Source organism: Argiope bruennichi, chromosome 1, assembly GCF_947563725.1.
Source record: "Argiope bruennichi chromosome 1, qqArgBrue1.1, whole genome shotgun sequence".
Taxonomy (NCBI): Eukaryota; Metazoa; Arthropoda; class Arachnida; order Araneae; family Araneidae; genus Argiope; species Argiope bruennichi.
In genome coordinates this window covers 42040143-42184321 of record NC_079151.1, presented here as the reverse complement: position 1 = coordinate 42184321, position 144179 = coordinate 42040143, and the positions used below count along the sequence as shown (strand labels likewise).

General features: G+C 26.8%; 1 protein-coding gene across 1 annotated transcript; it reads left to right on the top strand.

Annotated features, from left to right (window-relative positions):
- The first annotated feature begins 46971 nt into the window (after nt 1-46971).
- On the top strand, nt 46972-116954 carry LOC129972493 (lachesin-like). The gene is made up of 10 exons (XM_056086642.1): nt 46972-47044; nt 49870-49973; nt 56581-56788; nt 98601-98762; nt 100477-100605; nt 101634-101924; nt 104203-104268; nt 105837-105899; nt 112844-112930; nt 116109-116954. Exons 1-10 carry the CDS (start codon nt 46972-46974, stop codon nt 116228-116230), a joined length of 1305 nt encoding a protein of 434 aa, XP_055942617.1. The 3' UTR covers nt 116231-116954.
- Nucleotides 116955-144179: the final 27225 nt, after the last annotated feature.

Genomic DNA, 144179 nt, shown 5'->3' with positions numbered 1-144179 from the left:
GATGTATTTCACAGCCAAACCCCAATTTGTTTTTAATTTTTATTTTTTCTAAGAAAAAATGAGTTTGAAAATTTGAATAAAAAAAATTGCTTAAAGTAAAACATCGATTATTAGGCGTAAAATAATTTATTTAAGTCAATTTTTTCACTGATTTATTAGTAGTCATATTCTTTAACATAAAACTGTAATTTATTCAAAAACTTGTTTAATCGTTATTTTTTTATATTCATTTATATTGACCGTTGCGTCAACGGAACACCAGCGGTTAATGGGTTAAAATACAATTAAATATGTCAAAACTGATATCAAGTACAGAAATGAGTAATTTTGGACTCAATAATAATTTTAAAACTCATTTTTCCTTCAAGCCTAATGTGCCAAGAAAATGCAAGTAAAAAGTATTATATTAAAATGAATTAATAATTTACTACTTAAGAAGTACTTAATCTTTGATTTGATGTTTAAAATTTAAAAAAAAGAAAGAAATCGTGGATAAAAGCAAGCATCTAGTTTTTAGAAACTAAAAAATAAAAGTATTAAAATTTCCCACTTTCTACGAAATTGACTTAAACTATCTGGTTAAAAATTAAGTGAAAGCTGTAATTTTTTTTAAAAAAATCTAAAAACATAAAAAAATAATAATAATAAATACAACATACAGATTCGGAACATCAGAAGACGAAATATACTCTGTGTTAATCCGTTGTCGTTCTTCCACTTCATCTTAAATTCCAGTACTATTTCCCTTCCTTCCACCCCCAAATATTCGAGCACCAAATAGGGCGTCATTTTCCAGCAAACCCCATATTTAGGCTAAATAACTTGGTACAGAGACATCATAGAATTTATGTTCTATTTTAAAGAAAAAGACCTGTGTAACAACGCAGAAATATTAACATATTTTTGGTCAATTTCGACAAGTTTTGAATGGCAATAATTTTATTAAAATAAGTAAAATAGGCATTCGGGATAAAATAAGAATATTACTAACCTTTTTCTATGTAATGATTCCAGGTTATTTGAATCACGATTGAGATAACTATTTTTAACAAGTGGACGAATCGGCCGAGCTGGAGGAACCCAAACTTTTGATAAAGAAAAGAGACTACCAAAAGCTGAGCATTCCTTTCTTTCTTTGGAGCAAAGAAAGACCAGAAAATACGTGAGTAGTATTTATCAAACTGGCTAAGCCCGACAGAGAGTTAACTGAATGAAAAAGAAATTATTGAATATAAAATCCATTTCAATTATATATTTTATAGCTTATAATGCAAAATTGTGCAATGCTTTATAGAAGAACTATTAGCGTGTTTGCAAAACGCAATAATTGACAGAATTTGCATTTCCAATATCATATGGCTCAGCTGGTTACATTATAATATATTTGTATATGAGATATACATTTTCTCATAAGTTTGGAGAAAATGATGCTGCTGCTATATCTTCAAAGTCTTCGAATTTCTATTAAGAGCATTTAAATTACGTATCAGTAAATTCTTGTATTTTCTGAGATATTGATTTTATTTTATTATAAAGAAGGTCGAATAGATAACATAAGCACATTAACCCTTTCTAAGGCCGTGGGAAGTATGCTTCCCACCAAATTTATCAATCTTGATATGAAATTATGTAGGATGGCATAAGTTCTGAGAAATATTTTAGAAAGACGTGAGCGTTTCAGGTTTTGCCCATCAAATAAATATAATAAATAAAACAACTTGTAAAAGTTATAAGAACATATATGCAGACGTTATGTGACATATTTAATCCTTCCCAAAAATAGATAATATAAAGGAGATAAAATTAAAAAAAAAATCTTGTACATTGTTTTACTATTTACATACATAAACTTTAAATTTGGATACTTATTGTATGATTTTAAAATTATATCAAGAGTAATCTATTAAAAATTCTTATTTATCTGAAATTGTAATAATATTTTGGAGAGAAGAAAGATGTAGGTTCCGGAAGTTTAGTATTTAATGTTCGGATTACATTGGCCTGAATATTTCATCCATGCAGTAATACTCAAAAGCAGGATTAAGGTATTAAATTTAAATTTTAGAATATAGCAAATACACAAAACGAAGACATCATTTAGTTTTGAATAATATATCAATGTTAGCTTAAATTAAATTAATACATATTGTTACAAATCTGTAATTTTGCAACCCGGTACGAATAGTGTCATCGTGAGAAAGACCATTGTAAGATCTGCCCTGTGCATGCTGAGCGGGTGCCGCGTCAATGACCTCAGAGCTTGGCGACAAACTTGGCGAGCATTTGGCGACTTGGCGATGAATTTGGCGAGTTTGGCGACTAAATGGATAATACCAGAAAGTTCGAGAAGTTTCATGATCCATCCAGTAATAACAGAGATACACCCAGGTACGCCCTGATTGGTCAGAAGATTCTAGCCCCACCTCCCGGAACTATAAAAGACGGACACTCAGAAGATACAAGGAAGTGGTATGGGTCATCAGAGAAGTCGTGTGTATCGTCAGACGTTGTGTGGATAGTCAGAGGCGGTGTGTGGTGAGCAGTCGGAGTCGCCGACAAAATAAGGTCTTGGAGGATTAGACAGCAAGAAAGCTGCTGAACTAATGAACCATTAGCAATTAAATGCGCTGAGTCATTACAATTGATTAGCGGTATTTGTTGAAGAAGAAAAATTTTGTAACAATATTTTGAGAGATATATACAGAAATATAATATAAATACATAAATCAGGGTATAAATGCGACATTTGGTTGTAAAAGAGAAAAAACAAACAAACATGACACGTTTCTGGGAATTACGCATTCATTCGGCACTAAAAAGTTCTTTAACTGATCACCATAGGTCTCTGTAAATATTGAAAAGCAACAAAAAAACAAACTAAGAAGTTCATGTTACAAAATCGAATTTCTGCCATTCTCAAAGAATAGTCTTTTTAAGAAGGCGACGAAATGCTTATGATCTGGGAATTCCTGCATCTGTATAAATAAGAATCGAATACCCCCGCCAACTCTAGGGCACTAAATCACATGATATCAGTGGAATAAGTCAACTAATTCCTAAAGAAAACTTTCTATGTTTACTATTTGTGTGTCGTATATAGGTCTATATTTTGGTGGCAGGATCAATATCTTTTTTTTTTTCTTCTTTAAATTGATACTGTTTATTTAGACTTCAAACATCTAATTACTTACATCTTATAGCAAGTAGGTTACAAAAATTAAGTTTTAAAATAAAGAAACTGATGTCCTTAGTATTTCATTGTATGTGAAAAATCTTAAGCATATTTTAACCATATATGTTTGTACTATAAATACTCATATTATTGAAAGTTTTCAATTTTAAACTCAGCACATAAAACGAAAAAAGTGCAATTTCTTGGCTGAACGTTTTAATTTGAAATTTATATTAAACTTAATATGATTATTTTTAAAAAAAAATATTCCAAAACGTATACAACGCAATTATAAGGAATGCAAAAACAAATATTCCTGAAATAAGTTTTGAAATTTCATATTTCATTTCACTTACTTTAATAAATTTCAATAGTAAATTATACTTTAAAATGTATTTTATAAGCCAAATATTTCTGAAAATTAGAAATGTATTTAAGGATTTATTGTATCATTTGTTTAAATATATATATATATATATATATATATATATATATATATATATATATATATATATATATATATATATATATATATATATATATATATATATATATATATATATATATATATATATATATATATATATATATATATATATATACTCATGTCCAAAATTAAGGTCAGAAACATAAAACCTGCGAGAAATGAAAAACTAAAAAACTATTCACTGTGTTTCCACGAAATTTGGTACAGAGGTACACTAGAATGGAAGAAAGAACACAAACACATAACAACATCGAAAAGATTTTAATTGGGAATTAAGAAACAGGATAACAGGATATATCAAAAAGTGTTACATTATGAATCAGAGATAAAGCATTTATCTCGGGGAAACCCTGTCTAATATGGAGTATAACCACCGTACACTGCTATACAGGCTTCACAACGAGCTTTCATACTGTTTATGAGGGTGTCAATAAATGCTAGGGGCAACAAAGCCCATTCTTCCAAAAACTGGGCTTTTAACTCTTGGAGGGTATTAGGAGGGGGGGATCGTCTTAACATGAAGTCTGGGCCAAAAGCACCCCGGAACAACCTCACATAGGTTTCAAGGATCTCATCCCTATAGCGATGTGCATTGACAGTACCCGCATCGAAGACGTGCAGTGATGTACAACTGCCCAACATTATGCCACCGCAGACAAGGATTCCTCTGCCACCAAATCTGTCGATTTCTTTTACGTAGGATGGATGGTTGCGAGCTCCTAGCTCTTTCCAGATAAAGATTCGACGAGTATTACTCTGTGTGGTAAATCTCGACTCATCATTGAAATGAACACGCCCCCATTCTTGCTGTGCCCAAGATTGATGTGTTCGGCACCAGAACAACCGGGCCTTTCTGTTGGATGCAGTCAAAGGGACGCACTCAACTGGTCTCCGGGCATAAAGGGACCTCTCTGCTAGACGTCTGTATACTGTTTGTCTGGAAATTCTAATTCCAGACGCAGCAGCAAGGTCACGAGCAAGTTGAGGAGCCGTTGCCAGCATATGACGTCGTGCGCTTTATGCCAAATAGTGATCCTGTGCCGGCGTCGTTGCTCTGTGACAGCCTTGGCCGGCTTTCCTGGTTACAGTACCACTTGTTTGGAATTGATTCCACAGCCTGAATACCACTTTCGGTGCCACTTGTAACCATCGAGCCACCTCCGTCTGAGACTGCCCTGCTTCAAGCCTACCAACGGCTCTCCGTCTCAAGGAATTGTCTAAACGATTATGAGAACTCATTCTCACTGGAAACAGGTTGAATTTTTTGTTTTAAAGAAATATTCACAAAATTGCAGGCGAAAATCCCAGGTGCCTAAATGGTCGAATTTCAGTAGTTCCTCAAAAACTAATGCTAAACAACATTTTTTCCCACAACAAAGGTTAATATCGTGTTACCAGTCCTTCACAATATACAAAATATAATTTGTTTAAATTTTACTGGTAGCTATTTAGAATTACTTTGAAAAACATTTCGTGTCTATTATTAAGATCGTAAAAGAATTTTTCGGACTTTCAGCATTGGTATGATATTAATTATTTTAACATTTGTTCGTACTTAATGTAATGTGGCTTTCCCTTGAATACAGAGAAACTCAAACGGAAACTAACAATAAAAAATGGATTGTGACTTACATAAAAGATATTGACAGCGATTATACTTATTACAGATTGTATAGTAGTTCATTAAACTTGTGAAAAATAGTTTTTCATGTAAAATGTACTGAATTTTGTGTACGAGAAGTTTTGATTTGTCTAACTCATTGAGTGCAAATTGATTATTCACTGTTAAATGAAAAGTTAATTTTATTACTATTTAATCAATTTATTTAATTGAGTTTGGTGAGAAAGTTCACGCAAAAATACGAAGCTAAACAGGCAGAATATTTTATAATCAGAGCCTATTTAATAGAGGCTGGGTTAAATAACCATTTTACTGAGAAAAAATGATTCATGGCAAAATAGAACTTTCGAATTCCCAAGACTATATTTTTTTCCTGGCAAAACGTCAAGAATATGTCTTTCAACACCAGAGTGAGGCACAGAAGATTTGTGTTGAAAAATTTCCACTGCTTGTGCAAATGTCACTTTACTTGAGTAAAAGAACGAATGGTCTGAAGTCGAATACCGCTGAGGTATATGATACATCTATCCATCAAGGCGCTTGGTTGCTGTATCGTTGATGAGAAAAAATTTAAAGGTGCCTTTAACTTCTACTGATTATAATATATCCTGTACACTGCATGTAATATTGAAATTAAATTTTTAAGGTATTTTTGTTCGAACAAAATTAAATATGCTAAAGTTCATATGAGTGGTTATAAAGTTTAAAGTTTATAAATTCATTGAAATTGTTTTACATTCATTCTATTTTATTATTTTTTATTTATTATTTTATTTTATAGTTTATCTATTTTCATATATAGTAATTTTTTTAGGTAAGCAATATCACTTATATTAACAGAACAGATTTTTTAAATCATAAATTGTACATTTTTTATTTTATTTATTGATTATAAATTAAAATTTAATAATTAAATGCTGTAATCATTTAAAAGCTAACAAACGCTTTTTTACTGCTGTGAAATTAAGTATATCCAGTTTTGATGGCATATACTACACCCCCATTTCATTTATTTAATAATTGTTTTTTCTTTTCTTTAAAATTCTTTCCTTTCTATTATGTTTTCTATTTGTTTTTATATTTTCTATTAAAATTGCCTCTCTTAGATAAATCTTATTTTTAACTAATTATGTTTGAATTATATATTTTTGTGCGTAACATTATGTAGGCAATGAAGCTTTAGTCAATCAAATCTCCTCAACATTTTCTTTTTAAGATTGTCCCTTTAATTTTGATATCCGCTTTTTTTTCTTTTTTTCTTTTTTTCTCTTTTCGCTGTCATCAGCTATCTTTCCTTTCAGCACATATGCGTATGAAAGCTTTCTGAATAACTAGTCTTGCAACAGTTATTTAAATTCTATTTTTTATTTATTTTTATTTATGGGATCTTTACTGTCTTTTGGAAAACATTTAATCGTCATCAGAAAATTATGTCCCACGATTAAACATACTGAGTTAAAAATGCCATATCAATGCTATGTTATGTTTTATAACAACTCTAGGACTATTTTGGGACGGGTATTGTAATTTTGAACTGTGTTCAGATGACGAGGACGACATCTTAACTTGAACTCCCTCTCCAAACTTCCATACACACTAGCGGGAGGACGGGTGTCCCCAATAGATTTGGATCAGAGGTGATCGTTCTCTGATTCAGGTCTAAATTGCGATCTGTGGATAAATGAATGAATGGATGAATATGCATGAATGAAGTTCGTCTCGTGAAAAGAATTGTGACGCTTAAGTAGCTAAGACGTACTCTTGGTCCTAGATGGCGCGAATGAAAAACAAGAGACGCACCCACGGCTTAAAATCATTGACTTCATCGGTGGGCTTGTTTATGACAAGTGCTATTAGAAACGAACAGGTTTTGTTATGGAATACATAAAACAACGTCTATCTTTACATCAAAACAATACTGATTGCCTTTAATTCATGTTTAATTAATTTACAAAACAGCAAACTATTATTAGTTTTATTTATTTTTTATTACTCAGTTTTTTATGGAAGTCCATAACTGAGAAATAAATAATATGAAATTTAAAAAAGCAAAACTGCAATTTTGTTTTTAGTAAAGGAATGTTCTGAATATTCCAGAAAATGTATAGAAATTATTTTCTACAGCGAGTATGTTTTCTTTGAGTTTGAGTATTTCATCGAAAATGTTTGCTTAAGAGAAATTAAATGTTGTTGATTTTGTCTGAGTTATAGTATTAAAAAGGCCTCTACGAATATACTAACAAAATTTTATTAGGAGAATCGTAAAACAGTATTGATTAAAACATTTACAGACGATAAACATCAATTTATGTTTCCAAAATAAAGGAAACTTATTTTCATAAACAGGATAAATAGCGATAAAAATAACCTAACAGAACTGCGGATGTGCATATTGGAAACGCTAGAGTAATTGAATTTATTGTTAGAAAAGAAGTAGTTGCTTCACAAATGGAAGCATCATGAAGCAAATATGAAGGAGAACAGATGCCTGGAGACTTTCGTGAAGCATGAAGTTCATTTGATTAGAGAGCAGGAAATTTTGGTCATAAGCATTATATCCTATTATTATTTACATGGTTTAGTATTATTTCTATATTATCCAGAAAAGATCTGACGAGTTAAAAATGTTTATATCTCGTCTTTTTCAAGGTTTACTGGCTTATGGTTATTTTGTAATATCATATGTATCATTGCAAACGGAGAAATTACTAATTGTAAGTTACTGTTACAAACAGCAAGCAAATTACTATTCGTAAGACTTAAGACCTTTGTAAACAAAATTTCTTTTCCTTATAAAAAAGACAGTTAATTATACACAGAATGAAACAGACTTTATAGGATTAAATTCCTAAAATTCTTGAAGATTGGCTCAAAACCGAAAATTTAAATATGTAAACTTCTATACCCTTGATAATCTTAAATATCATAAAATGACAAAACATTATTGAAAATGAAATTTTGATTGACGATATGTTTATAATGAAACATGGATAATATTAAATGATATATATAACGACATCAACTTGGAAAAATTTTCATTTTGTGATTTAGTTTTAGAATAATATTATAAATAATGTATAAGTATTGTAAGAAAATAAAATAATTATAATACAAAAACAGTTGAAATAACATAAATGATTGGGATGGTATGTTATACTCGTACAAAGGGATATGACAAACTTTATTCATAAGAATATTCAAAAAGGTTTAAGCACTTATGTGAAAACTGTTAATAAAAAGGAAATTAAAATATTTCTGAAATAATCTTCGAATTACATAATTTCAACTTTATTATTTAAGTATAAAATGTCTGAATGTTATTAACAATATTGACAATATGCATATGCGATTAATATAATTATTAATAAATATATAATTTATCTACTATAAACCAAAACTTATCATTATCTTACTATTTTTAAAAAATAGGCTATAGATATGTAAGATAGTACATGATGTATGGATTTTCTTTAAGATTTTGTAATTAACTGATTGTTTAGTGAGAATAAATTTTATTTCAACAAGAGATAATATTTTTAGTGCAATTGTTAAGTTTCAACTACTTATTTATATCAAAAAATCATCCCGTGTTAAGTTCGGGTACTTACGCGGAATAGGGAAAATACGAATGTCCAATAAAATAGAAAATGTAAGTAATAAGTAGATAAACAGTAGAATTACATATTTGTAATTTCAAACAGTTGTTATTATTATAAATACATATTTATATTTCAGTAGTATTAAGCATATTATATAGAAGAATATTATCTAAAATTCTTCATCCGTTCTTTCCATTAAAAATGTATGTTTTCATTTAATACAATATATATGTTTGTGTGTGTGTGTGAAAGAGAGAGAGAGAGAGAGAGAGAGAGAATAGTATGTGTGCCTGCGTGTAAGCACAATGCAAGAAAAAGAAGAAAAATGCAATCACAATGTCGGGATTAGTCTTTTAATTAAAATTATCAAATAACAAACTTGGCATTTAACCAAAATTCATTTAATGCATATTTTCTAGGTTTAACTCAGAATCATTTTAAGTAAATTTTTTCAAGAATGGGCGAATTTATTCGTAAGTAAAATATGAAACCCATAAAACGTATACTGAATAACATTATTAAAAAATCATTAATACAATATCAAAAGAGTATCAATAACATTAAATTTATAAACTTTTAACACACTTGGACCATTTCTCTTTTGAAATACGATTCCTCGCGAAATATGAGACACATAAACTTTCAACATCTGTTCTTTATACCTGATGATCCTTTTCCGAAACTTTTGCCACCCTCCCCTATCCATTTTCCTCGAATGAGAGCCGGCACTACTCGATTTATAGAGCAAATATAGTCATTACATTTCGAAACAAAACCTCGTTGATGTTTGTTTTTGCTTTCAGTGTCTACGGTTAAAGAGAGTAGAAATACGGAATGTGCAGCGATTGAAACTCGAAACGAAATCATCATTGCATCGATTGAATGTAAAATGTATACGCTGCCAAAATTTCGTTAAATGACCATGTTCGCTGCTTCTTGATGTTGGCAATACATATTTTTTTTTATCAGTATAATCATATTAATAATTCGAAAACGTTAGAGGAATCCAAAATTTAGTACATTTGGAACTGAACTGTTTCATCATCTCCTCCAAACCGAAAATATTTTCTTTTTATAAAAATGCATGATATAATGATAAAAAACTGTATTTTATATACCGATTGAATTTTTTATTGAATTATAAAGAAAATTTTTCTCCAAACAAATTATTTCAATTGCCACTCTAAATACACTCACTTAAGATTTCCTAATAAATAAATTGGAGTAAAATGTGCACCTGACGTCTCAAATGACATCACTAACTAAGGAAAAGATACTTAAAACCATTGTATTCAGTTTCTTAGCTCTTGCTTTTCAATCCATAAAATTCAAATGTATACTGTTCTTCCTACTTTAAAGTATAATTTTTAAATTTTCCCATTCAAATATTTACGATAAAAAACATTTTATTTATATTTCGATTAAAATTTAAATTGTTCTATGAAATTATTCTTTCAGAAATTTATGAAAAAGATTATTAAAATCCTTAGCTTAGATCTCTTCTGTAAAAATTGATGGCTAGAAAGAGTGGATACCAAAACTGGACCTATAAGAAACCAACAACAATTTACCTTTACTTGTCTTCATGTCTGAAATTTTATTATATCCAATCCTACTATTATCTATTCTTATAATAAAGCTCAATGTGTGTGTGTGTGTGCGTGTTGGCGCTCTACAGGCCAGGTCATTTGACATACAGCTATCAAATTTGGTACATGTATAGCTTAGAGGTCGGGAATGTGCACCTGGGGTCCCTTTTTTGTGAAATTTTAATTATTAATTAAAAACTAACTTTCCCGCCAAAAAAATTTTCCATTTTTCCCACCGCCAACTTTTCCGCCAAAAAAAAAATCTTCCATTTTCCCCACCGACAAATGAGTAAAGCTTCAGTTTCTTTTTTCTCCCAACAGTAATGAGGCTAGGGTTAACATTTTTCGGTGGATTATTTTAAACGATTCTGTTTATTTTCTTAATGTTTTATGCATTTAAAATTAAACATTGTTAATTAATTCATGTTTCAGATTCATTCTGATATACTTTTGAATTGACATAACACAGAATAAAGGAAATTAAAAATGTATAATCTGCATAGCGTTACCCCAACTGGCGTAGAAAAATTCACGCATTTGCGTTACCTAACTGGCGAAGAAAATTCACGCATGCGCATTTTTCTGATTGTTGTCATGACAACCACTTTCAACGGATGATTTAAATTATTTTTAAGTTAGTTGCATGCTTTTGTAAGTAAATTGTATTTATGTTAGTTATATATTTTTTGTATATGCTTATAGTTTTAAGTACATCGTTTTTAAGTAGTTTTTTTAACCTGTTTTCAATGATTTAAATTATTTTTAGGTTAGTTGCATGCTTTTGTAATTAAATTGTATTTATTTTAGTTATATATATTTTTTGTATATGCTTATAGTTTTAATTACATCGTTTTTAAAGTAGTTTTTTTAAACCTGTTTTAGACCGATTATTTTAAACGATTCATTTTATTTTCTTAGTGTTTAATGCATTTAAAATGAAACATTGTTCATTAATCGATCTGTTCATGATGAATCTGAGAAAATTTTGTTGACAAATTCTTGAGATATTACATAAATTAAGAAAGATATTCTTTAGTGCCCATAAAGTTTAAACGCTCAGTGACTCTATTATCAGTAATCATATTATTAAAAAAATGCTTTGTTTCAGTACAAAATATTATTGTATTAATTGCAGATTAATCATTTACACTTTAATTTAAAGTATAAATTCTACGAGGGGTAACAGAAAATTAGAGAGATACATATCACGTTATGACTGAAGGCCTTTATAATATTATGAGTGAATTATATGACTATCAAAATGTGAAGTTCTAAAATATTTTGCTGAAGAATCTATTAAAGTTGGAATTGCATAAAATATTTAATTATTAAAATTTTAACGAACATTAAGATTGGCGAACCGGCTGGTCGCCAAAGGCGGCTAGTTTTCAATAAACCAAACTTATGCTACATATGTTAGAAAAATTTGATTCCTTATTTCCCACAGACTTGTAAGTTTACTATGTTATGTTAAAATAAAATCTATGGTACCTAAACGATGGTAAACTTACTATGCTATGTCAAAAAATGCTTAGGTTACTTAAACATTCTTTTTATAAAAATTTGCATTATTCCATGTTGTTTGTATTGTCCTCTGAAACACCATTATTCAAACTGAAAATTTATCATAAAAAATGATTACTTATCATTCAAATGAAATTTTATCATAAAAATATGAAAAATTTTATTGCATGAAAAATATACATATCAATGTACATAAGATGTACATTATTAGGTACATAAGATGTAATGTACCTGTGACTCAACTATAAGATGTTGCCAGCTTTTTACCAATCATATATAGTTCTGATTACAATTATATTACATCGATATGTCACACTGGTGAAGTAAATAATATAAAAATGTAAACTCCTATGAGGAATTATTGGGGCATAAAGTTCCAAATTAGCAGATGTGATTATCTTGAGCGATTTTAAAATTACGCTGAAGAAGATCCCTAAACGAAATTTTAAAATTCTTCAAGATAAGAACCTTTGCCGAATGACACTTGGGGGCAGATTTAGCATATTAAAACTTTGATTTATTTATCATATGTCATTGTCTTACGTTATATTGTTATTCATCGCCATTTCAAATTAAAATAAAATTTATAAGCCATAAAAGCAATTGATTCCGTCTTTTAAAAGTATTAGTTTCGGAAGTATAAAGAAACTGAAAAAAATCAATAAGAGTTTAAATTATAAATCATACCTTTTAGCCTTGATTATTCAACGATTAATTTTCATAAAGGTTTGCTATTGCCTAAGTCTGTGTAAATAAGTCTGAAAAGAATCACTAGAAAAAAAACACTCAATCATAGTGATGAGGAAACAAAATTCTGTGTCATGTTATCATCAACGATCCGAGACTAATACTCTTCGATTAGTGAATCAGTCTATTTTGCTGAAGAGCTGTACACAGAAAGATGAACGGTTGTTGAGTTCCCTAATTCCCCGAATAATCTCAATTTACCATATTTTTAAAAGATTTCATGTTTTTATTTCTACTCTTACCCTTCTTTCGGTAAAATAAACCGCTCCTTGCACATGTACAAAAGCTTGGGGGGGGGGAGCGAATATGAGAATGAAAAGTAGTTTATAGCTTATATTCCACAGGCCCTTAAGTAAGACTAGCAACTAATTCTGCTCTGTAGAATAGAAATGTATGCAATATTAAGCAAAACATCGGCAAATAGAAATGATGTTTGTCTCTGTATAAAAGTACGGGTTAAGGTCAATATGTTTAGATAGCTTACAAGTACATGGACGCTAATAAAATATTATATATATATAGATATATATATAGATAGATAAATAGATAGATTCCTGAATTGTGGTCTTTCGACATCGAAAACTCAATCCATAAACATCATGACAGAAACGGTAAATGTTAAAAAGATATCCTTATATGTGACATTTTCGAAACAATGAGAATTCTACTTTCTTTAAATGCACAATGCTAGAATATCCTAAAAACAATATCATTGGCGTCTTTCAAAAATATAACCACTCGTTTTTATAAAATTTCTGAAAGATTTATGTCTTCAAAAGAAAAACAATGTGACAGAACATAGCACTTTGTGAAAACTGAGAGATTGAATTTTGTAGCATTTTCACTTCTTATTTTCTTCTGAAAAATTTTGTTCTAGTTTTGTATCAAAAATGTCAGGAATTTATTTTACATATTACAATATGCATACATAATTTTTAAGTTTATGACTTCTTTGGTACTTTGAAGTAAGGAATAAGTTTTTCATAATATCTGGGTAATCAATCAATCTAAACAAAAATCAGATAGTAAAATTTAAAATATTATTTTATTTTATATAAACAGTTCGTATATCAAAACTATGTTTTGATATACGAACTGTTTATATAAAATAAACTATGTTTTGATGTATGAACTGTTATTTTATGAACTTTTATTTTCTGGTTTGTATATATTTACACTCCTGCACAAATGTTTTATATAAAATATGTTTTTTATGAATTTTTGAGATTCGGTTAGAAGCTTTTGTGTACCTTTTGAAATTTTTTTAACTGGTTATATATTTCCAAATATATAAAATAAGAGAGATTGTTTATTTTTTTATTTTTTGAAGGAATAAATTGGGAATGAAACTGCACATTGTATATCATCAAAATTTTTAACATATATTCCGTATGCAATTTCAATAAGATATGATGAGATTATTTTTGTTAATATTTCTCTTTGATTATCTTATTCTTGTTTCATGTTACATAAATTATGAAAAAAATACAATAAGATTTTTTAATTACATTTTCTCAAATACTAAATTTTTGTAAAATTGAGGAATTTATATTGTCACGTAGATACTATGATATAGGACTCAATGACACACACAAGCGGTAGAGCTAAACCAATTTATTAACTGAACTCAGAATACAGTAACTGACACATCTTCTGCTTTTATACTAGCAGAGAAAGTTCCAGAATACTCTTCTGGAGACAGTAAGAAAAGTCCAGAACACTTGTCTGGTAAACTAGAGAAATGTCCAGTATCTTCTGGAACATGAAATAAAGGAAAACATAAAATCAAAGAATTAGGTATTTACATATACTATTAATCGCATTGTCACTAGCGGGATTCGAACCCAGGTCTCTTGATCATGAGACCAGTGCCATGACAATTCGGCCATGGAGATTCGACTGTCTTCTTTCAATGCGGCAATATATAAATATTTAGGGAAAAATGTAAATATGTTTTCCTGTGCAATATTAATTGGCACTTTGAAATAAATTTGAAAGATATAAGTTATCATAAGTTTATTGTTATATTCGGAAACAAAATTTTTAATACCCAATTTTTTCATGCAAGGACATTTTTTTTATGTTTTTATATAATCTAATTATTTTATTTTATTAACAAAAAACATGTAACACAATTATATACATTCTGTAAGAGTATCACTTAAGTAAAAATAGTAATAAGCATGATCAAACTTGATAAAAAGACTATTGCTTCATAATAAATATAGAAAAATATTTATATTCTTTATATTCAAATATATAAAATGTATTTAAATTACAAATCACTATACAATAATTTCTAAAGTGGCCTTTCTGTGTGGTAGTTTAGAACAATATATATTTTCAGTTCAATGACAATTGTTTTGTTTTTACTATGTACATGGGATTAAATGTTATCTACCAACTGTATAGCGAGATAATATTATTGCTAATTGTCTTTGTTTTATATCTTCTGGATGTAATAGTTACCAGTACGTAGGTAGATCGATGCCTTCTTAAACAATAAATTTCTTGCTACAGACGAAATGTATCGGGACGCTTCTTTAGTTTTCCTGCAGTAGAAAGCAGTCTCTGATATCCTTCAAGAAAAGTAAACTACACATTGTATTGGAGTTCTTTCCAATTTCTATCTCGGGGAACTAAAAATGTCTTCCAAAGGTGTCTCTGAAAAACAAAATATGCCATTCTTCCTTTTGATGTATGGAATATTTCATATATGCTAGCATGAGTAATATTATGAAAATGGAATTCAAATTAAAGTGGAATTCAAAATGAAAAAGAACATTAATTTGCAAATATATTTAGAAAATATATACATGCATTCAACATCTGGATATTTGTATAGAATAAATTGTTATATGAAATTAAAATTCGAGCAATAATGAAAATAGAATAAATGTAATGCCAAATAAAGAATCTCATCATTTTTATTTCAAAATGATGAAAATAAATAAAAGAAAGATAAAATAACTTCAAAGTTATGCAGACGTAAAATATATTTTTTCAAGTATTTAACATTAAAAAGAATTGTTTCACTACAATAATATGTCAAATATTCGCTTTTCGCAAAAGAAAGTGATTTTTTTCCATACAACTAAACTAAAATCACACAAAAAAAAAGCGGAAATCGAAAAAATATATTTTTTCCTGTAGTTCTGTGAATGAGCAGTTGAATAAAATGGAAAAGAAAAAAACTGTTCTTTCCGATGACAAACGCAAAGACATAAATAAAGGATAACTGTTATTCCTTTGACACTGACAGTTCGGACATCAATGTCACAATCTTTTATGATTTGTTCGGTTAGTAGCTGAACTTGGCATTCGCACTCACGGGATATGTTATGAAATCAATAGGAGTGGATTCGAAGTGAACAGAAAATGCAATGAATGACAAGAAAAATCCATGATAGGAAATATGAAACTTTTTTCCTGGAACATGGTGTTGGTATGGGATTAAAAAGGAGGTAACGTTTTTTAGTGCCAAAAAATCTTTACTTTTTTATTATTTTATTTGTATGTTTGATTTGAAAATCGAAGTATTTCTGAAGTTGTGAACTATTAAAAAACAAGGCTTTTGTTTTTATTATAAATAAAAATATTACATTTAATTCAGATAATAACATTAAATTTGTCTTTGTTCATTTGTATTTTTATATTATTAGTTAAATGCCAATTGTTACTTTTGCATATGCGTATAGTTTGAATTAATTTCAAGTTTGCATAAAATTTAACTTGATAGCTTCAATATTACAAATTCTTAAACACATAGATAAATGTGCTGTTTCTGGTTACTGTTTCATGCTTCAAAGTCTATTTTTTCTCTATGCTATTTATAATTTTCACAACTTTAATCAAAGTTTGTATTTTCTTTTATAAAGAAAATACATTGGAAAAATAAATAAGGGGACAATTTTTTTTTTTTTTTTTTTTTTTTGGAAATTACATATTTAATTTGACATGATAGATTTCTTAAAATTATTAATTCGATAGTTTAAGAGCACTTACCGATTTAATTGCAACTATAACTTTGTTATAAAATTTACGGAAATAGGATTTATCAATCATTTTGGGATCATAAACAATTTTTATATTCAAATAAGATAATATTAGTAAAAAGTAATTATTTAATTACTAATTTTAAAATATGAAAATTTGTGATGAATTAACTAAATGTTAAGAATTAACGTTAAGATGAATATTAAGAACTAAAATTCATCATAGGTAGATAGTACAATGTTTTTCGTATTCTAGCTTATTTTTTTAACTGAACAATTTTGTTCTGTTAATCAAAATGGCACTTAATGTATTTAATAAATAATCAACCAATTATTCAGATTATAATCTAAAAAAATAATAAAATGTTAAAATTTTTAATTCATAAAAAATAATAATTAAAAGACATTTCTGAACGCAATAATTTCCTACGATTGTTTAGGCATTACATTTTCATTATTCATGAATAAACTGCTCTTAATTTAGATTAATATTAAAATTGGACTTACTTTTTAATTAAGTTGGATTAAAATTTCTACTAATGTATTATTATACGGATTCATTATGTATTTAATTATAAATACGCTGTTGTAACATGGATTATCGAAATTATGTACCTTCGGGAAAAACAAATATTTAAAATGCATATATCATTGTTTCAATATTTGAAAATCAAAAAAATCATATAAAAATCGTAATTAAAATTTCTTGGAATTTAAGATTCATCCAAGTTTTATTTAATACAATGTTATTCTTTTATTTTGATTTTAATAGACTAAAAATAAATATTGTAAAATGATATGTAATAAAATATTCATATGTATTAGAAAAAAATTCTTAGCAGCTGAATTTTCCAAATAATTTTATTAAATTTATCAATAATATTGCTGTAAAATTATATGATATCATGTACTGAAAAAACCAGAAAAAGATGCGCAGATTACTGTGTTATCTGTGCAGTGATCACAAATTTTTATGGGTCATTTTTTTAAAAATATAAACAGTTTCTTAATATTGCACATTACTGAAATTTACGATATCGTTTAGTCATATAATGTGTATTTTATATAAATTCCTTTCAGAAAATTTACCTTTACTACGGCTTTTTTGATTGATCTATCAAAAAATTTCTATAAATGCATAATGATTAAAATTACTAAAGAAATTTTTAATCCTGTTTTGATACAGGATTCTTTTGACTACTTTCTTGGAACTATTTTTGATAAAATTGTACAGGGGAAAGAAAACTCTACTTTTTTTCGTTTTAATTATTCAATGTAAAATGAAAAAATATTAAAAAAATTATAACTTAGAAATGAAATTATATCCTTTTCATATTTTATTCGAAAAATTTGGGAGGTTATAATTTTGTTATAAGTGTTTGCTTCTAAATTTCGATACTAATTATATCATACTCATTTCGCTTTTGGAAAACAGTTTTAAGTCACTTAGTCTAAGTAAAAATCGCTTCATTAATTAGAAATTTTGTTTCCACTCTCAAAAAGATATAAAATAGTTTTAAATTCATTCCGGCCCAGCTGGTTCAGCTATTTATTTGTTCATATAATAATAAAGTATTATTCTTACGCTAACAAATAAAAATTCTTGCTAAGTGGCTCTTTATTTTGAAAAGGGGTTTTATTTAAATTAATGGCTCATCTTCGTCACTGCTCCGACCCTCGAAAATAATACCATCTCAAATATCGTCTGAAACGGCGCCTCTCTCAACCTTTTTAAGTATGTTCATCATGTATGACCTTAATTATACCTTCAAGTAAAACGTCACATTTACAAGAACTTCATTTTCGCCCATTATGAGAGCATCAAATTGGTAACATTATACAATTTTAATCACTTAACTTCATTTACCGGAAACTCTTAACGGAAACATGACGATCTTATTTTTTTGGTTTGCTTTTTCCCTCGCTTTCAGAAAACATACAGGATAAAAGCCATCATTAAGACCAAAACTGCTTGCATAACAGATTATGGCCAGTAGTTAAAAAGATTTTTGACACTGATGAATGAAGTGTTTCACATTATGCTCATTATTCAGCAAAACATTTCTACAAAGGAAAATGTTGACAATACAAAAATTACAAGGAACAACATTGTTAAGGAGGATTTAATTTCTACAAGCAATTTTATTCATTCTCAGGAAAATTTTCTTTCTAAGAAAAAAAATAATTAGGGTTAATTGGTGCTTATGCGAATAATTATCTACGTTTTAAATATAATTTTTGCAGAAAGATAATATTATTACCATTATTCTTAAAGAATTTGCTTTATATCGGTTGTATGAAATAAAACTTTTTTGTTTTCTCATATTATCTGTCTTTTATTATTTTATATTTATTAAAACTCATTTATTCTTTTCTTATTTTTCCGTTATTAAGAATCAAAATACGATCAAACATTCCTTTGAGATTGAAATCTTGCGTTTATAAAATAAATTAACATACATTTCTCTTAATCAAACTTTTTCTATTTCAAATATAAAAACACCTTATTCTAAAATTTAAAAAAGTAAATCAGCATTTAATCTTCCGATAAAAATATAGCCAATAGTAATTTTTTAATCACACGTTTCTTTAAGCATTTATATGTAGGAATGTGGGAAAACAACTTCATTATTAAGAAAACTCAACCACTAAACTAAAAAAAATGAAAAAAATGTGAAATTATGTCAGAAACTTTAAATAAATTGAAAGTTAAATGACAAAATAACGTGTCATATTTTTATAAGAATTAAATATTTCTTTCTTATGATTTACCTTCCTTGTTGCATTCTTTACTGTGTCTTAAGATTTTATTTTTCTTTAAGTTAACCACAATATTTTAAATTCTTTTCATTTATTACCCTAGAGATTAATAAAAAAAATCTGTTTATATAATATTTTTTCGTTAAATCATTTTCTAATTTTAATTTCTAAATACATTTTGAAAATTTTTATTGAAAATATTAAGAATCAAATCAATATTTTCACAAGTATAAAATCAAATTGAGTGGAAGATGAAATACAATGAAATTAAATTAAAGTTAAGGAACAAATAATTTTCAAATTCTTAAATCATTGTATCATATTTTATAAAAATCAGAAAAAAAGAAATATTAAATTCTAGTAATATAAAAAAAATATGTAAATATTGATTAAAAGATCTTTCATTGCAGGTATGGACACTATCATATTACTTAAAAGTGATTATAATGGTGATTAATGAATATATCTTGATATGTAATAGTAATACATATTTCATGATTACAGTAAGGAATTTTGAGTGATCAGACATTTTACTTTTTTAATAACTACTTTTAATAAGAATGAAAATATAAAACCTATTTTCAAAACTTTATCGTTGTTAGTAGATTAGTTGACTTTATTTGCACAGTGAGATATAAACTTAAAATTAAACGAGGAGACAAAATTTTAATGAAAAGAACACATGCAATACTACTAGACTTTTAAATTATATATAGTAATCAAATATAACAAATTTGAAACATCGACACAGTTATTAAAGAAAGTAAACATCATAGCTATCACTGTACAGAGAAATCAACTGTTTCTCTAAGTTGATCTAATTTTATTCTCCACATAATTATATTATTCAGACTTTCTTCAATCAAATTTGTGCAAAGATAAATATACAGACATGACCTTCGTATTTATTAAACATATTATTTCATTTCGTGAACGAAAAATTCTTTCAAATAAATATTTTTGAAAATGAATATCATTTGGGTATAACATTATTACAATAATCAACAAATATAAAAAGAGTAAGTGAGTAAAATATATAAATATTACTCCTTTACTATTTTATTGCATTCAATGTCTTTCTTTTTGTAAACAGAAATTCAACAAAATACCAAATCCAATTTATCGAATTTAATCAATGTAACGGTCCATTTCCTTATGATGACTTATTTTCAAGACATGTAGTAAAAAAAAATAATAATTTCCATTAGGTGTTTTTTTTTCAGTTTAGGGAATATTTGACTATCTAAAATGAAAAATATATTTCACTTAACGCCTACATAATTAAATAATTAATTTATGAATAAAACTGATATTATACATGACTCACATGAATTAAAAATAAACTTAAGTTAAAAATATCAAACACTCTGGGAATTGTATTGAAAGGCTATTATAAATGAATAATACGTATTATTTTATTCTATTTTCTGTTTATTGTTTTTGTAATCAAATTTTGGTTAAAATAAATGAACATTGATTATAATACAATCTATAGAAAAAACCCCAGAAATGTAAACATTGGAATAATGCAGCCGCAATGATAGTACATTTTAAATGCGGAATAATACTTAAAATACCAAATTTTGATTACTTTGAAATGAGGTTTAATTTAAGATTTAAAATTTGAATTTAAAATTCACTTTTCTTAGACTGCGTAAGTCCATTTCAGTAAATAAATTATTATCTTTATTATTTTCAATTTTTAAACCTACCTTTAAAACATTTCAATCCTTTAAATCATTCTTTAAAAAACATTTATGTTAAAAATTTAAAATCTAAATCTTGATTTGAAAAAAATAAATTAAAAAAAATAAATAAAATATCAAAATAATTTAACAAATTATTTGCCATAAGAAATAGTGGATTTCTGTACTACAAAAATTATTAAATGGATATATGCATGAGACATAGATGTCTGGTGAGTTTTCTCCATTAACGTCATTTTTATATCTATAGTTTTTGAATATTTAAATAGAAATATTCCAAAAATTTATTCAAAATTGCTTTTGGAAAACCTAGTTTTGTGAATTTTATTAGAACCCTCAATATAAAAATAATTTCATTTAATAATATTGTTTAAAATGATTTATTTAAATAACCGGTACCTATAAATTTCTCACTTGTGAATATGAAACATACGTTTTGACATCACGTTGACCCTTATATAAATCGTATTTAAAGGCCATGCAATATTTTAAATTTTTTTTCTTTCGTCAGTAGCATTAAAAGTATTTAATTACTTTTAACCTGATTTTATTTGGATTATTAAATTGATTTGACTAAAAAAGTATATTTAGATAGCTCTATTATTTCAATAAAATAAAACAATGAAATTGTTGAAATTTTTATGACGTATATAAAGCATCCAGTTTTAAATATTTTTTAAGCTACATGAAATGAATTTTATTTTTTTGGATTATTGGCAACAAAGTGAAAACCAAGCCTTTTGCGAAATTTCAATAATTATTTTTTTTTCATATAAACCTAAAAAAAAATCGAAGTATTCTAAAATTATCAACTTTCATTTTGTTATTATATTACAGATGTTATTTGCCATCTTAAAGACAGCAAATTTATTTATCTTATGGACAGTACAAAACATTTTAATTATATTGATTATTTTTTTATTGCGTCACATTATAATTCATTGGTTTTTATCTTCAATATTCACAATAAGTTTTGAGACAACAGGGATATGCTCTATTTTATCCTCTGTACCTGCACTCAAAACATTCGTATTTTGTAGGCTCACATAGCAGACTTTCTATGCTTCACTCACAGATCTGCAGATTGCTGGCTGATTTCCAGATTTATAGTTTTCACTATAATATTCTTCAAAAAATTATGTGTATTATTCATGGTAGTATTTTATATTATGTACCACCACCCATATGTTCATCGATTACAGTTTTTTTTCTCAACAGAAGATTGAATGAAAAGCAATAAAAAACTAGATTTCAAAGCCTCTAAGTACAACAAGCAATTGTGAAAAGATTAATGTTTTGTCTTGAAAAACGTATAGCCTTGAAAATTAATTTTATTAGTTAGAAATTAATGAAAATTCAAAATAAGCAAAAAAAATTTTAATTGAAAATGTATCATAGTTTTTATTATTTATAACATATTTTTTATCACATTGATTGCCATGTTATCTTATTTTATTTCTATGATATTTTATATTATTTTTCTTATTATTGTTGTTTTATCACAATGTTATCTTTATTTCTATAATAACCAATGAAATCATATTATTATTCATGGTATTTATTTTTGTTTTTATATGATTAGTAAATATGAATCTTGTATTTGTTATTCGTTTTTGGTATAACTTACAATTTAAATTATTTTTTAATTATGTATCGTATTTAACTTTAAGAAATCATTTTTTTTACATGGTTTCAAGCATATAATTATATGCTTTCTTTCGTTTTTCAAAGATGTTAAATTATTCAAAAATGAAGCTTCGAAATTTTCTTTATGAATATTTAAAATTATTCGTCCTTTTTATGGAATTTTTCAGAAAAAAATATTGCTAGTAACTTTCTGTTCTTTGATATTAATAAATGCCGGACGCAGTTTTACTTTTACACCGTCAAATATTTTTATTTTTTATGTCTAGGTGCTTTTAAAGGATTATAACAAAAGTGAGTTCAGCTAAAATATAATGAGCTTACACTTGCATTTACTTTATGATAAAAATTATTTATGGAGTAAAGTTTTGCATAGAAATTCTTACGTTGTTATAGGAGCATGAATTCTATGAAATGTTTATAATTCGAAAGTCGGTATAAAATGGTGAGGAAAAGAGAAATGCAGAAAATTCTCAAAGGCGCAATATTGGATTATTCTTTCAGAAATTTTTTGGTAATATTTACATTTTTTAATAAATAAATCAAAATATCCTAGCTAAGATAATCGTTATATTTTAATATGCATATTCATCTTGTATAATGTTCAGTTAATAGGTAAAGCAAGTCAAACAGAGGACCATGGTAGTTTTATGGAATTCAGTATGAAGAGTTCGTTCCATTTTATATAATTTAATTGCTTTAAAGAAGTTTTAGTTTATTAAATACTAATTATCTTGGGAAAAAATAAAGAGATAAAAAATAGAAATATAGGTTATATGTCCTCAGCAGCTTTATTCAAAAAGAAATATATATATGTAAAATAAATATGTATAAATACAAAATTGAAACAAATATGCCTGAAGAAGAAAGCGTTTCTATTTCTGTGAATAATGACTGGGTCATAATAGCCAAATGCTTAAGAAATGCTCGTTTTGTAACGATTTTTTTCATTTAAATGATGTTTTTTTTTTTTTTTTTTTTGCTAAAAAAAACTATAAAATAATCCATACACTCAAATCAATTATGTATTGCTTTTCTAGTCATACTAACAGTAACTTCAATAAATTTATCGAAACTGCAAAAATGTTAGCAATCTTAACTAAACTCTTATCTCTTCTGATATAAGGGAAAACTTCATCATAATGTCATTATATTCATCATTCATGGCAGGAATCAAAGGTTCTATATATTTTAAAGGATTTATACTTTATTCAAATCAATATAACGTTTAAACTACTTCCCTAGTGGTAAAATTCCATGTCGTAAGGACTCGAAACTTCAGCAAAAATTACAAGTATATGTATAAATACTTTTGCTTTGTAAAATATGTTTAAAAAGCACATAATCACCTATAATTTACATCAATCCATACTCTATCTGATTCTCTTATTTTTAAATAACAAAAACGTTTTTGTTTTCATGCATAGTCTTCAAGAATTTGTGATTTATTAGTAGGACAATTTCCCAATATAGTTGCATTCTTTGATTCAACAGGTTTTCATTTATTTTATTTAAAGGGCACAATTTACATAACACTTTGTCTAGTATAAGAAGCGATTTAAAATACTGTGTTTCATTTTACCAGCATTTCAGACTGTACTATTTACCTGTAACTCCAACTATATGATTGACGTAGCATGACTAAATGAGACCAATGTTCCGTGATACTCAAACTCACTCAGTCGCTTTCTCAGGTCCAAACTAGGAATATCTTAAATGCTACATACTGATGCAGCTTTCATTTAAAATGTCATGAAAGCTACTAAAATGATATAGTAACAATTGCTAAGAGCAAGAAGTTATAAACGAAACAATCAAACTCTTAGCGAAATAAAACTTAAATCTTTTGTTTTGGAAGAAGTTCTTGTTACTTAAAGCAGTATTCCCATCAGATACTCAGTCTATTCAGGAGATCTTGGTTCCATTCCAAGGATCTAAACTGCTTAAATGCAACTGTTTTCTAAGTTTAATTGTTGTCGGTGATTTATGGCGGAGAGGAATGAGACAGGTACACGGAGTAACTTTCGGGAATAAAAGAGACAGGCAGGAGGGAGGGGGGAAGCAGGGGTTGTAATAAATGAACCTCGTCATTCCCTAGGCTACTAAACCAGCCCCTCCTCTTCCCCCGATCGGTGATATTACATTTCCCCTAGGAGAATCCCAACAGTTGCAACAAACAGTTTGGAACTAATAGACCACATGCAGGACATTTTGATACACTATTCAGATGCAAAATAATACTTCTAATTCCTTTCTCTTTTTTTGTTAACCTTGTTCTAATCTTAAAACACTTTCTTTGATAGATTGTAAGACTTCATGGCAAAAATATTCCTCATACTTATCTGCTGAAGTTCGTTTCCAAATAAATACTGAAATTTGCTTAAGCTTTAATTTCTATATACAAATATGGTTTTTGTTTGTTACACAAAAAATGACGGTAAAAAATAGTCGCTAATCAAATCTTTTTAAACTGTGATTTTATTATTTAATCTAATTTTATATAATTTTAACCATAGTTCGGAGCTTGGAAGCCATTGTATAAGATTATTATTGATTTTTTTCTTAATTCTTTTGGGTGGATACATAATATTGCCCGTACATAATACTGAAACAAAGAAATTTATTATAGATAAATGACGATATAAAATAGTATCGCTTATCAAATCTTTTTAATCCTCGATTTTATTATTTAACAAGGATTAAAAGATATTTTTCTTCAGAAAATTTGAGTCAGGATATAATATTTTGAGTCAGAAAGTTCCATATAGAAGGAATAATAAATTAAATAGATATGGATGATGTGATTCTTTAACCATAAAGGTAAAAGAGAATAAGGATAATGGGTCAAAATTCCCTTATTCGTTTTAATTTAACTCAGTTCGGAAATACATGTTCCTTCCCAGTGAAATAAATCGAGAGAAAAAAAATATATCTTAAAAGCAACAACTAAACGTCTATAACTTCTTTAATTATACGTTCCCTGTTACAAAAAAAGAAACCGCAGACTGTCTCACTGCTTGTCAATATTTTTTTTTTGCCAACTTCTACCACTTTTATCCTTACATGACTGAATCACGATCCAACTCTCCAAGCAATACGCAGAAATTACTATCCGGCCAAATGCCATATCCCGGATAGTCCGCCAACATAATTCTTCCGTGTGGGGACGTTATTTATTATCTTCTTCTCTTCGTCGTCAGATGGAGTGAAGGCAAGGACTGAGAGCGGGGAAAAGTGTTCCATTGCGTGTGTTTCTCACCCTCGGAAGAAAATAACCCATGGGAGGGTGTGGGGAAAGCAGACAGAATGTTTTTACTTAGTTCGGAACACGGTGAGAGCTTTGCGTGAAAATATTTGGTCAGGATAGATTCCCGGCAGAATTTGGGATAGGCTGATTAAGGGAAAAGCTGTTTGTTCTAGATTTTCGTGTTTTCTGATCCATATCCCTGGAGTCAATTTTCGCCTATGCATCTTTTTCGTCGCAAATAATCTGGGGTCTCGGAGGTAATCGGGCAGAGGGTTAACAAAATTAAACTTGTTTTGTACTTTCTGGGAGAGAAGGTTTCCAGTGCTGCAGCAAAATTATTGTTTCTTTATTTTAATGAAAATATAAGAATTTAATCATTATGGTCTTTCGCACAAGCTATGAATTCCTGAAACATAAATAATAACATTTATAAATAGTTCAGAAGTTTGAGAAGTTATTTACTGAATGTTATTTAAATAGACAAAGCAATATGAGAAACTTCAAATTGTAATATAAATCTCTATACACTTCATCAATTACATGCGGCATATTTAGGACATTTGTGCCATATGTTTTGAATCTATAGTATATATCAAAATTTTAAGTACTTGTTTCAACTTAAACTTATTAATTACATGACTTACAAGCATATATAATTTTTGATTTCAAAATTCTATCAAGATTCATTTATTTTCTGAAAATATCCTTACCGATACTCTCAACGGATTAAAGTAGAGTAAAAATTTACTATAATGCTAGCTTTTAAAATTTGGAAAGTCAATATGAACTAAATCGACTGCAGATATTTTAGACTGCACAGAAACAATTGCCATGACTTTCAAATTTATATTTTCTGCATGGTCTGAAATTAGTTCTATTATTTTCAGTTGCGTTTATTAAATTCAGTTGTTAAGTGGGAAAATAGATTTTCTATCCAATGGAAATTATCATAAAATCTGATTTGTAATAATAACGTAATTGTTGAAAAACAGTGAAAAATTCAAATATAAGCTCTTTTCAACGATGATTATTTTTAGCAGATGACGAAAACAATTTTATAGAGAACAATGGCATTGGATATCATAAATTAAATTAACTTTAAAAGCAATCCTTATCTTATTCGTCAGAGGTTAGCAGATATTTCTAGAAACATAATTTAATTGAGATTATCTTTTTAATGAGAAAAAAAAATGGTGGTATATAAAATATCGGTATTTGCGACATGAAGAGATCGAGACCTTATCCAAAAACATTCATATATTAATAGTAAATATATATCTTAAAGCTTGCGTATGGTGTTCTGACAACACTTGGAGAACATTATTTTGAAACACTCTGAATCAACGTTGTGAATGATATTCTTCATATTGACATTTGTAAAAATATCAGGGGAATGAGAACGCCCCACTATTAACTCATCTGCAATTTCATACTCAAGATTGAACAGTATTGTATGTATTTTAAAGATTTAATCTCTTTTTCATTGAAATAGAATTGCGTTGTAAGTTTAGGAATTTCTGTACACATCCCGTACTATGTTTTATAAACTATTGTAAGTAACAACATGTATTTTGCCTGTATTGTTCGTCTTTTGCTTCATGTTTTCTGAAGGTACATATAAATACATATAGTGATATCATGAAAAATATATAACATTATTCGCACTTTATTTCTTTATTTTATAATATTTTTTTCCATCTTATGAAAAAAAAACACTGTGTAATTTATATACTCATATAAAAGGAATAATGAAAATTAATTATTTTATAATACAATTTCTTTATTGTTGACATATTTTCTAATTTTTTAGCGTCTCCATTGAAATAAAACAAATAAAGAAAAAAAAGAAAGAAATATCGTTTCAAAAATAAAATAATATTCATTAATTGCGTTTTTATGATATAAAGTATTTCATACACTAAATGAAGCAAATTTCTTTCAGCAATTTCACTATAATTTAAATAATAATCACTCGCAGCCTAATAAAAGTTAACTTACAATTTAACACAATGAATAGAAACAAGTAATTTCCATTCTATAATATTCATAAAATATAAAACCACATTAACTTTATTTGAGAGATTTCAGACAAAATATATCATAGTAAATTTTGTGTAAATATTTGGGCTTGTTTCTATTTGCTTTTCTCAGAAATGTTAAACAAGATTTTGTGATTTTACTTTTTTTTTTCTTCTTGGAATTAAGCTTGTTAAAAGAATCTAAAATGGAAAATCCAGTCATATAAAACTTCGCCAATTATTTTTATGTTGGAAAAAAATGCTCGAAAGTAAATTCTAGTTGAACACATTTCATGCATTGCATTTAAATTTGTTGAACTAAGATTAAATCCGCCTTTTTTTTGAGAAAGATGCTAAAAAAATTCTTTTTTCGTTGCCAAACGTTCTTGGAAAAAAAATTGTAAGGAACTGAATGTAGTCTTGTTAGAGCCGATTTTGCAGAAAATGTTAAAGTGAAAAAACATCGAATCGTGCCGGTTGGAAGGAATAAAAAATATAGCTAAAAATAATATAAAGGGGAGAGAGACTCCATGCTCATCAAAACTTTGAATCAAAATAATCAATTGCAGGAGTATAGACACCATTATTTTAAATGTATATTTGGAACTCTAAGTTAAAAATATTGTTGATATCAGACTTGCTATCACTCTTGAACATGAATGCATATAAAGATTTCTTTTTGATGAAAACAATAAATAAAAAAACTAAAAAAAAAATAATATATAGACATTAATTTTGTATTTATCTACCACTATATTTCAATCAAAATGGTTCTTTAATTTAACTAATTTTACAAATTAAAACATAAAACATTTATTTATAAACAATAAAAATTAATGAAAACTCTCTCCGACATTTTTTATAATTATTTTAATATCCAGAAAATATTTCCTTTCATTTAATATTATTAAGATTTCAAATCAGTTAATGCAGATAATTAAAAACATATATTATTGCATGTATTATTTAAATATAAAAATCGCTCAAAAAATTTTGCATTTAAATATCCAATACACCTCATATAATTTCAAAATTAAAGTAAATGTTCAATACTTGTTCTACAAATCAATATGTGATAATTTTAAAAATCATGCTCTTATCGAATTCTCTGTAGGCGAAATAGGTAAAATATTCTTAAATAAGAAAGTGGAACTTTTCAAAACCTTTTAAGCATGTTTTACGATATTACAGGTTAACTGACAATGTTTAATGCATTTCTTTTGATTGTGCGCGCCATATAATATAATTACCATTATGTTTTCGTATGTATTCTAAATACAGGAGAAACTTTATCACTTTTATGTTTCAAATTAACTTTTTGCAATTTTTTCTTTCGATTTTCACGAAATTTATAGCAAAACTTACAAGAGTCGGAACGTTATATACCTCCTTTCAACCTTATAGTCCAAAATCTTCAGTCATGTAAGAATTACAGAAGGAATAGAAACTTCTTTTTTATCTGAGATCTGAATAAACGGAAACTACATTCGTTCTTTGCTTCCAGATTTACACACGCACACTTATTTATATATATATATAAATATATGTTTGTGTGTGCAACGATACAACTTATCTAATTTAAATCCTAACAAAGTTCCTATTTTTTTCTTTAATTAGCTCATATTATTTCATTCTAAAATTTTCCCTAATTTCCAAATCCCACACATTCATTCAAACAAGCGTTTTAAGAAATTGATGACTAAGTAATTTTCATTGTACTAATGCAGGGATACAAATCCTTAATTTCCAGCAAATTTATTTGAAAGGCAGCTAAGATTTCTTTGCCTAAGTGGAGACACCTAAAAAAATCCCTCTAAGAATCTCTAAATAAAAGTGCTTAAGGAAAAGCATCTTGCACTTTTTCTTTTCATCCTTTTCACATATGTAATATTGTATATTTATATATAGTGCTATGTGTACGAAGCTAAGTCCAGTAGTATCGAAAGGGAAAAAAATATATTAATCCATATGAAATCTTAGTAATACTAGTAACTTTATGGTTTTTTTATAACTAAAATACATTTTAATAACAAAGCATAGCTTTTTAATATTAGAATAATTTTTTTTTCAAATATGAACGAATCAATAATAACCCTATTATTATTTATTTATTAACACATATCTTACTGCGAATATACGTCAATATTCATTTGAAGTCATATTTTAAATTTCATGGTATATTGTAAATATATCAGTTATTTTCAATAAAATATCATCAAGTGTTTATGCTTGGGCCAATTATAATGCTACAAATTGGAATAAAATTTAAAGCAAGATACTATTTAATCAAAAAATGAAATCATTGCTAAAGTGAAGAATGATTTAAAAATCATCATCTTATCTTTTGAGAATTTAATCGAATATTTTTCACCCAGAACACAAATACTGCCTGTTCAAAAGTTTCATTTTGAGATTGTATGAAATATTAAAGTTTTCATTTGAACAAAAGGTGGAATCAAAATGAATAAAAAAGGACATTGTAATTCTTGCTGAGTTCTTTAACAAAGTGACGTAGAATAGCTTTAGGAAAGATATTCAAATTTAATTTGCAATCATTTATAAAGTTTCGAATTTCTTCACTTCTTTTTTAACACTTTTGGAAGTTTCTGAAATTGCTTTAAACTCATTTCTTCTTCAAAAAACTTATCTGATTTACATGGAATAAAATTGAAAAAAAAATGTATTTTATGTATTATTTGAAGATTTTAAAAACTATTACAGAAATGTTACAAGAGTTTTACATTATAAGTCTTCAGTACTTATAATGTAGTAGTTTATATATATCTTAACTAAATCATTATACTACGAACTCGCATTCTTTATTATCATAAATTGAATAAAATTGTTTAAGCGAATTTTATTACTTATTATAGTTTATAAATCTTCTCTATTCATAACAATTTGAATAGATGAGATATTATTATGGACTTTTTCATATTATTTTGTGCATATTCTTCATATTTCATTTATGCAGAGTTTATTCAAATTAAATATATCATTTTGCAGTATTTCGATTACTAACTTATGAAGGGTCATTGCTAAGATTGGAGAGAAAATATGGGAGAGGGTTGCTATATCTTATGAGCAGAATTGCTTATTTGATTACAATAAAATATTTCTTGGTTATTAGACACTTTGTTTACATAATATAGCATCAAATAAGTATAATTTAGGAAATAGATAAAATGAAGAAACATATTGGGATACTTTTTTTTTTCATATCATCAAATGAAATATTTTTCCAATTCATCAAATGAAAAAAAATATTTTTATTATTAAATTCCAAGAGCACTGTATTAAAGCAGTTATCAACAGATTTTTAAATTATCTCAAATGTAGAGTCTGAAATTGTAATTGGTGCAAGAAGTGTTTGGAAATGGCGAATACACCGCTCATCGATGACGTCTGAACGAGCTGAAATGCTTATCATATCTTTAAAGCCCGTAGAAGAAGATGAACAACACCTTCACAATTTTTCTTTGTTATTTTCTGGTGTTTATTTACTTAAGTGGTGGACGAGTCCAAAGGAATAGGAAATGGAGCATTTTTAAGAGCCATCATTCATTCCTACATTGGTTATTTGCAAACTAAGTGGTAAAATATACACTCATGGAAATAAATTAAGGGTAATTTGTGGTTGGTCCTCACCGTGCAAAAAAAGTAAACGAATGCCTTCAATCTGATCATATCACGCATATGGAATGATCAGCACCCTCACATGACATGATTCAGGTAGAGCATGTTTGGGACATATTTGGCCGATGAGTTGCAGCCTGTTAATCACCTCCTACATGTCTACCGGAGCTTCACGGAATATTTCTTACTGAATGGAGTCATCTTTTCCAATATCAGCTGAAAAAAATTGATACTCAGCATGCCAAGTATATACTGTAATTGTTATATACTGTACCAGGTATATACTGCATGTATGAATGGTTTCATATATGCACCACCTTTTATTGTTTTATATTTGTTTAATAAATGGACTTTATGTATAAATAACACTTGTTTTATTTCTCAACCTTTGTTTGCCAGAGTTGGCAGTATTCTTAATTTATATGCATGAGTGTATATCGTGGATCTGTGAAATATAACAATTATGAATAAAATCCACGTTTCATTTTTGGACCTGAGAAAGTGGATTGTATTAAAAATTGCCCGAGTCCATTTTTAAAGTGTAGTAATTAAGAAAGGATTAATATAATAAAATATAATATGTAATTGTTGTGCATTTTGAATTATATATTATATAATAGGAATTGATATGGAATCTAGGAAAACAAAAAGCACTCATTAGACTGAAAATGTGCATTTTTAATTCAAACAAACCACTAACATTATTTTTAATAATCCATTATTAATATTACCTTTGACGATTCAATTCAATATTTCTTTTTACGAATGATATTTATCTATTGACGACTATAAGATGCTATATCACGCAAAGAATTAGAGAATATCATAAAGCTGCAGTTCATGGAGAGAAAAGGAGTAAGGGATCTGAAGATGATGATTTTGACTCTTTTCAATGAGATATCGAAGATGAAATCTCAAATAAATATCATAGTTACTTTTCAACAAATATGTATATTTCGACTAATTCGGATAAAGATGACAGAATAAGCATGTAAACATTTTAGGCGTAGGTCTGAAATGTTGATGGAGTTAACGGTGATCAATGTTATATAACAGATTTTGAGAACAGAAATTTGAGTAAATCAAGATTTATCTTGGTACTAAATGTTAATTTTCTATTTCCGAGAATCAGATAAAAGCATTTCTAACAGATTCTATTGCTTATATTGACATTTCAGGTATTATAGATGCCAGCGAAAACTGAGGCGAACTGGAAATTGAAAGTTTTACTTGAAGTGGGAGCTCAAATTTCTATTACTAAATTGAGGTACTAATTCTTAATCAATTTGGGGTTCGTTTCTAAGTTTTAGATAGATTTTTATCTTGTCTTACTTATAACATTATGTCATTTTGATTTCATAAATTTATATTTTCGAAGTTGAAAACAAAATGCTTAGAAATTACTCCATATGTCAAGTAAAAAATATTTATGATTATTTACATTCAGTATCAATGAAAAAATACACATTTTTATTTAAAAAATAATAAAAAGCGATACAAGGTGTTTTTTGGATTCACTGAGTAATGATTTTTTTATCATTTCATAAAAATTTTCTTCAAATCAATTAGTTACTATAATATAACGAAATAAAAAAATATTAAAAAAAATGTCCCATAGTTTCTGAAGTAATTTGGAAGAAACCGGTGTATTTGCTGTAACTGCGGTAACTCAGCTGTAACTGCGGTTTCTTAATTAATAAATTTATTTGAAGGAAAAGACATCATTTAATGACCCACCACTTTACAAATTATATTCCTATTTTCTCTCGCATGTAATAACTTCTATTCAAAGGAAGTAAAAAGTCTGCAAAATTTTGAATTACCCTGAGTCTAGTAGATTTACCGTAAATATATAATTTTTACATCATATATCGAATAAGATAATTTAAATAAACTTTCTTGTAAATTTTATCTCATAATTTATGCTATTTAATATAGATTATTACATATTTTGAAATTATAAAGTGATTTTTTTACATATACCTCAGATTTTGCAAAAATAATTCAAATGAAATATATTATTTAAATTTAGAGTATCGCGATTAGTGGCATCTGAATGACTTTACTTTTCTATGAACAGAAATGCTCATTTGGATTCAAGTGAGATATTTCTGGTTTATTACATCTGTGCTATAGAGCAGGGTACTTTTTTGAGATCTAGAATCTAACTTTTTAGATTCCCATTTCGTGCTTTCTTTGCCCAATTGTACCGAAAGTATGTGAGGATTTGATTTCTGTAAAAGAAATGATTCCCTTGCGATTGGTCACGTACCACGCACGAGCCCTCACTTAATAATTCATTTAGTAATGGATAAAAAATAAATAAGGTGCTGACCCGAGGTAAAAATTTCGTAATTCCATGAACTTACACGGCAAAAAACATTCCATAGATCAAAAAGTCGTGTCACGTATTCGCTGCAAAAACTAAAAATAAGTAAGAAAAAATAATAATAATAAAACACTTACAGAAGGCCCCATCATTAATATTTTTGAACCCATAGATTCCTGAGAGCTTTCTCTATATATATTACCGCTTCTCATAGGTTTTTGCTGATTTTTTTATTTTTTTATTCTGGAATGATATCCCGAAGGTAGGCTTCTTATTTCCCTCTTTTCTTTGCGGCATTTTGTGTTGGCTTCTTATTTCTTTTATTCTCTCTCTTTACTTCCGTGTACTTTTTCAATTTCGGAAATGGCTCGGTTTATTCACCAAAGCGCAGCCAAATACACATTCGATTTTATTTTTTAACCACCTACAATGAATCCGATTCAGTTGATCCTTTAGTTCTTTGCCAGAGGATATACGCAGCGGAAACGGATTGATTGAATTTTTAAAGAACTAGAATGTCTCGCGATAGCATTGTACTTAATCCAATATACACAATGGAAGTCCTAACACATTCTTTCTTTGAAGTTTACAAAATAATTCTTCTCGCCACATTTACTGTAAGATAGTATCCGATTCAAAAGTTACAAAGGGTAGGGTTGAAGAATTTTTTGGTGTTGCAATAAGACCCTGAAGTGATGTTAAAAGTCGTGGTATATTTTATAAATAACAGTGCTGTGATTGATGGATAATTCTTAAATAACAATTCTGTGATTGATGGATAATTCTTAAATAACAATTCTGTGATTGATGGATAATTCTTAAATAACAGTTCTGTGATTGATGGATGATTCTTAAATATAACTGTATATTATTGTTACTTAAGAAATGACAATATCAACAGTAATTCTTAAATAACAATTCCGCTGCTTTTATGAATTTCAAACTCTGTTATTATTTTATTAAAACAATTCGCGATCCCATATGCCAAAAAAAATGTTGCCGAATCCCAGGATTGAAAAATAATCAATTATTCAATGAATACTCAATTTATTCAATCGTTACATAGGATATAAATGTTGATTTACTAAAGAAGTTATTAAATGAACTAGAAATGCTGTAAAATATATCCATATACATCTGTAACACAAGAATATATCAGTTTATACTCGATAAAAGAAATTTTTAAACTTTTCATTCCTTTTTGAGCCATAAAATATTTGTGATTTTATCTTATTCTAAATGAATCTATTGCCATTCCAGAACTAAAAAAATGATTATTAATTCGTTGATGATAGTTAAATTGAATATCAATTTAAAATTATAGAAATATTAGGTTATATTTATTTCTCAAAATATTTTTATGTGTTCTGTTTTGTATAAATGTTAAAGAATCTGAATATTATGAAAATTTCATAAGCATCCCATTTCTCTAAGCTATTATGTAAGGAACTCTAATTAATGGTAATTGTAAAGAGATATAAGAAGTCCTATTTTTAAATAGTCAGAGTGATCCTAACCAGGTGTTTTGAAAATTATTTTTTATAATTTAGAGAATAAAACGTATGCACAAAAGAAACAAATGATCTTACATTTAAAATTTAATCGCAAAAAATATATACAGTTTTCTTGAAGTGATGAATAAATCTTAAAAAAGAGTAAAAAATTTGAAAAAAAATCAAACCAAAAGCTCCTTTTTTCATTATCCTAGCATTTATAAGCCATATCAATCCAGTTTATCTCAAGTAGTTAGTTTCCTCATTCTACCATAAATTATTATTTAGTATTAGTTAATAAGCCTAAAATAATGTTAAAAAATTGAGACCAAATGTATGAAAAACATTGATTTAATACGAGTTAACATCTTAAATTTTAACTTTTCAAATGTATAATTAAATGACATCTACTATTGTTGAAACATGCTAACCTAATAATTAATCTTAGATGTGAAAGGATATGTGAACCATTGTGTGTATTTTTTTGCATTGGACTATAGCGTCTAAGCTATTAAGAGAATTTTGATAAAATCCTTATTTTTTTGCACGGCTATTTTTTTAAATAATCAGAAATTTAATTATTTCAAAATTATCGATAGTTTGTTTTAATAACTATTTAAAATAGGTGGGAAGTTTTTTGAACTTGCCGGGAAGAATTAGTAGAATTATGGAATGATTATAATTAAAAACTTTTGTGAAAATGAATTTATCAGAATTTCATTATTAGAATCCAAAACAAATAATTCATAGGAATTTGATTAAAAAAAAACATAATTTTTCAAAGACTTTCCCATAAGTTCCATAGATGCATTTTTCTTTATTGCTTGTGGTTTAATTAATTTACATTACTTGATATATTATTAACATATTAAATATCTGATCATGTCCATGATAAATATATTACTTTCACAAATAGTTTGAAAACACTTTCATTTTCTGAGAAATTTAACTTCATAATCTTAAATAAAAGGAAATTCAAAAATTTATTTCTCAATTACATACATTACAATTCTCAAATGCATTTATCAATTCAATTACATTTCTCAATTAATCTAAAATATATTTCTAATGATTCATTAATCATTATACATTATCATGTCTTCATTTTTTAAAATAGGTTCCTAAAATTCCAGAAAGTTCCATTTTTGCAAATTAAAATCATTCAAAAGGGTTTTCAAAATATTATAAGAGAATATTCTCACAAAATCATTTATGGTAAAATAAACCATATAATTCTAAATACATTTTAAAATAATTTTATTGCATACAATTTTATTGGCCCGTTCATAAACTTCACGAAAATTTCTACAGAATACTTTTCGTTCATGCAATAGAAAAATAAGTTCTCAGATTCAGTCTTGAATGAAGTACACAAGGCAAGAAAAATGACGGCACAGATGTCAAAAAGAATCATACTGAAATGGAAATAATGCGATGTTAGTCGAGCTGTTTCTAGATAACTATCGCCCTCTATTGACAATCCAAGACAAACGAGTCATAAAAATGGATATTTTATTATGATATATTCTGCTATAAAGGTAGACATTTCATGTGAAACGTATGTAGTTTCCCTTTGAGGATTCTATTTCACTTCCAAAAGGGTACGTGGAAGAAATTGTTGACGTAATGGGAACTTAATACAGTGGATTACCTATTGAAGAAATCCCTGTGTTACAAAAATCTTTCGACTCGTATATTATATTTTTGTTGTGAATATTATCTTTTCTATATATTGCTCTATGTAGCAATATGTTGCAATATTTGATACATTTATGAACAAGGTAGTAATAAAGAAGAAAAAAAAGAAAATATTTGAAAAAAAAAGTATATTTCAAATAATTTACAGGATTTTTTTTCTAAATGTTAGGTAACATTATATTGAAATTTCGTGTATCTGAAATACGTAAAATATACTAATTATTTAATTAATGATTAGATCTTTTATTTATTTTCATTAAGTTATTTATAGTAAATTTATAACTTATTATTTATAGTAATATATTATTTATAATAATAATTATTTATAGTTATTTATAGTAACTTTTAAGTTATTTATAGTTAACTTTAAGTTATTTATAGTAGTAAGTTTCTTTAAATTATTTATAGTAACTGAAATAAATATAGACTAAAAATATTAAAAATATTAAACTCATTAATGAAAATTAATAATTTCCCTTTTGAAGTAAATTGCTCATTATAGCCTAAAAAAGATTGAAATGAAGATGAGATGTTTCCGGTTTGGTATTTGGATTTCGCCACCCTGGAGGGTACAGAAAAAGGTGGGAGATCTGGCTCCTCCCATCGATGATCGGACGTACTTCCTTCGGGAAGGGCTGTACCGTGGCCGGTGATGGCCCTTATGGCTCAACCACAGTTGTTGTTGCTGCGGTCCAGTCATTAAGTATTCGTTATCCGTGTGCCTTCGGGCGGGTCGGTGATATCAGTGATATGGCTATCCTTTAAGAAACATCACTATTCATCGAAGTCTCTCCGTCATTCGCACCGCCTTTTGTTACTCTCTCGTTTACACTAAAAGCACGGGATTTATTTTCTGTTCAATTTTTACCAAATGTCTGGGAAGTAAATTTAATTGTGATAGCAAAAGAAATATTTTCTCACAATCAATTTTTAAATCCGACACTATGCAATAGAATTTTGATGGTTATTATCTTTCTTGAAAGCTTTAAAAAATGCTGATTCCATTAATAAAATCTTACCATTTTCAAGCAATTTTTCATTGTCAGTACACGTATTTTTAATTATTGTGCTCCGACAAAAAAATCGGATTCAAAAAATCATTAATGAAAATTTAGTTCAACAGAAAGTATCACTTGATCGCACTCCCCGTCATTTCCAAGCTGTGAACTATCAAGTACAAAGAAAGGCAATGCAGAATTTCTCTTGATTGCATTCAACATTTCACATATGATGTACACAGTAGAGTATAGCCATAGGAAAGACAGCGCATATTTTCAAAGGCAGCATGAAATGGCAAATTGAAAGAGACTTTCAGATATTGATAGAATGCGAACTGGATTTTGTTCAGAAAACAAAAGAATAAAAATCTAATGTCATACTTTATTGGAAATTCGCGAAAAATGGAAATATCTTTATTTTAACAATGCCATTCAAATATATTCACGTTAATGACATTTTTTATTTTTGCATCTGCGTTTTTAAAGAATTAATTTTTGTGAAATAATTTTATTTTATTTTGCTGTTAAATATATATGCTAATTTCCTTGTCCGTGTCAGAATTTTAATATACAAGATAATATCAACTTACTTTTATTAAAATGTTACATGCATAAGCTAATTTAAATTAATAATGATGTTTAATGAAATCTAAACTGCAACTGATTCAAAAATTCTTGTGCTCCTCTTTAGTGGCTAGTAAATATTTGAGGGTCGGTGGGACAATCTTTTACCACCTTTCTGAATTTCAATCAGTAGTGTGGAAATTGCATATTTGGTGAATAAATTCCTTTTAATTAAATTCATGGAATCTTAAAAAATTTTTTGTGGGGAATATTTATTTAAAAGACCACTTTTTTACCGCAACAATTAAGAAGGCATTTTATGGTCTGGAACGATATGAATTTAAATTTATTAAAATAATCCCAACTAATTTTGAATAATTAATTTTTTCTTGAATAAGTATGAGATATATTCAAATATTTGTTAAAATAATATTTGTGTCGATGAAACGGCAAATTTATTTTCAAAAATTCTGAAGCAGGTGGAATAAATTTATTCTACTGATCATCAGAGGATTAAATCAGTTAGTAAAATTTTAATTTGAAAAATTTCAAATATTAACCTTTTGCATTAGGACACCCCCTTTAACGTACCATTCAAAATGACACATCATTTTCATTATTTATTTTTTAATCATGATTATTAAAATTACTTTCAGAATTGTAAGAAAATTAATTTTTAGGGGAAATTGAAATTTAAATATATATATATATATATATATATATATATATATATATATATATATATATATATATATATATATATATATATATATATATATATATATATATTTATTTTTCAGAGAAATAAACAGGTCATTTTATAAGGTGAATAATTATGCATCGAATTACTTTTACGAATATAAAGGGTAAGGAGAAGCTGTAAAATAATTCGAATAATAAGTTACAAAAATACGACATGTGTAAATAAATTTAAAAAGTAATTAAAAAAACTAAAATTTGCAAAAAAATATTTTTTTTTTCAATTTGAGCGCAAATAATAGATTCAATAGAAGTATAACTGATGAAAGAAAATTTCTTTTAAAAATTTTAAATCCATATCTCTCAAAAATAAATTTTTTCGAAAAAAAAAAACGCAGATTGATTGAAAAATTTTTATAAGTTCGTTTCAATCTTCTTAAATTATCAGAAAGAAAAAAAATCCTATTATAAAAGTTTTCTTCTATAATTACAGATGGCGTCATTTTTTAAAAAAAATAATTAAAATTGAAACTAATATTTTTCATTAAATATTAAGGCGGGAATCATTTTTCGATGACCATTGCGCTCACCATCAAATATTTTCGAGAAACGATTGCCACAAAATAAAATGTTTATTTTAAATTCAGTTTTCACTACTTCTTTTTTTCTAAAAATTGATAATTATAAGAACATTTGAAAACAAAACAATATTTTCAGAATAGGATGTATTTCTGAATCGCTTATTCAGTTACTTAGAAAAGTATAAAGCTTTTTAGATCGAGATTTTTTTATTGCAGCTGTTGATGAAATTTTTCCATTAGATACTTCCTTCTTTAGATAAGATATTTCAAAGGAGTCACAAAACATTCGTCTGAGAAAATAAATATATTCCAAATTGAAACTTTTATATAACTTACCACTGGAATAATTATGGGGTTTTTAATGTTCTCTTGATAATTTTAATTAGTTTATCTTGTTTTGTTTTAGTTAATTTAACTTTAATGTTAAAAGATTAATGTTCCCCGATGCATTTTATGTAATACCTTTAAAATTTTTGTTTAGTTTTTTTTCTGCGAGATTAACAGTTTTTTTTTATTTAAAAAATGGATATTGTATATTCAAATTATCCACTAGATGCCTTTATCCTGAGAAACCCAACAAATATTTAAAAAGTTAAATAGCTGTTATATATTTGTCTGACGTCAAAGTAAAATTTCACTGGACTTTTCTCTTTCATTTATTCTTTTTATCAGAAATGATTCGGACCATTGTAATCACTTTCAAGACTTTATAATCACTTTAAAGGATATTTTACAAAGTAACAACTTGCAGATATCTGAATTTCTAGAAGTTTAGTGTATTTTTTGTGAGCGCATTCTATATTAAATCCCTTTATAAAATCTGATGTAAAGCATTTTGCTCTAATAAAGGTAAACGTGCAAGGTCAATTGCGGACTGGTTAAAATTTCTTCCAATTAATATTTTAGTACTCATAACTGAATCATTGAAGGATGGTATTCATGCATTTTTGTGATACGGGCCTCTAGGAATATTTTAATATTTATCTTTAAAAATTTACAAGATTTAAGAATTTTTTTTTAATACCTTGCAAGAAATTATCCTTAGAGTGACCTTCATCTATAATTGGGCTTGAAAAGAATCTGCATTAAGTCTCCTGAGAAATCTATTTTTATAAAATGATGTATATTGAATTTTCGTCACAATAAGTTGAAAAAAATCATGATTTGATATTAAAAAAAGTGTCTAATACTCTTATTGAAAGAAATTTCAAATATAGGTATGCCAGAAGTATAACTGTGCTGGGAATATAAATCGATTACTTATTCGAACTAGAAAGGAATCTTAAAATGTTTGTTTTGCAATATAAATGTCTTATTTTTAATTTAGCGTTATTCTTAGTAAATTAATTATTACTTTAAATTTCTGATACGTGGTTAATGTTTGACCTATAAATACATTTTACTGAATAACTGCACTTTAGAGTTCCTAATTAGTAATGTTTTACATAATATAAAAAATAAATACTTTTTTTTCTAAAATGATGTGTTTGTGCGATTAAATATTTTTCATAGCATGCGTCTCCCTTTTTCTATTTTTATGTTAGGCTTTAGAAGGAAAAGCAATTTGAACATTTATATCATCTTTATAATGGCATGAGTTATGTCTCATTTCTTATCTTACAAATTTGGTAAATGGTGAATTATTTTCTGGAGATTTCTGAACGATAAAGATAATAATATATTGAAGCAATATCTTTCTTATATGGATACCAAAGGTGGCATTCTTCAAAATTTTAAGTAATCTCTCTGCCTACGGTAAAAAAGAATATACATAACTAAATGTATTTCGTTTTCTGTTTCCATGCTATTAATATACGTTACAATCTATCAAATATTCTTTTAAGAAAATAGCATGATATCAGAAGAAAACGATTGAATATTCAAATCTTACCTTTAAAGAATGCCGTTTTCAATTGTCTGATGATAAGAGAATATTTTCTTATGATAAAAGTGCTTTAATTGTAAAGCCTTGTTTCATTATTTGTGTTAAATTTTCAGGAAATTTTGTTCATGTATATCAATGTATATGCAAAGAAAAATAAATATATTTATCCAATTTCCATTATTATGAATAATTTATTAAATGCAGTCCTTTATCATAATAATAAGGCCGGTTAAGTGCAATCTGCAAATATTTTAACACCAATGCGTTAATGGTGAAACAATAAAAAAAAGTTTGTTAAGTAAACATGGCAGGCTAAATTAGCTGTCAATGAACAGATGACGGCAGAAAACTCTTCGGTTACAAAATTGATTGTTGAGTGTAATTAATTCTTGCTCTTTATTTTGCTCAAAACTGTCTAGAAGAATATGTGCAAACCCTTTTCGTATTTTCCAAAATGTGAAGTAGAAAGAGTGGAATTTCCATAAGAAGGTAATCAACTAGTTTTTGTTTCAGAATGAGTAGCATATGTAATATATTTAAAATTTTCAAGCTTTAATTCAAGATAACATTTTTTTAATTTCTTTATTATTTTTGGCAATGACTTTAAAGTATATCAAGGTTAAACATATTTCCCCTTTTCTTCATCAAATGTATGTAAAATTTTTAAAAGACCCAACTTAATTTAATGATTATACAAACACTTCAAAATATTTCGCTTTCTTTTATTGAAATTAAGATTTCAAAAGCTCACGTGAATGATGTAATTTTATATGGCTTTCCTTATTGTTCACATTTTAAGTAGCTTAAGAAAAATAATGGAAAAGTTTTTTACAAGAAAATGCAGATCCCAGTTTAAACCCTGACTATAAAAAAAAGTTATGCTTGAAACATGAGTAAAAGTATTGGAAGAGATTATTTAAAAAAATAATCATCAAATCGATTTTTGTAGATGCAATTTTGAATATAATTAGCAAAATCTATTATTTTAATTTTTCTATATTTACATTTTTTTTGCATGACACACCTCAAACCCATATTCAGAAATAATATTTATGTTCATTATAATGCAAATTTAGTTACAATTCGTCCAACTGCATCCGAGCTGCAATGAGATATAAATTCCGTTCTTCTTGTATTCATTCCATTGTTCATATACTTATTTAGATAGAAAAAGATACGGTTTGGTGATTAAAAACTGAATAAGTTAATCAATTCGTAATGAAGCAATCAAATGTTGAAGCTGCTACTTTGGTTATTTAAATTTTGTCACTTTGTTTTAATTTTTGGTCATTGTTATACATGAACTCACACTAAATAATATAATATTTAATAACTTTTTAGAAAATATTTTACATTTGTTTTGGATGCCTTACCAAATATCATAATTATTTTTTTAAAAATATTTTTCTTCCCTTTTCTTTTTTAAACTAAAAAACAATATAAATGAGCAGCTTTATGCCACAAGTGTAAAACAGAATATATAACTTTTGTAAAAAAGTGAAAATGTATATGATATATATAAGAAATAGGCTTATTCACTGAGTGGCCAAATTATTATAACCATTCGTCACTTATATACATTTTGACCATACCTTATTTTGTTATGTATAGAGAGCGAGATGGCTATTAAAAGGGAATGCAAGAAAAGTGAAGCATTAATTGCAAAGTAATGTGATAAAATAGAGTTTGAACGCAGGATGATTGAAGACCATCGAAGAGGCGGAAGCAGTATCTGCAAAACCGCTACACTTATGAGGTTTTCGAGAGTAGCAGTATGTGAGGTATTCCCATATTGTTGATATATATATACTTGTAATGTATTTACAGAGCATGGACTACCTAATTGAATATACCTGATTGAAATGGATACTTCCAGCAGGAAAATGCTCTCTTCTGCCATAAAGATGGCTGCAGAGAGTTCGAAGCCTATGACAGATAATTTACTATATTATTTAACTGACCTTCGCATCATAATATTTCAATCCAATTTAAAATCTATGGGATGAGATCAAACGCGTCATCGTATAACAGTGGATAGTACCATCGAATCTTAAGAGAATGGAATGTGCATCGCATATAGTCTCAGATTCCACATACCATCTAAAATATATCATAGAATCCAAGCAGTATTAATGACAAAAAGTGATACCACGTAATATTCAGAGAAATACTCCAATACTGGTCATAACAATTTGGAGACTCAGTACAGATAGCAAAACATTTTTCATTTGTTTCTATTTATAATTTAAAATATGGCTGTGATCTATATAATCAAAATAAAATAATACTGAAGTATAAAATATAGAAGAAAATATAAGAAATCACCTCTTATATATAGCCGATCACTCAACCAACACAAAACGAAGCAGTATCGACATAACGAATAACTAAATCCAAAACAGAATTGGGTAAAATATAGCAAATGATGACGGTTTTTATTATCTGTATAAGTGAAAATATATTATTGGTATTATTGTTTATGGTCGATAAATAATTCTTAATTAATTATTTTGATATATTAGCTTTTTTTATATTAATAATATAATACAAAATATTTAAAATTTTCCAAAATTGATAAAACATATATTTGTTGTGAAAAAAAAAATTTGTCCTCTTTTGTTTATGATGTTTGAAATAATAGTATTTAGTTTTGTGAGAGCTCCCAATAATAAGGATATCCTGGTTCACTGTCAGATATATCAGAATTTTATAGGTGAGAAACTATATTTATATTCTTATAGCAAAATTAATTGCAAATTACAATGTATGCAAGGAAAAGCATTTCCCTATTTTATTTGCACAGTTATAAAAATGCAAATGTTCAATTAAATATTTTCATATGATTGAATCTTTTTGTTCAACGCAAGAAAACATAGCAAAATGTATTACTTAGTATCAATTAAAATGTCATTTTTTATTTAAAAACAATGTTGAAAATATTGCTGATATTTTCAACAAAATATTTAACTGAAAAAAAAATATTATTACTACTGTTTTACGATACGCACTTATTATATTTGTTTGTTCACAATATGCATTTACTACTGATTTAACTTCATTTTTATTAATTTAATTTTATTTGTACAGTAAAAATACTGAGTTTCATTAAAAAAAAATTATAAAATTTATATTTAATATTGTAATAAATTCATTGATTTTTACCAGAAAAATCGTCATAAAAACATTCATTATATTATTTCTAAATCAATAAACTTTAATGTAATAGCAATTGTAGAGTAATTAGTTAATAAGTACCTTGTTATAGATGTAATATGCTGATAATTATAGATTAACTACTTAATGTTACATTTCACTGAATTTTTTACTAATTATAAGCAAGTTATTGATTACCTAACTTTATTGTGTTGGTTTTAATTATTTTGCTCTGCCTCTCGCTACAAATAAGCTAGGTAAAACTAAATGTTTTTATTGTTTTACTTTGACTCCATCGGCGCTGCCACTCTGGGATCGCTTAAATTTAAGACAAAAGAGCATTAACAAAAAATGATACTTCTCTCGTAGAACAAACGACTCAATTAGGCAGAAGATTGACGATAAAGGATGCATGCATAATGGTTCAATCATTGGACGAGCTTCACGTTTATAAACTTCTGTTCTTTCGACGTAACGACATTTAATTTCGACGTCCCCGTTCGGCTTTTATGACGGCATCAAGCCCTCTCTTTTAATCAAAGACCTGCCTCGTTAAAAATGACGATACATCCTCTCTCAGTCTCTCTCTCTCTGTTCAGCCAGCAAAACTTTTCAATTACGATGACGCTAAGTTTATCTTTGTAAGAGGACAGGCGGTAAAGAGGGGAGGAGATGGGGCGAATTGTTATTCTTTTTCCGAATGTCTTCGATAATTAATGCCTTATCCACCCACCCTCCCTACCAAAGCATCAATACCTCCCCCCCCCTGGCCTTTTCCTCCTCAAATTTGTCATCGGAAGAGAAAATTTTCATTTATTTGTGCATGCGGTTGTATATTCTTAAACAAAAATTTTTCTCATTCAATTCGAAACCGTCGACTTTTAACGACCCAACAGAGGATAAGGAAAGAAAGGAGGGCAAAATCGACGTCAGACGCAAAAAGCCAATCATGGACTGCCAGAGAGAACTCATTGATGTAGTAAACCGTTGATGACTGTGATATCGAGCCGAAAGCTTTTTCAAGCAAACACACCAATGATCTCAATACTCGATTCCTCCCCCTGCCTTCTTCATCTAAATCTCGCTCGACCCTCCCCTTTCCGGACCCCCTTGCACCCTCTTGATTAAACCGAAAGTTTCATCTTTGGGGGCTCTTGATACCTTTCATCGGGACAGGGGGAGTGAAGAAAAGTGAAGAAAAGAAACCCAAAGAAGGTACCGGGGTGGTGGTGGGGCCCAGTGCTCTTCCTCCTTGATGAAGCGAACGGCAATATTAATTGAGCATTGTCGTAATAATGAAACTGCCTTTATTGACGTCTAGGCCGGGGCTAAAATATCAATCGGGTAGTGGTGTCAGGCAGCGATAACACCGGCGGGCGCGTTTCTTTTGATGCCGCCCTACCTAATTATCCTGAAGAGATGTAATTAATCTTGGGAACATGTTGGTGACAAAGGGGTTCTTATCGGGAGAGACGGTTTAATCAAGCATGCTAAGTATTCGCGCAGGCGCAATCGGGCCACGAAGAGAGAGGGAAAACTTTTATTGAGCACGGGGGCACGTGCGAGGGGCTGCAATATAAAATTGCTTCCGACGAACGTTGCCAGCGCTTCCTCATAAATATAAATCGCTAGGTAGTGAGCTCCTCCTGGATACACACCCCTAAGGGGGGTAGACGTAATTCAGAACTTTGAGTTCACTTGTTCGTTTATTGGACCGAGTAAATGTCGCGCCCCTCCCCTGCTTCTGAGAGGGGGCCAAAGGTGAGCCCCTTTTAAGGTAAATCGTTGTTCTGCGATATTATTGAGAATTTCTGAGCGGGGCTATGATGAGGAAAATTCACGGCGTTCTGCTGTGTCTCTGCCTCACGCTCCAGCACTTCACGCGAGCACACCCCAGAGGTAAGGAATATCCTTTTTTTTTACCTTCACGTAATTTTATAATATTTCTAGGTTTTCTTCATGCTTAGTTATTTTTATTTTCCGAAATATACGATGAATCCCGAGTTTTCATAATGCCATCAATTTAAACGCTTTCACAAATAATAATCAGAAGTTCTTTAATATTTAATGAAAAAATATAATTCAAGCTCTAATTTTGGAGGAAAAAAAACATGTTAATTTTAAAATTTAATTTCCTTTGCGCCGAATTTCGTAGCAAAACTGTTGTTAAAAATAATGGAGACGCTTATTATTTCTAGGTTTTCATTAATTAAAATCTTTGATTTCCTATTACCTCAATTATTTATCATGAAATAAAGAAAATGAATATTTTTTTTTTTTAGCATTTCATAATATTTTGAATTCAGATTTGATTTTTAAAATAAATTCCTTCATAACATTTGATAGAAGAGATTTCAAAAAAAAAAAAAAAAAAAAAAAAATGGATATTTATGCTACACATTTCATATTCTAAATTACAAATCTTAGCAGAATAATGATATGAGATGCTTGGTTGTATTTTAATTGTAAAAATAAATATTTTAAAATAATTTTAAAGTTTTATAAGCAATTTTATTTAGAATATGGCATATTCTTTATACTCATGCCTAGTAAATGTCAAAAACAGTATCTATGTTAACGTTTTCTATTTTGATACAAATACGTTTTTTTTAAACCAATATTACTATGTTTAATTTAACTAGTAGAAAAGAAGTTTCAGTTGGTACATATGACAATGATGAGCGGGATCCATACAATTCACGTTTGTCATAACATTCCCAAACTTTTTTTTAATATTATGGCGAATTGTTTAAAACAAAAGAAACTAATAAAAATATAAGAGAATGTGGTAGGAACTTATATAAATGTGTTTGCATTTAAAACAATCTATATTTAAAAATATTTTGTTGGAAAAATTTAAATTATATTTGTAATGGTAATTAATTCAATTCTTTAGTAAAGTCACTGTGCAGAATTAGTATTGTTATACAAAGTACATAATTATTAAATTCTCATTTTTGATTAATTGTGAAAATCCAATGACACTTTATCTAAGAAATTATAGAAATGATAATGGATATTATTAATAATCAAAAATGCATTGTAAAGAAGATAAAATTTTGGTAGAAATTAATTGGATGATTAATTATCAAAGCTAATTGCTTTCATTCTTGCATTTTGTACTCGAAATATATTCTCAGTAAGTTGAATAATGAAATGTATTAAATAATTTAAATTTGTGCATAAAAACTATTATATATTTACTCATGATAATCTGTTTAAATGAAATATAAATCGGACAGATTTTACGATTAAGATAACATTATTTCGCATGTATTTCAGATACCATTTTCATTGTGCACACACATTTTAAAATTCCATGTCAAAAATATATATCTGTTCCATAATTCTTAATTCAAAGTAAGAAATCAGAAATACTGATCAAAGTATAGGTTTTGTGTTTTTTAATTCAATTAATTCAATTTTTTAATTAAATAGGAAAATTACATATTTTTTTTTTCTTGGAATTAGAAAAAATAATATTATTTACATTTATCTTTGTATAACAATAAGCCTTGAAAATGACGTGAAATGAAATTTCAAAATTTGCATGATAAAAGTGACTTGATAACTTACCTTCTCCATTAATAATAAAGATGAATGTGCGTGTATGCGCGTTGACGCTCAGCAGATCAGACCGTTTGACTTAGAGTTATGAAATTTGGCCCATATATACTTTGGAAGTTTGAAACGTGCACCTCAGAGCGATGTTAAAAAAAATGAGTTTTAATTAGTCATTTCCTAATCATTAGTCAGAAGTTTCTCTATTTTAAGGTGCGATAAATTAAGAAAATTTTAAGATATTTAAAATAAATTTTTACATCATTTCACAATTTCAAACGATATCTTATTAATAGAACCAACATAAAGACGAGCAACTGTTTTCGGAATTTGGAAGATTCAAAAATATTTTTCACATGATTTCCAAAAATATATATCATTATTGCCCTGAAATGAAAATTGTTTTCATTGTTTCATGAAATATTTACTCGCCTCAGTGTCTTCCAGTATCGGAAGGTAAAAAAAGTAGACTCATGTTTAATATCTATGTAGTTTAGAAGACAAATAAAAAGTGAAGTTTCAGTTTTATGAAACTGAGAAGATAGATGAATTACAGTTTTACATTTGAATTTGCCAATAGAAAGGTCGCACAGTATATAATTTAAATAACACAAATTTAACATCTGGCAGTTTGGCAAAATCATGAAGTAATGTCTACATCACTTAACTGAAAAAAAAGTATTCCCAACGAAGCCAGTGGCGACTATACTAAAATAAAATGTAAAAACAGGTTTATAATTCATCCTATTAAGAATACCAACAAGCTCTTTGTATATTTATTAGTTGCAGTGAACGATCCATGGAGAGTTACTAATACTGCACTTATTAAATAACTATCTGTTGTCTAATGAACTCATTTTTTTATTTATTGTGCCACGATAAAATTGTATTACTACTTTTAATATATTGGAAATTGTTTTTCATCCTTTGCCTGTATTAAACTTTCATGACTTCAAAGAACACGTAAAAAGTGTAAAATGAAATGTACTTAAGCGACTAATTAAATATACTTACGCCTTAAATTTCTTACATTGAAGAAGTAAATTTATTAATATGAAACGCTAATTATTTTATAGTCCTTATGATATTTAATGTTTTTTTTCTACAAAATAATAAAATTTTATGTGGAAAAAATCTAAAATAATCTATTTGTTTTCTTCCAGCTGATTTAGAGCCGGAATTTGTCGGTGAACCCACTAATGTGACGGTTACCGAAGGCTCAACTGCACTTTTAACGTGTGTTGTGGAAAATTTGGGATTTTATAGAGTAAGTGGTTCTACTTATCATTCTTACCCAATCATAAAATTTTTCATCGTTATTTTCCTAATGGAAATTTATATATTACAATGTTTTCTTTTAATTAAATATTCGTTTGAAAATGATTCCCAATCTGGAACTACCAAATAAGTGAATGTATAGCCAATTATCTGTTTAAAGTAGGACGACGGAGATCTTTAAAACCTGGAATAAAATCTACAGCTACAAGAAATTCGGATGAATTTTTTCTCATGAATAAAACATGAATTATCTTCAGAATATGGAATAATAAATTTATTTTATCTCCTGAACAAAATTAAAATCATTGTAACTGCAGTTAAATATATCGAAATCCAATTATTGAAATGAAATATTGAATTTACAATCACTCACATTAGTTACTGGATTTCGTTACCGATAATTTGATAATAGAACATTTTAACAAATTAACAGTATTAAATTACAAACTTTAAAATTCAGATGTTTCTGAAGTTCGGAGTGGGGTTAACAGCTCAAAAGCTGTCTTCGTTGTTTAATCTAGATTCTCAATTAAGAAACCTCTTCCGAAACAGTCTTTATATTGCTTTAAAAGAAGGCATTTTTGAAACAAAATTGAATTAAATTACATATTTTTTTAATTAATTATGTATAATTTTTTTTAATTTTTAAATGTTAAGGAATACTGCAGAAAATTAATTTCACTCAAAGTAAAACAATCTAGAAAAAACATGAGAATTTCGATTGTTAAAATAATTAAATAATGTGATTCTTTAACAAGTACTTCTGTTCATTTATTACTTTTCATTGGGCATGGAATTTCTCCGGATTTCTTTTAATAGTTCGACATTTTTTTTAAAAAAAATCCATATATATTGTATCTAAATATCCTTAGATTTATAGAAGCAAATTATTTATTTCGAATTTCAAGTCATTTATTTCTATAAAAAAATATTTTTTCGGACTAATTTTGTAATTTCGTAATTAGTATATACTAGTTGTAATTATCTCATCTGTAGACAAAAATTTCATAGATCATTGATAACTGGAGAAGTAGTGTCCATCCTTCACTGAACATAACTAATTTACTACACTAATTGTTCAATAAAAATTATTGTTATATTTTTTGAAACTCGTAATTCTAAAGCTAGTTTCACATACAATGAAACCAAAATATATAAACAATGTTAAACAATCCTATAAACTAAGAAAAAAAAGGTTTTAGTATAAGCACTAATTAATTAATATAAGCACTAATTAGTTAGATTAAAAGAGTACAAAACTCAGAAAATATTCAATATTTCCACATATTCGTGCAGACAATATAATCTGTATAATGAACAATTTGATTCTTTTTGAGAATATCAAGAAATCTGATTTATAACATTCAAGAAATGTGTGAGCTTTTTTTAGCTACTACTTATAAGCGCTGTCTGCACACCTTCACCCCCCGCCTCCCGAAAGCAGAAAATTCAAGATTTTTAATTAAGTCTTGTTAATCATCTATGAGATTGCGAAAAAAGCAACATAAGAAGATATTAAATAACCATACATTTTTATAAAGGAAAAAAAAAAGGCATCATAATTTTTAAAAGAAATAAAGATATAATTTTCATATAACAAATTATTGCTAGAATGCTTTTTTTAATTCTCTTTAAAGAAAAATTACAGATATGCCCATGAGTTATGAAAATCATTTCTCCCAAAAATCTGACAAAAAGCATTTTTTGACATCTAATAACATAATTCAAAATCAACTAAACAGCACAATTAAATTAAAATGATTTATATACAGATTTACAACGCCATTGCATAATGCCAATCAATGCATTGAATAAATAGGTCAAAGCTATTAAAAGTAAATCACCAATTAACAGAAAGGATAATCTCCTCACTTTCTTTTTCATTTCATATTTAAGCTTAATCAAGAAAAAAAGACTCTCTTATCTTGATAATATTACTTTTTTTTTTTGCTTATTTAGAAATGACTTTTGCATCTATATTAAGTATCATTTGAAAATCTATCTCTATATAAGTGTGTGTGTGTGTGTTTTATAAAACATACATAAGGTATTTCAAGTAACTTTTTGCAAACGATGTTTAAATCGAAAATTTGGTAAAACACAAAGAAGACCCCTGATAAAATATAAAATTAAAATTCTTTGTCCTTAAGATTCCAATTTGAATTTTTTTAAATGATTAAAAGAAATTGAAATAAATAAATTTAAATTATTTTCAATTTTTTAATAAATTGAAAACTAAATACATAGATGGAGTACACGCTTATTACAATTCATCTCCACAATTTATCAAAACATGTTTTCTAAAAATGCATTTTTCTGTAAAAAATCAAGACACATTTCAAAAACAGAATCGAAGACGAGCTTTTAAAAACCGTTTTCTTTGGAAGAATGACCATTCTGTTACATTTGGGTTTGTACGCTTCAATATTTCGCTAGCATTTCTTTTATTTTATACATGGTCTGGTCATGATTCTTTTTTCATTTATTCTTAAAAAAACTATTTTGTTTTCAAACGCATTGCTCCTGCACTAACATCCACAAACATCTGCCTTAAAATGGAAACTATTTATTCAGATAAATACGGAATATAGATTCTGCCAAATATTCAAACTATTTCCCGGAATATTTCTTCCTTTCAACAATATTGTATCTGATTCGGAAGACCTATTTTGAAAGAAGGGATTCCAACAAAAACATCCCGATTGCCCAGCTAAAACGGATTTCGTGGTTTTTCTTATTTCCTTTCTTTCTTTTGCGCTTTAGCGGTTTGGGTGCTTTATTTTGGTATCGGACGGGAATTAAATGTCATGGATGATGAACGATCTTCGCTTTATTGATTTCCAAATTTTCAAGACAAATGCGTGCGATTTCTCTCCTGGTGAGTGCTAGAAATTGGCGTATCGGAAAATTTAATTAGGTTCTAGATGAATTATTTTGGATATATTTTGTTTTATGTGCGGTTTTATGAGAAAATATAATGCAGTCACTCAAGAGTGTATTGATGAGATGCTGTGCTTTTATACAGATATAAAGAACAGATGCGTTCTTCAATCGATATACAAACAGATATAAAACAAAATATATATTTGATTCAGAAGATAATACTATGATAGAGATTTTTTTTACTTTGTGCTTTTTCGGCGTAATGGGAAAAAGATAACATTTGACATTCAAGTATATAAAGGCTGATTTATAAATTGTTTATGTTATGAAAAATATATGAAAATTTGGCATTTATCTAAAAAGGATTTTTAAAAAATCGCATTCTGATGATTTTAAATATATTTTAAGTATAATTTCATTAATAAAATATAGACTATAATAAGCACTTTATATTACTAACAATAGCATATTTTTAATAATTAATTTCGAATGTTAGATTTGGGTCATTTTCTAATCTGAAAGAGGCTTCTATAACGAGGTTTCAATTAATTCTAACAACAGTTTGTAAAGGAAAAAATGACAAATATGCATTTTAAAATAAGTTATGATCAGTTTATACTTTAATAAGTGGGGAAGTACCCAGGAAATTCAGTTAGACAAGGATTCAAAAAATTACATTTATATTTAAACGATTATGATCAATAAGAAAGTTCCTTAACACATTTCTATGCTCTCGAAATCATTATAAATAAAGTATATGTATTATGAATATCAAAATTCATATAGGAAAAAATACAGCTAACAAAAAAACTCTGCAAATTTTCAGTGCATTATTTGCTATTTTTTTTAAATAAGAAAATATAGTGAATATGAATTAATTTTCAGCTTAGTGTATATACATTTTCTTCAAATTCGTTTCCAAAATTAGTCCGGAAGTCTTTTTATTTTATCATGATAATTTATATTTTTTATGAATTGATATGTTGTCAAACATAATATTCTAAAAATTTTATATATTTCGAAATAAATTAAAATAATGATACATTCAGATTTTTCATTATTTTTTTAACTTTATATAAATTCACGAAATGTTTTTTTTTACTTGGTTCATGCTATACTTTCCACTCCGTACCATATTAATTTATAGTAAATGTTACCATTTCTATTTACTGCTGAAAAATTCCTTCAAATTGTCTCTAACGAAAACTTACAAACTTAAAGATTATTTACCAGTTCTTACTTGATAATATCAAAATGCGAGACTTAACATTCTTTAAAACCTATTTATTTCTCTTTTAAAATAAGCTATCAGAAGTATGATATAGCTAAGAAATAGCTCTGAAAATATTAACCATGTACTTTGTAAGATACTAATTAGTGATTTTAAAAAGTAATTGTAGATCATGAAATGTAATAATACTATTAGCACCAAAAATAAATATTGAAATTTTTTTTAATGTATTCTAATTTGATTTTACATTTTCTGACACATTGGTCACATTGAATATGCAAAATTCTTAAATATCAACAATATGCATAATTATTTTAATTGTATTTCAAGAAAAGTTTGTTGTTATCCCGTATCATTTATTTTAAGGCCAACTGAAATAGATTTTATGTAAGAAAACTTTTTCAATAAATATATTGGGAAATTTGGAAACGAGATTATCATTTTTAGTGTGTTTCTATTTATTACTAAGAACACTAGACCATTTAAAATAGTTGAAGCTTGTTTTAAGAATTTTATGAAACAATTGATACTTGAGAAAAGCATATATGTATTCCAAAGGGAAATTTCAACCACGCTTTATCCACAGCGAATGAATTTCAAAAATGTAAGCAAAAAGCTAAACACGTTTTTCTTCAGTAGTTTCTCACGTTTCATACAGCCTATTAAATTCCAAAATATAAGTAAATAAGTAAAACCATTTTTCATGTACTGTTCTCGAATAAGAAACTTTCAATGACGATGGAAAGTTGAAAAGCGTCTGTTAATTAAATATATGCATACCCTCATATTTATTATTATAAATAAATCCCAGAAATTTATATATTTCCTTTTCTCCGTTTAAGGGATATAAGTCTGTTTCCAATATCTAATTAATGAATATCAATAAAATGACTTAATATTGGTTACTTTTTAAAGAAATGCTTACATATAATTAAAACTCATATGCACTATTGTATTTACTTAAATCTCAATAATAAATCTTTTCGGTGAACACATTCTTATTATTAGTAGTAAGCCATATAAAATACTAATTCTGCTTAGAAATGCTATCTCAGAAGTTGATACTAAATTTCTTGTATATTTTCTAAAGAAATATTTCGATCTTTTTATAAAACACACATGTTACGCAAGAGAGAAGAATTTAGAAAGATAATTTTAAAGACAAAATCGTTTATATATATTTATATTGTTTTTTAGCGATTGACATTATATACACGTTTTTATTTGTTGTTTCAAATCGCAAAACTGTGCTTAATCTAGAATAATACCAAAAACACATTTCAGCTGCATTACCATAGGACCAATACCAAAGTATTGATTCTTTGAATCCACGTGTTGTTACCAGCAAGAATTTCCAATTTGATTCTAAATCTTACTCCAAAAGAGCGTAAGGATGATCATATTAAAAGCAAATAATATAAAAACTTATTCTCTACTTAATCCAGATACTGGTCACTGTCCAACTCTCTTAAGAGCAGAAATCTACAAGAAAATATTATAACAGTTGAAAATATTATAACAGAAAATATTATAACAGAACAATATTATAACAATATTATAACAGTATATTATAACAGAAAATATTATAACAAGAAAATATTATAACCCTAACTGATGCATATGCAACAGTTAGCGCCAACTGAATGTTCATTCAATGCCATGTTAGTGCACTAAATGTTTATTAAATGAATATGCAACAATCTGTTAAGATTTAATACCTTATCTCTTAAATTAAAAAAAAATGTTACTGAAAGTCTCTAAAGGTTAATAAATTATAAGAAATAGGAACTAATAAACTAGTATAATAGTTTTTAAACATTGCCAGAAATTAAATCAACTTCTCAAAATTATTAGAATATATGCTCTTATTTCGTCTAAAAATAGACAAAACCTTGTAATTAATTTTAAATATAGGTAAATATTATTAATTAGTAGATTCTTTCATTTGATAACGTATCTAACTATGATAACTTTGAAAATAATAGAGATATCATCTTAAATTTCATTTATTTCTGATTTAAAAGAAATCAATTTCTGATATTCATGCCAAATCTTTCAATAAGCCAAAAATCAAAGAAAATTACTATAAAATATATATTACCTATTATTTTTTGAAACTTTGCATGGGAATCAGCATTCCAAAAAGCAGTTTTGCTTTACAAAATATAATAACATGGGATTAAGTAAATCTGCATTTACTTCTCTTAATAATTCTCATCAATCACATTCAATCCTGTAAACATATAATTATTCACAATCATTATCATAAATGTTAGAGATAATAATTTTTTTTAAAGAATAAATAAAATTTTCCTCATAAAGATATTGTAAGAATAAAACATCTCTGAAAATAAAGCAATTTGTCAGCAGAAAAATGCATGAAAATAGTTTAAAAATTGTAAAATAGATTTAATTAGGCATTTCCAAAGATATTTTCAGATGTTTACTGAATAGAAATTTTAGATATATTTCTTCCTTACAGGTAGCTTGGATTCGAGTAGAGAGCCAGACTATTTTAAGCATCCACACCCACATCATTACTCGCAACTATCGCATTACTTTAGATCACAAGAACCGCCAGAACTGGAATCTTGCTATTGCAAGTGTGGAAGAGTCTGACAGAGGACAGTATATGTGTCAGATAAATACTGTGCCTATGAAGAAGAGAATTACGTATCTTGAAGTTTTGGGTATGTTACTGTGTTATTAGCTTATGTGATATTATATTCAAGGAAATTACAGTCATTGGACGATATATATGTGCACCATTTCTCTAATATGTGAGGAAAATTTCATTTTTTTAGAAAAGTTATAATTTAAATCTTTAATTATCAAAATATTTATTTTTTTGAAATAAATTTTTATTTACTTTTTTGTGATTGTTCATTTTGATTTATTTGACGAGTAAGAAATGATAAAGTATTAGAATTGAAAAATAATTCATTTCAAGGCAAGATATTTTTCAGCATATACAAAAATAGAGTTGTGTTATATGTTGATATGCAGAGTCTCCAGTTTCTGATTTTTGTACAAATGAAAACATGAAAAAATGGACATCAGGAAGAAGGACTAATGACAAAAGTACATAAATTGAAACTTTTCAGCTTCTGAAAAAAAAATATTGGAATGGGTCTTCTATGTTCCAGACACTAACTGAAATTGAGATAATTACAGGCATAACATTAGATGCCGTGAAAAAGTGGCAACTGTTTTCCTGTAGGCAAAATGATTAGCAACTGTAGAAAAATTTCATAGATTTTAAAACTTGATTTTGATTTTTAATGCAATAAGTAAGCCAAAAATATAAATTATGCAACAGTTTCGTCTATCGTAATATTATTTGAAATAGCATTAAAAAGAATATGTTTTAAAGAGCATTTCACCATAATATTTAGTAAATAATTTGAAGTAAATTTACAAAATTAAATTATTACATACCCCAATTAAATATGATAAAAAAATTATTTATTATTTTTCGGCATAATAATATATTGTCACTTTTTTAATTCTCGAAAGTTCATGATTTTATCTGATACTCTCTTGAGCCTGGAATATATTTATGGTGTGAAGGGATAGTTATTTACTTAAAAAAGAGTTTTTGATTTTTAAAAGAAGATGGAAAAGATTCGTAAGCTCTTATCTACCTAACATCAGCATTTCAAGTGAATACCAATCTAAAAAGACTGAATATGGTAATGGAATATACTGGTAAATATAAAGCGACCAAAAAGAAAGTTTTTGCCAGAGGATATAGAAAGAACTTTTATTGCAATTTGAGATGAAATGCGATTGGATTTAACATTCCTTAAGCTGATAGATTAAATTGCTCCTGAAAAATACTAAATGAAATTGCAAAATTGGCTAGAGGAAGTTCAGAAATTCATTTCAAGACTTCTAAATTAAATAAAAAAAACTTTACTTTTCCTCTTCCAACAATTTTCTAATGTAATTTAAAGTTTTCATTTGTTTTCCTGTGACTCCTTCAATTAAAATTCAATAATTTATTTTTAAACTTTAAAGTGTCTTAATTGTCAAAAATATATAATAAATAATTTAGTAAGATTTATTGTCTTTCATTGAAGAAATTATTCAGCAAATAAGAGTAGTAAAAATTTTTTAATGAGAAGATACAGTAAAGTTGTAAAAATGTACATTCTGAATAGATGTACTGAGCACAAAAATTCTGAGTTACAAACAAACAATGTTTCATAAATGATTTCGATATTGGAAATTAAAGAGATTTTATTTCATTTTATAGAATCAACTGATTGAAGAACCATGATTAAACTGCGCAAAATAATGGTGATAGTTTAAAGTATTATTTTAAAAGCTAGTTGAAAAATTGTAACATACGTCATGGCCTTTCAAAATGTTCAGTCTGGAAAAAAAACATATTCCCATCGAAAATAAATATTTTTAAAATTAGATCAAATTCTGTAAACCAATATTTTTTAAAGAAGTTAAAGAGATGGGGATGAGAAATATTTTGAAGAACCTAGTAGCGGGTACCCCAACAATATATGTTAAGTGTGAGTCGAGATAGACCAATTCTTTATCAGAGAAAATTGTGTCAGAGATAAAATGAAAAAGGGGTTAATGTTGCTCACTTTTCAGAAAGCAGCCATTTATAGTATAATCATTACCCTTTGAATTAATAAAAGGTGTTCATATTGACATCCAGTGGTCTACATTATTGTAGCATTACCATGACTCCCCGTTACATCGAAAATTGTCAAGTCTATGAATCTCCTGTGATATATACAGAAAATCTCGCAGTAGCAATAGCAGCCATTGCTATTAACGGACGATAGATAACTAGTTTGTCCGAGAAGTTGGATGAATTTGTCCATCACCGTGGCAAACATGTTTCGAAGCTGGCAGTCACATCACTGAACACATCTTTAGCTGTTGAAGGTCCTATATCCTTTAAATACATTACTTAGAATTTGTCTTTCTGTTTTTAAAATTCTGCTTTTTATGTGTTTTTCAATTTCTTTCTTTATATAGTTAAACATACACAGATTAACGCAAATAAATGTTTGGCATATATTTTAGTATTAATAAGAAGGCAAAATATGTCAATAGTAATACGTGTTTCTATTTCTAAACTAATATAGAGTTAATAATATGTTATTAGGAAAAAGGGCCTGTTGTTTCAAACATCAATATTTTATCTGGTGGGCACATTTGCATGATACCGACAATGTAATTAATCTATAGTTGTAATTAATATATGTATGTAATCTATAGTAATTAATCTATAGTATAAAATTTTAAAATTCGGCTTGAATTAAAAATAAACGATTGGCGAAAATATGAAGAGCAATGCATTTGTTAACAAGAATTCCTATATAAAAATATTGCCGGCAATCTAGTACCTGAAATAAATAATTTGAATGCATGCACTATTAAGAATTTAATTTTAAATTTACAGATCACAGTGCTAGCCAAAATTCTTTGAAAGACTTTTTACAATAAAACGGCTATTTCTTATCCTTGTGCTGTCAATATTGTAGATTATTATTTTTAATACATTCGTGTTTAACTTAATCGAATTATTTGATCATAGTTGGGAAAATTTTATTTACCTAAATCGTAATATAGAAATAATGATTCTGTATTTTACTTTTTTGTTCAAGTACATTGAAATCCTTTCACTTTCTTGGCATCATCATGAAACAATTTTTAAAAATTGCTTTGTCACGCAATGATTGCTTTGTATTGGCTTTAGGGCGTTACCTGATTAATAAAAGTTAATGCAGTACTTTAAAAATAACTATATTTAATTTCATATAGGTTTATATTGACATTGCCTACAAATGTGCATATGCAACAAGAATATATATATATTTAATATTCTGCTGCTTATCATATTTATAAAATATCCAAAAATTATTAAAAAAATAAAACATTTTCCCAGCAGATCGTCTCAATAAATTCATTCTACTTTGAAAATCTTCTTTTTTTTTAACTTTTATTATCACAGCTTCATGCTGAAAATATAAAGACACTTTCAACAATTTGCAGAACTATCTCAGCAAATATTCTTTCCAGAAACTAAAATACATGACATGTATAATTTGTCTTCCTTTCCCCACATAAAATCCATCTAACTTTCCCTCTCAACTTAATTGCAAGCACTTCCTCGTTTTTTTTTCCCTCGATACGCTTTCTAAGATTAGACTTTACCCTCAAACATCTAACAAGAACTCTCTCTCTCGAAACAAATCCAAGCTCTTCGATATCTGCAGAGCAAATACCAATAAACGGCGCATTTCCACGTATATATGGGCGAAACAACTGCAATGCATCAACATCGTCTGTGTTTCCAAAGAGCACCAAAACAAGATAGAAAACATTTCGAAATAAATCGGATGACCGTTTAAAGTTGTTTCTGGAAAGCGAATGAGCAAATAGTGCATGTGTGTAGAGATGTACCTGGTAAAGGGGATTTTCTTTCGCAACTCAAGCAGAATTCCCTCTCGCATTCCTTACTTATTTGGGAGAATAAAGTGAGCAAAAATGGTCCCAAATAGTTTAAAAGAAAATAAGGAATAACAACAACGTAGAAAGTTAAGAATCAGCTATATATAATTTTCAAAAAATGAAAAGTTTATATTTTAAGTTTAATAAGAATATCGACATTTGAAGTACAATTTTTGGATTTGAAAAGAATAATAAAATAATGCCAAATATCAAAATCTAATAAGCTCTATCCAAAAAAAAAAAATGCTAGTTACGCTCAAGAAGATATTTATAAATTTCATTAGAGTTTAAAAAATTGCAAACATGAAGATATAGACTTTAGAAGACGGACTGTTGAATGTATCAATTAAATCTTAAGATTTAAATAGTTTTCATAAATAAAAAAAAGGTTTAAAATTTGAAAATATAAGGGAGATCTTTTAATGGTTGTGCAGTGATATTTTGAATGAATTTAAAGCATGTTATTTTCTGATACACTGCGCAGTTCTGAATATTTGTGGGACTTATTTTCTTCAAGTCCAAAATCGATTTTCATTATTTAATAAGTAATTAAAAATAGTTTATTTAAATATGAAATAATATAAAATGTTTTATTGAATTTAACTAAGCATTTGCTGTTTTTCTATTTAGTAAGTTAAATAAAAATTGTAATTACATCTCTTGTTATTTGCTCTTATGTCTCTTGATTGGCTTTCATTCATGTTTTTATTGTAATTGCACTAATAGGTAAGATAATAGATTAAAAAATTGTGTGGACATGTGTTTGGGGAGGATCGATGATTGGGATTCTAATCTCCAAATTTTTCGAGAAACAACCTTCACACAGAAAAGTTAGGTAACGCTTACATTGTGCAAATGCCAGTTAGGGTAAAAAGCAATAAATATCGTTTAAACTATATTTTATATAATTATTGCATAATGATCACCATTAATTTAAAAAAAAACATTTCTTGCACTGTCTGCTCACTAACTGTGTATAATATGTCAGAAAAGAAAAATTAACTTTTATTTTTTAGTTAATTGTTCTGCTCTTCGATGGAGTTTAGTGCAAAACTTTTATGACCTTGTACCCATAATTGAATATTTTTCACTTTATATAGAAAGCATCAGAAAGAGGCGTTAATGCTCATACCCTGCTATATGAAATATCATTCTCTCTGGCGAGAATTGCCATGGAATACAACTACTTTGAAATTTGAGAAACGGTGTGCAATCATTTTTATGGAAGTGTACTTCATTTGATCTAATTTTTTTCAAATGATTCTCGAAATCATTTAGTTATTTTTATAAGAAGGATAAATTGTGCATTTTACAATGATTTGAAGTTTATATTCATCCGATTAGATTATATGAAGTGAATTTGTGAAAAAATGCGAAAAATAACTGAACATTTCACTTAAAAGTATTTTTAAATTTTGGAATATTACTAAGCTTTTGCTTCGCATTTGTGCTAATGCACCAGAATGCCAAATTTGATTTAAATGCATAAAATAATCTAGGCTTGCATAGCGGCAATAATAAGGTGCATATAAAATTAACATTGGAAGATAGAGCAAGAGTTAATGCGTTTTAGAAAGGACTCGCATGTTACACGTATACCAGTAGCGATTGACAGAATGACCATAAGATTTCCATCGGGCACAATGACTTTTGTAGATAATGCTTTTAATGACTTTCTATAGAAAGAAATCCATATATCCCAAATCTAATGCTCATAGTGGCCAATAAAACCAATCCATGGCATTCTAACCTGTATTTGCTATAAGTAACATCCAGGATCTTCCGGCCTTCTTAAGCTGAGGCTTCATCTTATTGAATTCATATTCTTGCACAGACAGTTGAAAATCACCGAATGTTCCAGCAACGTATCCTGCAGAAAGACGACGTTCAAGTGAAAAATTAGAATGTCTGGGCTTATCATATAATTGTGTGAAATGCCAGCCTAGTTATTAATTATTGTGTATAATGCCAGCCTAATTAGCTTTCATGTATGATGTAGACGAACACTAAATTCATCTAGAAATACATGTAGCTTTAATTTCGTTCAAATATATCAGAGGCATCTGGTATGCAAAGGAAATAAAAATTCATATCGAAACAACTATGTAGCGACAGAAACATTAAATGCTCTTGTTGACTGGAGAATCCTAATATATGCATTTGCATGCAGGATCATTCCTATATTCATATTTTCGGTTTTACTTATGGAAATACATGATAGAAGAAGTGCATTGGCATATTTATGAACCTTGATATCATAATTTCATATTTTGAAGATTCTCTCTGTGGGTATATTTAGAATAAAGAATGCATATTTAGAATAAAGAATGCATATTTAGAATAAAGAATGTGCTGTGGTAAATCAGAATCATTATCAATGGTCAATAATTTTATTCTGAAACATATTTGTCATACCAAAACACATACTACTTAATGATGTAAAGAAATGCTTTTTCATGCCTAATAGCTGTGCTAAAAAAAGCTTTATCTGGACAATTAGTCATCAGACAAACTTTAATATCTTATGAAATTGAAAACTCTTTCCTTAAAATTCGATTTTATAGATGACTGCTAAAGCAATAAATAAGCAAAAAAACTTTTGTTCCAAATTGGAATTATGTTATATATAGCTCTTATATTCTATTCTTTTCTGATATTGTATGCTAAAGAATGCAGGATTAAAAAAATATATACTTAAAAATTTCTTAGTCTTAAAACTTTATGATTTGTTTTGAATAAAAGTGAATATCAGTTAATGTTTAGTTTTTTAAGTCAGGTCTTTTACTTATTGTTAAAAAGGCTTTCACATTTTCTTTCTTTTCGGAAATTTCAAAAAGCAGTAAATCAAATCGCATTTTTTTAATAGATTACAACCATTATAAGAACAAAATGTCAATATTGTTATACTTTAAAGTAAAGAATCTTAAATAATAGTACAGTAAAATTAAGTAATAACATTGCATATTTTATAAAACGATTAATAGTTGGATCATTTAAACTATTTATCGCTTTTCGGCCAATACTAAATAATAATACCCAATAATCCTTCGCAATAATAATAATACCCAATAATCAGATTACTAATGATAATAATTTCCACGAGTAAAAGTACGAAACTAAAATAATAACAACAAATAATCACTCCTTCTATTAGATTCTCGAACTCATTCTTAATATCATTCTCTCTTTGTAAGAATTTAATAATACATAAATGCATCATGTATAAATGCCTGTCTACTGAATTGAATTTTGTGCCCAGAAAATACTGAGAAGTATAAGACCTTATAAATTCGGATTAAATTCCATTGGGAGCTTATAAGATATATGTTTAATATCGGAATAGAATATAGGTCATGTGAAAAATATCAGGAGATAAAATCTTTAAACCTTATCAAAGCGTTTTATAATCTTTTGAAAATGTGTTATATAACTAATACGCACACTATGGTAAAATATGATGTTTAAGTTCAGAATCTTTCCATTTTGACATTCAACAAACTTTATATCTAAAGAAAATTGAAAGCATATGGTATATATTGTATTCAGAACATACTTACTTTATACGAAATACTTTTTTACATGCATACTATATTTCTTTCTTTCTTTTTTTTTTTTTTTGCATATATTTTTATTCTGCTTGAGGGGTACAATTCAGAGCAGTTTCTTTCAGTTTTAATACCGAAAAATTATGGTTGTATTTTACGATAAAAACATTTTGTAGATTGATGAATTCATTTAAAGCATCAAGTTGATGAATTTCGCAAACAATTATATGCCAAGAACAATGCATTTAAAATGTTAAAAAAAAGTGTGAAGAATTAACAGAAAACAAGCAAGAGTTTTATCATTTTAATAAGTCATCATTCCAAATAAAATTTGTAATGAAGTTTACTGCAAGATTAAATTAATAAAGAAGCTGCAACTTATGTATCTTTAAAATAAAATTCCCAGGAGAACAAGAATTAAGACGTATGCATAACATGGTGAAATAATAATTTCTAAAGTGGTGCAATTCTTGAGTAAAGAATCAAAATCTCAAGTAAGAAATGCAATGAAAAATATCAGAAATGCCTTAAAAGTGAAAAATATCAGAAAAGCCTTAAATTATCTTTTCATATATCGGAGTTATGTCGCAACATATAATTTATTTCTTATTTCTTAGATTGATGTTTAGGTCTTTTTATGTCACTGTTTTTGGAAAACAATCTTTATATACTGTGTTTTCCATAGCCAATAGTTGATATAACTAACCTAAGTTTATGAGAACAGCCAGCTAGTTAGTGCCTATTCCATTGTACACCTGTTCGAGAGATTGGTAGCATAGTATCGTGGAAGATGACAAATGTCCTGATAACATCATCCGCGTATTGCCCTGTATTTTATTTATCCGTCGCTAGTTAAATTGTAGATAACGATTTCAGCAAGCGCTGGCTATTCATCTTAAATGCTCTGAGACTGGTTTCTGTGCCTATAAAAATTTGTATTTTAGCTTTGATTCAGAAATCAAATCGTGCTTTTAAATTTGACCCTACTTGCGTTCAACTAATATTATTTATTGAAACATCTGTATTTAGGTACAATCTACTTATATAATTCATCTTAAAGTTTAATTTATTAACCCTTAACTGGGGAGGTGAAATTTTAGGACTTAACTGGGGAGGTGCTGTCTACGAGACCGCATTTCATTTATACTCAAATTAAAATTTCTAATGAATGCATTAGTTTGAAAAACTTCCAATATATTTTGCAGATATTTTTCTTGATATATAGATATGTTTTAGAAGTTTTCTAAACTATATTATCATTGAAAAAATTAAATGCGTTGGAACATACATTTTCTTGTCAACTTGAGCAAAATGCAATGCATGTTGAAAGCAAATTTGCAGCATACAAAGTGCAACATTCCGTTCCTTCTCTATGTCCGCAAACACCATTTATCTAATTTTTTTGTCCTACAATAGAATTATTTTATAAAAAGCATAAATATCAAAAAAAGATTTTTTTATCACATAAGAAAACATTGTTGAGTACAAGGAATTTGCTAAAAATACCATTATTAATGTTATCGGTGAACACAATATTGTACTAGTATAAATATATATATAATTACTATTTTTTATGTTTCTTTTTTTATTTATATAAAGGTTTTATTTTGGTTTTAATCAATAGCATAATTCAACCACAAATTATTAAACTCGTCACAAATTTTTGTTAGTTAGTAACCAAGACTATATACTTGGTAACACCATTTCACCACCTCAACACAATAGCCATTGATATTGTTTTTTACTATCCATATATGAACAAAGAAAAGAATGCAAGAGATTACTTAATATTCATTTGTAAAATGCAAAAAGTAAAATGTTCTCTATTTCATAGTAATATATTGTCGATTTAATTCTAAATATCGCGTTTAATCTTACATAAGATTTACTTTATAGCTTAATTTCATTACATTGTTACATCTCTAAGCGCTTCGTCATTATTTCCAGAAATAGCGACACTTTCCTCACAAACGCACAATTAAATATAATAAATATAGCTTCTGAGTAATTCTCATTCAAAATGACAATTAATGAAGCAAGTAGCAATTTCCTATCTTTTCCAGTTGAAAATTAAATCTTCGCATTTCGTAAATATCCCATTCAAGATATTACCATGATTTGAGAAAATTTCTTAGTGATAAATAATCTCCATTTCCTTTTTGGAAGATAATCTAGTAAAAGCCGAGACAATTTCCTTGATTTCATAATTAATATTTGTTTCCCTTCGCGTAAAATATTAGGTAATATACTTAAACTGTAATGAAAATTCTTGGTGCAAATAATTTGGAGTATTATATTATATGAAATACTTTATTTTACTATCATTAAATAATTAAAAAGTCAAACTCTGTTTGACTAATTAAAGTGCTTGAAGGGAATTTTAAGCCATAAAATAAAATAAATATTTAATTAGTTCTTAATCTAATTACAGTGGAATTTTCAAAAATATTAATTTTAGATATTAAATATTCATGTTGATAAATTGATACATTGCAAACTGAAAAGAGGGAATAATGAACGCACGAATATTAATAAATGTAGATTTTACTCGAGAGAAGTTTGTAAGTGCATACTGTTGATAATCGGTTTATTCCTTTCATTTATTTAAGAATATTTAATTGTATTCATTTTTCTCATCAACCTGTTTTGTTTTTATTTGATTTATTTCTTTATTGGTGGAGATTAACATTAAAATAGATGAATTCAGACACAAGCAACATTCGTGTTAATATCCATGTAGTATATACGGGATTCTATGAAATAGTATTTTTATAGTAGTAGTTTAAATGTGGATGCTATAAAGATAATAAAAATTTAGAAATATTTCTCAAAATTATTAAAAAAGATTGAAATCCTAAAATCATTTTCTGTAATAATAATGTTAAAATAAATTGAGTTAAAGGCAATGGAAAATCTAGTAGAATTTTTAGCTTATTAATATCACGCTTTGCATCTTTTTTAACGCCAATGAAATGTATTGCCCGTAAATGTTATTAGAATGTACATTTTATTATGAAAAAATAGATATTGATTAAATTATAGGAAATAAAAAAAATCATTTGCATTAGAAATCAGATAAAATCTGATAATATTTACATAAATCATAAACCATTGAGTGGTCCTTCGAGTAAATTAGAAGTTATCACGATTTTTTTCTTTATAGTCTCTCTAACTTTTTGTTCAAAACTTTAACGAGCATTACAAATATATTTAATAACATATTAATTTACGGAAATATATATATTTGAATTTTTCTTCTATGTACGTATTCAAACAAAATTAACGAGAGTGTCTGATTTTGAACTACCACAATGTTTTTTTTTCGATCACTGTCATTAGTAGCGACAGCCATTATTCTTAATTTGTTCAAATAAGTTTATTTCTCAATTAAAAGAGTCCGTAAGATGCATAATTGCTCCACTAATGATTCAGAAAATAAGCATCCTGGAGTAATGAGCTGGTGCATTCGGAATTTTTTTTGGATTCAATCTAATGATGATTTCTTACAAATTTTAACTTCTCTTTCTCGCTATTTTGTATGTATCGTGTATCATTCGTTCTAGTCAAATGATATATGGTTTAATTGTTAGTTCCATCTCTATGTTTTGCTCCATAACTTGAAACATTCATAGACAAATAAGAACGAATAATCTCAAAGTAATGCATGCATGTAAAGAATAAATTTGAAAATTTCCTTTAATTGATCCCTGATTATACATATTTAATTGCTGTAACGTATATCAAATAAATAGCAATTTTAGAAAGATTCCATTTTTTTTATAAAAAAATAAACTTTGCAATGGAATAGAATAAATAGTGCTCACGAGTATTTGATAAAATTTATTTTTCCTCCAAAATTGTGTTTGCATTTTTCTCAAAAAATAAATCATTATCTAAGATATTTATAATTAGTTATGGTTATTTTTTTATTTCCAATAGGAAACACACACATAGCGCGAATGTTGAAAGCAAATATTTATTCATGCATATCAAAAGTGGAATTAGTCCTGTTGTTTGTTGAATAATTTTCAATTCGCACTTGTAGGTATTTTGGCTTAATAACACTTCAAAATAAAAAATAATTACACCCCAAAATGGTTTAATTTAATCCAATTTATACATATTATCATGAATAATTTTTCTGTTGATTCCAACTTTGAAGAAAGAATATTTTGTTTGATTTGTATACTTCATTTTTAACTGTAAATGGTACAGATGATATGATAGAATTTACAAGTTTTATATGTAGTCAGTTATAAATGTAAGTATTAAGTACACAAGTATAATAATCGTACATTTTAATGCTTATATCTACACCTAAAATACAATAAATTTTTACGTTTAATTTTATTAGCCATTTCAAAAGATTACATATTAAGAGATATGTGTTTACAAAATATAAATGATTTTTTGCATAACAACATATTTTTCTATTATTTGAAATTAAAATTTATCAAATAAATATCATCACTCTTCTCTCCTATCTTTCGTTTTCGTTAAAAATGAGATATAGCTAGGTAGTCGAAATGTATTGGTAAAGCGAATATTGAAGTTAATTTAAATAACCATTTAATGATTCAAGCTTCATAACAATAGATTATTTTCATACAAATATATAATATATAATACTTACAAATATATAATATATGCATTTTTTATTTTGAATTTTGAATTTTAATTAATCATAAACTCCCTTTCAACTCCTTATATGGTTTCATAATTCTTTGAAATTGACAGTTTTTATCGAAAGTTTTGATTTCAAAAATATTGATTTCAAGAAAAAGTTGTATCTGATTTTATTCAAATTAATTGAGTAAAACAAGATTTTCTTTTAAATATTTTCTTGCCTTTTCTTATGATATTTCCTTAGTTCTATCAGTTTCCATCCAAATTTACCAAAAAGTAGATTCTTCGAATTTGTCACCCTTAATTCTTTTACGAATCTGCATCAGATCTATCTAATTTTGTTGAATATTTTTTCTTATATTTTGTACACATTTTTCTTTATTTTTATTTTAGGGGAATATGATTGCTTTTGTTTTCGGTATCCTTAGGGGTGAACAAATATTTCTTAATTAATATACTAGTACTATGGTGAATTAGGTGAAAAATGTAGGCATCATATTTGCAAATGTCCTTTTTTGATGAGCATTATTCACTATATATATTGTTTTCATTATATATATATATATATGTATAAAGATAGAGATATATATGTCATTTGAGTTCTGAGTCAAACTCCAAAATTACGGTCAGAGTCAACTATTAATATAAAATTGATATTTAAATATAAGAAATTGGTTAAAGTGCGATATCATATATCAGCAAAATTAGGAATTAATATCCATTCTTTGAAATGAAATAGATTAATGAAAAAAGTCAAATGAAGCATCATCCATTTAGAACAAAACTGCAAAGTGTACATAGGAAACGAGGCATTGTATTGGCGTTCATTTGTTTGAAACTTTTAAACCTGTAACAGCAAAGATATGCTATATGCTTCTCAAAATTCAAGAGCTGGACTATTTGAACATATTTGATAATTTTTTGTACCATCCAATCCCTCACAGACCAGTAGTAAGAGTTGAAACCTTTCTTATAACTACGTTACTTAAATTCATAATACAGCTTGCATTCCCATGCAGTATCTTCTACTAATTTTTTATTGGTAGATGAAATGCACGCGCCATGACTTGTGTAGCTCAATAATTCTGTAAATGGGTGATAGAAAATTCAAGATGCAGGTGCACTGTGGGTTGGAATTTCCAATAATGGGACTCTTCTAACCTGAATTTCAATTAGCAATTGCAGCCCAGAATCGCTTTGTTACAGTAAGAGAAATAGTTAATCTTTTGAGAGTACATACGATGTTTTTTCTCATTTTTTTTTTTTTTGAAAACACAGATTTGAAACTGAGATTAAACAAATAAACGCTTAACTTTGATTTTTTTTTTAAAATTCCTGCTTGTACAAGAGGTGTTTTCTTCTGAATTGATTCGATTCTTCATCATCGCAATAATTTGTTTCAATACCATGCATTCATTTTTTACATCAAGACAATATTATATGAATTAAAGCTGCAAAATCGAATTTTGCGTTTGATTATTTTGTATGAGAAAAATTAAACTGAAATTTATTTTTAGGGAGTTTTCTGCGTTATTATTATTAAAATGTAATAAGAAAATTGTGTTAGGAGTAAGTTACATATACTTTATTTAAATTATAGTAACATTTCGATTACTTCATTTCAGTAACAGATTTATACATCTCAATCATCGATTCATCAGCGTAGTTTGGACCACAAAATGGGTTACCAACAAAAAATATGTAATGTGTCTTTAAAAGTGTCATATCAAATGCTTTGAAAAATTATTTTAACAACTGTTTTGTAGTTTTCAATTCTTTTAACTTTAAGAAATGAACTTTTTCTCCCTCTTCTTGTGATAAACGATTCAGCGCACGATTGTTTGTTTCGCTGCCTTTTTTTTACCGACTAACTCATTCGGAGGTAGATTTAAGGATGGACAGTCTCATTTACAGACGGAAATGAGTCCGAATCCAGAGTAATGAAAGATCATCCTCTGTTGCAATGCATCAGCAATGAAGAGTCGCTCCAATGAGTTCGGCTAGCGCATCTATAGTGGTGAATTATCGGAGGATTCGGCCACCGGAAACGCACCTGCGGTCCGAGCTGAAGTTGGCGTTTTTGCAACAGACATTGTAGTTTCAAAAAAACCGCGCAACTTTTTTTTCTGGTGGAATTTTCTTCTGCGGAGTTGTAGAAAGTAGATTTCTTTTTCAAGTAAAAAGAGCAGGGAGAGAGATAGTTTTGGAAACCTGCAATCTATGAAATCGTACTATTTGATTTAAAGTAGATTTTTTCTTGCTTGCAAGATATATTTGAAGAAACTTTTTTGGCAACTTCACTTATTTTTATACACTTTTATATACATTGAAAAAAATAAATGTTTATATTATTTAAATTACGTTAATATTAGAACAATCATCAAAATAACGTCAAAGCTTAAATTAAATTCCTAAAATGAATTCTGTAGAATGAATTCTTTTTTTTTGTAATAGCACATAATTTAAATTTCTTGTTTGAATATGTTTTATATATTTATATGTTTTATAATAATTTATTTTACTTCTTATTTATTATCACTGAATATTCTATTTTATGTTATCAATAGCATAATATAATTTTAAATGACAATGGATTTGAAGTTAATTATTTTACTTATCTGGCAGCAATATCGTGCTAGATTTAAAACCGCTTGAATTGAAATCGGTAGAATTGTATTTATCTGGAATTTTTTTATGTTGAATTGGTGAAGTAAAGATATAAAAATCTATTTTAGTCCAACTGTTGGTGCATAGATGGCAAATCAACTACTGTTATACACATCATATTTCAGACTTCTATTGTCAAAATATTTAGTATAAGAACCTAATAGAATTTTGGGATAACTTATCTTGCTTTTACACAAAATCCACAAAATTAAAATTAATTATTTTTGTGCCTTGATAATGCTTTTAATTTAATTGCAGTTTTCGGTTTACAAATTTTTCAATTTAATGCAAATATCAAACGTATCATCATATGCAAAAGAGTTAATCATGAGTTTCCCAAACCTAATTCTTTACAAAACCTAGATTATTGTACAAGATAAACAAAGTTACTGTAAAAGTCTAAAATTTCGATTTTCTGCTCTGGAAAATTCATTTCCATCCTTCAAGAAAATTTTAAATTTGTCTACAAGTTATATAGAATACTCAAATAGTTTTTCTTTAAGAATTACTCCTTTATTCAAGAGAGAAATATTACAATAAAAAAAAAATTGTTTAATGCGTGTTCATTTTGAAAGAAATTTATTTGGAAACTGATGTTATTTTTTTCAAAAGATAAAACAAAGAGAAATTAAAAATTGAATGATACATCTTGCCACTATGAAGTTAACGAAGAAGACTTTCTGAAGCATATATCGATTCAAAATTCATTTTATTTCGCACATAATTCTTATTCATCTTGATTTACGTATCCTTAAAAACGGTATAAATATATATTTAATAGAAATTAATATATATTCTTAAAATGCAACGAGTGTTCTAATATAAGTTTATTTTATTTCATTTATTATTACTTAATTTGGAAATTTTTCAAATGTAAGCATTTCATATGCTTGACAAATAAGGATTATAAAATCAGTAATAATCTTCATAACCAAATAATTTTTCGAAGATCGGACACATATACAAAAATTTTGAAATCATTATTTCGATAGTTGCAATTGAAAATAACTGAATTTCAATTCACGAGGTTGCAATTATTCAGTTTAGGATACAATTTTTAATGATTGACAATAAAATTCTTTATCCAAACTGGAAATTTGAATATTTTCTTAGTTGCATTTTTAATACAAACATAATTTTAAGCCATCAGCAGTGGTCTTCAAAACTTTTTCTTGCATACTCTCAATTTAAGGCATTATTCCTCTCCCCCGCATACAATTATGAAACTTAGATGAAACCGTAAATGCATTGCATGACATTAGCGAACAATAGGTTGTGAATTGCAGATCTTCGGCTTGAATCTAACATTTCAAATGCATATATCTTGCAAATATGGATTGAAATTTTTTGAAAGCCGTTTTGGGATCCATTGAAAACCAATTTTAGTTTAGTTATATTAACGTCCCGTTGTAAAGCAACACTTGGGCTATTTTGGGAAGTGAGCTCATAATTTTGAACCGCAGTCAGATGACGTGGATGACACCTGAGCTAGCACCTTTCCTTTATTTGGTTCAAAATTTGATAAGAATCTATATTTTTAGATGTTAAACTTGTGCAAAAAATTTCTATTAATTAGTTCTTTGAATGATAATTAGCTCAAGTGTCGTCCTCGTCATCTGACCGTGATTCAAAATTACGAGATCGGTCCCAAAATAGCCCTAGTGTTGCTTCAAACGGGACGCTATTATAACCAAACCAAACCTTGAATGTTAAAGTTATCAATTATAATTATAATCTGACAGGCAGATAGATAACTTTCCTTTGAATAGATTCTTTTCAAAATTTTATGGAAATAAATTTGGTTGTAAGTTTTGATAGGAAATTTTATTTGTCTAGCTTAAAGCGGTTTTGTATTACGTGTTTACAGACACGTAGAAATAATGCCAAAAATGTGTTTTTCGGACTCGGAGAAGTCTGAAATGTAGAGATTTGTCAAAATCTCGAGTTCAAATATTTTGAGGATTAGAATAATTCGTATATAAGAGAGTGCAAATTTAAAAGGTTCTAATAATGACTGTTATGATTAAAAGCTAAATATTTATATTCTGCGGCAAATTAGAAAAAGAAGAAACCGATAATAGTAAATATTAAGCATATAGTTTGTATAGATACATTGTTTCAAATAAATTTCCAAAGATAAATTGAAATGACTTAAATGTGAAGTTCAAAAACAAAATATTTGAATTATTACTTTATGTAAAATAAAATAAAAAAAATGAGTAATACTTATATCTTCTAAGCAAATACATTTTAAGGATAACTAAAATAACTAAATTAAAACTGAAATTACTGCGCAACAAAAAACGTTCCTTTATAAATTAAAACTGAGGATATTATTCTAAATATGGTATTTCCATCGTCATTAATTTTTTATTCAACGAAATTATAATATATACTTTAATTAATGCTTTAAAATTGAGTGAGTTTTTTTATTAAATGACAAGGCAATACCTTCTTAAAATTCTAATGTAAATTGAATAATATAATGTAAAAATTTCTTACATTAGGAATATCATTTTTATATAAGGAATATTAGATTATATAAACAGATAAAAGTTATTAATTTTAACTAATATAGTTTATTTATTTTTTTAAATTATTTTTTGTTTGAATTCCATGATATTGTCCAGAAAGAAAGAAAAAAAAAAGGATTTATTTTCCTTACTCTTAGCAAAGTCGAATTGTCTGTATTTTGCTTATAAGTGATAATACATTTCTTAAACATAGTCAAAACAATAATGTTAAAATAATCTTATTTTCAAGGCTGTAAGGCCTTCTTTAAATAATAAAATGCAAATCTGAATTCTGACTATCGTTATTTCCTAATAACTTTGAATGCTTCTTTCCAAAATGTATTTTTTTTTACAAATATTTTGCATACAAGTCAGTTTAACATAAAAAAAATAATAAAAAACTCACATTTCAATAAATACATGAAATGTAGAAACCGGAAAGTATTAAACGCATTCTTAATATTTTTTATTATATTAATTTATAATTTTCTGGTAGTTCGTAGCATTGGGATGTGCATTTCCATGTTATTTTGCTCACATCTGAAAGTCTGCTTGAAGAAATTTTAAAATAATTTTCATTACTTAGTAATACTTGTATCCTTCGATTAATTCTGATTTTCAATTCAAAATACTTCGTAATTTGTCTCCAAATACAAAGTATTTCTTATATTTATGATGCTTGAACCAAATATGAAATAATACGGAGTCCTATAGATTTGTTTTGAAGTCGTGGATTAAGTCGACGTTTCCAATTTAAATCAGAGATCTTCCGTCTACTGGAAATACTAGTAATTGCGATAGGGAACAGAATATGCCTTATATCCTACTCTCTAATATCGAGTCTTTTCCTCCGTTACAGTTCGTTTGAAAAGCAATATGTTCTAATGGCATCCATATTTCATATGCTCCGGAATCTGAAACGGATGATCTCAGAAAGACTCATTTTTCATGCCATCAATAGAATATGTTTAATAACGGATTTTCGATAACGGCCAATATAGATTTTCAATGTGAATAGTAGTCCTTATTATTATTACTCGGCAGAATTTTTATTTTTTGCAGATATTCCTAGAAATGTCTTTAAGTACTTTTCCTCTAGTTAGTAAAATGAGTTTTATTTTTGTCGATATGTTTGTATTCATGCTTTCAAAATAAATCGAAATCTTATGATTGAAAAAAATAATAATTACTTCGCTCGATTTAAAGAAATTCAAGATTTTTTTTTTGTATTTTCATACTGTTGATTTAAAAGAAAAATAGATTGAAACATCCAAATATTTTTTGTGTAATTTTACTAATATGCAGGACTAATAATTTTAATTTAAGCTACAGTTGAAAGATTTTTTGTTGATAATTTGTGTTTTGAGATTTTTTTTGTGTAATTTTACTAATATGCAGGACTAATAATTTTAATTTAAGCTACAGTTGAAAGATTTTTTGTTGATATTCCCCGAAATGATTTGAAGCATTTTTCTTGGGAAATAATTATAATGCATTTAAATTTCTTCAAACCATTTATATTAAAGTTCTTGTAATTAAAATAAAGTTAAATCTGATATTTGAAAAAGTAATTTGTTGACTAAATTTCAATGAAAATTCCCAAAATGTCCTATCTTTTTCGTATTAGTTAGTTAAGGATAAAAATAAATAGAACTATCCACATAAAAGTAAGTCATTTTTTTTCCTTGGTAATTTACGATCATGAACTATTTGCAGTAATAATTGTAAATATAATAATTAATCATAACATTGTAAAATATTCAAAAATACAGAGTCAAGCAAAATTTCTTGATGTTTTCCATATGGATAAAATAATAAATATAAATGGAATAAGAATTTAAAAAAAAAGTATTATAATATATATTATATATATATTATAATGGATAATATATATATATAACATATATTTTACATTTTATAAAGTAATTATAAAATGGATAAAATAAATATAAATATAAAATAGAATATTTATCTACCAAAATAAAGAAAAGGTTTGTATTAAAATAGTATCTTAAAGTAACTTAAATACGAAATATAAATGTTCGATGTTTGGCACAAATTATTATTGTAAATTATTAATTATATTTATACAAGTTATTAATTATACTTGGAAATCTTATCTCCATATTTAATTTCCTGATTACATGTAAATGTAATATTTTAATATGCACAAATTTATTTTCAATTTGTGATGCCAGTTTATAAGAAAAACATAAGCAATACAAAGGGAAAAATATCATCAGCAGAACGTCTCTTCTTAACTAGAGGAATGTAAACATTAACATAAGAAGAATTAACTGGAATGGATGCTATTTTTTTAAAATGGAAGATAATTATTATAGAATGCATGCATGAATGATTCTTACTTCTCTGAAGTAATTTTCCAAAAACATGAATGCGTTTTACAAAATATAATCGTTTTCTGACTGCATAATGTGAAAAGGAATGTTACATTTATCGTGATATCATAACATAAGCAAGTAATCTGCGTAACGAATGGTATAAAATTATTCAAATGAATGTGTTAACTATTATTTAGAAATATTAGAGAAATATTTTCCATATTCCAAGGGAATTAATATATTAATAAATACAAATCCATGATGTATTTCGTTTCCACTGGCAAATCACACCTTTAGAATTGCTTTAAGAAAATTCAGGAAAGCAAAATGTAGCTTTTCTGCATTAAAAAGCTATTAAAGCTCTTTTCCAATCATCATGGGCTACTCTTGTTAACAGGCAAAAATCCGATTTCTGCAGTAAAATAAAACTAACTGATGCACTTTATTTCATTTTAAAGAGAGTGAAAAAAAGTACATTTTGATTAGTATATCCGAAAGCGACATGAAAGATTTTCAGTAAATGAAACCACTCGTCTCAGAGAAGGAACGAAAACGATTGTTTCCAAATTGCTTCTTAGAAAGTAGTTATTTTTTCCGTGTTCAAAGCGATTAATATATCATTTAGAAAAGAAAAAAAATGGGGGATTCTTCTTAATATCGGAATAACGTGATGTGATTATATACTTCGCATCAACTATTTCGCTCCTCAATACGTATTTCCAACTTTTTTTCGTTAACTTTTCCCTTTTCGAGTTATAAGTAATTTGAAGTTTTATTACCGTCTGAGGGAAAAGGGAAAAAAAGTTAGAGAAAAAGATTCGAAAGATGTAAAACATGCTTTTTCACTTCCATTCTAATAATCGTATTCATCTTCATTTTTATCGTAACATCTATACTGCTATTATGCTTGAAGTATGCGTGCCGTTTGCAAATGGTGTTCTCTTTCATTCTGAGAATGAATGTAAAACAGGATAATAAATTGAACGCTTGCCTTTCAGCTGCTGAAGAAGTTATCAGAATATAAAAAAACAAATTTTGAAAATGGGAGAGTTTTGGACTTTTTTCCTTCGATCTAATTTTGAATGTATATTCCTTCCATAATACTGTTCCTTAACTCACTACAATCTGAATTCTTTTCATGTCCAAGAAAAAAAAAAGTATTAAATAAAGAGATGAAAAAAAGTAGTTGAAACAAGTTCTTGAGGTTTTATTAGGTGAGAAATAAAAAAAAGCTTTTTTCTGGAAAACTAAATCCAATATTTTTTATATTGAAAGATTGGATATATGTTAAACATTCCTGGATTTAAAAATTGTACATGCTTTTTCAATTTTCTTTGAAATAGAAACACCGATATAAATTAGCATTCCTTATGTTTATATAAAATAAAACTCTTATTTTCTATTCTAAAGTTGTTCAAAACAAAAACAAAAAATCAATACAGGCTCGCCATATATATAAAGAAAAAATAGAAAATATTTAGTAATAATACATTTTAGTAATATTTAATAATTAATAATTTAGTAAGTTTCCAGTAGAAAAATTTAATAAAAACATTATTAACATTCCCAAAATATAAAGAATACACACAAAATAGAACCTGATCTAGCTTTAAAAAATAGTCAAATCTTCAAATTTTGAAGAAAAAAAATCAATCATAACAAATTCTATATGATTTTTTTTTCAAATTTTAATTATCATTCCTTTGACCATATTATAGATATTTATTTCATACAACATAAAAGTTTTCTTTTCTTGGAGAAATATTTTTAGTTGTATGTATGCTAATAATGGTTTTATTTGAAATAATGTTCGCTCATCCGGAAGAGTATTTAAGAATAATGCTCCGTATGGTTTATATTGCTATGACATTGCAAATAATGTCATTAATATACAACAAGAAGTTAAATCAATGTTTATATTAAGCACCGTTTCTTGAATTGAAGGTAATAAAATATAGGTCCAAGTTCTGGATGGAAATAGTTTATATTTATAGAACTGTTGAAAATCAATCCTAAATATTTTTTTTTTAAATAGCATACATACTCATCTCTGAATGTCAAAAAAAAAGAATAAAAGCTTTATAAGAATATTTGTAATAGACCCTTTTATTTTCCATTTCGAAGTTTTAACAATTTTGAAAGGAAATTTAGGAAATGTTTTCTGAGGCAATAAACAGAAAAGCACATATATATCATTCTAATAAAATGAGTTTTCTGCTGTGTGAGACACAAAATGTTGAAATCCTGAATCTCAAGCCAATCTTAAATATTTTATGATTGCAATACTTTTTGAGCTTCAAAAAATAAAGGATTTATGTTCCACGGAAAAATATTTTGACAAGTCTTCTAGTATGTGAAAGAATTTTACAAAAAAGATACGCCTAATCTTCTGTCTGCAAAAGTTTTTTTTTTTTTTTCCTAATCTGATTGACATATTTTTTTAAGAATGTTTCTGCTAATTTTCTGTGAATTTGTAAATGCATGGATATATTGTTTCGAATTCAGAATGGACTGTTATTGTTTGGATATGTAATAAAACTTTCTGAACAAATTTAGCAAAGCTCACACCTTATGAAATAGTGAAACGAGTCGACTGAATGAGAAACTGGCATTTTCCATTTCATCAGGTGATTAAAGTTTAAATATTCATTAAATGCATTATTAAATTATTTACGATTTATTGATATGCATCAAAACTCTGACAAAATTAGTTTAAATCACATTTCTATGTAAAGACTAAAATTCTGAATTTCTTTTAAAAATTATTTAAAATTTCTTTAAAAATATACAAGTAAGAGTTACTTTAGCAGCACACAGAAAGTATAATTAAAAATTATACAAATTATATTTTTGCTGTTGATGAGTATGAACATTACCTTCTTTATAAAATTTGATGAAAGCGAGGAGAGAATTGTTAACAATAACATACAATATAAATAACATTAATATTTGCACTATAAAATAAAGATTTCCTTGAAAATCACTAACCTTCTTTTTGCGTGAAATTCTATTTCGGTAAGTAAAAAAAAAGAAAGAAAAATGTCAGATTTATTAAAATAAATCTTTCTAATTCACATTTATTCTGATTATTTTAAGCATTTTCTGAAGAAGATTTTCAAGTCTTGGCATTTATCTTGCTGCTTATTTTATTTTATCTGGCGCGCGATATTTTCTTTCAAAACTGTTAATTCATTGCTTTATTTTCCTTTCGCACAATATATAAATGTTGAATTTTGATTGATAACTAATCAGTTCTATGTTTTTTCTGGTCAGATCTATTGGAAATAATTTGTAATGGTTCATGTTCTGTACCAGATATCAATACTTCAGAATACATTTTTTGGTAAAGAACGAATAAAACCCGAGAAAGTGATTTTAAAACATCATTAGAAGCAATAAATGAATTTAATATTTAAAGTAAATATTCTAACAAACCGAAATTTAGTTCATAACCGAAATTTAAATCTATATTACATAACATCTACAATAATTATAACGCCTGGACAAAATATGAAACAATACACGTCCTTACATAGCACGTGCTATTAATTAATTGCTGAGTCTTCATTTTACGGAGGATAGCATTATCAATTCAATTTCCAACATGACGGCCTCCGCGTTCACCTGACCCCACCCATTGTGAGTTTTGGCTTCGGGGTTACCTCAAAGCTAAAGTTTATCGAGGAAACGTAGGAAATCTGGTGGCTTTGAAGAACCAGATCCTTTTGCACGTACGCAACATCGAACCCAATCTGTTACATGCCGCTGTGAATCATGTTACAACACAGTATGACTTATTGGTCCTGAAGCAAGGTGGACACTTTGAAATAATCTGTGAATTTTTTGTTTGCTGTTTTTGTTGTCTTTCGTTAGTTACTATCATTGAAATTTCCGTAGTAACGAAAGTTTGTGTTGTGAAGTAAAGTTTATCACACTTTTACCTCGTATTCTTTCCTTTATTTCTGGTGTCATGTTTCATATTCATTTCCTTAAATCGATCGTAGCGCCGCATTTCACCTAGCGACTTTTTTTTAAACTGATTTTTTTATAGCGTCCAATCAATTTTTCATTGCCTGAAATGTATATCCTCTAAATATGAAGGCGTTACGTCGACACGCTCTATCACCAGGGCATCCCAAAGTGATACTTTAATTTGAATCTCCCTGTATATACATTGACCATGCATACCTTGAAATCAGTTATAGCGCCACCTGATCGCAACCAAAGGTGTCAGCATTCTTATCTCGAAAATGGGAGAAAATGTGCGAAAAGACCAAATAAAATTATGAATTATCTTCGATTTAGTGCGAAAGGACACTTTGAATTAAATATTTCTTAAAACAAATGCACATTTGTTTGGTCATGCTTTCCAATATTTTTGCGTCTGAATAAAAGAATAAGTTATCAGCAGATTATTTTTGTTTTCAGTGCTCAAGAAACTCTATGCCATTGGGTATCTTTTATTATCAAAAAATGAACAAAACGTTACTCCATTTATTATGAGTTGTTACGTCATAGATATGGAAAATCTTGACTAAGCAAATGCATGCTTTTCACGTTTTGTTCTTAACTTTATTGCACTCAAAGTGTCTTTTCGTAATAAATTTAATTCTTTAATTGAATATTTTTTCCGATATCTTGTACAGTTTTCAAGACAGGAACATAACTACTTGGTTTACAGCAAAGTTATGATATAAATGATCATTATGTAGCACATTGTTAATTTTACTATATATAGACATCCAATCTGCGGCGATAGTATCGTTATTCTTACATTAATGGTGGGTAGATAGCTTTTAAGGGATATCCAGTTTTTTATCCCAAATAAAGAAATTCGAACAATGCACAGCGGATGTTGAGTAAAAAAAAATAACGAAAGTGCGATATTATACCATTGAATGAAAAAAAAAATCAATTTATTTAGTAAAATATTTTCTAAGAAGATTTTCAAATATCTTTAGGATAAAAAAAGTTATTTCATTATCAAATGCCTAAGGAAAAACCATCAAACTATCAGTAGTTTCATATATCAATAATATAAGATATAAAACATGAAACTTTTAGGTTCTATTGTTATCAGAATCCAGAAAATTCTTATTTCTTTACTATGGAGAATCTTTCAACCAAGAACAGATTACAAAATAAATACTGTAAAAAGGTATGCGAATTTAATTCCATTTTAACATTTGGAATAAGACTAATTACACTCGAATTCTTTTGATAGCCTTGCCAGTATTTGAGCATTATCTTTTTATATAAAATTTTATAACTATTATCCTTTTAAATAAATCAAGATAATGATGCGAACAGAGGTCCGCATAATTATTTTGAAAAGACTTATAATAACTGGATTTCTATGATATACGTTAGACTCGCCTGAAGCATTATCACTTAATAAGTACATATTTACTCTAGTTATATGAAAACAAATAAAAACATTTCGTATTATGTATCTGTTTTGTGAAGTAATGTTTAATGAATATTTCAAATTATATATTAGTATCATCTAAACCTTTAGTTACGTAATGATTGTACTACATTCTTATTTTACTATTATTTATTTCAACCCTTCTCATATTGAATCTCAGCAGAATATTTTCCTATCTGTTAAGCCTATCTCTCTAATTGCGTTTCCGGTATTATCGCATTCTCTATAAAATCTATCCTTGTTTATAATGACTCCAACTACTTATAGTTTCATTTCGTACAGTCATTCTACCATGCCTAAACCAAAATTAAAATAAGAAATAAGAATGGGATATTAAATAAAATGCTACAATTTAAAACTTTCTCATTCCATTCAAATAAACCATCTGCATTCCTGGTTCAAGCTTTCTACAGTACTAACTTACCTCCAAAAGATCAAATAATTTTACCGGCAACCATCAAAAAAGGAAGAGGAAACGATACATTTATTCCAACTGGCTTGGAATTAAAATGCAATGCAAATGATTTTATCTTTCACAATGCACCCTATTAATAAAATAAAATAAATCCAATAGAATGTTCAAGTATATTAAACTTTATTGAATGCATGAAAAAAACCATATGTTCTATCAGATGACATCGAATGATTATAGATGTAATTAATATTCCTAATCTTAATTTTTTTTAAATATAAATATTTTTCATGTGTTTCAAACAGGAAGTCACACATTTACTATAGATATTCTGTATGTATTTGAATTAATATCATTCCTGTGAAGTCCGTTTTAATACACTTCTCACTTTGCCCGTTTTTAACTTATTCTTTTACATCTAGTATACATTTATGTATTAGTAATGAACTATACATGCTGAAATCAGTCGTAAATTTCTTCTCTTAGAATTTCAATTTTAGTGTGAAATTTTCAATTATGTATTTTTTATAATACAACTGCTTTAAATATACCTTTGAATAATCAATAAGCCTGATATACAGCTTTCAGCTATTAATTAGATTACTAAAAATATATATTTTTTAAATGATAGAAAAATGACGTTCCGTTATTTCGGTATTTTTCGATTGAATTATGAATTATTTCAAAGTGCAATATATCATTATAATGATTTATAACTTCAACAGAAATTTAACCTGCTATTAGGATGATTGATTTTAACATAAAATATTTTTCACTTCGGATTTGAATAATTTTATAAGACTAAATGATTAATAACTTACTCTATTATTAATACATGATTAATGGCAAAATTGCGTGCCTTTGCATGTGGTCATTTAGCATTGCACTTTTATGACACACTTATCAAGTATACCACTGAGCTCATTTTTCTTTTTCTTTTAAATGGCTTCTGTAAATGGTCTGAACCAAAATAGTAATATGTTTCATGTACTTTTTCTTTCAATCGTTTTCCTTAGAAATTTGAATTTTCAATGTTTTATTTGTTAACGGAACTTTAATAATAGACCTTAATGTGTTTTTTAATCCAGCATTGAACACTCTGAATGATTTGATACGTCTTAATGCATTCTACTTTTTTCTAAGAAATCTAGCAAAATTTCGAATATTATCCACTAATTACTCATTGGGTGAGATTTTATATATTCAGATTAGTATATTTTACATATTCAGATTAATATATTTTATATATTCAGATTAGTATATTTTATATATTCAGATTAATATATTTTATATATTCAGATTAGTATATTTTATATATTCAGATTAATATATTTTATATATTCAGATTAGTATATTTTATATATTCAGATTAATATATTTTATATATTCAGATTAGTATATTTTATATATTCAGATTAATATATTTTATATATTCAGATTAGTATATTTTATATATTCAGATTATTTTTTTATATTCAGATTAGTGAGTTTCATGTCTTAATCGGAAATGATAATGGTAAATATGTTTTAGATTTTTTAAATATGTTAGTAAATATGATTCAAATGTGTTTTTTTAATGTTATTTTTGTAAAAACAAATCCCAAAAAGATATAATTATCCATATATTATCTTTTTATTTAATTAATATATATGATAACAGAAATCGCTTTAGTTGTTTCATAATAATTAAAAATAGTTTAAAGTCTGCAATTTCTAAATGTACGAGGAAAAAGTAGAAATTCCAAATGCAATTCATAATATTATATTTTGATTGATATCCATTTATCTTGTAATTAAATACTATTAAAGCACAAAAGTGGATAATATGATAATATAGAAATTTCCTTAAAGAACTCGAAACAAACTATATTCAACATGCCATATGAAAACTTAGATCTGGATTTAATACAGTATTTACGAAACTAATATTCTAGAATCTTGTCTATTCATGAAAAATATATTGAAATAAACTTATTTGAATGGATGATTAAAATGCAAATTAATTTCAAATTACAGTAATGTTTAGAAATTACGTTTCCTTTAAAAATTAATTATTCCAGTCCATACCTATCTAGGAAAAAGGAACCATAGATTTTTTTTTTTTAAAATTTCAAATTCCTTTTTCAATTTTTTTTAAACATCCAATACGTTTATTTTTATTCGTGAACTCACAAGAAACATTTTACGCATTCTCGCAATAGAGGGTAAGAGAAAAAAAAATGTATTTTCATCAAAATGCTTTGGCCAGGAAGATGCTCTACTAAGAATTCAGGACTTCTGAATGCAAAAAATGGCTTTAATTTTTATAATTTTCGAATTTTGCCTTCTTGGTATTTTAATGAAATGTGCATGAAGTCCCTTCCTGTTGCATTGAATGGATTTAAGAACTGTATTACCAACATAATTTTGAACATATCCAATGACATGTTCAAAATTTCTGCGATGAGTTAACCAATAGCAAGGATATTTATTGTACATTGAAAGGAATATATATAGAAGTTTTGTGACTATTCGAGAAAAACATAATTATATATTTTGGCTTTTTTTAATTGCTAGTCGTTTCAGATGACCAACTGGTTCGACAGGAGTATTGGTTCTATTGGATTTCAGATAACTTGTTTCTTATAAATATGTGTTCCACGAAATTGTCTGAAATGAAAGCCTTGTAATTTTAATTACATTAGCTAAGTTTTGTTTATGTGTACATGCTTTTTTAAATAGAAGCAGTCCCATAACATCACAGTGCTATTAAAAACGTAGAACTCGGTTAATCCGTCTTCTAAATTACTCGATATTATTATTTAATTTTTTTTTTTGTTTTCTAAACTTCACAGATATTAAATTGCATTCTTTATCTTCAGTTATCAAGAAAGAAAATCACACGATTAAATATTTGATGGAAGAATGAGAGCAGTTTGAATTGCAAGGCGGCAATGCTGTTGGAAATTAAAAAACAATATATTTAGCAAAATTCACATGAACATTGAATTGGTATGATTAAAAAGACATTTTTTTTTTTTTTTTTTTTAAGTTTTGAAAAGATGTAAAATTTATTTCTGTGCAATAATATCTTTAGAAGTTATCATACAAATCCTTAACATTTAGCTTAATATTTAATTACTTAGAATTAGAAAAATCGCTTGAAGTCGCGCATTACCATCCTCCAAGGTATATACAAAAAACCAAATTTGTAGTTGTAGATTAAGCATGCTGGTCTTCACATCGCCAAAACACGAGCACACGCACACTTTTTTTTCATCTTTATTATTAGTATAGATTATTTATTTTTATAATTGTAATAGTTTCAGTATTATAATAAGTTAAAACCTTATGTAATAACCTTGTATAAATGTCAGATGATATAATTTCAATAATTATTTGAAATTTTTCATACGGTGAGTACACAGCCATCTAATTCCTCAAATTATATGCAAAACGATCGTAAGAATTATTAGAATAAAATAGATGATATTAGAATTATTTAAAAATAATATAATTAATCTTATTATTATTGTTTGGGAAATAAAGGAAATCATTTTAACAGTTTTATTACATTTTTCGATATGCATACCCATTGTAAAAACTGATTCCATGTTATCACGGCGGTTATTCATAATTTTTCGAATTTCTAACAGTTTTTTGGATTATATTATTAGTTTTTTTATTTGAAAGTTTTATTTTAAACTTTAAAACATATTTGCTAATTGCAAATATTTAATTTGTAATAAATGCTACTTCTCTTAAAACATTTTTTTATTCATTTTACAGTTAATTAAAAATAGCTAGCTTCATTTCATGTTTTCCATTCTCAAAGAATTTCTGCCCGTACTTTTGGTATCGGAATTCCCCTTAAGTTGCATTTGAATAGGTGGGAGTAGAGAAAACCAAGCAGGCGCACCCGAAACGGGGTAAACCTATCTACCGCTAACAGCTGACGTTCTTTAGTTGAGCCGAGGGAAGCGACATTAGCGACGCCTGCTGCAACCGGCATGGGAGCACTTAACGACTGGCTTGACATCGATTCAACAAAGCCATTGCCATGCTTTCGCCAAAGGAGAAGGTGCTAAGTTCGGGGAACACTTAAACTTTTCAGGAAGAAGCAGACCTAATTCTACGAATGTTTGTAATTAAATAGTGTAAGAGAAACTTCCTTGTTATCAGTGTTGTGTTAGATAATAAGGGCAAGCAAATAGGATGATCTGAAAGTGAACTTTGTTGAAAAGATCGAGAGTTAAGAAAGTGGAATTTGTAGGCTGGCGTACTTCAATATAATGGAATAGTTTTATTTTGTTTTGTAGTTCTATATTCTAACAGGAGATGAAATGTAGTGTTTGCATTTTTGCGTAGTTATGTATTAAGGAAGCTAGTTGAAAACTGTTAGCGTATTTAGTATATGAAATCAGAAAGTTAAACATTTAAATTTTCATTGTCATTGATCACACTTTTGGTAGGATTTATCATCTAAATAAATATAAATAAGTTTTTGAAAATACATTTACATTACATACATATACATTGTAATACACATTAGTGTATTACAATTTAGAAAACAATATGTTTTTTTAACAATATGATGGGCAACACAAAATCATTAATAGTTTGATATGAATATACGAACTAAAAAGAATTTTAACAAATTCTACAAATACAAGTCCCTTACATGATATATATTAACTTTCAATAATTATATAAACATTTCTTTTTCTACAGCTCAGTTGCTTTATTCCAATCTTTTCACCACAACATGATGATTCATTATTCTTTATGATTTTATTCTCAGATGATTGCAAAAACTTAATTATTACAGTTCAGTTTGCTTGTAAAAGTTTGCCTCATTAAAACTATCTTTCATCTAATCATTTTCTAATTTTTAGATTAATGTGCATAATTTAAGAATCATTATAATTATTTAAACTTTTAATGATATATTTTCAAATTTAATGACATATATCAGTCTAATATAAGACCAACATTAAATAAAGAACTTATAATTAAGTGTTTAAAATATTTAAATACTGCAATATTTTAAAAAGTGCATTACTGAGCATAATTTTATATATTATACTAATTGATTGAAAAAATATTTGTAAAATTTTATTATTACGAACATAAAATAAGTCAAATTAGATGAAAAGAATTTTAAAAAAATGAATAAACTAAACTTTTTTGGATTAAAGATCGAATTTTCACAGTCATTATAAAGTATTTGTCAGATATATGTCTTTCATAAATTTATATAGATTAATAACTTAAATTTTTTTTAATTGGAGTGTCTTGCTTGAAGTACTGTCTGTATAATATGAGGGAATATATCTGTTTTTTCAAAATTATATTCTTCAGTAAATATTAATATTAATATTTTCCATGAAAAAAGTTACATGACTTTTTGAAGTTGTTTTGAAAGAAAATTCGCATTGCATTTTTTAAAACTTTTATTTTCATCTGCGATATTAGAATAAATAAATGATTAAATTTGTTGATTGTTGAGTTAGTGACGTTAAAATTTAAATTAATTACAGCTGTGAAATATAGTAAATTAATTATTATCGCAGTAACTAAATTAACGATTATCGCAGAAGAAAACTAGTTTTTTTTGAAGAAATTTAAAGCAGAATTCCATGAACATAAAATATCACATTTTTATCTATTAATTTATCTATCTATTAATAATTATCAATATAAATATTTATATTATTCTATATTGATTAATGCCTATTAATTTAAATATTTATATTAATATCTATTTTATTAATAATTTTTAATATAAATATTTATATTAATCTCTTCTCATAAATTTATCATTTTATTGTCATAAGTCTGAATCCTCCATATTTTATATGAAAGTTCCATAATTTGATTACTTCTAAGAAATAAGGAATACATTTTTATGATAATATTTTTTTCAATTCATTTAGCATTGATTTCAAAAATATTAAAAATTTATATGTGCATTTATAATAATGTTTTGGACAGTATCCTGGATTGTGGAAATAAGTAGCATAGTATTAATCAAAATAAACTTAAATACCACCTATTTATAGACTTTATATAGTTTATTAATCCCACAAAATTTATCTTTTGAGTTATGAAAGGATTTCATTAAATCTCCCATTTTATCATCATGTGGCAGAAAAGAGATACAATATTTCTCCTGAAGATGCTCCAAAAGGTCGATCGGGATTAGCTGAGAGAAATATAATTTCTCGAAGCTTTTCTGGATAAAAGTAATAATAAAATTCTGCAATGAAATTTTTGGTCAAAGTGAAATATGTCCATAAAGTCTTACGACCTCAGGCCACAGAAATCTAACGACCTTTTTCTTATGACCCGGACACTTTTCATCTAGAATACCACCTCACGTATTTTGCCACTTTTGACCAAAGCTCTTCGTATCCTTTGAAAGGCCATAACTCCGGATGTCCGAATGGACCACATCGTTAGAAATCACGACCTACTAAGAACAACCCTGATTAGGAGAACTGCAATTTGGAGAAACCCTTTTTCCTAAAGACCAATCCAAGATTGTTTCTTTCTTTTTTTGCCATTATTATTTTCGAGTGCTGTCCTTTTGACTTTTATCTCTTTTGCAATAGATGTCTTCTTCAATCAGAAAAAAGAGGGTGGAGATGGAATGAGGGGAGGCAAGATCCAAAATGGGAAAAAGCATCCTGCGGGAACCTTATAATCGAGTCCGGTCTCTAACGATCCAGCTGGATCGATGTTCACTCGTTGAATTCTTCTTAACTCGCTGGAATGATCGTCTTGGGACGCTTCTTACTGCGGGGCTTCCCGCCGAAAGAGCTTTTTTACAGGGGCGAAGACACCGGAATGAGCGGTAACTGAGTGTTTGCATTACGGTATCTGAATCTGCCTTTGCACTTTGCAGGCACTTGTGGAAAATGGCAAAACCATGCTGAGACAGGCACTGGAGAAGAAGACACCACTAGTTTAAGTTATGTCTTCACTCTTAGAGGCAAAAGTCATATTTTTATTCTTAATGGAGTTTCAGTTTTCGTTCTTCGGATTATTTTAAAGAAATATTTACTTCTTCAATATACTAGAGTTATTCTTATTAGATTCCTTTTCTTTTGGCAAGCATGTCTGACAGTTTCTGGAAGTGTCTTTTTTAATGGAAAAGTTGTTGAATTCAAGTGAATACATTATTTGTGAGAGTATATATATGATATAGCATGTTTTGAATATTTTGCTGATATTAAATAAACATTTCGCATATATAAGAATCATTGATATATTTTAAAAATTCAGATAAATGTATTTAATTGACTAGCGTAGCTAATATTAAGACAAATCTCCAAATATTGTATTAATAGATAAAAAACATGCGCATATAATGTAATAATGGAATGAAACGAGAGAATAATTTAATATTTCATTTAATAATTTAATATTTCAAAATATTATATAACGGTTTTTCCGTATTTTCTAACAATCAGTGTTTAACTCTATTAGCATGTAAATTTCAGCAAATGGGATATAATATAGTTAAATGATCTGTTCTACGCATTTAATTTATTGGCATTATTTATTATAGTTTTTGATATACAACATTGTAAACTGAAACTATCCATCTGCGTCTACATAATTTGGAGCAAATTGGATATTATCTTTCAGATTGAAAATTTCTGGATCTGGTTATCTAATTGCGGTTAAGAACTTCACGAAACTGAAATATAAATTGGTTAAATAGGAAATAAAATAAAAGTACATGAAAATATATTTACTTTTATTCAGAATCTCAGGACTTTATACAGATAGAGTGAGTTGAACATTTCCATTGACTTTTCTGTTCAGTGTAGAATTATAAACCTCAGCCTATCCAATTATTGAAGGAAAACAAAACTAAGTAATTGAATACAAAGACATTTTTTTTTATCTACGATGAACAAATGTGAAAATATAAATGTTATTTTTTATAACTAAACTTAACCTATAGAAAGAATTAATTATTACTATAATTTAATGTATTAAAGAATAAGTTATATTTATATCTAAACATTTTCAAAAATATAAACGTGACATTTTAAATATCAATTCCTTTGTTTGTAGTTTCTTTATGTTAAGATTCTACGTATCTTTTGAAGAGCTACTAGGGGCTTTCAAAAAGTAAGAAATCTTGAAAAAATCTAGAAATAAATTGCTATCAGTCAGTTTCTTGGTTCTTCTAGCATTGAAAACTTTATATTCAAATCACCCAGAATAATTAAAATTAAATAGCTAAAAAATAATAATTAAAAGTTAAATTATGTAAAAATGGAATTATTTTGAATTTTTGAACAATTAATATATTTTCAACTAAAAAAGGGGATTCACAAAAATTGACATGGTGTTGAACTTTTACTTTGAAAGGATTGAAGTTGAAAATATTGAATTTTACCAGAAACTTTCCCTTCAAAATTCGTAATGAATTTATAAAAATAGAAAGTTTATAAACTCTAGAACATATTCATTCCTTTTTATCCCTTATTCTATTGCTTGATAAAAAAAGAAAGCGTAATAACAATAAATATAATTATCGTGATGGTATTGCTCTGAATTTACTAAATAAATTTGAACTAGCTGACAACACTTAATGACAATCCTACAACGAAGAAAAAGATTTTCAACAGTTTCTCATTGAATTGTATAAAACATTCAACTCAGAGAAAAAAAACTATGGTATATGCATAATGTTGCTAAATTAAATTATTATTGTGTATATGCAAATTAATATATATATTGCAAATTATTGTTGTATCAAAATGAATCTTCAAAAATTATTTTTTAATAAACGCCATCAGCGAATTTTTCTTCATTTATTAGAAAATTTTGACTTACTATATTAATTTTGACATTATTGAAGTACATTTTTTTTAATATAAAGTTCCCAATTAATACATTTAAAAATAACTATAAATATATGAGCTAAAGAATATTTAAGTTGACAACTCATTTTTGTTAATCTTTTAAATTAAAAAATCGTTTTAAAACTCCAATTTCATATTTCTCCCATGGCCAGATTCTATAGTGGGGAGGATGTGAAGAAAGAAATTCTCAAAGAAATTTAAAACATACACACTCCAAACGCTACACTGAAAGTACTTTTTAACCGGATATTTTACAGCAATATTTAATTGAGTTAAAATTGTTCATAGGGTGAACAAAAACTCTATGGTTTATAGAAGAATAAAGTAAGGACGAATCAGTGGATATAGTAGAATGTTTATATATTACCGAATAATCCATCTAACATTTATTATATATATATGTACATATATTGAACTTTTTACTTTATGGAATAGGAAATGTAGAAGCATTGTAATCGTCAAAAAATTCGAACTCGAGACATTGACGAATCTCCATATTTCAAACCTTTCTGATTCCAAAGAGTACAGTTTTGTTATTAATTTTGTATATATATCCTTGCTCGATATTAACAGAAAGAAAACATTTTGAGCCAGATGGCTGAAATTTGGAATATGTTATTAACAACAAATATGCCTATTTCTGTCAAATTTTAAACGCAATCCATTCTGAAGAAGTCTATCTATCTCGCTGTTCGCGTACAAATGAACTCGGTAACTAAAAAACACAGAAAGCTAGATAGATAATGTTTGGTATACTATTTTAGCGTCTAAAATATAGATGCATGTCAAAATGTCAAATAATGGACCAAATCCGACCAATGGCTGTCTGTCTGTCAGATTGTATTTTCGCATACATGTAATCGTAATAACTCATTAAGGCAAAGTTTTAAATCAATCAAATTCGGTATGTTGTCATCTAGTGACTTTAACTGTAGTTTTGTATCAAAGTTTGGGGTCAATTAGACCGGCAAAAATGTGTGCAAACTGCATGGATTTCGTTGCCATGCCAATGCCATACAAGGCTTTCGACGCCATACCTGAGGCCTACAATAATATGCAGATGAAGATATATAAAACCTTTATTTGAGAACACGCAAGAAAGTTTAGGAGAGGACTACACCTTCTGATTCTTACACATACACATTATATACATATATAATTAATTGATTGTTCTGCTTTATCTGTCACATGATCTTGTATTTATTTCTTTAAGATCTGAGTTTCTCAATAGAAAGAAGCGTTCGTTAAGATGTCGTTTGCAACAATTTCCTGAATCTCATATTCATACATATTTTATAACTGCTTATGGCATTTTTTTCAGTGTAATAACTGAATAAATCATAAATAAATGAAAGAGTATTTCATTTTAACTATTGTTCTCGGATCATAAGAAAGATAGCTTCTGTAACATTTCTGAGTATTTGCTAGTCTCGGTAACAGTTGAGAAACTTCGATATAGCAGTTCTTTAGAATACAATAATAATTCAAATTAATTATAAAATAAGAATTCAGTATGCAGTATCATGTGAAATATTTATCTTGCGGCAATATATTAGCTTAAAATAATTGAAATTCGGTACCTTGAATCTATTTTAACTTCTTGGGAAAAAGAGATAGGAAATTCTCCCATTTATTAGTTAGAAAAAGCAAAATACTGAGATAAAATTTATGCTTTTATCGGATATTTTTATAAAATTCGTGGTTATGTTTCATGCATATTCCGATGAATGAATAATTAAAATGAATATCTCAAACTGTATTTTTTTCTCTCTTCTTTAAAATTTTTACTTACGCAACAAATATCAAAGATTCATAGGATTACAGTATTCTATAAACATTTTGTATCTTCGTTTCATGAAAGATATCATATTAGGAATGCTATGATATCATCTTAGGAATGCTATGATATCATATTAGGAAGGAATGCTTTGAATCATTCTTTCACGTTCATAATCATTTTTGGTAATTTTATAAAGTTTCATAACATAATTAATTCTTTTAGGGAAAGAGATTTTTTAACTGAAATTTGCATAATACATCAGAAATTTTGAAATTCTGCAATATGTTCCTTTTACATTAGGATTTGGAACTTGTTAATTTCTAAAGTCTTCTGTTATCAATTTCATACTTAATCAAATATTATTATGAAATGCTGATTTTATTTCAGTTTAAATAAATGGCTAATGATAAGGGGAAGTTACACAATGAAGTCTTATTCCTTGAATCTTAAGTTATTGCCAATGATATTTTTTCATTATTTTTTTAAATTGAATATAAAGCTTGCTTACAGAAATTAAAGCAGAATTCTTGGCTGAATACTTAAAAGATAAACATGAAAATTCAGTAAATTTCATAATACATAGAATTGCATAAAATACTCAACAAAAAATTTCACATTCGTCTGCAAGGCGATTTAGTTTTTATATTTTTCTATACATTGAAATTCAAGCTTAACTTCACAAAGGAAATTTTCTGCGAAAATTGTTAAATATATACAATCTTTAATCATTCTAATTACCAAGAAAATATAAGTAATTTATGTTTGAGAATAAAACTCTAATAATTTCCACATCCAACTATTTTAAATGCATTTTTTCTCACTAAAACAAGATTTTTAATATATAATAATATATATTAAATTATATTATGGGTATTCGAGTGATATAATTGAGTCTCTCTTTATGCAATTGATTTTTAATATTTTATTTATAGTATTGCTTAGTATTTTGCTTACTTACACTGTTCTATCCGTGTCTTCTAATAGAAATTCAATTGAATTTTTTTTTCTATTTAATAATTCTTGACCTAAAACAGCATCACTGAAAGAGCCAGATTCGTTTTTTATTCATTCATATTTCTCTGTAACTCTGAAAAACTCTAACTATGATACTTCGAAACTCCTCCTATGATACTTGGTAAACTTCAAAAATGCAAACTCATTTTCAAATGCAATTATGGTAACTAATACCATAAAAAAAATATTTTTACTATGTTTTAATTACAAGACAGAGAATACCGATAGTGCCTAGAATTTTTTTTTACTTCTGTAATAGTTTTTATTATTTATAAAACTTCACTAACTATTCCTAATTTCTCTTAGAAAATACTGCCATGATTATATAAATCGAATAATAAAAAGCAAGAAGTAAATTTCACTATAAATATAAAAATTTACATTTTGGATTAATTAATTAATTATTCAAGGCAGCAATTAAACAGAATGAAACAGGCCAATTAATAAAAGAAAATTGCTTAGAATTAGTGAGCAATTATTTTATAATTCGTAATCAAAGAAACCAAATAAGAATAAAACTATGTAGTTTATTTTATTTATTTATTTATTTATTTTGAGTTTCCCGTATTTTACTTTGTCTTATTCGCTTTTAATAATCTTGCCATTGGCATGTTTTATTTCTGTTTCTATATCTATATCCGTATCAATCTATCTCACTATATATATCTCGAAAAGATTTTTCGTTTCTTTTATTAATTCTTATCCGGAGCAATAAATTTTATAATTGGACTTACAGTTACCTAATTTGCAAAATGTTGATTTCAATATTTAAAGCTGGAAAATTTCCAATTTTACCATTCTGTAGCCCCAGATATTTCATAATTTATTGGCAATTGAATGCGTTTTGATTTATTCATATTTATCTATATCGACACATATTGTTAGGAATTTTAAGTGCCTCTTGCTACTTCAGTTATTCTTATAATAGAAAAAAAATACTACTACATGAACCTCTAATAGATGCTGTATAGGTGTCGGATCAATGACCCTCAACTGGCCCTTTTCGACCATTTGATGACATTGAGAACAAAAATGAATCCTCGAGTATGCAGGAATCTTAATGATATCGCTACTAGAAGTCAAGATATAGGATATTTGTTATTTTTCAATGCTTTATCACATGAGTTACAAAACGGGAGATGGAATTAAAGGGATTTTTTTTCTTTATCAATCAGCTTGCTTAAGGAAATATTTTATATTTAGTGCATTGTAAATCTACACAATTTGACTAGCATGGGGTTCATAGGATACTTTAGGAGATATTCTTGCAATTGTCAAATGTTCTTACATAGTATGGATTTTATTTTATTTTATTATAGCATTTTTTCTGTGTTTCTATAGATGAAAATAATGAGAAAATCCAATCGTTTTTTCCGTTACTTTTTTAGATATCAAACTCTATCTCCAAAATTCTATTACAACGCATCTGAAACTCGAGTTAGTGCATGCAATCTCCATATAAATTCCTAAGATAGGAATGCGTTCATTAAATTAAGCAGAATTATTTTACAGTGGAAGCGATAATCGGTCATGCATTTCCTTGCTCGAATTGTAACTATCCATACAGATTACTCTGTTTTTAATTAAGAAAAATACTAACTTATTTAGCCAGTTGCATCATCTAGAAAATAAAAATTTTAGTGTAAATATTGTTTTATTAATTCATTCAATTTTTCGAGTAGACCAATTAATTTGGTAAGAAAAATTGTAACTTAACCTTTTCCCCCATAAATCAAAATATCATATTCGGAATTATATAAGGGCCAAATTTGATTTCACTTAATTTAAAATATCTATTTGTTACTGAATTTCAAACCTACCTCATTATTTTATAATCATTATCATTAACTTGTACTTATATTTCACAAAAAGTTGCTTTAACTTTTACAGCCTATAATACAAAAACAAATTATGAAGTAAGTTACATTTAAATACTTTAGATGTAAAAGTAGATTTGATGGAAGAATGTGATGTTTTTTTTTAAATGTAACAAATAAAATTTTTATTATTCAGTTGACCTTGTAAAAAAATTGAGAAATCAGGTCATTAATATTTCTTTTTAAATATTCTGAATTTCAGTTTTTAAATTTAAAAAAAAAAAATTATAAGTATTTATTGAGTACATTTGCAACCTCCAAAACATAAAGTGCAACACATTTGCAACCTCCAAACAAACTCTTTTTGCAGTAGATTCTATATATTTGCACTTTTTGCTCTTAGCATGAACATGTTATATGGCACAAAATCATTTGATGAGGAACGCCAACTGTTTCCTATTTTCATCATTTTACAAATTCAGAAAGAAGTTGAATATTAAGCAGCCAATAGCGGTTATAGCGAAATGATTCCATAAGTAGTATAAAAAGAAAAGTAAATAATTTAATGTTATAAATGCGTAAGAAATTTCGTCATGCCAATTACTGGTTGCAAAAATTACTAACTTTTCTTTCTCTAATGCAATTTTAAAGAAAATGAAATAAATTGCTTGATAAATGGTGATTTTATAATAATTCAGTATTCAAATTGAATTATCATACAAACGTCACATCAATATTTTATAGAATTAGTTGTTGCTTGGAATATCTGTAAACCGGTTAACAGGACAACATATAATAAACCAATTTACAGATATATAATCAATTTATTGATATTATATTAACAAGACGTCTTAACATATTGCAAACAACGAAATATTATTATTCTATTCTGTTAAAAATTTACAGAAAAATGCTTGTTGAGTAAGCTTATTTTTATTATTTTCAATTTTTATTTAAACCTTGTGCTATTTAAACAATTTTATTTGTGAATCTAAAGGAGCAGTTATTTTAAACAAATGGCTTATTTGAAAGCCATAAAGAGTAAAATGAAGTAGCAAAAATGTTTTGATTTCTGAAGATTTACTGTTCCTTGTTTCCGTGGATATCGAACTTATTTCACTGCTGATTAGGGATTGCAATACCGGACCAAAATTTCAATACCGGTATTCGGTATTTTTTAAATCTTAATACCGGGATACCGGTTTTAATACCGGTATTAGAAATTTTAGAAAAAGAAAGAAAACACAGGTGTTTCTTTGTTTTATTTGCCAGTTTTGTTAGAGAGTGTAAATATCACAAAAAATAATTTGTGACTTATAAATTATAACAGTATATAATCACACCAAACTAAAGAAACATCTTATTTATTTAAATCACAAAAAAAGTGTAAATATCACTATTCAGTCTGTGGTACTATTACAAATTTTTGAAATGTGATCTTAAAAACCATAATGCATCAATTGTACTGTCATTAAGCCTGAAAAGTAATTTTGTGTAAAAATGACCAGCTGTTGAAAACGCTCTTTCGGCATCTACGCTAGTTGGTGGTACTGTTAGCAATGCGCAATATACTTTTTATAAGTATTTACCTCTAAATCCCTCATCTTCAAATAAATAGATTTCTCGTCGGATGGTTTTGGATATAGCTGATTTCTGTATTGTATTTTGGTTCGTTGATTTTTTTTTTATTTATCGCTAATTCTAATTTTTGTTCAAGAGACAATTCCTTTTCACTATCGACAGTAGTGACATCATAATCTTATATAATTGAACCGAATTCTTCTGAATGTAGATAGGTTTGTGGGTAAAAAAATTTAAGAAATTTTACTCTAAACTTAATCAGATTTGAATTGGTTATTTTTTTTTCATTTTAAAAATCATTTTAATTATGTAAATACCGTAAGACATTTTCTATTTCGGTATGCCTATCTTCTGTGCGATTTTTTCAATGTAATATATAATTCTTCAGAAAGTGATGTGTGATGTTCTTTCAGTGACTGCAACATAAAATTTATTGTTGCATTAGCTGTTACTAAATTAGAATGTCTCCGACATAATACTTCAATAGTCAGTTTTATTGGAAGTAGTGCTGATATAGTTCTGGATATTAAGTCGAATTCACTATCTAAAAAATTAATTTTCAGGTTTAAGTCGATTATTGCTTTTTGTATTGGACTTCTCAGTTTCAAAAATCGTTCCATCATTAGGAGTAAACTGTTCCAACGTGTTTTAGAATCTAATATTAAAATATATTCTGTTTTCTTTTCAGTTAGTATATATTTTAGTAGTATATCCGTTTTATAGAGGAACGTTTAAATATCTTAGAAAATTTTCGAACTTTATAAATTATAGGAAGCAATTCTTGATAGGTTAATATTTCATCCTCATTAGCAATGTCTTCTTCAACAATTACATTCTCATTATCTTCATTGTCAATATCACTCTCACTCTTACTCTTTTCAAAGTTGGAATCCGAAATTTCTACATCCACAGTATTTGGATTCTTCTGTTTTTTATTTTTTTTGGTATAATACATCTATTACTCCGAATTGAATTCCATGTGCATAACACAACTGCTGATTTGCACCAATCAACTTTCCAACTTTTTTCATAATTGTTGCCCCATCAGTCGTTATGGATACATTATTTTCTTTCAGGGATAATCTATGTTTCGCTAATTTAAATTCAGGCAATTAGTTAGCTAATTAATTTCGCCCCTTGGGGAGACATAAAAACAAAAACGTATACTATTTTGCTATGTTCGCAATACCTGAACATATAGTGGTGGCAATTTTAAAAATTTCTAGTAAATACCGAAAAACCGGTATTTAAAAACTTGTGAATACCGGTATTACAAAATTGTATAAATGCACAAAATACCGGTATTCGGTATACCGGTATACCGGTATTGCAATCCCTACTGCTGATATTGCAAATTGTTACCTTTTTAATACATTAATTTGTAGGATATCTTATTTTATTTGATAAAGAAATACATTTCTTAACAGTTCCACCGAAATTTGTGGATCGCGGAGAGAACGAAGTGATGGCCCGAGAAGGCACAAACATTACATTGAGCTGCAAGGTGAAAGGTTATCCACCCCCTACTGTAACATGGGAAAGAGAAGGAGGACAAGAAATATCTGAAAACATAGGGCGTTCAACACAAGGTAAATATAATTTCAAGTCCAGGCCATTTCACTGTTATTTATATGAATAGAATATTCATAAAATATTATGACTATTCTATGAACCAAAAAATTTTATATCCTTAACATTTAACATAAAAATAAAAAATTTGAAACCTACATGTTTTGAAATACATCCTGAAAATTAATATTAGGTAAATTATCTAAATTCTTGTATTTAACTAATTGTTTAAACCATTATTATAATTATTTATAGATACTTTTATTTTTCACGCAAGGCCAGAGCAATTAACCAAATTTGGAAATTCATATTCGGAAATCTTTACTATTACACTAACAATATATTTCTAATTAAAACGCGTTGGGTATCACAGATCAATTCACATATATCGCACTGAACTGAGAGAACGTGTCTTCTTTTTTAAATAAATTGCATTAAAGAAGTTCCCTTGTTCCTGACTAGATGGCGGACGCCTTTCACTTAAAGACATATATTCAGTATTCATGAAATATAATGCCTAACTCAGCATAATAGAAACGGTAGTTTAATTTATTCCCGTTACTCAATTCTTCATAAAGCAAAATATAAACAATAAAAATGTGAATGACGAAAATTAATTTTTTTATAAGAATTATTTAGGCAATAATATTAAATAATACCAATATTATTCAGATCATTCCTGCCTATTATATTTACAAAAATATGTTTTAGGAAGTATATGCTTTATAATTTATTTTCTTCTTACTTTCTGATATTTAGTTGGTATGCTGCCTGTGTGGAAACTGTGGAAATTTCAAAGGAAATTTGTAAAATATATACAACCAATAAAGCATGCAAAAAATGAAATATTTTATCTTAAGCAAAACACATTGGCTATTAAACTTTTCTATATATTGTTAAGTTATAAGCATTGGTAGTAATTCCTTATTAATTGAAAATAAATCCACTATTAATATATAATTAATATTACAAAAATATCAATTGCTTTGAAACGTTTAATTACAGATTTTTCTGCTTTCGTACAAACAGCATCTAAATGCAAGGAATGTTTTCACAAAAAAAAAAAAAAGTATTTTCCAGAAATGTTATAGAAAATTCTAAATGGTAAAAAAAATATTACGGTTTTTATATTCATATAAATTCAACGAAAGCTTTCAATGTTTTACATAACTCACACATACTATTTTTATTTAATATCACTACTGAATGTTATTATAATTTAATTAACACATAAGTTCGCTATTTTTCTATTAACTTCTGACGAATTTTCAATGAAAATATGCGATATGAAATAAAATCGGGTTTTATCTGTTAATTTTTTTTATTATTATGATAGCTACAGAATTAAGTAAAATCTTTTAAAATTTTAAAATCTTTTGGCTGTAATCGGCATTAATGCGTAATTGGAGAGTTAAATCTTCTTTGTACAAAATTGCATAGCTCCATTTAATTGGAAAACGTAAAAAACAATGCTTACGTTGTTTAGAATAAAACAAATTGAAAACAGTGTTAATTAGAAAGGTTTATTATGTTATTTTTCCACTCGAATTTCAATTCTATAAATTTTTTGAGGTTTCTCAAGATACCAATTATCATTTGGAAATTATTTAATTAGGTTGATTATTATTATAATCCGATAAATTAATAAAATATATATTAAACTAATATACATAGAAGATATCTGATATCTCAAAACATTTCTAAAATACTCTCGATATGTTACTTTTGTAACAGGTGAAGACTTGCATATTGTGAAAGTAAGCAGACTGCATATGGGAATGTATGTTTGCACTGCCACTTCATCCTTCTACCAGGGACCAGCGTATCAACCTGTGACTAGAAATATCATGCTGCACGTGCTTTGTGAGTACGGGGTTACTACATTTAAATTTAACAGAAAAAATATTATCAGTGCATTATTAAAATGTTTTACGAATTTAATCGTTTCCTTGAATTTAGACCCATTGATAAGAGTTCTTTACACAATTTTGATCCCAACTCATGGATAAAATTTCATAGATTATTCATCTAATAAATTGCAATTTAAATCGTTTATAAAAACAATAATAAATAAAATCACAATATCATATTTTGAAACAGAGTTTGGTAAAAATAAAGAATAGTTGTGTGTAACTTGGCCTTGTACATAAACTGTAATGTTATTTCATAATGATAAGTCAGTGCCACCTGATAAAATTGAAACAAATAGAAAATGTTTTTAGTCGAATATATTTTTCATAATTATGAAACTGTATGAAATATCTAAATTAATTGATGTCCTTAATGAATCTTATTTTAAATGTCCTTTTAGAAATTACTTAGAGGTTATATTGAAAGTAAAAGAATTAATTCTTTTAACGTGATATTTTATGTGACTTGCTTATTAATAATTTTTATTATACACTATATTTCGAATAGCATTTTATAAACATTCTAATATCATTCAAAACCGAGTTAAATTATTAGAAATTATATTTCATGTATCTCCTAACATTTATCAAATTGGTATGTCCTTCAATTATGTTATATATGAATATATGAATTTGTTATATATCTATCTTTTCAGCATGAATACTGATAAATTAATTAAGTTTTCGAGTCTAGTAAATGCAATCGTCTCATTACTAAATTTCACATAAAATGTATGATTCATTTTCTCATAAATAAGCTAGAGCTATGAACGTTGTTTCTAAATCTTTTAATTACTGTACTTGATACTTAAATTCAATAACCATGACTTTGATAACACTTTAGGCTTCAAAGAAAATTTCTATAATTTGGTATGAAAAAAACAACAACTATAATTTGGAATAAATATTATTTTTGAGTAATTTGAAAGTAGTAAGTAATTTGTAACCTACCGCAATTTTTTTTTTGTATTTTTTTCTTAGTTCCTCCAATGATTTGGATTCCTCATCAGTTGATATTTGCATCTCTCGGTGATACAGTTTCCTTGGATTGTTACACAGAAGCTTTCCCGATGTCCATTAATTACTGGACAAAAGCTGATAGCTGCACCATACTGCAGCCGAGTGAAAAGTACTCTGTCAGTATATCTGACAATATCTATCAAGTGAGCATGAAACTTGTCATCACTGCAGTTGACCAGGAAGATTTTGGCAGCTACAAATGCATAGCTAAGAATTCTCTTGGTTCCACGGAAGGAGTTATTAGACTTTTTGGTAAGGCTCAACATTTTTAAGTAACGATAAGATTTCAATATTTATTTTGCAAATACGGAAAACTATTGGAATGTTTACTCGTTATTTAATTTATTTGAAAAAAAAACTTTTCCACAATTTATTTTGCAAAAAATAATTTTGGCATTCTAATTTTGCCATTCTAAAGTTAAAATTATTTTTTATATCTATAAAAATAAAATTTTCATCTACAACATAGTTATTTTTAATCTTTAAATATTTAGCAATTTCCGAAAGAAATATTTTTAAAACCAGGTTCTTAATAAAATGTTTGAATAATGTTAATACTTAGATTCAGGAGTGCGTAATAATTGTTTTTATTGACTGTTTTTATTAAATGGCTTAAGTTCATTTTCGTGAATAAGTATTAATTAAAAAACAATCTCAAAATTTTAAATAATTTTATCAAGTCGTACTTCTGACTTGATGTTTTGCTTCAATAGTAAATATGTCGATCATTTTTTACTTATAGCCTCCGGCAGTCAGATGGTTTGCTAGGAATATTAATTATATTTTATTACAAATAAATCATCTAGATATTACTTCATATCTATAATATCGCATAACTGTATGACATTAAAGCCAGACTTTTGTATTTGTTTTGTTTATCATGTATATGAATCTCTCTAATGAAAAAATTTTCCTAACTTCGTAGTACTATTAAAAGCGCATATTACCGATACATTTATCTTCAAAATTTCGCGATAGTGCGACTTCACTTTTTCTTTGTCTCGATAATTATACAGATTTCAATTAGAATCCTATAATAAAACTTTCAACAATGGATGAAAATGATGCAATGGAATGTAAGATGAAACATTGAATAGGGTTTCAATTATAAAGACAAAAAAATTGTTTTTAATAGGTAAAAATACATAAATAAAAAAATTACCAAAATTCAGGAAAATTGTATACGTTATGTAAATATGTTATGCCATCAGTTGAAGTTTCTTCATTTCCCTTGCACTAAATTTAAAATCCTAAATTAAATTATAGAAAATTAGAGAAATATGTTACACTATGAACATGACCAAATAAAATTTCTAAAATAGTACGAGTTACATAGCTATTAAAATTTCGTGCGACGTAATTGAAGAAGTCCTAATTTCATACATAAATGAAAATTTTGGGATGAATGTCTTAGAAATGAGTCCCTAAAATCATATTTTATGCAAATCCGAATAAAATTTAGAGATGCATATTTTATATAAATAATAAAAAAATATGTATCATCACTGCAAAATTATATTAATTGCATAATTAGAGTTCATTCTCATTGCGATATATTTATAAAAAAATGCAAAGTATGTTTTGAAATATACATATATCTGTGTTTTAAATATTTATTAAAGCCCTGGCAGTTAAATTTATCTTAAATACAACTCTTACGTTAGAAGCACTTCAAAAATTGGGAGGAGAAGCTTGTCATGATGGTTTGTCCTCACAGCACTGGTAGATATAGAGATGGTATGGGATTGACGACCCCCCCCCCTTCGCAATGATGGGATGTGCTTCTAACGTGAGGGATTGTTCCGTGGCCAGTGATGGCTCTTAGGACTCAATCATAGTTTTTACCAAAGTTGTCGCCATGATCCGTCTTTTGAATTTTTTTCTGAATGCCTTTGGCTTGACGGAATAGCTTCCGCTCTTATCGTAAATGATTTGAATGCAAATTGAATTTTTAATTTTTTAATCCAGTAAAGAAACAGTTTTCCTTTCCAACTGAGCTTAAATTTTATATGATAATGTAAGGAGTACTTATAGATAAAATAATCTTTTTCAAAACATAATGCGCATATTAAAGATCACTGCAAAAGGTATATGTCTATAAATTATACAGTCAAAACAATAACATGTCAAAAACAATACTGTTATTTAATGTGACGTTACTCTTACGTGCAATAATACAGCTTTTATTAAGTTTGAGAACAGCTATTACATGCTATTGACTCTAATGAAACAACTCTAAAGAAACTTCTCTAACTTCGAAAAACTTTGCTCCCATTTTAATTGAGAGAGAAAGAAAAAGTTAGCGGGAAAAACTTTTATTTGTTTTCGGAATGTTTCGGGAACTAATGCAATTCATATCAACCTTAAAAACCTTTCGATAATTCGAGCATTTGATGAGGATGAATCGATCGTTTTCTCATTTTGTGTCGCACCCTTTCTTTTTGTCGGGGTTTCCCCTCATTTGTGACCATTCCGATTCATCGACCCTCTCTAATCCAATAGATTGTCTTATTGCTTTTTTCATTAACAGAGGCCAAAGTTTCGATCTATAACCGAAAAGAGGAAGTGGATGCAGAAGAGGAAGAAGAAGAAAAAAGTGAGTCTGATAATTTCTTCAATTTTGTCACCTTCCTCTTAATTTTGGGTTTGGTGGTTCTCTTTCTTTTATTACATTTTTTTTTATGCATCAGATGTCGACATAATTAACTTTTGGAAAAAGGAATGCTAAAAACGGGATTATTTGAAAAAAAATGTATCTTAGTGAAATATAAGGTTCTGAATTTTCTTTGATACGGTAATTTCTTCAACTGCTTTCATTTAAGCGTAGATTCTCTAATCAATGTATCAGTGTCTTATGAAATGGAAAGTAATTAACCTTAGGTAGACAAATCCGACTCCTAATGCCACTTTTTAAATAATTCAACTCATTAAAGGTCATACTTTTTTTTCTTTTTTATTATGGTGTGTTAAGGCTAGGCTATTTCTTTTTTATTTTGCATTTATTATTTTCTTTTTGGAGCAAACTCAATTTTTCTTTGCTATATTGCCAAATAATAATATTAATTAACAGTAGCTTTTTATCATAAAGTAGACAGAAAAGAAGTTGATAAACACTCGTGAATGTCATGCTTTATTAATTAATGCATTTGCTTGTTAGATTAAATTTGTATTTATTTATGACTTTTTGAAAGAGTGTGCACTAAAATATTTTAATTTATTTTCTTTCTATTCTTAATTAGTAATTTATATTTATTTAATCATACATAATCTTAAAAGCAATTAGAAATTCATCAATTAAATTTTATGTTTGCCCATTTCAATCGACATAATAATTTTTCATAAAAGATTTGATGAAATCATTTTTAAATTTAAGCCACCTTAACATAAAATAATTGATAAATATATACTATCTTATAAATTTAAAGAATATTTATATTTTATAATGACAACATCGAAATGTACATCTCTCATGAATAATGTTAATCGAAAGTTAATATTGGGTTGGTTGGTTTGATTGGAGTTTCAATAGTGCAGGACCCAACCTTAGTTAAACTGCACCAGTTAACAATGGGGTAATTAAACATTGCACTTAATGGAAATTTGTTATTTTGATAAAATAGCTAAATATGTCATATATAATTTATTTATAACAATGCAATTAAGATTCTAAGTGATGATGCCTTACTAAATTAATTATTAAATTAAAAGAATTATTATAACAATGATGAAAGAAACATTACAGAATGGATTCTCTTTCTTTATAAATGTATTCTTTTCTACATTCAGATGTATTTTTTCTAACAAATCTGTTTCAAAATTTCTTATTGCCCATATGAACATTTTAGAAATAATTCTTCACAGTTTAATCATTGTTTTTTCTATTTTTAAGTATTTTTTTCTTTTCCATGCTTTATTTCGACACAGAAGAAAAATAGTATATAGCAGATAAAGGAAAGAATAAAAAAATCTGGTAAAAAATAAAAAGAAATTTTTTTAATCGAATTTCTCTGTAGATACTATGTAGATGTTGTAATATGCATAAATGAGAAATATAATTCAGCAAAGAAATAAACTGTTGTTTAAATGTATATATTTTTCGTATGTTCTTAGTGTGTAGTAAAATTGTATTTTATATATACGGTCTCTAAGTACACTTCATTTTAGGTAAAGATGAAACGGACACCACGTACCGAGAAACGTATGAAGAAGTGCGGATCAAAGGTAAATGTATGTAGTTTTACAAACATATTTGGAAGAAATTTTAACGCATTTCATGGCTTTTATTTATTTATTTTTTGCATTTTTTTTAAGGTCGTAAGTTTGCAGTCGTAATTTCGTTGATTAACATTATATACTTTAATTATTGTAATTTTAAAAATTAAATTACTTAAGAATGCACTTAAATGTAAATCAGCTTTTTTTATGTCCTTTGAGTGAAAAATAAATATTCATATTTTCACTTAAGCTTATGTGGTTATAAATAGAAAAAAATGTATCATTGTTCAATTTATATTTTTTTCTACAAACAGTTTTAGCTTTTCTATAAACAGTTTTTTAAAGGCTTATCTTATTTCGAGAAATATTTAAATACATAAATTCTCAATAATTAGATATAGTGCATAAATTAGCAATAATACCTAAGCTATTAACAATTTTAGTGCTTTTAGTATATAAAAAAATACATTATGAACATATTTGCATTTACCTAGTTTATATGTAGGTAAGAAATAGGAAATTAGAAATAAGAAATAGGAAATCGAAAATTTATTTATGTAACAATTTATAAAACAATTTTTATATTCAGTTTATTAAGAAATTTTATGATATTCTACTGCCATAAATTACTGATCTAAAAAATTCGGAAAATAATAATTTTTAGTCTTAAATTTGGTGCATATGCGTATTAAGACTGCCTTCAACCTAATAATAAATAATTGAGGGAATAATAAGTTCCTAGGTTCATATTCATTTTTCTAAAATATTATATTATGTTTTAAAAGATTAACAATGTCAAGAACAGACGACTGAAAAGCTTGTTTATGTTAGAGTATAGGTCTATGATTAAATAATTCATTAAAACATAAATGTTAATTGTTAATAAAAAAAGGAATTCGATCAATTAAAATTTCAAATAATGTGCAAGTAAGTAATTTTCAGGGAGTAAAATGCAACATGTGTATTGTAAACACCAATAAAACATATATTTAGGCAAAATATTTTATTTTTATTTCTGTTTTGAGGAAATGTTTTTGCCATGGTGCATATTCACTCTATTTCAGTAATTTCTTATTCAGATTTTCTATAATGTCTATTGAAAAATTCAAGATATAAATTTTGAGTCTGGTGATACAGTAAAATAATAATAATAACACTACAAAATAATAATAACTCTAAATATTACAAAGTTAAAAAAAGTCAGAAATCTTCAATTTGAAAAAATGATTTTTAACGTAATTTAAATGTTATGTATTAAAATCTTTATAATGCTAAAATACGATATATAGCTACGCCAAGTAATAAAAGAAATTGTGAACATTTTAAAAGACGGTGTTTAATGGTGAATTGCAGCAAGCGCATGTTAAAATTTTTGCTTTTATTCTACGTATTAAAATTAAAAGTAAAACTGCCGATATAAAAATATTTAATATTAACATTAGCAAAAGCGTGCAAATGATATGTGTGAATAAGCAGTAAAATTGTCTTAATATTTCAAAAAAAATTAACTGATAAAGCTTTTTTTTTAAATTATTTTTTGAAAAAAATTATTATGATTAGCAAAATATTGCGGTTATAAAATTTCATTATAAATCGTTTTTTTTTATTATTATTATTATTATTATTATGTTGCAAAAGTTTTTCTGTGCAATGGTTTATTCAGATGAATTCAAACTTTTCAACATCAATTTAACCCTTTTTTTAGAGGGTCATAAAACTTTTTTTTAATATTTCAATTTATCTTTCTAGATATCTAGGATCATGTGTATCAAATTACATTTGAATTCCTCTAAGAATGAGGAATTATATAACGTTGAAGCAAGCAGGCGGATTTTAAATTATAAATTTATAAATTTCATTTTAATTCCAAATTTAAGAAAATTTCTAATATTGGAAAATAATTCATGAAAGATTTGTAATGCATTTATTTACAAAACAATACAAAACTTTAAATTAGAAAAATAATTTTGAAATGTTTATACTATACGTACATTATAAATGGACAAAAAAAAAAACTTCCAAATGATAATTTTTCATTCCATTCTCATAACAATGCATTTAAATAGCTCATAAAAAACCATACTTTTTTATTAAATATATCAATAATTTTTCCCTTCCCAAACGCTGCATTGACAATTTTAAATGGTAGTATATTATAGTCCTACTTCATTATATTTTTGTAAAAATTTTTACAGAAATAAATCCAAGAATGTTTAATATTCTGAGGGAAAACAGCTTTTGATACCAGAAAAATAATTAGTTTCAACTTTAGTTAATATATCCTAACTAAATATAATATGCATATTACCAAGCTCGATTTAACTACAACTATTTGAGTTAATGTTTCTCCAAGACTACACTGGTAATTCAGGATTAAAATAAATAAACTTTGTGAGAAACATATTCTAAAACCGTCCGAAAGCGGCAAAAATAAATAAATTGCTCACATTAACCTTAGGAAGTATTAAATTGGCATTCTCTTTCTTTCATGATCTTTAGGACTCTTTAGAAAATTTCCAGGTAATATTCACATTTTCAGTATTATAAATCATTGTTTATTTGGAAATTTTAGTTTTCAATTAAATGGTTAAATTAAATTTTAATATTAAGTTCGTCGAATAAGATGCAAAATTAAAAGACAAAAAGAAAAAGAAAAGAAAGCAGAGGTCTAACAAATCACGCCTCTGAACAAAAAAAGTAGAAAAGCTTTACGATAGCATCAAAGTTATCCAATCAGAAATCAAAATTTATTAATTCGTATCAAGAAATCTTTGCATGGCTACGAAATGCATGTAAACAAATGAATTCTGAAATGCCCTCTGATAAGTTACTGAATGAATTTTTTTGGCATTATTTTGGATCTAAATTTGAGATCAAAGAGTTAAATCCAAATTCATAAGCTAGCAAAATTCTTGGCACATAAATTTAATACTTCATTAAGTACTGGTTATAAAGTAAGTATTCCTCAATTTTTTTTTCTTACAAAAGAGTATATTAAAAGATATTTAAACCTTACATTTATTTTTTACTAGCTACAGAATATTGAAAAATTTTCTATTTCGGTTTCAGTCATATTCAAATGTAAATTTAAAAGATAATTAAACCCATACTTTAGATTATTTTCAAATATAAATCAATTGCATAAAAGTTCCCTAATTGAAAAAAAGCTTCCCAATCTACTTATTTCTGGCAAAAAATAAGATGACTTACCGATTCTCTAGAATAAAAAGTTTAAGTGTTGAGGGTTTGGTATATACAGGAAGTTCTTTCAACACACAAACAAACTCAAAGTGTGGTTAGTAGACATCAAGAAGGACAAAAATTACAATAAAACATGGTGTCGCTAACCACACTGATAGAGTGAAATTACCGAAACGCACATGTAGCCCAGAGGCATTATAAATACACAGAATACGCAGCAGCATATATTTGGAAGATAGATAATCCACATCCAGTATGTGCTTTAAAGTAATTTACCGTAAAAACCTCAACAATTAGGTACACACACCTATACAAAGGTGTGGACAACAGCATTTAACTCTTGGGGTATTTTGCAATCCTCTCCGTATTTGCTTCCAGAGAATTGCGTTTCCTTTTTCCCCATCGTACTGAAGCACCTCGCTATTACATACTCAATGAAATAGTTTGGAAACAAGACGCCCAATGTTTGGCCTCTACGCTCATCTGATCTCAAGTCGTGTGATTTTTTCATATGCGATTTCTTTAAATCACTCATTCATGTGACGCCTCGAGACACAATCAAGGATCTCATAGCGTACACTATAGTCGCAGCAGCAGATATTGGAAGAATACCTAGTATCTGAGAACTCGTCGAGATTTCGTTAATGTTATGTAGACTTGCGATGACATCAATAGCAACTTCGAAGAATTCTTGTAATGGCAATCAAATAAATATTTTTGTAGTTATTAATTTAAAATTTCATTCCAACGTCACGTGGAAACTTGCATGCGGTGTTTGCGATTTGCCATTCTTTCACTTTGGCGACATCTTTTTCAATGCAATTTTTATTGCTTTTGTTGTTATTTAACAATTCTCTAAATTTGTCGGTCCAACAACATGATGCTCTAAATTAATTTTGGCTTCAAACTTATCATTTTTTACATATGGTCTATTTGCATTCTAGACACTACAGAAATTGGATTTACATATGATGTAAGAAAAAGTTCCATTTTCATTTTCTCATTAAGACTCAAACTATAATTTCATACAGAAGTTTGAATTAAAGACAGATTACTTTTGCTTGATTCTGCTATTTCGAAATATTATATAAATGAGTCTCTCCTGCTCCATTTTTTTCTACTTTTATTGCATTTGTATTTAAAGATTTTGTTACTAAGAAATTACAATTGGGAAACATGCACGTGTAATTCACATCCCTTCATCCTGCATGTTTCCAAAGTATGGGTTTTCTCAAATATATCACGTAAATAATAAATTAAAGCTAGTCTAGACTTTTAACTAAATCTTAAACTTTAACAAGCATTTTCTCTTTGATATGAAGTAAACACCTATTTCTTAAAACAGCTGAGAAATATTCTGCATAATACTAAATGCAATTGTAATAAGAAATTCACAATTTTTTGCAATCCAGATAGAATTTTAAAGGCTAAATCGAATTCAAACAGATAGCTTAGTATTTTAAACAAATTATAACTTCAAAATAAATAACAATATTTTATCTTTAAGACCTGATAAAAAAGCAAAAAATTCATACGATCGTATAAATCAAAATTTTAATTTTTTTCCCAGTGATGCACTATTAGTTCGTCACATTAGTTTTAAAATATTCATTTAACTTTTTATATTCAATAGAACTAAAATTTTAAAATCCAAAAATTTATTCTCTGATTGTTTTAAAAATAAAAAAAATAAAAAATAGATGGAATTATTGAAAAATTTTCATTTATTTATATAAGGGGAAGAGTTATTGTAATCTATCGTCGAAATTTAAACTGCAAATGGTATGAATTATTTGCATCTGAAAGCACTATTTGTGATTAATATTAAGAACATTTATTATATTTTGATATTTTCGTAATTCCAGCAATAAAAAAATATAACATGCCTTTTAATTTTAATTCTTTAAGTAAATTAAAATTTATACAATATTTAGATAATTTATTGTATTGAATTATGTTAATTATTTATCGACAAGATTATTAACTTCTTACAGTTTAAATCATTCTTCAGTAAGTCACGTTAACTAACGAAAAAATCATGAATTAGTGTGCATGCATACATTTTACTATCCAAAAACTTGTATAAAATATTTATATTTTTTTGCATAAAATGCTTATTTCTGAGGATTATTTTTATGTAAATAGATTGATAAAGACTATTCAAAACTTGATTATGTTCTTCGGTATAGCATGTTTAATATATTTCAATGTTTGAAAAATTAAGAATCGTATTTTTTAGACAATGCACATTGCCTTATTGAGCATCAAAGAGTTTTTGAACTATGTTTAGTCATTTTTGTGTTTGTTGGCATAAATGCACGAGCGTTTAACGTAAGGAGCACCTGAAATTCTTATTTTGTAGTTCAAATAGCAAAAGAAATGTAAACAAATCATCTTATGCATTTCTGACTGTTTCAGTGACTGCTATTACAACTGCGTTTGATTCATTCCTTTGCTTAGTTAATTGAATTTTTTTTAGAAACATCCGAAGAAGTGCTCACCATGTCACTGATAAAGGTATTCACTTAGAGAAAAGATATTTTTTTAAAAATCAAAATGATAAAAAAAAAACTTTCAGCAACAGTGTAAAAAATCAGACGGAAACTTAATCGAGTGTGAAAATATATTTTATCTTCTCCATATAAGCAATCGCTTTGAGTTGGTAATGAAAATGGATGTTCATTTCTTTAATAATTATTTTATAAAAAGGAATTTTCTATTATCTTAAAACTTAAAATAAAACTTTTCTAATGATATCAATCAAATAATAATCTATCAAATAATATATATATATATATATATATATATATATATATATATATTATTTGATAGATTATTATTTGATATATAATTTGCTATATTGTTTGAATGGTATGATAAAATTCAAACTCTACCATCAAAACCATCATACGCTAAATTGTGTTTTTGCATATGTTGAATTCAAGATAAAATAATTTAAATATTGTAATTGATATACCATATCTTCTATTTTTCCTATTTTTTTACACCATCGTTATATTAAAAAATTATAATTGCTCATAAATTTAGCAATTAATTCTACCAGAATTTTTCTTATTTGAAAAGATTAAATTATTTATTTCTATTTATTCATTTTAGAATTAAAACAAATGGTGCATTCATCATCTCTGACTTTTACTAAACAAAATACTTTATTAAATAATTAATTTCGCTAGATTTGGAAATATGTTTTATTTGCATTTGGAGTAGATGTTTTTGGTATGAATTATGACTGGACTCATTTTTCTAGAAGCAATGCACCCGATTATAAGTTCCCAATATTGAGTTGCAAGTTAACTTTTGAATATTTTTTTTGATTTAAATCATATATTAGTCCTAAACAGGATATATCCTGGTATTTCAAAGAAAAGTTGCCTTTGCACTTAGATAATTTCAATTCTATGCAATTGAATTTATTTTCTTGTGTGCGTTTTTTTCTGAGAATAGGAAACATACAAAACTTTTAGTTATGCGTATAAAGTGAAAAAAAATTAGATCCTAAACATATTTGACAGTAATACATTTGTATCTTTATCCACTATTTCAACAGCAATAGTTTTCGGTAAGCATAAATATCCTAGTCAACATTAACTAGGAAATAGCATTAGATTCTAAATCTTATAAATTATACTTCCGAAAGAAAATTGTAATTCAAGATTTTTATTACTGGACTCGTTGACACTAGAGACTTTCTTTGACACAAATGATGAGTGGAATTATTTTCTTTTCCCCTTTAGATGCAAGCTATGAACTAATGAGGAATACCAACACCAAAGAAAGTCGGCTTCCAAAAAGTGCTCACTTAGAGAGACAGCGGATTTCAAGTGCGTCTCTTCAATTTCCATACACTTATTATCAAAATTTCAAAATGAAAGTCATTTTAAGAAGTCTCTTTACGTGATATTATTGTTTAATATGCTAAAACTTTTTTTTTTCAAAAATGGAAGGAATCAATATGAAATAAAATGGCTACATCATTGTTTATTAATTACTTTCATTTTTTATTTTATTCATTTTACCATTTTATTATTTTACTTTATTAATTTTTGCCAAAAAATGTTTTCAAGACTAAATGTCAATTTTAATTACCTGTTATGGTAAAAAAGTAGTCTGGGTGAGAGTTTTCAGTAACTATTTTGGGTAACTATTTATTCGAGAAATTATCAGAAATTGTCCAAAACTACAATTGTTCTAGAAATGAAGAATTTAATGAGAACTCATTTAATAGTATTTTTATTATTTGGATTTAATAATAAATGAGAATTTCGTATCTAAACATAGAACAAACATTGTGTGGGTTACTTTTCAGATTATTGAATAATTGAGTATTTAAAATAAACGGTTTCTTCAAATTAGATGGTAAGGTCGTATTACAAGGAATGTTAAGATATATATTCCAATTAATAATTTTAGTTTAAATTTTAAAGTAGTAAAGAATCGAGTTATATGTTTAACAACATAACGGCATATCCCTCCTTTTCTATACTTTATCCAGAACAGGTTAAACTTTTTTTTATTATAAAAATACATAGAAGTAAAAAATTATATTTTATGATACATTCTGGAGTTTTGTCATTCTTTTCGGATAAAGCTTTATTCAACTTAAGTTTTAAATATAATTTTTATTATATAAGATGTTTTTTCAGAGAACATTCCTTTTTTCTGGTCAGCCAGACAGCGAAATTCGGACATTTCATTCGATAAACGATGAAACAAAACATATCAGATATTAAATTCAAAATTTAATACTTAGCATTTGAAAATAGAGTTTAGTAATAATTTGTGAGTTTAATATTTAAAATTTACTTTTCACTATTATGTAAGTATATTAATCCGTTATTTTTGAAAGAATGATATCGATTTAACTCATTTAAGAATGCATGAAATGCAGTCAAGTTAATGGATTTTATGGTATTCGTTATTGATTTATTATGTCTATGAGTGTCATTTTTTAAAATTTATAATCTATGCAACTAAAAAAAAGCAATTATTACTTTCAAAAATTTCTCAAATTGTTAATTATTACAAAATGTAAACGTCTCATATGTAATTGATTGTGTTTGAAATTGAAACTTACTAATTTATGAAAATTTTAGTTAATTACTGTTGTATATTTAATACATTATGATAAATTCGCAATGATTAAAAAATGATTTTAAATATAAGTAATATCTGAAAACGGAATTCATATTAAACTATTTCTAGTTCAATATATATATATATTACTAATTCAAAAATATATTTAATTTAATTTCCACATTTGAACTTTTATATTTCAATGGAAATGATATTGATTTTCAGTTAATTAATTAATTGATTAATTTTTTAACCTATGAATGACATCAGTAGTATTATTTCAAAAGTAAAGTACTCTTTATATGCCGTCGTCAATATAAATAAATTAGTAGAATATCTAAAATAGATATTAATTTTGAAAAATTATTTTAACCATTAACTATTATAAGTCAAAGTTAAATAATTCTAAATTATCAGAAAGTAGCATTTTATAATTAAAACAGCGCCATCTAAACAGGTAAGCAGCCCAAAATATAAATTTACCAGGAGTAATTTTTTAAAAAAAATGTTGGAAACTTAATTAGCCATGAAGAAAGTAAATGCGTTAGAGGGATGATTAACGCTAGAAACGCCTGAATAATTTCAACTTAATTTTATTATTCAGTGTTCATTCTTCTTGATACATAGTGAAATATTTTAAGCTGTGAATTGGTGTGGAAAATAAGAATTCCCTCTGTAAATTGTAAAAATTGATAAACAATCCAAATATATGTCTGAAACTTCAATTAATTTAAATTTTAGTAAAATAAATGATGCAGGAATAAATAATTATAATTTTTAAAAAAATGAAAGTTAATGTGACCTGATTCATGTTTTTATGAAAATAAATGGAAAATAATAAAAGTTTAAGTAGTAATGGAAAGTAATAACCAATTTTCTTCTGCTATGGAATTAAAAAAAATGAAATGTTTTGCTTTTTGAGTAAAAAAAAATTATTAATTAAGTCAGCATAAAATAATAAATTAAGTCAGCATATGAATTCTTACATTATATCAGTTTAATTAGTCCGATGAAATGTGATGCCAGATTCTCTTTCATTTTTTCAATAATTTTACAAATTGACACTTACGAAGGCTCTCATTCAAGAAAAGAAATACCAATTTCATCTTCTATAGCTATTAATTTAATTATCCTGTAGTTTCTAGATCACGTACTGTATTCAGTTTCATGGATAACAAACAAAAATAAATTACTACTAAAATTATGACTTGTGGGCACTTAAAAATTAAAATATAAACTAGTATTCTAATCATTTATTAAATAGTAAAAAAATAATTAAATAATACGTTAAATCAATCATATAATAAATATGTATTCTGATTATGATTAGGTGTGTGCCAAAAATGGCGTTACACCAGTAAAAAGCTCAAAATTAAAATAAAAAATAGATTTTAAATAGCTATCAAAGGATTAGCTATTAAAAAATCTTTCATATGTATGTGCACTAGATGCGAAAGAACTTAAAAACAGCCAAAGGGGAGAAACATAAAAAGAATAAAAAGTAACAGGCATAAAAACAAAAAGTTGAGGCGGTCTAAATGGCTCAAGCAGAAGAGCCCACCTAATATTCCAAAGAAACAATATCACTCAAACATAATTAACAAATAATAAAATTTACCAAAAATAGGTAGTTTAATCTTTGAAAACAGAAAAATAAAAATAAATAAACATCAAAGAGAAAAATATGAATAAAAAAATGAAAAATTTAATAAATGAAAAACATATAAATAAACAGAAAAATATATAAATACATTGGCTCAGTCTAATGTGTATAATTATCTGCCATATTAATGTTTCTCATAAACGGTAAAAGATTTATTATTCACATAAAAAAGATCTAGGAGACATTTTGCGAATCGCATTTTGATGTAAGTAGCGCCATGAAATGCTTCCAAAGACTCTTTATTTTTTTCTCTTTTTATATAGATTTCATTACAGCTTTGAATTGTGCTGACTGCCTGAGGGACGGCGGAGCGTTTTCCCGGCTTTTCATTGCGACCGTTTGGATCTGTCACTACCTTTCGTCCAAACTGATGGCCCTTAAGTGAGGATGCTTTTGGGTTCGTGAGCGAGAGAGTGCGAGATATAAAACTGTGAGAAAGTGAGATAAAACGAGAAATTGGATCTTTTCTTCTCAGACATTTACTTTCTTGAAGGAAATGTGAAAAAAGTGAAAATATCTTCATCTTTTTTTTTTTTTTGAATTGTCACTATGCAATATTTATGAGTTATAGAATGACCACCAAACAATTTCTTCATTATAAAAACAATTGATGTTGCAAGCACAATAACCTAAATTAATCTCAATGCTTAAAGAAAACCACAACCGTTGGAAAAATTGTTGTGATTAGTTTACAATAATTTTTTGTATATATAGCAATAAATGAATTGTAAGGTTGTGGACTTTCATAGTTATAGTATCAAATTTATTAGAAAGTTGGATATTTTGAATTAAATAATATCACCCATAATGTTGTTTATTCGGTTGTTGGAAAGGTTATATTTGCCATTCTACAACTGTATGTCGAAGGTTGACTTCAGGGATTAAAATTCTTGTAATTATTTAGTATCAGCTTATCATCACTTAATCTATTTACACACTTACAATAGTTCTTTCTAAAATGCATTAAGAAGGAAATACCGAATTTGTTATAAATCTTATCTGGTTGTAGAATTAATACATATTTCTATTAGGCATGTTTAATTTTAGTTAATATCCTTCTTTTGTACTAGCAATTTCTTATTAAATGTAACAGACGTTTCCATAACTTTTCTTCGGCATTTATTTTATATATTTCTAAATATTTCATTTATTTATCTTTTTCTTTATGTAAATTAATGTAAAAAGTTAAATCAAATCCTACATTTCCATAGTATTAAAACTTCCTGGTGGACAACTTTTCGTAACTTCAGAGTCTGGAATATATTGATTTATTAGTATAATTAAAAGCTTCATATACGGATTTTTGTTAAATATTCCAAATATGGGACTTCCTTTTAACTAGTTAAACATAAAGAATCTCAATAAGCATTTAGTTAAAGCATTTTAATGCAGAAAATCACTGTTTGACTTATTCAGCACAAACTTTTCCCCACTTTATACTTTCTCACTAGATTCTTCTTGGAAGATAATGTGTATACTCAAACACTGGTATAAGAAATTAAATATTGAGCGCAACGCAAGTGGTGCCTCGATAACTGCATTTGCGTTCCGAGCTTTTACTCCACCATCTTAACGACGAAGGAAAAATTAATAAAGAGAGCTCCCTAGATTAAACGCGATTATACAAGAAGCGCCATAATCTTCAGCTTTGAACTGACTTCGTGATGATGGGGAAAGCTGCAAGACTGGGGAAAAAAATGAATTTCCCTAATGGACGAAGGTACGATATTGCTTTATTAAAATTAACGATGATTTGTCCTTTTCCAAGAGGAAGGACGCCTGCGCCAGTGAGTAAGGAAAACATTAAACTTAATTAAGCGAGAATTATACCTTTCATCGGTGTGTGAAAAGCTGAAGGTTAAAAAGTGGCCACCATTCGTTCAGACATGTTAATAATGCAATCATAATTCTTTAAAGTGGTTCGATATGTAATACGTCAAAACTGTTATGACGAGACGTGTTGAACTCTTTTTTCTCATCTGGATCAATAATTTGTTGATAATTAAACTTCAGAGGGAAACTTTTTGATGCTTGATAGCCAGATTCTGGATAATATTGTTTTTTTAATAATTACTTTAGCAAAATATTAGTTTATGATAATGATTCATCCACTTCTTGAAATATTCCTTTAGAAGTGAAAATTATAACAGCTATACTCACAGATTTTGTCATATCATTGATATATAATAGGAAGTGTTTATGCTTTCAAAGGTAAATAACACTGACGATAAATTTGTTTTAACGGTAATTTAATTGACAGTATCCATTTATTCACTACACTTTCTGTTTTATGTAAATATTTTCGCACAAGAAATAATTTTCTTGCGTTATATGTATATATATATATATATATATATATATATATATATATATATATATATATATATATATATATACACATTAATGGTTTATTTAAAAAATTGTGAATTTTTTGAAATTTCTGTTTATTATAGCATTTTCGGATTAAAATAATTTTAAAAAAAGATTTTAAATTGCACATGATTTTGAAAAAAATGAACTAGAGTTAGAAGTAATAGGAAGTTCTTTTTCTACTCTTAAATTAAATATCCTTAAACACATTGAATGACAATTCCCTTATTCCATTCTATTTAATGCGTGAACAGTTTATAGTCTTTATTCGATAAACAATCTGGAATGAATAAAAACGTATAAACAATTCCTATTCCAATAAACAATATGGACAGTGATTAGCTTACATATTTTACAGACAAACATGCTTAATAATTGGTAAGTATAAAATGAATAATTTATCACTAAACGTTCAAAATATTGTAGATTTTATACAAGAAGCAAGTTAATTTAAATATATCTTCACCAGAACTACAAATATTAATTATATATTTCATTTAATATATAATATATATAATTATATATTATATATAATATATATAATTATATATTATATATAATATATATAATTATATATTATATATAATATATTTCATTATAATCACATAATCTATGGTTAAATACTTTCCCTGTTGAAAATGGATTTAATTATTTGACTGAGCCGTTGACTATTATCAAACCAATAAATGTAATTTTTCACGTAAATTGTAAGATGGAAAAAAAAAGCACAGACAAGCAGAAGTTTGTTTCTTTTAACTATTGTAATTATGTACAGTTTATGAATAATAGTTCTGATTTCATATGATTTGCCAGTAATTTCATTAATAACTTTCATAAGAAATGTTACTGGTGTCAAATCAAAACAAACATATTATTTTTAATTAAATTTAGATATTCAGAAGCAATGTATTATAATTCAGATAACAAACAGTTTGCATAGGTCAAAAATTATATATATATATATATATATATATATATATATATATATATATATATATATATGAAGAAGAAAATATTAATTCCAAATTTGTAGCTTGCATAAGCACTTAACTATAAGCTGTAAATATATGTGTTAGTTATTGAACTATTATTAGTCAATTATATAGTGTAAGCATTCTAATTATATAATGTAAGAATTATAATATTAATGTTTTTTTTTTGTAAAGCTGACACTGTATAATTTCTCTGACTAGAATGGAAAAAGTCAATGAATCTTTTCGTAGTAACTCAAGTGAAAATTCATCTAAACTACTGTACATAATCCAGCTATTATACGTGTGGGAATAGAATCACTTATACAGTATTTGTAACATCGCAAATGAATTGCAACAGCTTTACCATTGTTAGTACATAATATTGTAGAGCAGCTAAAAAAATGAGATGAAACTAGGAGATAAGTCTCGGAGAATTTTTCTGATTTTTTTTCTAGAAAAGTTATCTCATTTCAGTAGAACAGGTTTTATTTTATGTCTTTGTGTTTTGGTGTCATTGAACAATTTCAGTAGTATAGCACGAATAAGAAATCGATGAAAAATAATGTAGATATTGCACTCTTAGCCGTTGCAGTCAATTGAAACTGTATATTAGTACAGTAGTAACTGTATATTAGTAGCATATGATCATAAAACTGAACTTTTGCAATTTTATGTAATGTCACAAATCAAACGTCTTAGCGTCCTTGTTAAATGTGCTGATATTGTGTATTAAAGTGTTAATGGAGCTTTTGTTATTTACCGTTAATTGAATGTTTAAGACATTGAATAAAGTATATAAAATATGTTCTATGTTAGGGCATCTTTTGAAATTTCTTAAAAATGTTATTATATATTAATTTATCTGTTTCATATATGTGTTATGTACACTCATGTAAAATCATTGTTTATAAACTGTTGCATATTTGAATAAAAGCTATTAGATCTTATAAAATTTCACTTTTTTTTTCAGTTGACAAGAAAATACTTTTATCAAACAATTCAAAATATTTTTAGAACTTTTTATTAGACTTTTTTTATTTATATCTCTTAGTTTATATTTGAAAGCACGGAATAACTCATATATTTATCTTATTATATGAGTTATTTCGTGCTCGTATTTTCTTTAATTGAAACTTTGTAAAGGAAAAAAAAATCTTAATTAAAAAAAGGCTCATAAAGCCATTTTCTGATATCCAAAATATTTGTATTGATAAAATGAAAAATTCTATTTATTTATAAAAGAAAAAAAAAATGTTTCTTTTTTCTATATAACATATCATTTTACAAATTACCACATGAATATTGTTTACAATAGGAATAGCAAAAATATTAATGAAATGTATATAAAGGCATTAAAATTTTAATACTTTTATTGAGTAACATATATTAAAGAATGTTGAAATTCATTGCTCCTCATCCCCCCCTCCTTTGGACCTTCTTTTCCTTTCCATCTAAACTGCTATTGATTCTTACCATAAAGTCATTAATATGTGACAATATCTTTCTTTCTCAATAAGTTACTTTGAATTCTGACTTCTGACTCTCACATTCAGTGCAAATGGTATTCAAAAAGAATTTATACTGACAAACCATACGTCTAACACAATAGAGGTTAAGCATTAAATCGTCAGGGAATGGGGAAGAAAGTATGGAAAGTTATATCCTTTAATAAAGCTTTTCTATTCTTAGTTCTTAAGTAGAATGATGCCAATCAAACTCCAAAAACCGAGCCTCAACAATAAAATATTTTCTCATCTGCACCAACCACTCTCTACAAATGAATTCCAAAACTAACCAAATGTCACAAATGAAGTTCTCCTTTGAAAGTTTAGAATAGAATTTGAAAGTTTACAATAAGTTATAGTTTCCAAAAATTCTATTATTACAATAATAAAAGTAACAAAATTAAATATAAAATACGCATAAAGTAATATTATTCTTTTTATAAAAAAAAAAAACATCAAATCTCATCATTGTTAAATCCAAGGCAATGAGCGTGAGTACATGACTTATTTTCCGTACTGTTTATTAAATTCCAAAGTCCCAAAAGCGAGAATCCAAAATTCAAAAGCCTAAAATTCTTTAAATTGTATATTTTTCTAGTTTAATGCCTTTTAAATATTTTGCATAAAGTTGTTAACATATTGAATAAAATCGCAAGGATTGAACAAATTTATTGAAAAGTATAGTAAATTATATGGAAGATTTATAAAAATTCCCTTGAGTAATCTAAAATTGCAAGGACTCTCATTGGATTATCAAATGACAAATGAATAAGTTGTTGAATCTAATATGTCATGTAAAAATTGCTAAAAAAGATTTTACTCTAGGAAACCAAATCACAATTTATTGTATTACTCGATGATACTATCTTCCACTGTTATCTTGTTATCAATATTTAGGATACGATAATCACAGATTAACGAATGAAGATAGAAACTGCCATGCACATTGGCAATGTTTAAAAAAATATAAAAGAAATATTTAGATATAAATATATAGTATTTTGAAAGTTTTATTTCCTTCAAATGGGATACTCTCTATCTATATTGTTCAAGAAACTCAAATCAAAATTAACCAAACATCATTTTGAATATAATTTAATAAAATTTACCGAATTCAGATTATTAGTCTTTGCAACAATTTAGCATAAAAAGTAAATAGATTGTTAGGTTTATAAAACCATAAATAATATTTTTTCATGCTTAACTTTCTTCGAACAAATAATTTATTTATTCGATAAATCAGAAGAATCAAAGAATGAGTGTATCTTTAACTCCAGCCAACATTTTAAACCCCATGGGATGTTTATATAAATTGATACTATTGAAGTGTATTCGAAAAATGATTAAATTAATTTGGAAATATTCTTGAAGAAAATGGATTCATTATAAGTAAAACACTTGAATTCCAAATGAACAACACTTGAAGCACACACAAAAAAATATTTTACATTTATTTAGTTCTCATTACCCTGAAAAATTGATTATTCTACTTAATAAACATAATACTTTAAAATCAAGTATTAAACATATTTTAGACATATTTAACTAGCATACACATATTTTTACGAAAAAAAAATAATTCTATTTATTTCAAAACAATTTTTACACTGTACTATTAAGATGTTATTATTAAAACATTCATTAATAACAATTGACATTACAGAAAATAAAATGAGCAAAACTTCTGGTGTTTAATTGTATTGCTTATAGCAGAAATATTTCTAACAGGGAAGAAAATATTAAATGCTTAATACAAAAACCTAATGAAAATGCTGATAAAAATATTATCCGTTTTAAAAGAAATTCTGCTTGTGACAATGATGATGTTCAAGAAGAATGTAAAAATATAAAAATGGAGATAAATAATAATTTATTTATCAATATATTTACAATAAACTCTAGATGCCAATTTTTTTTAAAAATCATTGAAAAATATGAACACTTCATAAAAAAATTTGCATCTGAAATTAATGGAATTTATCAATGCAACATTATTAATGCAATTATTTAATGTCAGAAAATTTCTGAAACCTATAAAACCCATAAAATGTCATATCCGAATTATTTCCAACGCTTTGATCTCTTTTTAAAACTGCTAGTGGCTGTCTCAATTACAATATGTAATTGTATTTAGTCTGCAGAAGACATTAAGTGACATATATTTTCCTGTTTCTTGTTCTTATTGCAAAAGCTTATAGGATCCTATTTTTATTTAAATTATTAGAGGCAAGCTTTACAGCAACATACCCCACACGCCTTGTTGTTATATTACTTCTTTATCCTATTTTATCATCATATCCAGGAATTTTATTAAGGTAGACCATAGCATTTACACAGTGAAGTCAACAAAATTTAACGAGAATAAAGAACAAAATGTTCGCTATTATTAAAATGTCGCATTGAAAAATGAATTAAATCATATTTGTTTACCAGCTTATTGTGTTTAAAAAAGACTGATATGCAACTTAGTTGGTAAAATTGTAAGCTCGTTTGGATTGTAATTGTAAGTTCAGTTCCAAAAATTCAGTTTCACGTATATTAATTTGGGAAAAAAATCCCCTTTCATTATTATTTGAGTTAAAAATAAGAATGGAAATATTGCAAGAAATTTAAAAAAAAAAAAAATATTGCCCTTCAACATTCTTTTGGCCTTTAACTGATCAATATACTATAGGACAACAGACTATAGATTAACTAGACTTAATCTATAGTCTAGTTAATTTCTTTGTGTTTAGCCAATTGTTTAGTACAAATCGGTGTTGTACTCATTGTCATTTGCTATTATATATTTTTGAAAGCAAACACAGTTATTTTCCCTTTGGGTAACTTATATGATAGAAGTATTTATGATTACCAAAAATTTCAGTATTTTATAAGAATAAAATATTAAATATTGTGACAAATTTTCCTTCATAAAATCTCAATCATTGTATTCATAAGCTATGCCTTTTTGAGAATATAATATAAAAAGACATTTGTTTAATTATTTCATTAATTTCTAAAATCACACAATTCTTATTTATATTTAAAATTTACAGTTTGATTAAAATAAGAAAATAAAACTGCGCTAACTATTCTATAAACGTAAGTATAAGCATTTTTAAAATCTTAAATATAATCGTAGAATTTTCTTTATCACATTCGTAATCAACCTTGACTTAGTATTAACAAAAGCTGTTTATTTTTTTGTAAATGAGAGATCTTTTTATCTACTAAGGGTGTATTTAAAAAGTAAAAATAGAAGACTATGATCACTATGCTAAGAATAATTGATTTTGTAAAAAAATTGGAAGAACAATGTTGTATTATAATTGGGCAATTATTTTATCTCCCGCGTTTCATTCTTTGTGAAAAAGAAATTTAAGATTACAAAACGAAATCTAATGGAATCCAAAGTTATGAAATGAATTCTTATACATTCTAAAACAAATTGATGTATGAAAAAAAAGTTGTCGATGTTAGAAACAAAATAATTTCATTTTTCTACTTGTCTGAAATAAGTACAAGTAACAATAATATTAATAATAATTTGAGTAAAGTTTATTTATTTAAAACTTGATGAAAAAAGTTGCCATTTTCAATTGGAAAAAATTATCTCCCGTATTAGTATTTATTTCCATACTGCTTCAACGCTCATAAAACAAATGACAACTGATTTTTCAAGTATAAAAAGCTGGACTGTCGAGTCAGCAAAATAAATTTAACAAGAGAAGAAAAAATCATATATTTTGTTTAAAGTTTTACATTTCTGACAATATATAGTTATTAATAAATTCAAACACTTTTATAGTAATATTATTCTAATAACTATTTAAATATTTAACTATTCATATATATATATATATATATATATATATATATATATTCGGAACAATAGCTAGAAGTCTCAATAAACTATTTTATGCATCTACTCATCTATATGAATCTATACATTATTATGCAGTCAATGATAACTTTATTAGCATTACTTTAGTAAATAACTTTTTTTATATTAAATATATTTCTAGACAACGAAGCATTGAATTGAAGGCATCTAGATATTGAAACAATGAATATTTAAAAATATTCAATGAAATGCGCAACATGAACCTAAATATAAGTTCTTGTTTCTTTGAATAGAACTCAACCAGAATAAGAATTTCTTATCATTGAAAATGGTTAACAATAGAGTCATGAAACATATAATTTATATCATGAAATATTGAAAGGTTTATTTCGGTTTAAGGTATTTTTTTAATATCAATACAGTCAGCATAATAATTTTTTTCTCTATATTTAATACGTATTAAGAATTTCAATGACATGATCATCAAATCCATTAATTATTATCAAATATTATAATTATCATCACTATTAATCAAATTATTTGGCATTTAAAGAAATATTTGCAATAATAGTGATGTTGTCTTAAATACAAAGTAAATTTCAAATACTTATGTCCTTATGAAAATGATGATTCAGTTAATGAATTCAATTATTTTTAAATACGCCACGAGAAATCTAGATTTTTATGCATTAATATTATTTTCAGAAACATTCAATAAATCTACGCTTTTAATTATTTAAAATAATGAACAAAGAGAAAAAAAAGACACAATCTTTACTGAGTAAATTAACGACTGGATACTTTAAATTCCTTTTCTAAATGTATCTAAATTGTTCGAATAAGTAAATATTAATTATCTTTTTGGTAGTTTACAAGATAAATTGGGGTTCGGGCATAAAACGAACGACATCATTAAAATTCGAACATGACACTACGTAATGCATTTCATGAAAGGAATTTCATTTTTAAGATAAATCACGACTCTATGAAGTAAAAGAGTGAAAAACACGAATAAAAATGCAATAAAAAATCTAGATCTTGTCCAAAATGATATAGTTCGTTTACTTGGTTTTGCTCTTAAATGTTCAAAAACAGAATCATTCGTGGTCCTGCCACTGATGGCGCCACTGCGGCAACCTGGCTGTAAGTGATTTCGCGTAATTATTTTTAATGACGTTCCATTAAAACCATTATTATGATCAGTATCTCGTCTGTTGCAGAAGAGGCTTGCAGTCTTTTTTTTGTAAACTACTTAATCCTCATTCAGTCTTGCGATTTTTTACGCAGAAGTGTTATCTGCGCGTAATTAATAACATCGCCCTTGTGACTGAGATACGTTAAAAAAATATTAAAATCGTAATGAGAAGGAATGTTAGGAGAGTAAAAACTTCCGCACTTCAGGTTATTTTTTACTAGACCCTACATAAAATTGATTGCTCCAACGGAGCAAAAATCATTTTATCGGAATTTCAACATTAACGGCAGTTTTGGGACAGTTTTTGTTTTGGGGAATTTTTTACACGATGTGGGATTTAAAAAATAAATGTATCAGTATGGACAGAAAAGTAAACAGACATCAGTACCTGTTGGGATATGAAACAGAAGTAGAAAATATTATGAAAAACATTCTATAAAAAATAATAATTTATGAATTTATCAAAAAATTATAGAATTGCATCACATTAAAATACATTAAAGTACATTAAAATAATTTTCAAAAAATTATTAAAAAATATTATTATTATCAATTATTAAAAATTATTAAGGATTAAAAAAATAAATGTGTCAGTATTGGCAGAAAACTAAACAGATATCAGTACTTGTTGAGATACAGAACAGAAGCAGAAAATATTATGAAAAACATTCATGGTTTATAGAAAAGCTTTCAAAATAAAGGATTTTGAAATATAGAATTTTGATTAATATAATGGTCGCTATAATAAGAAGATACTTATTCTAAGTAAACGTTTGAGAGTCTAATAGTACATATTGGATGCATTTTTTTTGTCTGCCGCAAAGCTTTTGTTATTTCATTCAATCTACATTTATTTTTAAAAAGGCGGAAATAATCAATAATATTGATATTTTTTAAAAAAATTAACGTTTTTTAACAAATTTAAATATTTTTTTAAAAATACGTTTATATTAATATGTTACGCTATTACCCTTATTTAAATCCTTAACATATGCATTGTGACAGGAAGAAAAAAATAATTAAAATTTCATTCAATAGATGTTTCGTTATTTCATGATTGATAAAATCGAAAATTATTTCAATGAGTTATTTCGATACACAATTCATCATTTCTTAAACTTACTAAAGTGAAAAACGTTTTCATGAAAATGGATTTAGTAAAATTTTATTTTAAAGAAAAATTACAATGGTGAATGATGAAGACATATTTAAAATTATATGAGATAAAATGTTCGGCTGTGATAGTCTGGAAAATTTAAATTTTCATATTCAAACACATTACTTCCTCAAACACTTACTTTTTGAAGTCCTGTTTTTTTCTTTCCTTTTAAATATTTAAAATAATAATTAAAAATTAAATAAAGAATAAAGAAAATAATTAATATTTTGACTCAAAGATATATAGAAATTCAATATAGAAAAATTATATAGAAATATCTGGCTCACAAATACAAATTACAAAATTCTGAGCAAGTTTGTCAAATATAAATCTGATATAATGATCATAATACTATGATCATGATTATATTGGTTATATATTTTAATAATGATTTTAATAGTAATAAAAAATAAATATTGTAATTTAAATTGCAAAATAGATCTGCTATATTCAATTTTTGAAAATTTTTCTTTTATTTATTTTTTTTATGTGTATATTGCATTTCTGTCAAAAATTGCCTACCGAACTAAATCAGAAGAATACTCTTGTTGTCACAAGAAAAAGAGTTAAAGCATTTATTGTTCCATTTATACATGTACATCATTTTTACCAAGGTACCTGTTGTTTTTATTTTATTAAAGAGCATAATAGGAATTTTATATTTTACTGAATATACTTTTCAATATGTCTGAATATTTGCAGCAATTTAAAAGGAAATGCTTATTACAAAATGTGAAACTGCAAGAGCTGCACTTGATATGTGTTAACATTGATATATGTTAGTTTATTTTATTTCGGAAGAAAATAATAAAGCCTGGTACCCTTACAGTTAGACAGATTTCTAATTTCTACACCTTTATTGTTATTTCTTACTAAAAAAAAATAATAATAGTTTCAACGAATCTAAAGTTTCACTATTTATGCTGGGCACAAAGTATTTTTTATTTCGTATACACACACACACAAGCACACAAATATATATACACGCACACAATAATACACTCATGTCCATAAACTGATAATGAAATTTCAGGAAAAGAAAGAGTCAGAAGCAAAACACCTGTGGCTTATTTGTAAAGCATATTTATTAAACAAACGGTAAAGAGCAAAAAAAGATGCTATATGTTTGATATTATTCATGAACATTGCGATTTCTTGCTCTCTGAAGCAAATTACAAAAACAAACCTATTTACAAAAACCAATATAACAATATTGGTATGATGGTAAATACATAGTATGTCTCCCAGACGATGCAATACAGTCCGTACAATGCTTAGGCATGCTGAGTATCAAATTATCTATCTGATCTTGGGGAATGTTACACCACTCATCAAGCAATGTTCTCCGAAGTTCCGAAAGATAGGTAGGAGGTGGTTGACGGGCTGAAACTGGTCTGTCAAGCATGTCCCACACTTTCTCAACTGGATTCAAGTCCGGTGAGAATGCTGACCAGTCCACACGGGTGATATCCTCCAGTCGTAGGCATTCATTTACGATATTTGCACGGTGAGGACGGGAGTTGTCATCCATAAACACGAATTCTGAGCCCATGGCGCCCCAAAACAAACGTCTATGTTATTACCGATAGATTTGGCCTGCCATGGTTCCAATTTGAACAAGCATGTCAGTTCTGAAACCCAGAATAATTCCGTTCCAAACTATGAATCCTGCACCACCGTAACTGTGTCGTTCAATGATGTTTTCTTCATGGTAACGGGTACCTGACGCTCTCCATATGAAAGTCCGGCGAGAGTCAGACTGCAAGCTAAACCTAGACTCGTCGGAAGACATCACACAAGCCCACTGTGACAATGCATGCTCTCTACTCCAGACTAACCACAGGCGACAATGAGTTGCAGTAAGTAGAACACCTCTGGCAGGTCTACAAGCATATAGACCAATTTGCCCGAAGCGTCTGCCATGAAACTGTCGTATTAGTGGCTGAAAAGAGCGGACGAGACAGGTTAGAAGCTGTGCTCCGTCTGTTTCTTTTGACGGTTAATGTCAAATACCGGTACTCATTTGCCGTTGTAACTCTGGGGCGACCTGTGCTGTAACGTCTACTCATATTAGCATAATCTTGGAATCGTTGCCAAAGCCTGGAGATGACACCCTGAGCGATTCCAAGTTCCTCGGATATTCCCAGTTGGGTACTCCCACATTCCAGACGGCCGATAATTCTATCGTGTAAAAATTTTTCAAATGAGACCTTTTTGTCATAAGTATGCGGTTATTGCACAGAAAGACTTATAAAGCGCTAGTGAACAATTTTACTTCTTTGCCTGTATTCCTTATAGATAACTATCTTACACTTTCGTCGTTGTGACGTACTGTCGGTGTCATCTGGTGACTTCCTGCAATTTGCATATGATCTTTGAAGATGTGTGTAGTCATTTTATGGGTGATATATGTATTTTAAAGTTCGATTTCAGAGTGATTCTGAATTATCCTTAATTTCATTTATGGATATGAGTGTGTGTATATATATATATATATATATATATATATAGAGAGAGAGAGAGAGAGAGAGAGAGATGTGTGTGTGTGTGTGTGTGCGTGTGTGTGTACATATTCATTTTTAAAGCAGCTTTCTTGATAGTTGCAAACGAATTAAACAAAAAAAAATTCGTGCTTTCCATATAAAAAAGAAAACTATGTTAACATGTTTACACCGAGTCCGGTAATTTCTTTTTGATTATTCCAAAAATAAATGAGCCGAAAAAAGAGAATAGTGCATTCTGCAACAATGACAAGAATTGCATGTCACCTAATTAGGGAAATGACGTGAAATGAGAAGTAATAGAAGCTGATTTAGATTCTCTAGTATCATCGTTGAAACTCAAAGAAAAAGAGAAAAAAACTCGTTCTTACGCTAAAAACCGCAACTAAAAGAAAGAAATTAATCTGATTTAAAAAGCTAATGAAATCGAAACTAGACAAAAGAAGAAAAAAAAGATTAGTTTTCGAAATGCCAAGTAATGCCCTTTCGTAAAATGTTTATTTTGCGATCACGTACACATATAGAAAATTCAAGGTTTTTTTTTCCTTCATTTCTCACTGCAATTAAATCAGTGTGATGGAACTTTTTTAAAAAAATAAATAAGTAATGTTTTTATATTTCTTTTTATGTTGGAATTTTATATTTTTACTTACACATTTAGCTTTAAATTATGCTTAGTACCTTTTCTAAGTGATGTCTTGATTTTATAAAGCATTTATTTTTATAACTATTTAAATTTAAATCATTAATTTGCGAAGAAAAGAAATATTACCATTTTTAAAGTGATGATACATTTATTGTATTAATTTAAATAAAATTTTAGAATTGATATTTTATATTTAAAAAAAATTGCAAGGTAATAAATGTTTGCATTATATTCAATCCTGATAAAATACTATTTATCTAAAAACAGACATTAACTAAATAAAATTGACTTCCAGTTAAATCAATTAATTAAACAATTCTGAGGATTTAAAGTAGAAAATATTTTATCGAATTTCTTATTTCCGTGTGGTAGAGAATAATTCAAGAAAAAGGGAATCGATATATTATATCTTATCAGGAATTTAAAATATAATATTCAATATTTTTAAAAACATATATGATAAATTATTTAGAGCAGAATGCAAATATTAAATTTAAAAAAATAAAATAAAATTGACATTATCTGTTCATGTATCATTAAAACTAAATTATAAGTAAGAATTTCGATAGCACTTATTAAAGATTTAAAACTGACACTTATTTCTCTATAACAAATAGAACGATCTTTTGATTTGATTGAACTGTGAAAGAAACTGAAAAGTAAGGTATAGCTCTTAAATTTTTGGAGTCACCAGTTTTTATAGCTTTTATATTATTGAAATATTTTTCCTCAAAGAATCCAAAATATTGTCACTTAAGAAACTGAAAACGGGAATGAATTCAACATAAGTATCTGAAAAATGGTATGTCAAATTATTATTTGGTCAATATGTGAATGAAACTTCAAATATTATGTTTCTTAAATAGAGATTATAAATTTTATTCATTACATCGTAGATTGTTTCACTTTTAACAGCTTTCATTCCTACCTATTCCTTAATGCTAAATCTTAATTGCAAATTAAAAGTAGTATTTAGTTACTAAACATATACTATAACTTGTCTCTAATTTTCCAACTTTTAAAACGAGAAAGAAAGCTGAACTTTTCCCAACCAGGAACGGATTTTTTGTTAACATTTTGTATAAATATTTATTTTTTATAATCACATCAGATGTGAAAAAATTAGATATATTTGTTATGGTTTACAAAAGTTTAATGCTTTATCCATCCTTTTTTTTATGAAAGTTTTAAATGTCACTGAAAAATAATTTTTTTTTCTTTAAAATCAATCGATGACTTGTAATAAATTTTGTTATTGAGGAAGCATATAGAATTTCTGCAGTTGCATTTCATTGAAACGAAAAAAAAAAATGTTTTAAAATGGGAATTCAAACGAAATGTAATGGAAACTTTCAGATATATAGTGTTGAAAATTACTGAGGAATTTTCATCAATCAATAATCAATAATTAAAATACCATTTATTTACCATATTATAAATATCAATCATTAAAAGAAATATTTGATGTTTCATTGATAAATAACTTTTAAATGAATACTATGCCAGAAATTTCAAATAAACAAATAAAGAGAAGCAACTTTCAAAATCTGTATTAAAATATCATTACATAATGAAAAGGTCAAAAATATTTAATTATGGAAACCACTTTTATGTTACACATGAGAAGATGATTCTTTATGTACAATTTACTTAATAATATTTTTATGATGAATATTACTTAAAATTTCATACAATAAAGAAAATTATTGCTACAATATTATACAGTATCTTATAAAAATTCTGAGAATTTAAAAACAAAAGGGCCATATACAAAGACTGTAATATTATTCAAGCATATGACCGAATATAAAATAATCAACTGTAAAAAATAGTATTTGTTACGTAGTAAACGTTTTGAACAAGATATCCGATATCTAATCGCTCGCATGCTTTCGTTATTCATTGTTGACAGGTCATTTTTCTTCCTGGGAGTTACTCAATTGATTTTAAAAACTAACTATCCCTCCTTATCAGACAAGCGTCCCATGGAATATGCATGGATTTACACCATCCTTTAATTAAAAATAGAAGATCAATAACATTTTATTTTGATGTATAGATAGTTTCCAACCCATGGTATTAAAAGTTCATTAAATTTGTTAATGATTCAAGCATCTGAATTTTCGATGGGGTATTAAAATGTATTTAACATCAATTGGTGCATATTGCCTATGATCAGATTAACATTACATAAGTCTTCAACTGCCTGTAACTTAATTCATATATAAGATATTAATGTTAACTGAAAAAAAACAGGCATAACCTGCAATATTTATATGATGCATATGTCATATCAATATTTGAAATCATGCACCAAAATGTGTTTGAGGTTCGCTTGCTTTTATATCGAAAAGTAAAAAAGAAAAAAAAAGACGATTTAAAAACACAACAAAAGAAGAAAATCACAAAATTTAAAAAAGAAAATTAAAAGGATAAAGGGATCGCTGGAGAGGCAGCATATCTGAACGTTTTCTTTCAACTTCCTATATATATATATATATATATATATAAATAAAAAAACCATTGTTCAGTATTTCATAATTAAATAAAATTATTATTTCATCATGATTCTCTATCCCAGTAGGATTACACTTTGCTGAATGATTTCTATTTTTTGAACACAATATATAGTTATTATTTCTCAGAGATCAAATCACTAATATTGCAAAAATAATATTTAGAAATTTTTTTTCAAATTAAAGATGTCATGCAATAGATGACAGACTGTCCAAAATCAAAACTAGAAATCTTGTGCACTTTATGCAAGACTCCCGAAACCAAAGATCAGAAACATTTTTGTTCCCATCCTCAATCAAACCCTTCTCCCAGAAATGTTAACTTCATCAAATTTTTGAACTCATATTCCCCATAAAATACTCCATTAATATAAGTGTATAGTCGTTTTATTACTATTATGTATATTGCATGTACATTTGTACACGTTTTTCTTCTTAATAAATCTTTCCACTTAAACCCATTCAACTGACAGGGAATCCTAGAGAGTCCAGCTCAGGTATATTCCATGGCTGAAAGAAAAGGAGACGCCCTTTAAAATGCTGAAAATTACATGAGTTGTATTTCAGTTTATATGGTAAAATGAAATAAATGTAATTCAAACAAAACTTTTGAATTATAGAAATTATACATTACAATATCCTTCGTATTTTCCACGACATTTACTTACATGATAACAAAACGCTTTCAAGAAAATCCCACAGTTCAAAATGAATCACCTCTTCCAACCACATAAATTTTGCAATCAGTAATATAAAAATGGTTGAAATCTTGAAGTTACTTTTTAGAAATAAAAATGATTGGAACAAATGCGCAATATATTTTTAATTAATTAATTTTTTAATTATAAATATTTGTTTCAGTTTATAAGCAAGAATTTCCAACTAATGTTAGAACTTAAATATACGCAACTAATGCCTATATATTTTTATTAATGTCATATGTTTTAGTCGAAATCAATAATGTTTTTGTATTTGAGCAATTTTTTCCAAAACATTTAAGCCTACTCAAAAGCAAACTTTCTTATTTGCAGTTTTTAAAAGATTTCCTTTCGCTTCCGATTATTCCGCTTCAAAAAATCCACTGGACTTTCGGAAAAGAAAGAAAAAGCTGAAAACACCTTTAGGTGAAACAACATTTACTCGCATGGGAATAAATCAGAAATGAACAACAATTGGTAGATTTTTTTTTCCTTTTTTTCTTTTTCGTAATGGGTTGTATTTAGCGAAGAAGCCTTGCTAACTATGAAGCATTTATCCAAGCGGAATTCTTGATATCCCGATTTTACCGAGCCGATGGCTTTGATTCCTGATGTAAGAGTTCGACAAACTTTTCATCAATTTGAAAGAAGAGCTAAACAGTGAAATGGAAACTTTACGCAAAAAAACATAGTACAGTAAGAGCAAGAATATTGAAGAAAAAATGAATATAAAGGAAAATCAACCATTTTGAGTTTCTGCAATATGTCACAATACAATACATTTGATTTGATTTAGTATTAAATGAGAAATAAAGTGAATAGTTGCCATTTATACATTTAATATTTGGAATAAAGTCGCACATGTTTTTATAAATATAAATATTTTTTCTATTTTTGTACGCTCATCTTTGGATACTATTGTGACATATGAATTTTAGAAGAAGAGATTTTTCATTATTTAACAAAATGGAAAATATTTCTTTCAATAAAGAATTCTTTAAAAATAATTTTAAAAATATTGTGTATTCTTTTGATTTATTTTTGTTCTTTGTAGTAAATATATACATATTTTTAAATTAAAATATTTAGTATACAATCTTTATTTGTAATAATGGAAAAAGTGGCCCTATTTTTGTATGTATTTGTCTGATTTTTTGGCTGTACATGCCATAATTTTGATCTACAATTACAATATCTTGCATTTTGCTCCAGAAATAAAATTTAAAAAAATAATGTGCATTTTAGGGTAATTTTTATGAAGCTGCATTGTGATTAAATAAATTAAATACGGTTTTGGTTCTTCAAGTAACATATAAAAATATTACTTTTAAATTTATTATTATATTGCAAAATGCATTTTTCAATTATTTATTGATTTAATGTTTCCTATTTTATTGTCATACACTTTTTTTCTGAATTGTGATCTATCTATCTATCTATATATGTATATATATATATATATATATATATATATATATATATATATATATATATATATATATATATGCAAAATTTTCAACTGTTTTTGCCATTGTTAAAATGAAACTGAAACTGTTTAAATTGTGACATGGACGATTTAATCATATGATTTTTTGTCGATTCTTAACAACTACGAAAACTGATTTTATTATAAATACAGCTAGCGTGAAAAGGTTTTCCAGGAAATAAAGATAATTAAAAATAATAATCCTATAGCACCATATCTTAATGGCACTGAAAGACTTGACTTTAATATTAATATTTTTTTATTAAATAAGCTGAAAAAATTCAAAGCTTTTAAAATACGGCTGGAATGTATACCGAAATTGATATTTAAAAGCAACTTTATTAATGGAGTCTCGGACATCAAGTATACATAAAATGTTTAACTGAATTTAGCCAATATTTTCCAATAGCAATAAAATATATCACTGAATAGCCAATATTTACGTGACCCAAATGGTTTCTAATATTGCCGCGCTAAGGATATTGGATATGATGATCACATTGGAAAAATAATAAAAATTCTGCAACTTAGTATTATACTAGAATATGCCATTTACTTATAATTAGAAAAAGCTAATATGATTTTTTTTCTTCCATTAATTGAATAAATAAAATCGGGAAAAATATGTCATCCAACTTTATCCTGCCATCGATCATTCGTATATGAAAGCTTTAAAACTAAACTTTTAAAGCTCGTAACGTGTATTGAAAAATGATGTGCCTAAAGTATCCATAGGGGTTTGTCGACATTTTAAAATTGTATAAACTTTGTAATTTCTTATGGCAACACAATTTTTTCATGTTTTGAATAGAATCCACATAGAAAAATTACCCAGAATATACATTTTAATTAATATACCATTAAGAGAATATTTGACATTTTCTGTTAAGGGGTCATTTTTATATTTAGATGTGTAAAGCTAACAGGTTTTTAAAGGTTGTGCATCTCTGTAGATTGACTAAAAAATTGTCTTGGAAATATATAACTGCAATGATGCACATGAAAAGTATAGCATCTCTGATGCTGATGCTTTCTTTGAACTTTCAACTTCTGTTTTTTAAACATAACACGTACACTTACAGATAAGCAATTGCTTTAAGAACTCATTGTTCAAAATTTTCTATATCTATTAAAATGCTTATTATTTGCTTTACTGTAATTTAAATATATATATCACATAAGCATATCCATTATCTAGAGTAGTACACTGGATAAGACTGCAAAGACTGTTTATTTAAATCAATTCACGAGCATTTGATCTGGTAAAAAACAATTGACTTATACCTCAGAAAAAATAAGCAGATATAAAAAATTAAATTAGCATTAGTTGATTATTTTTCAATGTGAAAGTTAAATTGCGAAACAATAAAAGCATTTTAGAATACTTTTCAAGATAAAATATAAATTGCGACAAAAGCGACAAAATATTTCTTTTTTAATGCTTAATAAAAGTGTTTATTTAAAAAACAAACACTTTTCTTTCGAAAGGAAGTTAAATACCGACCATTTATGAAATCCAGTAAATGATCTTAAGTTACTAAAAAGTAGCATTATTTTAATTGAAAAAACAGCAACAGTCGCGAATACTTTTCAAAGTATTAATGCAATAAAAATTCGATTCTAGCTTTCCAAAACAATACCATTTCCCCGATTTTTCAGAGGAGTGGGGAAGGGGGGGGTCAGCAACTACTGAAGATATTGGACCGAAAATAAAGCAGAAAATCTTTTTAAATGGGTGTGAAGATATTGAATAAAAGAAAGAGTAGAATAACATGGCAAATAAAAATCCAGGTATTCGTAATTAAAACTTTCGGTCGTTTGGTTTGAAAAACATTTAATTGCTACAATTATTTTTTCAGAAAAGTTTGTTTTAAATAATAACCAGAGCATAGTTTTCTTTCATTTAGATCACGTATTTGTTTTTCATGACATTTTGCATTGCTAATGCAAAAATGATAAAAAAAATTGTTAAATTAGAAGCATACTTCAGACTTTTCGAAGAACAATCACGCACTCATCATAAAAAGAACATAAAATTAAAAAAGACAAAAAAAAAAAAAAAAACATACCTGAATGGAAATTGTCTGAAAATTACTTAATTTATAAATAATTTGATATTACAACTGTTATAATGCTATTTCCCATAAAATAGTGTGCAAACCAGGAAAATTATGAAAATTTTTGCGTTTATTATTGTCAAACGAATAATACTTTCTTGATACATTGAAAAACATTGCATTGAAAAACAGAAATTTCCAGATGAAATCCTATATCTTTATATTTCCATTTTAAAACTAAAGCTTGATCGCAATTCACGACTAGATATATATCTTAATAATACAACTTTACCATCCTTTATTTTTAGATAACTGCTTTTCATTTTTTGAAAGTTCTTCATAAAATTCTGCCATCAAAATATTGATAGAATGTCTTTGATTTATGGTATTTTGTGAAAATATATTTATTTAGAGCAAGAAAGAGCGGATTGCGTATCTTGAAACAATACATCATTACTTGACTTCTATCTGGAGAAAGATAATAATAATCAAATAAAATATAATTATGAGTAAAAAATAAGACCACATAATTAAGTAGTACAGAAAGCAAATACTGTTAAATTTATCAATTCATAATGCAGTAAAAAAATGAAAAGGCACCGTATTTAGAGCTTTCACGAGACAACAGTTTATTCAAAATTATATTCAAAACATCCCACCTTATTACTTTACTTGTATCTGGACACAGATAAGTAATCATTTTTATAATTATAAAAAAATCCTTATAATATATCTTTTTTATTATCCTTATAATCCTTATAATATACAAACTAACCGATTTTAAATTCAAGACGACACAATCGAAAAAAAAACCTCCTAATTACATTTTAAAAAATATAAAATTACATCTCAAAATGAAAGTATTATTCAACATAAGAATATTTTCATTCATTTCATTTTAAAAAGATTTTAATAATACGAATTAAACTATTAGTAGAATAATGCAAAATTTAATTTTTATTTTAAGCGAATATGAATAATTTAAACCTCACCATCTGAGGAATATCAAAAAGCATTAAATCATTGGAAATCGATGCAGAAATGACACAGTTGGAATTGATTTTCCTCCTATTTAGAAAAAATAAATGGGATTTTGATAAAACATTGTATTAAATAAAAGAGTCATCTTCAGAATCTCATTTAGAAAAAGAAATCAAACAATTTGCCTACTGAAAGTTTAAAAAACATAAAAAAGTTGGCTTCAAAAATCTGAAATTAAATGTATATTTATTTATTTTTTAATCCTCTTGTGTAAGTTTAAATTTTGCCTCCCAACTGGCTTGAGTATTCATTGAAAAGATAATTTAAAATAATCCATATCAATTAAAACAAAATTTTCAGTTATGTATTTGCGAGTAAGTATCATAGAATAAGATTGTAAACTATTATGGAGAAGTTTTGATTTATTTTTGAATAATATATTTAAGTATAAGTTATAAGAATATTCATGAAATATTTTAATGAGTATTAAAAATATTCTTATTGTCATATAATTAGGAATGTCTTTGAGTTATGAAAATTAATGATTTTAATACTTAAACAATTTTAGCTTATACTAAACCGCAGTAATTTATTAAAATATTTACTACTATTATAAATATTACTTCATCATTATTGTCTCTTAATCTACAAACAATATTTCTATATATGTATAGTTTCAAGTCATTTTACACAGTTATTTATTCATTTTTTCAAATCTAAAAAATTAAAATTCAATTTCAATAAATTTGTTGTTGATTTGAATTCTAAATGTAGCTTTTTGATGTTATTATATGGGATATTTACATTTGTTTCAAGATTAATTGGTTCATTCAAAAACAACTACAATTTCCATAGACATATATACCTATTTAATATTCAATTATCCTCGAATATATTGTTTGTATTAATTTCCATTTATAATTACAAAATATTACATTAGCCAATTATGCTGCGATATTTTAATTCAAATATACAAACAAAAATTAAATATAAGAGTAATATGTGGTAAGCATTATTTTATGAAATTATTCATATTTTTTACATTTAAACAATTAATTAATTTTAATCGTAAAAGAGCTACCTGAGGATTTGGAGCTTCTGAATGCATACTTTCACAGTATTATCGTCAGTTCGATACATGTAAAGGGACTTTCAATTGTAATCTCAAATAAATATAGCATATAAAGTTTGAAACAATATTTTAGTAAAATTTTCAGTAATAGGATTTTTTTTTTTTTTTTTTGCATTTAGGACTATGTTAAGAATTTTCTTGTTTAGTTTAGCAGATATTATTGTCTAATTCCTCCATGCTATGAGAAATGTGTCTGAATTAAAATTCAGATTAAAAGTATTAAATGCATAAATTTCGAAATTAAATGAAAATAAAAGCAATTTTACAGTAATAGATGCTTAGTGAGAATTAATCTGAAGTAATTTCCAATGGTAATTTGATTATGTTAATCTCCTTTATATTATTTTATATCATTTGCTCTTAGCTTCAGAATTTATGCTTACAGAGTCTTAAGAGATTGTATGGTCGTATCACGTTGGCTGAACTTATTCTGTTTCAAAAATGTTTGAAGAAAAGGTACTTGAGAGATAACAATTATTCAACGGCAGAAAAGTTCCATTGGTTTAATTTACAAAATGTTCCGTTTAAAAGTTAGTAATTACATTATACAAACCGCATAAAATTAATTATCTAGAGGATTATATTAATGAACACTTGCACACATTTATAGTGTTATAAATATATACATATCATATTAAGTACATAAAAATAGTTTTTCAATGCAATATTAAGTAATAATTATTTGCGTTTAATTTTATTTACAAAATGCCACTGAAATTAAAACATCTAGATGAGAAAATAAATAATTTTTAAAAAATTTATTTTTGATAAAAAACACTTTAAGATTTGAAGGGCAGAATGTAAAGACTGAAAAATAAATAAATTTCAAATTAATGTATCCAGTAAATTCCCACTTTTTACTGCAATTCCTAACCCTATGCCGATCCAATAAATAGAAGCTTTCCAAACGAAGTTGTTTCTTCAAATAAAAAAAGGAATACTATAATAATTTTTATTTTCCGTTAATGCGTACAGCATAGCATATTTTATTTTTTGCAAGAATTCTCTGCAATATTCGGCATGTACCTTCGGCTTTATTGGATAAAATTTCTGGAGTATCTCATACAATGCAATATAAAAGTTGCCGCTTTGAAAAATGTGTGCGTCAGTAATTGCAATATCGTATTATAATATAATATATCATTGTAACAAGATGTTATATTATAAAAAAATAATGGGAAGCTTGAACATTCTTATATATTGTGAACATATATATTCATAAGATAGATAATAATTTAACAACTACAGACATACGATTCATTTGTTGTTGAACATAAATTTCAAGATTGTTATACCACCATTTGAAAATTATTGTTCATTATTGCATTTGCAATTATTTGTTCTTTATGTTTATTTTTAGTAAAGGCTGAAATAATGTTGCAAACGGGATGATTGTGTGGCTCAAAACATTATAATACTAAATAAAATGCACCATTATTCAGATCTATATGCTTACATTGTTAATTTTATTTCTTTGGATATCCTGTTATAATTTTATTTTTTGTATAACCTAAAATTACAAAAAATAGCAATGATAACGATTCTTGTACGTTAAAGGATTATTATTTTTTACTAGAAAAAATTGTTCAATCATTCTCTTAACTCGTAATTAATAAATCAATTTAATTTTAAATTTTATCAATCAGTATATTTTAATTAGTATATCAAAGTAGTGATTGAATTTATTTCATTACTACGCAAAACGAAAAGCTGAAAGAACACAGTGATTTACATGAAAATATGTTCCTTGTGATAAAAATAAAAAGCGTTTGATTTTGAATACAATATAAAAAATATAGAATACCTAAGAAATATGTGAAAATCTTTTTTGTTTTCTTTAGAAAAAATTTAGTCTATATTATCTGAAATTTTTGTCTGATGGATGAAAATGTGTTCGAGCTAAAGGAATATGATACTAATATTCTAAATATTCATGGAGTTATGGGCATGAGTGAATTGAAAGAAGAACACATCAGAATTATTAAATACCGCGTAACCAAATAATTTGGCTTTTCCATTTTGTTCTCAGAATATCTGGGATGATAATTTATTAGAGGTTACTTTTGTCGTCTGCATTCTATTTCGTTCCTTTTCTTTTTATTTCACTATTGTTTCACTAAAAAAAATAATTGCTGAGATAATATATTGTATTATTAATGAAATGATTTCTTTGTTTTGTGATACAAGCTCAAATTCTTTAACTTAATATTATTAATATAGATTTTCAACAACATGTGATATTAAAAAATTGTTGTGAAAATAAATATTTTTGATTTCTTTGTAATAGTACTCTTTGATAAGAAAAATTATATCAACAATTAAGAGAAAACATATTTAATAACATTTAATATGATTATATTTATAATTGCAGAGGTTATAAAAAATGTCATTTAAAAAGTGCATTGTCAATTTAATGACAACAATTCATTAATAATGACGTACTGTATTAGGCGATAAAGGTGGATTATGTATTTATCTTTTTTAGATTGGGTTTTATTTGGCAAATTATTTTCTTATTTATTCTAATACAGCAATGACTCACTTGTGTCTGTTTATATAATGATATATTTGTATGAAAATAGCATATTAAATTTACAATTATGCAAATGATAAAGCAATCAAAAGTGATTAGAAACATTACATTTTGAATCTTTGCAAACTACAGTATTACGTAATGCATTAGTACAAAATATTAATTGCGTGTGTAAAACATGAGCGTTTAATTTAATCTATGTTTCCAAAAGAGAAGCAAATTTAATTATTTATGCTGTTCATAATAGCCTCAGTTATATAATAATTTTTTTTGGTATTTATGATCCATAAAATGCGAGTAAAATGTAAATATAATTTTAATCCAAGTGATAATTTAAAACTTTTTCTATTTTTTTAAACTATAAAAATATATTGAATAAGGAATAATACAAGACATATGATGAAAAAAAAATACTAGTATAACAAAATTACAGTGCGTATTAGTTTATTTCTGTTGCAGATTGTATTAATGAGTTCATAATACTATAAAATGAACGAAAATGTAATTTAATATAATTTAATTTATAATGTAAGAAACTGATAAGTAATACTAAATTTTCAAAGCAAGCCATAATGAACTAACGTTATGCTCTAATATTTTTTTGAAATGCGCTAATTTGATCTTATGAGAAAATAAATTTAGATATTCCAAAATAGAACAAAATTTTCAACTCTTAAAAAACAAAAGATAATTATGCGTTTTTTAAGGATGTAGTTTTAAGTGTGAAATAATATACAAAATATTTTGAAAGTCTTATATGAAAATAACACACTGATCAAGAAGTTTATAAAATTTCTAAAAGATGTCATTTGGAAATTCAAATAGCTTTTTATGATATTCATACAAATCCGTTACATACAGAGTATTATAGATAATAAATCTAAAAGCATTATTTCTGCAAGAGTATTCTGGTGATAAAAAAATTTAATAGAAGATAAGTAAGTCAGAATAACTTTGTTAAGTTTTTAAAAAAGTTCAAATCGAAATTCATTTAAAAAAATAAGGCAAATCCTTATTTTTATTGATTTTTTTTCGATTAATACAATATATTTACTCTAATTTGAATTATATTACTTCAGATTCACGACTAAAAATCTGTCTGCATCAGTTAATTTTAACATTGTAGTAATGATATTGATTTACCAAATTATTTGCATTAGAATGTCTACAGATAATTTCATAAAAGTCCTTAGATTCTAAAATTTAATCTGAGGATTTCCTCTGGCAATTCCGAAGACACATATCCAAATGTTGTGCTCGCAAAGCAAAGAATGTTCCCTCGCTCTTTCATTAAATGAAGATGGCCGTGTATCATCTGAGTGCAGCATTTCACCTTGCACTCCTACGAAATCCTCATACTTCATTATCCGTTCTCAAGAGATTTAAGTCACTAAAAGATTAATTTGGTTTACAGTCTGAGCACAAGAGCGGATGAAATGCTTCAGATGCTAGGAAAACTACGCTGTAGGCACCCCTTTTGTCTAGATTAAAAGTACGCTTTCACATTAAAGTACTTTACATTAATGTAGATTAATGTAGAATCAATTCAGGATTGAAATATAATAATAAACTATTAACAAAAAATGCTTTTTAATACAATATATAACTGCATTTCTTATTCTATAATTTTAAAATCTATAAGAATATATTACATTCATCTTTTAAGCTAATGCAATTTATGCATGCTATAATTTCTTTTTCACTGCGTCAATGAAACTATTTCGTATTAAATTAAATTATAAAACTTTAATTTACGAGCTACAGGGTATTTTCAGAACTTATCGATGTGTAACAGAAGTAAATTGAACTGTGTTAAACTGCTGGCCAAACAATTTTTTAGTTCCTTTCCAATGTCACTCCCATAAACGGGGACTCCCCATTTCTGAATTCTTAAAACACCACGAGATTGCAATTTTTCTTCTTTTTTTACTTCATTTTCTTACCAATAGAACCGTAGTGCCTTAGTCACATTTCTTATTCATTGACAACAATATTTACGATTGAATTTAAATTTCTTCTTCAGTTATTCAAGTTTAAAAAAAAACATGGAATAATAACTTTTCATCGATGACTGCAATTTCTTTCAAGCATCTGCAGTCTCGTTTATCTAACGCAACACGCATATAATTCCTTACTTTTCCATTATGTAGCAAGGTAGTATGAATCATAGATTATTTTAAAGTGTTCTATTTCAATGGTATTGGAATTATCCTATCCTCTCACTCTACTAATTTCATTTCTGATAATATAACGTTTTTTTTTTTCATTTAAATTGTTTGAAATTTTAAATGCATAAGTCATCAAACCATTCATATTGGAAAAAAAAACTATAGAAAATAATTTCGGAAGAAGATATTTCTAACAATGAGTGATTTTTTTTTAAATTGCGTTTTGTATTTTACAAGACTGAAAATGATAACATAAAGATGTAAATTACAATGAAATTTTCCAGGCATGCAAATGAAGTCAAATGGTTTTAAGAGAATGAATATAAAGAACTTAATGAATAGAAAATGGCAAAATATTTTGAAATTTGTTCCGTTATAAAAAAAATACCCTAATTCTTTATTTTTATAAAAATTATAAAGGATTCGTATGCTGAAATTGACTTTTTTTGTCAGTTTTTCTGGAATTTAATCCTATATTTCAATAACTAAAATTTTTGAGTCTGGAATTGATATGCGATGACAGCTTTGCTATTCCTTTCCCAAGTAATTTCAAAATATTATCAATTTGTTTCAACTCTTCCCTTAAA

Excerpts from the sequence above, each read along its gene's own strand:
- LOC129972493 (XM_056086642.1), top strand. The coding sequence starts at position 46,972 with ATGAGGAAAATTCACGGCGTTCTGCTGTGTCTCTGCCTCACGCTCCAG. Across the intron at positions 56,789-98,600 it reads TACGTATCTTGAAGTTTTGG|TTCCACCGAAATTTGTGGAT; the intron begins GTATGTTACTGT and ends ATTTCTTAACAG. Across the intron at positions 100,606-101,633 it reads TATCATGCTGCACGTGCTTT|TTCCTCCAATGATTTGGATT; the intron begins GTGAGTACGGGG and ends TTTTTTTCTTAG.